At 37.3% G+C, this 144,179-nt stretch overlaps 1 protein-coding gene across 1 annotated transcript; it reads left to right on the forward strand.

Annotated features, from left to right (window-relative positions):
* The first annotated feature begins 15,725 nt into the window (after positions 1–15,725).
* LOC107515471 (androgen dependent TFPI regulating protein) lies at positions 15,726–82,203 on the forward strand. The gene is made up of 6 exons (XM_016154328.2): positions 15,726–15,950; positions 34,106–34,240; positions 36,465–36,566; positions 63,310–63,425; positions 73,961–74,112; positions 80,409–82,203. Exons 1-6 carry the CDS (start codon positions 15,798–15,800, stop codon positions 80,441–80,443), a joined length of 693 nt encoding a protein of 230 aa, XP_016009814.2. The 5' UTR covers positions 15,726–15,797; the 3' UTR covers positions 80,444–82,203.
* Positions 82,204–144,179: the final 61,976 nt, after the last annotated feature.

Here is a 144,179-nt window from a genome sequence, read left to right on the forward strand (position 1 = left end):
TTCTCTCCTCTGGTTCTGTACCTAGCCATTACATTAATGCTAACTGCATTCCCTATGCTGTGCTCCCCATCCCTGTGACCATATATCAACTACTAATTTGAACTTCTTTAACCCTTTACCCTTTTCTCCAAGTTTCCCAATCCTCCTCCCCAACCACTTCTCTAGAGATCATCAGATTGCCTTCTATATTTGTGAGTCTGTTTTTGATTAATTTATCCTTTTTGTTCTTTAGATGCCACAAATTAGTGAAATCATATGGTTTTTACCTTTCTCCATCTGACTTATTTTGCATAATAATCTCTAGGTCCATCCATGTCATTGCAAATGGTAGGATTTCATTTTTTAATGGCTGAGGAATATTTCATTGCATATATGAACCATAACTTCTTTATGCAATTGTCTGTTGATGGGCATTTAGGTTGCTTCCATGTCTTGGCTATTGTATATTGTGCTGCCATGAACTTAGGGCACATAGATCTTTACAAATTTTTGATTTTCTTTGGATAAATACACAGAAGTGCAATTGCTAGGTTAAAAGGTATATACATTTTTAATTTTTTGAGAAACCTCCAGACTGTTTTCCATAGTGGCTGTACCAATTTGCATTCCCACCAATAATATGAGAGTTCCTTTTTCTTCACATTCTCGACAATACTTGTCATTTTTGATTTATTGATAATAGCCATTCTGACAGGTGCAAAGTGATATCTCATTGTAGTTTTAATTTGCATCTCTCTGATGGTTACTGACCTTGAGCATTTTTTTCATACGTCTATTGGCCAACACAACCTCAGTCTTGCTGAGACTTTGGTAACCATTTGTGCGTTCCCACAAAAGTCACAGATCACAGCAAGACCAGCTATGGGCTGGGATTGGCCCACAGATCCCTGAGATCCTCCCAAGTTCGTGTTGGCAGCCTTAAACTGTCTCTGAAATGCTTGCTCACAGCGCTGGTTGCCTGCTGCGAACATTTGACCCTAAAATGGTGCAGCAAGGCATGGCAGCCATCAAGCAACAAAAGCCCCAGCAATCTGCAGGTTGGGTGGGGCAGGCCAATCTCCTCATTCTAGTGATTCTAATGGCCCAGTGGGAGGGATCTGCACAGGCAAGCTGGCCTTTCTGTACATTGCCTGTAGGGGGGCCCACTAAGGCACAATAGAGGCTGCCTGACCAGCCCTGTTCTGGTGCCAGGTAATGCAGCATTTCCCTACGTGAATCTTGCGCAAGCCTCTGATCCACCACTGGTGCCCCAGGTGAGTGTCCGTGGGTTCTTTAAAGGGGCATCTAGGATTTCAGTCTCTTTCCGTCTCAGCTGGTCAGATTCCCCTCTGATTTTTACAGTCAGAATTTTTGGGAACTCCTCTTCCCTGGGCTGGGACCCTGGGCCAGGGAGCCCCTGAATGAAGCTAGGAACTCTCTCTCCTTCAGGGGAGCCTCTGATGTTCTTCCACCACCAGTGGGTGTGGATCCAACCCAATTTGCGACTTTGCCCCTCCTACCGGCTTCGCTGTGGCTCGTTCTTTATATTATCAGAAGTACATGTTATGATTAGTTGGACTTCAGGTGATTCTCCACATTGATTATTTTATAATTTGGTTGTAATTTCAATGTGGACCTGAGAGGAGGCAAATTCTGCTTTCACCTAGTCCACCATCTTCTGAGATATTTATTCAATAATCTATATTTTAATAGTGGACAATGCTTAACCTGGAGGAATCCATCTCTGGTGATGAGTTCCAGGCTCTCTGCTTAGCAAGTAAATGAGAGATGGGGTAGAGAAGCCTTTTCTAGGAGAAGTATATCCGAGAAGAAATTTCTAACTGTTCTTGAACATAACTGTGATTAGGATTTGGAATTCAAGGCAGTTATGATTTTTTCAGTGAACTTGCCAATCGCTACCATTTTCTAATGGGATTCAAAATATAGTCAAGTAGGGTACTGATGGATTCCACATGTAATTTGAGGATGAGTGTCTTCTTTGTGGTTTCTATATTCCTATTTTTATTGCAGTTTTACACTGCAGTTTTTATTGCAGGCTACTTCAGTTAAAGGATCAATCCATGGTCTCATCATTTTCATTTTTTTCAGAAAAACATTTATTTGTATTTTGCTTGGGAAGGAAAATTCTCAGTTCTTTATCTGCCTCTGCATTTCTCTCCCTGTTACTCTACATTGTAGTTGGAATGTGACCAATTCTCAGCTTCAAAGATGCCAAACATATTTCACAAAGGGATCTGGTTTAGGGTGACCAATTGTTTTAGTTTACCTGGTACTGTCCTGGTTTTAGCACTGAAAAGTCCTGCATCTCAGGAAACCCCTCAGTGCTGGATAAACTGGGGTTGTTGGTCACCTACAAGCTGCACTGTCAAATATGGTAGCCATTAGCCACATGGGACTAACTAAATATCAATCCATTTAAATAGAATAAAAAACACTTCAGTTTCTCAGCTGCATATTTTAAGGGCTTAATAACTCCATGTGGCTAGTGGCTACCTTGTTGGGTAGTGCAGATATAAAAATCTCCATCATTGCAGAAAGTTCTGTTGGATAGTGCTGAGCTAGAGATTATTTCCTGTAATTACCTGAAACTAACATCTTTTAAAATATCCTAGTTGAGTGTCACCATTTGGTTGAGCAAACTCATGCGATAGGGCCTGCTATCTCAGTGAACACAGACTATGTTAGCTCAGCAAAGTTGCACTGAAAACTTGTTTTTCAGAGTTCACATTTCCCAATGATGCATCAGGCTTCTGTAACTATATGCTGAATCTTCCTAGATTCCAGGAATTGACATGTAGTGGAAATGAGAACATAGCAAAGAAAAAATTTAACATGATGTTATTTCTTTTAAATTTTATCCATAAGGCATGAGGGTCACTTTAATTTTGTTCCCATTTGGAGATTTTCCCCTGCTGCACAGCAGAAGATAGCTGGATCTAGTTGAGTTAGCGCTGAAGGAGGACATGCATGAGGAAAACCACCTTTGCAATGGTGGATTTAAGTCGATCATATCCCACCCCAAGTATCAGTTGGATGGAGCAATGGGGCTTCTCCTCTTACAAAGTGACCAAGAGTCACGGAGAAGATAGCACTTTGGCAACATCCTTCCTTTCTCAGGGCAAAGGAGAATTAGACAAAGAAATAGAAATAAACTTCCTGTCAGTTTTAAAATGCATTGCTGAAAGATGTAATTGTGAGCACAGGGATTTGCAGGCATACCTCAGAGATATTGCAGGCTCATTTCCAGACCACTGCAATAAAGTAAATGCCGCAATAAAGCGAGTCACCTACACTTTTTGGTTTTCCAGTATGTATCAAAGTTATGTTTACATTATACTGTACTCTAGTAAGAGTACAATAGCATTAAATCTAAGATATGTACATGCTTTAATTAAAAAACAATTTATTGCTAAAACATGCTAAGCATCATCTGAGCCTTCAGAGAGTCATAATCTTTTTGTTGGTGGAGGGCCTTGCCTTGATGTTGATAACACTCAATATCTGTGAAGTGCAATAAAATGAGATATGCCTGTATTAGTTTTATAATATGTTACTGAGCACCTACTACTGTCCCTGCTCTTGAGTCATTCACAGTTCAGTGGGGGTGTCTAACATGTTGCCTGCTTTTAAAAGTATAATGTAACAAATAATTATTTGTGAAGAGAATGATGACGATGAAGATAATAATGACAATGCCTAACATTTATTCGGAGCTTTCCTGGTAGCCAGCTCTATTTCTAAGTGCTTAATATCAAGAAGTACAAGATAATACTTTGGGAATATAGATGCTGGAAGGACCCCCAGGTAAAAATATACACATTATTTTTCAAAATTTTTAGGAAATTTAGTGTATTAGCAAAGCAAAGCTCTCTTAAGTTATTTGGAGAGGTAACAGGAGAGCAATTTAGATAATGAATTTTATTTTTCAATAACTTTTTTGTTTTAGAATAATTTTAGATTTATAGAATAGTTACAAGAAAAGTACATAGAGTTCCCATATGATAAATGGATTTCTAAGTCAGATAGCAGTGGTTTCAAGTCCCAGTTGTTCTATTTATTACCGTGTCCTTGGACAAGTTATTTAACCACTCATTTCCTTAGGTGTGGCTTCTTTGATTGAAAAGTGGCACAATAATACTTGCTTGAGAGGGTTGTAGGAAAGAAAAAGTGAGAGAATATATGTAAAGTACTGCAAACACGCTTGGATCATTGACGTGCTTAAGCATTAGCACTTATTATTTATATGGATGATATATTTGTTTTAACAAATTAATGAAGATCATACATTAAAATGGTTATAAATGGCCAATGTCAATAATTACAGTTTTAGGTCTTCAAAGGATAAGTTCCATTTCTTTCCTTATCCTGCTGCTTTTCTCAGGTAGTTGAAGAAGCAATTTGTTCTAACCTTCACCCAGGCTCAGTCCACACCAAGCCAAATGAATCCACCATCCGTTTGTCTCACATTGTCAACAAGTCTCTTCCAGCCTAAAGAAGTGGAGGGAAGATGGAATGGGTATACCGATTGTCTTAGTTTAGGCTGTTAAAAATATCATAGACTGAGTGGCTTAAGCAACAGAAATGTATTTCTCACACATCTGGAGGCTGGAAGTCCAAGATTAAGTTGCTAGGAGATCCAATGTCTGGCGAGAGCCTACTATGCTGACTTATAGGTGGCTATCTTCTCATTGTATCCTTACATGGTGAAGAGCAGAGAGAGGAAGCTAACTCATGTATCTTCTTGTAAGAGCACTAATCCCATCATGAGGGCATCACCCTCATGACCTAATTACCTCCCCAGAAGCCCCATCTCCAAATTCCATCAAATTAGGAATTAGGGTTTCCACAGGTAAATTTTGAGAGGAACAAACATTCAACCCATCCAGGATGGGAAGCAGAAGCATTCTGCTCTGGTGTGTTCAGTCAGGACTCACAGAGGGGGCCCAGAGAACACTTTCTAAAGAACTCTGGGTATAGAAACTCCCTCTTCTATGGGGCTGGTGAATAGCCTGCAACAGCTTCCTGTTGTTTCCCTGCTGAGCTGGGGATGAGACTTGAAGAGCAGGGAACCTCGGGGATCCCCTTTTATGATCTCTGAAGTACGAAAGACTGTTTTTCCACTTCTCAAACACAGAGAACTCCTAGGATGCCCCATGGGCCTCTGGGTGGTCCATTAGGGCCCTGCACATTTACCTCTATCATTAACTAATGATCATTCCTACAATCCAATTTTTTTAAAAGAAAATACTTCCAACTAGACAATCTTTGGGATATGCATTCAAAATCAGTTTTCTGAAGCTTCATAATTTGGCAAGCAGTTGAGCACACTTGAATTTTTCCATATTTCACTCTACTACCTATAAGACACTTCTAATTAGTATTTAGCACTCTCCTTTGATTAAAACAAAGACACAACTCAATATTGAATGTTTTCTTTTTTCCTAACCTCCCTTGCCTACATGAACCTGTCTGTCTGTCTCTCTCTCTCTCATGCGCGTGCGCTCGCACACACACTCACACACACACACGTGATAATAATTCACAAACCCCACTTTAGGTCAATTTCAGTTGCTCTTTTCAATTTCTAAGAAACTTAACAGAGGCATTGGGGAATTCTGGGTTGTTACAGTCTTCATGGAAAGCCCCAGGTCAAGAGTTATGACTTTTTTTTCAGTTCAAAAGCCAATTCTGACCATAAGACAACTCTGCAATATGTTTGAAAATTGTTCCCATCAAATATTTCCTGGAAAGAATCCAGGCTGCTTGCACTAGAGAGCCTACTGATAGGTTTAGCACCTCTGCCATGTCATTTACTGAAAGCATACTTCAAAAGTTGCTCCTGCAAACATTCTTCCTAGTAGTGAAATACTTGTGGACCAGATGGACATTTTAATCAGGTGGTGGCTGTGAGGACAGACATTCTGCAAGTACTTCTGTCATAAAACGTAATGCTAATTGAGCATTTACTATCTTAGAGGCTCTATCCTTATCACTCCGGATGTACTGTCTTATCCAACTGTCTTATCACAACCTGCACAGCAATGTTGTAAGTTGAGCACTATTATTTCCTCATCTTATATTTGAAAAAATTGAGATGCAGAGACTTATGTTAACTTGCCCACAGTCACACAGGTGGGAAGAAGTGAAACCAGAATTGAAGTTGGGCAGGTCGACTTTGGATCCCATACTCTTAGCCACTGTGTGAAAATGTTTGCCTCACTTCACTTTGGAGTACAAGCTTCTTTAGAAGCCAACATTTAACTGCAGGCTAGCAGCCTGACCAAAATAACAGAAAGCAAATTGAGAGCCACTCAAATCATCCAGCAGCTTGCAAACACTTCTTCTATCATCCTCTTATTCTTAGCATCCCCACAATGCTGCCACTGATATTAGAACAAAAGCAGTGCCAGGGCTGAAGACTATATTTTCCTACTTGTCCACTTAGCCCAGTGGCTTCTAGGCCCACTGTGTTCTCTCTTAACTCCTGATCCAGTGCTTACTTTAAAAGTTGAAGCCAGATTGATGAAACCAGGGATGCTTACACTAGCTCCACTAAAAAGCCAAAAGCTACATAAAAACTGTTTTAGGTTACTTCAGTTGTGGGGGAGGGTGTTGTTAGGCCTGTAGTAGAGTAATCATTCTTTCCTAGAACAGGAAAAATAGTTCCCAGGACTTCAAGTAAGTTCATTGGCAAAGAGGCCTCATGGTTTGAGAACCACCTTGAAGGCAAGTGGCTATGTAGGCCTTTCTAAATCATTTTAGACTGCCCCTTTCTGAATCCTGGAAGGCAGACAAAGAAGGAGAAAAATCAGGATATCATGGAAGAAGTTTTGACATCTTTGAAGAAAAGTATACAGAGGGTTGCTACTGGAGCAAAGGGTCAGAAGGAGATGTTTCCTCTGACCAGCGGATAATAAGCTTGATATACTTCTGTTTCCAGGAGCTTACAACCTATAAAGCATTCTTATCCTAAACAGGCCAAATTTCAAAGAAATCTAATTTATTGAAGGTAAGAGGCTGACTTTATTCTGCATCGGCATGTGATTTATTTTAGGCAGCAACAAAAACTACAATCATTTTGAGTAGCCCCAAACACCACAATATTCTAGAGGAGATTGGTAGAAAATGTTTAGTGACCATTAATACACTTCAACCTACCAAATAAAGTGAAGTAATTCCAGATAAATAATTAACATGTACTAATTTAGACTCGCTTGGTAGGCAGAAAATGCCAAAGAAGCTGACACATTTGACTTTAAACTTCAGCTGTTTTGTAAACAAGTGTTCTGTGAGGTTTTGTTTCATTTTCATACATTTTGAGAATGACATTTTTATTCAGAGGGCAATAAACAGTTAACCAAAACAAGTTTTTTTGACCAAATGAGTCAAACTCTGCAGTAAACAATCTCGCTTCTGCTGCTGCCACCTTTTTTTTTTTTTTAAGGGGATTTTTTTTTTTTTTTTTTTTTTTTTTAAGCACAGCAACCTTTTTCTTGCTTTTATGAAACACTGCCCTATGTTTTCAGGCAGAAAAGAAAAACCTTTCAAAAGGTCATGTGATGTCATTTCAGCAGTACAGAAATAAGAAAACCAACTAACAAGCAAAAAGGATGTATCTGATAATGATCTTTGATAGCATGTCTTAAAGCAGAATATATAAGAATGCTAAAGCAGAATATATAAGAATGCATGCATATATATGTAGTGCAAAGAGAATTTCACCTTGAAACTTGATAGCTGTAATTCCTTAATAAAGACCACTTGTTTGTCAAGGACTAAATTAGTCCCTGAGCTGGGTCACACAAGAAATCAAATCCTATTCCATTATAGGAGCCATTATCGGTAACCTCTCTGAGTACAAGTATGAGCAGATGTAGAATGAGGCAAATAAAGCCTTTCCTCTTCCTAGGCCAAAGGAGTTATTACATCCAAACACAGACTGGTATCCTAAGTGCTTCCATAAGGCTTTGGGGGAGAATACATTCTCCTCTCCCCACAGGATCATGGCCTGTCCCTCAATGGGGGTATTTAATTCTTTTGGTTTCTATAGAAGCTTAACTGGGGATGATTTTCTCCCAAGAGGACTTTTGGTAATATCTAGAGATATTTTGGGTTGTCACACTGGGAACCCCAGTGGCACTACATAAATAAAGCAGATCAAAATAGCATGACAAAAATTCAGAAAATTAAGCTACCATTGGAACCAGGGCCTGCAAAAGTCAGACCAGGACCCATGTGGTAAACCTAAACATGGTGGCCAACTGCAAAAATAAAAGATTTAAATAGAACTCAGTGACTCTTAATATTATAATCAAAATATTTAGTTTTTTTTTAAATTAGTTTCAAGCATACAGTACATTGGTTAGACATCTATATAGATCATAAAATGATCCCCCCTAATTGCTTCCTCCTTCCCCTGAACTTCCACCTAGTCAATACATTAATTCTAACTGCATTCCCTATGCTGTGCTTGCCATCTCTGTGACCATCGATTAACTACTAATTTGTACTTATTTAACCCTTCACCCCATTCTCCCAGCCCCCCAAACCCCCCTCCCCTCTGGCCATCACTCAATTGTCCACTGTATTTGTGAGTCTGTTTTTGATTAGTTTGTTCTTTTTATTCCTTAAATTCTATATATAAGTGAAATCATATAGTGTTTATCTTTCTCTGTCTGACTTAAATACCTTTTAGTTTCATCAAAGCAACATCTTTTTCCATCCCCTTCCTTTTCAAATGTAAGGTTCTTGTTTTCTTATCCTTTCAGCCCCTTTATTTTTTGGTTGGAACACTTAATTCTTTTCCATTTAAGGTACTTATTGATAAGAATGTAGTTGTTACCATTCTTTATTCCTGTTTTTGATATATATATTTTTCTTCTTAAAGAAGTCCTTCCACCATTTCCTGTAATACAGCCTTGGTGGTGATAAATTCCTTTAGCTTATTTTTGTCTGGGAAGCTCTTTATCTGTCCTTCAACTCTAAATGATAGCTTTGCTGAATAAATTATTCTTGGTTGTAGATCCTGGATCTTCATCCTGTCAAATATTTTTTGCCAAGACCTTCTGTCCCGCATAATGTCTTTTGAGAAATCAGTTGCCACTCTTATGGGTGTTCCCTTATACGTAATTATTTGTTTTTCTCTTGCTGTTTTTAATATTCTTTTTTTATATTTAAACTTTGGCATTTTAATTATGATGTGTCTCGGTGTGGGCCTCTTTGGATCCCTGATTTTTGGAATTCTTTGAGCTTCCTGGGTTTTATGTCCATTTCCTTCACTAGGTTATGAAAGTTTTCCAGCATTATTTCTTTAAACAGCTGTTCAACATCTTGATTTTCTTCAGTGACGCAGATCAGATGGATAGTGTCCCATATCCTTCTTAAATTATTTTTATAGTCTTGGCATCTTCTTTTTTGCCATTCTGATTGAGTGTCTTTGGCTTTCCTATCCTTTATATAGGGCATTTGATCCTTTTCTTTATTCACTTTGTTTATTCCTTTGTTTATTCCATTTAATATACTTCTCATCTCAGATACTGTGTTCTTCATTTCAGACTGGTTCCCTTTTATAATTTCTATTTCCATTTTTATGTTTTTTAACTCTTTGTTGAAGTTCTCTACACTTCCCAAAAGTTCATTGAGCATCTTTATAAGCAGTGTTTTGAACTCTGCATCTGTTAGATTACTTGACTCCATTATATGGACCTTTGTTCTCTTCTTTCATATGGCTTCTGCTTCTTTGTGTTCCCATTTTGGCTGTCTTTCTGTGTCTGTTTCTATGTCCTAAGCAAAGCTCCTAAGTCTCCTGGTCTTATTAGTGTGAATTTGTGAAGTAGGTGTCCAGTGGCACAGTCCTGAGAGGAGTTCAGCTGCAGGCCAAATTTAGCCCAAGCCTGTGCCCTTCCAGGGCCACCTGTTAAGATTCAGCCAGCAATCCACAGATGCTGTGCTTATAGTTGCCTCAAAAGGCCACACCAGAAACCGAAGCCAGCTGGCTCCAGTGTGAGCCCAGGCGCTGCTCAGCAAGGAGCACCTGACTCTCTGAGGATATACCTGGGTGTGGCTTGGGTGGGGCTGGGAGTTGGGGGAGGCAGGGTTTCAGGGAATCCTCTGGGCGGAGCGACCTCTGTTATCCAGTTTGTTGATGTCACGGCTGTGGTGGCTCTGTGTCCGCATCCCGAGAGCAGGGAGGGAAAAATAGAGACCGCCAGCACTTCTGTACCGAGTGAGTCTCGCCTGGGTCCTCCCTCCAACGATGTCTCCCTGTAAGTCTCTGGTGCCTGCTGCGAACAGCCGAATCGGCCTTGGTGCTCAGAGTGACCAGTCAGTCACTGCAAAAATCCGAAAATCCACTCGCGGATGTGGCCCCTTTAAGAGGCGTCTGCTGCTGCTGCTCCAGCCTCTGTCTCACTCAGCTGCTCAACACTGCCCCCTGCCCCGTTTTCACCCTCTCCTACCTTCTGCCATTAGAGGGTGATTTCCTGGACTTCTCTCTAGTCGGATAGCTTGTTCGTCTAGATCCCAGGTGAATTTTCCTTGTTGCTGCTCATTTTTTCCATCACAACTTTGATTTGGTTACCAGAGAGATGAACAGAGCCTCTATCATCTCAAAATGTCTAGGTTTTATAACTGAAAATCACTGGCTCTACCAAGAACCAGGAAAAACATAGCTTAAGTGAAAAAAAAAAAAAAAAAACAATCAACTGACAGCAACACAGGTGAAGCAGATATTGGAATTATTTGACAAAGCTTTTAAGGCATTTATTATAAAAGTGATTCAATAAACAGTTACAGATCTCTTGAAACAAATGAAAAATAGAAAATGTCAACAAAGAAATAAAGTTATAAAAAAGAAGCAAACAGAAATTATAAAACTGAAAGATACAATAACAGAAAAAAATCTTACCGGATGAGCTCGATAGTTGAGTGGAAATGACAGAGGATAGAACAGTGAACTTCAGGACAGATCAATAGAATTTACTCCATCTGAAAAACAGTGAGAAAAAAAAATGAACAGAGCCTCATGGAACTGTGGGACAATAATAAAAAATCCAAATTTCATTTTAGAGTCTCAGAGGAAAGCAGAAAAAGAGTTGGATTGAAAAAATATTCAAAAAAAATTATAATAAAGGCTGAAAATTTCTCAAATTTGGCAAAAGATATAAATCTACAGATTTGAGAAACTGAGCAATCTCTAAATATGATAAAGAAATGATAAATAAACACATGCCACAACATATCATAATTAAACTTCTGAAAACTAGATACAAAAAGTATTTAAAGCAATGACACATTAGACATAGGGAAACACAAATTCAAGTAAAAGTACATTTCTCATCTAAAACTATGGAAGCCAGAACATTTAGAAGTTGCATAACATTTTTCAAGTGCTTGAAGAAAAGTACTGTCGATGGTGAATTTTAACCTTACAAAACTGTTCTTCAGGAACTAAAAGGAAAGAAAGATATTCTGAGATCAGGTAAATCTTGAAAGAATTTTGTTGTTTGCAGATGTGCCCTTAAAGAATGGCAAAAGGAAGTAATTCAAACAGAAAGATAACGATTAAAGAAGAAAACCCGAAGCATCGGAAACAATAAGAACAATGTAAAAAAAAGAAATATGGTAAATACAACAGACTAACTCTTCTCATGAGCTTTAAAAATCATATTTAATCGTTAGAACACAAATTATAACATCTGATGCTCAAAAATAATTTAAAACTAGGAAAGGTAAAGGGACTAAAATGGAAGTAAGATATCCATACTTATTTGAAGTGGTAAAATGTTAATTCCAGCGGACTGTAAAAAGTCACATATGTATATCATTATATCCATGCAACCGCTAAGAAAACTATACAAAGAAATACACTCGAGAACATAAATAAATCAAAATGGAATCCCCCAAAGTGTTCTTGTAACACTCAGAAAAGCAAGAAAGGAGGAACAGAGATGCAGGAAATAGAAAATAATTAAATGAAAGACTTAAGCCCCAACATATCAATAACAACCTTAAATGTAAATGGCCTAAATACACCAATTAAAGGGCAGATATTAGCACAGTAGATTAAAAAAAATAACTCAACTATACTGTTTACAATACACTCACTTTTCAATGATATAGGTAGATTGACCTTAAAAGTATTGAAAAATATATACCACAGAAGCATTGATTTAAAAAAGGGATACAAACATAAATATCAGATAAAGTAGATTTTATCTGAGCAAAGAAACTTACTAGAGAGAAAGACAGACATTACATTACATAATGATAAAAGATCCATCTCTAGGAGGGCATAGTAATCTTAAAGGTATATGCACCAAATGATAGTCTCAAATACATAAAGTAAAACTGATAGAGCTGAAAGGAGAAATAGACTAATTCATAATTAATTATTGTTAGGGGCTGCAATACACCCTGCCTTTTAGCAAACGATATAATTATTAGATAGAAAATCAGCAAATCAGAGTGCAGTTCATTTATACAAGTATCCATGACTAACACATATGTCTCTATAGACTACTAAAACAAGATAACCATTATTAACTGCTGTTCTTCCTGTGGTACATTTCCCAGGAAAGCAGGAATTCACATGAGATACTCGAAAGCTTGAAAATGGAATGTGCTTGTGGTCAACATTGAATATTTTGCTGATTAATATAAGATATGAACATCTATATAAAATATCTGAGTTTTCTTATGAGAAAACGTATGCATTTCTGATTAACAGGATATTCATAAAACATGTAAAACCTGACAGTCTAAAAAAAGTGTTCTTAAGTACAGTTTCTCTTTAATAACCTCATCAGACCTCATAAAACCAAATAATATGCAAATGAATTCATGCAAGAGAAATTCAGAACTTGGATACAAAATAGAGTAATTCAAGAAATAGTGTAAGGTTACTGGACTGATTGATAAAGAGATCTGTGTTCTGGTAATTGCTCCCTCATCGAAAGCAATGTGACTTTAGATAAGTCCCTTAACCTCTCTGAGCTTTAATTTCTCACTGGAAAGATAAAAAAGATGAATCAGCTGACCTCATATGGTTCTTTCCTGCTCTAATCTTTTAAAACAATATGAGTCAGTTTCATGCTTGTAAACAGGAAGCATTCTTTCATTTCCCAACTGAAAATGTACCTTCAAAACTATCGAGAACTCTATTCCTCTTGGTGAGTTTGAGATCACCACAGAACACTGCATTCCACTGTGAAAGCAAAGCTGAAGATCAAAGTGTAAGGCAGATCTGATCAGATTTCCCAATGCAACAGGCAAAGTGGTGAACCAGAAAGTTCTCATAGTCTAAAAAAATAGGTCCCCGTGTCTTTAAGAGTTGGCTTTGGTGACTAGAAACCCATATAGGTTCTCATCAACCAGACTTCAGTTGGGGACCCTTAATGAACATTCTGGTTTTAAAAAGGGTAGTCACGGTGACCTCTGAGAAAAACAAATGCTCTTAGATATGGTATAAATAACCCAACAGGTGAACTTCATTCTAACTCAGTTCTCAGCCGCATGTACAGCAGATGGACAAGGGATGCAAAGTCCACTGGAAGGAAGATCCTAGTCTCCTCTCGTGTTGGCTTCAACTGGAGAATACACTCATATTTAAGTGTTTCCAGAATTACCTACCTTTTATCAGGAAGAGGACTTTAGAAGATAGTGAGGGTGATGTTGGTTCAGAGGCAGTAGAGGTTTCAGGGAAATACAAACAGCACTGGATGATGAGAGTGGTAATAATCAGGAAACCCAAAGGTTAAAGACCTCCTAGGTTGATATTAAGAATACCACAATACCAAAATTGCATATATCCATGCAAAGATATCCATGCAAAGATATCTTTATTACATCTAGAAGTTACCTGCTACTACGAATGGTGCCCAGAGTTGTATCAGACACCCCTGGAGAAACTCACAGTCTAATTGGTTGCATTAATTAGAGTTCCAGCAGGAAAAGTAGTTCGCTTAGCTGAGAGCTTAATCATGGGACTATTGACCAAACGGTGGGCAAAGCTAAGAAAACTTATAAGGGTTGTGGAGTTATATATCAGCTTTAAAGGGAACAAACCATCTCAAATGGCTCTGTGCACGTTAAGAGGGTAAGTGAAGTACAGATAAGTCCTGCCAACATGTCTTGTCTTGGAACTTAAAATAATTAGGATTTATTGGTTAATTGCTTGTTTAGCAGCTGGAAGGGCTTCTCTCTTGTGTCAGAATATAACTAAACTCCCTCAAACCTTATCACCATTACCTTAAGAATTGTGTCTTTGCTATCCCTATTTCCTTCTCACCACTGTGCTACTCGTAGCCATCACTATGAAGGGTCTTCCAATACCTTCCACTATGGATGGTTCCATGGTACTTGTGGGAGTGGGTATATCTAAGTGGGCTTGGGACTTCTCTCCCATCTCTTCAGAGGCTGGCGCTTGTCAATTGTTCCTTTAGCTTTGTAGATGTCCTGGCTTTAGGAAATGAGACAATCAGCACTCCAGATTCTCTGAGCCCCATATCACATTCAAAAGAACTAACATCCCAATGAGGCTGATGATTGATCAGCTCAAGGTCATGCCGTAGACTCGAGCCCAGGTTTGATCCCCTGCTCTTTGTATCTCATTACTCTGCAACTGGTCTAGGAATGCATGATAATCTCTATCAGGCAAAAGTGTTATCTGTTAGTGGCCATGACTACTTTGCTCAGTGATATTACTTTAATCCTCATCTTCTCTTACATGATGTCTGGTGTTTCCCATAATTTAGTCAATGCATTCATCTTTAACTCAATCTTCTGTATATTTAGAATGACAGAGTAATTCGCAGGATAATCTAGGCTCTATTAGTAAGTTATATGTACCTGTTTTATAGTACTTATCACACATTGCTAAATGAGTTTTTCAAAAGAACCTTATCTTGGGACTCTTCTCAGATGACTCCGAATGAGGGACTAAATTAATGGTTTCGCCATGAGATTGGCTACAAATGGAAGAGAGATTTTGAATTTTGCTTAAGGAAGTCTGTGAGAAAGGCAGAATGGCATTTGTTGCGTAGGAAGTGCAATTTCCACACACTTCTTTCTACACTTCTTTAGCCACAGATCACTTACTATGCTTCTTCCCTCCAGGGCAGAGAACATCTGTTCAAATAAAATGTCTGGGACAACCCAGAGCAAACTTAGGTCTTCTAGGGTATAGATACAAAACTAAACAAACAAACAAAAGAAACTTTGGGGCTGCTACCTGGAGGATCAAAGGTTGTTTCAGATTTTACAGGGCCTCATAAATCTCAGGAGCAAAATTACAATACCCATTCCCTTTCTACTTATCTTCTTACATGTCCTAAACATGTCCACAATCTCTGCCTCTTGGATTATCAACTTGCTCCTCATTTTCACAAGAGATATTCTTGCAATTTCCTTGTTCTGACAAATGAAAAGAAAAGAGCATACAGCTACAACAGTATTTCATCAGAGTTTATTGGTACTTCATAATAAGGTCACTTAACCATGCTCCCATCCCACTCTAACAGTATCAAGTGCATCTTTTGCACTGATCGCTGCCTTTATGCAACTCTTGAGATTGCCTGTTATTTAAAGGAGACATCTAAAAACAAACACTGATCCTGTCACCACTTTAGCAGGAAGGGAGCCTATATAGGAAGCAAAATTCAGTTTTGTTGGAACACTCAGTCTCAGAGGTTGGGTTTTACAGCTCTCCAGCCTGCTGTAGGACTTCACCTCTGACCCAAGAGAAGGTCACCAGAAGAAAGCTACTTAAGACATTCGCAGTTCCCTCATCAAAGCTAGTCATGACGAGGACTTCTACGTGCATATATCACTTCTTTGTTTTGAGCTGGTATATATTCATCATTTATTACATCTATCAACTAAAAGTGGATATACAGAAACAATCAATCCTTCCAAAGGGCCAACAGTGGCAGTATGCAACATTCATTAATCTGGTAAGTCCATATAAGCAACTCTGGGAACAATCTATGTGTCTATAATATCAGTACTTCAACATATGTTACCTCTGAATTTTGTTAAATGCAAAATTCCATTATTTGTCTTTCGTCTTAATTGTTTTTGAGTTTTGGCTTTCTCTTTTACTTGATAATTTGCTCAGAGAAGCCTAATTAAGAAGTTATCCATAGCTACATTTTGTGTTGGCTAATTGTTAGATGAGTTTTTCAAAAGAACCTTATCTTGGGGCTCTTCTCAGATGACTCCAAATGAGGGACTAAATTAATGGTTTCGCCATGAGATTGACTACAAATGGAAGAGAGATTTTGAACTTCGCTTAAGGAAGTCTGTGTGAAAGGCAGAATGGCGTCTGTTGTGTAGGAAGTGCAATTTCCAATGGAAGAGTAATGCCATTTTACAGCACACACAGACTAACAGATTTATCTAAGACAAGCAAACATATTTTGCAATGTTCAGATTCCACTTCTATTTTTTATAGGCTCAAGATTCCATCTTAAAGGACAAATCACCCAACCAAATGGCAAATACAGATTTTCAACTATTTACAAACCAATCATATGACTCGATCCCTTCTTGTCTTTCTGCCTGGCTGACTGTATTCTGATGAATGAAGTGTGAATGAATGGGAGGGAAATAGATTTTTAAAAAATGTTTTGGGAACATGTAAAAAAAATTAGCATTAAAAGCTAAAAATAGTGTATGCTTTAGGGATGATGCTAATTAATGTTTGAGATTTTAAAATGCAGACTGCCATATAAACATATCATTTCAGGAACCAGACAAAATATTCCAATCCTTTGGAATCATATTTCTAAGCAGAGGTTATACATGATCAGAAGAAGTGGCACTCTGAAATGCTAAGGGTTGGAAATTCAGAAAGTTCAAATTAGGCCTGGAGGTTATGCTTCTTTTTCTTTGGTCATTTGATTTTGGTCTGAAAGATCTGAGCCCAGAATACAGCTCTAATGTGTTTGAAAATACCAAGGTGAAGGCTTGTTTCAATCATAGAATTTTATGGTGGTAAAAACAAACAAACAAACAAAAATGAAAACAATAAGAAGTTCTTTTGTAGAGCTAAAATAATACAGTAAAAATCTCAGCTTTGTGTGTCTGTTGGCTTTATATTTAAAATGGTCAGTGAAAAGAGAGGGGTATCTATAGGCAGGATTAATGGCCTAATCAAATCCAAATCCAGCACCCCACCTCACACTAAGCATGGCTAAGAACAGATTTATCACCTACTCCCACGAACCAGCTTTCTGACTTAATTCTAGCTTAGTTAGAAACCTCATATTTCCAAGAATGAAAAAAGACAATTATTTTGTCAAAGACACTATTATTTCCTAGTGTTAATCTCCTTTGTGCTTCCCTAACCAATTAGCTACCAAATTCTATATTTTTCCTTTTGCTATGTTCATCCTTTTTTCCTAATCTTACTTCTCTTCTGCAGGCTCTAATTAATTTGTATCTGGATGACCAAATCATCTCTTTATTGTCCTTTCATTATCAATCCATCTGTCTACCACTCAGATTCCAGATTAATCTTCCCAAAGCACTGTTTTTGGTTTAGTTTTGTTTCAAACATCATGAGCCTGCTTGAGAAGTGTGGTCTGCTACTTAAGAACTCAGTGGCTCCCTATTACCTTATAGAACCATTTCCAAACTCCTGATTTAAAAGCTCACTTGCCTACTCAGGCTTCAGATCATCCTCTCCCCTTGAAGGCTGACCTCTTCTTCAGGAAGGCCTGTGTCTTCTCCAGTGTTGCTTCCTAGGCTTCTTGCTGTCATTGCCATGTTCACATTTCCTTAAATGAGAGGCCTACCTGCCTCTTTACTACTTTGATACTTTCGTAGACCACCTGAAATCCCACATTCTATTTAAAATCTCTGCTGACCAACTCCAGCCCCAACTCATTTTCCTTTCCCTGAATTTTTATATCATCTCTCTGTAAAAATTTAGTATTGTGTAGTATTGTTTTCTAATTTCCACCCACATATCAGCCTTAACATTCCAATAAAATTATTGACTGCAGTACAGGAATTTTGTCCCCTAGGCCCTCGCTAGCCCTAACATTCTATGCTTATAAATTGTATTTGCTACATTGGCTTGCATAGAGTACCCCCATAATAAAAATTGGCTGACTTGGTATGTTAATTGAATTTGACCTTAGTTTTTTCTGTACTCCTGAGCAATTAGTCTCTTCTGATGTTTCTAGTCCTCGAAATGAGTAATGTGGGGCTTACCTGTGACTGTTTCCTTTTTTAGTTCTGTTAGGTATCATCTTGAAAGTATGATTTTATGCAAAGTTCTTCAATTGATGAAGATGGATTGAATGTGTTTCAGAGGATGAATTTAAGGATAGATTTCAAATATGTTACTTAAGGTAAAATGTTGGGCCTTAAAATTTCTAGCTTTTGAGGTCTACTGGGCTGATTAATGGTTGTGTTTCCTAATGATTAATTGATGTTAATGAATGAATTAGTTAATGGCAGCACTTCTAAAGTTATAGAGTGTCATAACTTGCTATAACATCTTAACAGTACCCCCGCATCTTGCTTTCTAGGAAATTTACACCCCCCCCCCTTAAAACAGCTTTATTCTCTAGTTGGCTGAATATCAGTGATGTTCCCTTTTAAGAGCAAAGTCCATCTTCGTGGAAATCAGCATTCTGAGCATGCCTCATTTCCTTCTGAAGTTGTCCCAGGGAATTCAAAATGAAGAAACTTAGGATTGGTGGCAGAGGTGAGGTGGAATGGAATATGAGGGGTGTCAATGAGAATTGGTCATGGTGACCAATTCATGCATAGTGCCTAAGGATAGTAGGAGAAGGAGAAGGAAGATCTGAGTCTCTGCCTCGTGAGAGGGTAAATTGACCCCAGGAAAGAGGCAGCCAATTCTCTGTTGGGGGGGAGAGGCAGTATGCCCACTGGTTACAAGCAAGAGCTCTTGGGTCATGAGCTCTCTGGGATAGTACTTCTACTGACTCTGTGACCCTGGGCTAGATATTTCTTTGTATTTTCCATTTCTAAATCTGTCAAATAGAAATAAAAATAGTTCATAACCACAGAGTGACCATGAGGGATAAATAACCTGATGTGCGAGAAGCACTCAGAATGGTGTAAGCAGTGGACAAAGGAAAGAGAACAGGGGAGGGTGGCAATGAACTCTAGTCATTTTATCTTTGAGTAGAGGTTGTACAGAGGGGAGAATGATTTAGTAAGACATGGGTCTCCTCACCGAGTACCCTGATTGGTGGGTCATGGATCCAGGCAGAGGTCACCCACCCGCTTCATTGCTCAAGTATCTCCTTGTGCAGGCTGCATACTCCAGCTTCTCTGTTAGAGGGGAATCCCTGTGGAGCCACTTCTTCCCTGATGTAGCTGCCCAGGTGAGTGCCCTCAGCACTGGGACAGTCCTGGAGATAGAGTTTGCAGGCTCAAGCAGAGAGAGCAGTGAGTGAGAAGTCCCCAAAGCTGATTGTGGTAACAAGGCAATGCTGTGGACATCCTCAGGGTGCTCATGTTGGCTCAGGCTTCCAGTGCCTGGGTCTTCCACAAACGTTGTTTCCCCTCCTCATCACAGAGACCTCATTACATAGATCCTTAGGGGTGGTAGAGCAGGACCAGGGAAGAGAGATCCTTGAGGATGTTCCATTGGTCCAAACTCCAAGGAAGACCATGAAAAGTGAGCTCACAATACAGGACACACTTCAGTACTTGGGACCAACATTTAATTTTCATAATCTAGTTAATGCATTAATCTGTGTAACTCATAAACTCAACAGAATCAAAAAATAGTATTAACAATTTTACAAAAATACTTAAAACCACTGTTTTGAGCTCTCAGATAGCTTTAAAGGATTAGGGCTAATAGAAGGGAATAATCACCTCCAGAGCCCAATGAAATAGCTATAATTTATTGACCAATCATGACAGCATTTTGGTAGGTTCTTTACATATAGCATAGAGATTAGTAATTGTAGGCTTAGCTTCTGGAGCCAAATGGTCTGCGTGTGAATGCTGGCTCTGCCATTCGCTTGCTGTTGGACCTTGAGTAAGTTACCTAATTTCTCTATGCCTTGATTTCCTCATATATAGTGGATAGAGTGGTGTGACACCCAGATCCCCGTACCTCCGCAGCACTGAGCTATTCATTGTCCAGTTCCTGGGAGAAGTGCTGGCTTCTGATGACACAGCGGAGCTCCTGTCCTAGAACTGGGATCAGCAGAAGAGAACTGCCTAGACTAAGGCTTATGACGCTCCCTGATATTGCTGTATCCAATGGTTAATTGACTTCGGAGTACAAAGACCAGGCTCCAGGACAGCTCTAAAGGGCCCACTCAGCTCCAGGGGTCCTTCAGAGAACAGCTGATTCCATGCAGCTGCATTGTCTTTTAGTTTTTTCTGCTGCCAAGTCCTGTTCCCTTCTTCCTTCCCTCCCTCTCACAAATTGTCTAAGAGCACCTTCAATGAACACTCACAGGAAGGTCTCAGAATCTCAGATTCTGTTTCCCAAGGAATCTGACCTACATAATGTAAAATAGTAAACATACAAAAAAGCTTCTTCCTTCTCTTCCTCCCCCTCTTTCTTTGTCTTCCTAAAAAAAAAAATCACACATACACATTAACATGAAGCCTGCCCTGGCCTGTATTATGTCTAATATAATTTCTGACATCCAACAAGCATACTGTGAATGTTGGTTACACAAATAAATGAACAGAACATGGTTGTAATTGGCAAGAGCCACTTTCTAGGGTCCCCGTCCTGCCTGTAAGAATCTACCCTATAGCCATCCTACTGCTACACTGACACTGGCAGTCACCAGTTATATATTCTAGCCAAGCATTCTTACAATGTTCTTTCTAACCTGTCTCTCAATATTCTTGGTTTGTTCCTTTTTTTTTTTCTCTCTCACCATTCCAGCTTGTGGTATTTTTGTCATTGGTTTTCCTATGATATTTTTCTAATTCTTTTATCCTACTTTCTTACCTAAGTTAAAAACATTATGAATGATGATTGAAATAGTATATACATATAATACAGGTATAATTGGCAAAGTCTTCCTCTACCTACCCCAAATGCCACCACCCTCACCACCACTAATATAAAATACTCATCATAATCAGTCCCTATTTGCTCTTTTATTATGAAATAGTCTCACAGTGCAAGTATTGCATCATTTCTAAGGCAAGAGCTAAGAAAACCCTGTCCTGTCCAAGTCAGGCACAAAGTGCTGAGCTGGACACTGGATTACTTGAGTCATCTAATAAGAGTTATAATGTTTTGCTCAGGAAACTTGTGGAATCTCCCTTTCTGGAATTATTTTTTGAATAGAAAAAAAATCTCATATCCTGAGATAGTTTAAAATGGTTCTGGCTTACAGGCAAATAAATAAACTCGATGACTTAGACTAAGTTTCTGTGATTTCAAGATTTTTGTAGATTGCGTGACGACACAAGAATTTAAAAACCAAATATCCTTTAGCTATGGTTTCTTAAATTGCATTTGTTATAAAAATGTAAATTCAGCTCTTCCAGGTGGTAATTTTGTTAGCTGGCAACAAAAATGAAAGACATCTAACAAAGTTAGACCAGCAGCATTTCAGAAAAGGGCACAAAGAGCAAACAGAATTAGGAAAGAACTGGTAGAAAAGATAAATCAGAGAGCAACAACTCTGAAGCAAGCCTTGATCAAGAAGATAGCATTAGCTCTGCTTTCCTAGGCAGACAAAATAGTTGAGAAATGTAAATGGCAGTAATTTTGTTGTAAGATTCTTAAAAGAAGGCCATTTATCTTAGTTAAATGCTGTTGTGTTGGTTTACTTGGACTATGATGATAAAATACCAAAGACTGGATGGCTTAAACAACAGAAATTTATTTCTCACGGCTCTAGAGGCTAAAAGTCTAAGATCGAAGTGCTGGCAGGGTTGGCTTATCCTGAGGCTTCACTCCTTGGCTTTTAGATGGCCGTTTTCTCTCCATGACTTCACATGGTCTTCCTTCTGTATATGTCTGTGTCCTGATCTCCTCTTCTTATAAAGATATCAGTCATATTGGATTAGAGTTCACCCTACTGACTCCATTTTAACTTGATACTTCTTTGTAAAGACCCTATCTCTACATACAGTCACATTCTGAGGTACTAGGGGTTATAACTTCAATATATGAATTTTCAGGTGGGGGGACACAATTCACCTTATAACAACTACCATTTTCTCCCTTCACTGTTATTTCTATGCATATTTTATAAACATTTAATTGTGTTGTCCTCAGAGAAAGAGCAGGCCATCATCCCATTTGGTGAACTAACCCCAACCTGTCCTTTAGGTCCTGCAGGAAGCTGCTTCACTGAGTGAGCTCATGGCACCTCCTCTTCTTGCCCTTCAGCTCTGCTGTCTGGCTCTTCTATGCCCTAATTTTTGTCTATTTATTTCTCCTGGCTACACCCTAGCACCTCCCTCCTGAGCTCCTATGTGGGAGCTCCATAAATATTCCTTATTGATACAGATGATGACATGTCAAAGCAGATTAAGTTAATGGGAACAAGGCTGTCACAACACACACACACACACACACACACACACACACATTGGCATCTTTACAATGTGGCATATACCTATGAAATAATGTGTGAGCTAAAGGTGGAGGGGGAGAAGTAACTCGCAAGTTTGTGGTGTAGAACAAATTTTTATTGAGGAGGGAAAACCCATGGAAGCTCAGAGTAATGTGTTCATTTACCCAATTCAATTTCCATATTCTGTGACTGGGAAAGGCAAGAGAGAATCAGGATAAGCTTGATTCATGATAACTCTAGGAGGCTTTCACTAGGGAAGGTGGTCACATGGACTTCACATGCTGGGTGTAGGCAGCCTCTCCCCAAAGAGGGAAAACCTGGCAGACACCAAGTGCTTAGTAGATAATTAATTGCTCTGTTGATAGAATAGTGCAAGCCTCCTCATCCAGGCTCAGGTCTCATGCCTGCATTTCCTAACTAAAGCAGCTGCCTGCCCTGGCTTGAACAGCTGGAAGTGAAACCAGGATGAGGTTAGAACTCCTGGGGAGGAGGAAAGAGGAGAGGAGGAGACTTTTAATATCTATTTGCAAAAGACTGCACTCCAAATTCTACAGCCGGAGGGGCCAAACGTTGAAAGTTCATGACAAGTATTAGGGTGGCAACATCTTCATAACATTTAAAACTGGTGCCCACCCCTCCCTGGAATGCTTCTTCTGGTTTAAAGCTTTCTCCTTCGAGGACCGAGTTTCTTGTACATTCCTAGTTTTTTACCATCTGATTATTCTTTGGTACTTTGCTACCCACTTACCCCTTCCTGTCCCTTAGATGAGGGAATTTCCTCAGCATTCACTTCTAACTTCTCTCCTCTTCCCTCTCTCTTTTCCTCTCTCTAGCGACCACCAGGAGGGTTCAACTCCCTGAATCTCTGCAGCCCTACTTCTCCTGTAAAAGCCAAGTCTGAATTTCCAAATGAAAGTTCCTCTAGACGAGTGGTTTTCAACATTAGCTGCCCTGATTAGAATTACTGGGATAATTTTTTTTTTTACTTCTGTTGCCTTGGCCACACCCTTAGACCCATTAAATTAGAATCTCTGTGTAAGTGGAAATCACGCATTGGTATTTTTAAAAGTCATTTTTAATTCTCTTACCTGGAGATAATTGTCTTTCTCCTGACTTCCCACAGTGCTGTATCTGAACTGTTTTCAGAAAACTGATGCTTTTTTTTTTTTTTTTAAGTCTGGGTCAAGAACCAGATCCTACATTTCAAATTCTGACCTTGACATATACCAACTGTGAGACTTTAGATAGATTTGTTCATCTTTCTGTGTCTTAGTTTTCTTATTCTATAAAATGGGTTGGAAGCAGGTATTGGACTTACCTCATAATGTTGTTATGATAAATTAAAAGCCTAGATCAGTAGATAGCACATAACAGGAATTCAATAAAAAGTCATATACCTTTCAGTAGTAAGTTGAATTAAGTGATAAACATGTCTTACCCAGTGGTTCTAGAATTTAAACACATATAAGGATCACCTGAAGAGTTTGTTTCAAAAAACAAATTTCTGGGCCCCATTCCCAAAGATTCTGATTCCATAGCCTATGGTGGGGCTAAGATATGGCATTTCTAACAAATTTTGGGGTGATGTCAGTGCTGCTGGTTTGAAGACCTAGCTGAAAGATTATTCCTGGCATAATCTAATTCCATATTCTCTCTCGTCCATACCTTCAGCCCAAGGAATGACAGGAGGCTGACTAACTAGAGCTTTCCCAAAGTTCAGACCTCAGAAGTTGTTGCCCAATTGAACAAGCTCTTTAGTTTCAAGAACTTGCCTGACTCATATTCTCAGAGCAGAGTCATGTCCCTTTTGCACCAATGCAGAGAGCTTTTAAGGAATAAGATGGATTTTGATGCAAGCATAATTCTAAACCAACCTCAACTCTATGTTGTTGTGACCCATGAGGCCTTAAATTAGAAGCCATGGGTTTACACAAAACATTAAGAGTGGCCGAAGTTTGCTTTTAAGTGATCTTACCTCCTTAAAAAAGACTGTGCTTCAGCCAATTACTAATGAAATTGAATCAGTAATCAAAAGAAATCCCAACAAACAAAAGTCTTGGACCAAACGTCTATACAGGTGAATTTTACCAAACATTCAAAGAAAAAAAATAACACCTATCTTTCTCAAGCTATTCCAAAAAGACATAAGGATGGAAGGCTCCCAACCTCATTTTATGAGGCCACTGTTACCCTGATTCCAAAGACAAAGACATTACAATAAAATTATAGGCCGATATCCCTGATGAACATAGACACAAAAATCTTCAACAAAATATCAGCAAACCAAATTCAGCAAGACATTAAAAAGATCATACACCATAATCAAGTGGGATTTATCCCTGGGATGCAAGGTTGGTTTGATAGCCACAAATCAATTAAAGTGATACAGCACATAAACAAAATAAGGGACAAAAATTATGTGATCATATCAATAAACACAGAAAAAGCATTTGATAAAAACCAGCATCCATTTATGATAAAAACTCTCAACAGAATGGGAATAGAAGGACCATACCTCAACATAATTAAGGCCATGTATGACAAACTCACAGTCATCATACTCAACAATGAAAAGATAAACGTGTTTCCCTTAAGATCAGGAATAAGACAAAGGATGTCTGCTTTCACCACTTTTATTTCACATATTAATGAAAGTCCTAGCCATAGCAATCAGATAAGAAAAAGAAATAAAAGACATCCAAATTGGAGAGGAAGAAGTAAAACTGTCATTATTCACCAATGACTTCATACTATATAGAGAGAATCTTAAAGACTCCACCAAAAAACTATTAGAACTGACAAATGAATTCAGTTAAGTAACAGCGTACAAAATTAATATTCAGAATTCAGTTTCATTTATATACACCAATAATGAATTATCAGATAGAGGAATTAAGAAAACAATTCTATTTATAATAACATGGAAAAAATACCTAGGAATAAATTTAACCAAAGAGGTACAAGACTTGTACTCAGAAAATTATAAGATATTGAAGAAAAAAAACTGAAGAAGATACAAATAAATAAAAGCATATACTGTGTTCATGGATAGGAAGAATTAACATCATTAAAATGTTCATATTTCCCAAAGTAATTTATAGAGTCAATGCAATCCCTATCAAAATACCAACAGCATTTTTCATAGAACTCAAATAATCTTAAAATTTATATAGAATTATAAAAGATTCTGAATAGCCACAGTAATCTTTAGAAAGAACGGTAAAGTTGGTGGCATCACAATACCTGATATCAAACAACAACAACACTACAGTAATCAAAATAGCATGGTAGTGGCATAAAAACAGACATATAGATCAATGGAACAGAATAAAGAGCTCAGAAATAAATTGATGCTTATACGGTCAATCTATGACAAAAAAGGCAAGCATATAAAATGTGATAAAGACAGGCTATCCATTAAATGGTGTTGGGAAAACTTAACAGATACATGCAACAAAAAAAGAAAGAAAGAAAGAAAGAAAGAAAGAAAGAAAGAAAGAAAGAAAGAAAGAAAGAAAGAAAGAAAGAAACTGGAAACTAGACCACCTTTTTACACCATATACGAGAATAACTCAAAATGGATTAATGACTTCGATATAACATCCAAAACTATAAAATTCCTTGAAGAAAACACAGGCAGTAAACTCTTTGACATTGCTTTTAGTAATATTTTTTCTGACATGTTGCCTCAGGCAAAGAAGACAGAAAAAATAAACAAATGAGACTATATTATACTGAAAAGTTTTCACATAGCAAAGGAAACCATCAACAAAACTGAAAGACAACCTACTGAATAGGAGAAGGTATTCGCCAATGACATATCCAAAAGGAGTTAATACCCAAAATTTATAAAGAATTTACACAACTTAACATCAAAAAACTAACAATCCAATTAAAGAATGGGCAGAGGCCCTGAATAGACATTTCTCCAAAGAAGACACACAGATGGCTAATAGACATATGAAAAGATGCTCAATGACACTTATAATTAGAGAAATGCAAATTAAAATCACAACGAGCTATTACCTCACACCTGTCAGAATGGCCAGCATCAATAGATCGACAAACAACAAGCAACAAATGAGAGTCTGGAAAAAAGAGAACTCTTGTGAACCGTTGGTGGGATTGTGAATTGGCGCAGCCACTATGAAAAACAGTTTGGAGATTCATCAGGAAATCAATTCCAGCAATTCAACTTCTGGGTATTTATCCAAAGAAAATCAAAACACTAATTTGAGAAGATTTATGCACCCTATGTTTACTGAAGTGCTATTTGTAATAGCCAAGATATGGAAGCAACCTAAGTGTCCATCAATAGACAAGTGGATAAAGAAGAAGTGGTAGGAAGATGGTAGAGTAGGTAAATGCTGTGTTTGCCTCCTCTTACGATCACATCAGCATTACAACTAAACTATAGAACAATCATCATAGAGAATCACATGAAATCTAGCTGAACAGAAGTACTACAATTAAAGATATACAGAAGAAGCCACCTTGAGACTGGTATAAGGGGCAGACATGCAGAACAGTTTGGTCACACCCCCCGTGTGTTGTGGTTAAAACTTGAGAGTGATATCTTGCCTTCAGAAATTCTCCCTGAGGAGTGAGAGATTCCAGCCCCACACCAGGTTCCCCAACCTGGGGTTCCAGTGCTGAGGAGAGAAGTGTGAAAACCAGCAAAGATGGTGGATGAGTGAGAGGGAGTGAGACAGAGGGCTAAGGGAATCTCAGGGGTTTCTCGTAAAGGGCACATGCACAGACTTATTGCTGACAGAAGTGCTTGCTCTGAGCACCAGGGCTGGGGCAGCAGCTCTAAAAATACTAAAGACATATGGGGAAAAAATGAATTGTCCGGCTTCAGGGAGAGGGCTCTAGGGGCAGCTTTCAACCAAGCAGAAGTGTTGGCAGAATCCATTGTTTCTTTATTGAGCTCTCCCCACTCCTGGAGTCCAGATGAAGGCAGGCACCATCTAAATCTCCATTAACCTGGCCAACACAGTTTGCCTTGCTCTGATGATTCCCTGAGACCACGCCCCACCTAAGTGGTAGGCCTACTCAAGCCACTTCCAGTTATTTTTTTCATATAAATGGCCTATCTTGGCTCATTCTGTGGACTTTCCAAAAATCTCTCAGAGGTTTGCAAAACACACACAAGAAAGAATCTGCCCTCTGCATGCCCTGTACTTCTTGCTGAGCAGCCCCAAGCCTGGCACTAGTGGTAGCCAGACTTGGTTCGTGGCTTGGCCTCTTGAAGTACCTCAAGCTCAGTGCAGGTAGCAGCCATCTGCTGGCCAGAAGGAACTGACATGAAATATTCAAAGTGGTGAAAAGAAAGAACCTGTAACTGAGATTACTCTACCCAGCAAAGCTATCATTTAGAGTCAAAGGACAGATCAAAAGCTTCCCAGACAAGAAAAAGCTGAAAGAGTTCATCAACATTAACCAGTATTACGAGAAATGTTAGCAGGAATTCTTTAAGAAGAAGGGGAAAAAAAGATTAAAAATATGAATAATAAATGGCAATAACAACATATCTATCAATTACTTTAAATATAAATGGATTAAATGCTCCAATCAAAAGATACGGTGGCTTAATAGATAAGAAAACAAGACTTTTACATATGTTGCCTACAAGAGACTCACTTCGGATTGAAAGGCACACAGAGACTGAAAGTAAAGGAATAGAAAAAGATATTTCGTGAAAATAGAAACAAACAAACAAAAAGCTGGGGTAGTAATACTTATACCAGACCAAATAGACTTTAAAACAAAGACTCTACTAATAGAGAAAGAAGACCCAGTAATCCCATTTCTGGATATTTATCTGAAGAAACCCAAAACTCTACTTCAAAGGGATATGTGAATCCATATGTTCATTGAAGCATTATTTACAATAGTCAAGATATGGAGGCAACCTGGGTGTCAATCAATGGTTTAATAGATAAATAATAGGTAGTACATATGTATAATAGAATAAAAAAGAATAAAATCTTTCCATTTGCACCAACATAGGTGGACCTAGAGGGTATTATGCTGAGTGGAATAGTCAGAGAAAGACACATGATTTTATTTACATGTGGAATCTAAATAACAAAATATGTACATATTTTGTTTGGTGTTTTACAACCAAACAAAATAGAAACGAGCTGATAGATATAGAGAACATTTTGATGGTTGCCATATGGGAGGGGGTTTGAAGATATATGAAAAAAGGGAAGTATTAAGAAGTACAAATTGGTAGTTACAAAATAGTCATGGAAATGTAAAGTACAGCATGAGGAATATAGGCAATAATATTGTAATAACTATTTATGGTGTCAGATGGTACTAGATTCACCAGAATGATCATTTTGTAAATTATATAAATGTCTAATCTCTATGTTGCACACTTGAAAATAATATAATATTATCTCTAGACTATAATTGAAAAATAAAAAAAATATTTAAAAAAGTAGTACATATATACAATGAAATATTAGCCATAAAAAAGGATAAGGATGGAATCTTACCATTTGCAACGATGTGTATGAGTCTGGAAGGTACTATGCTAAGTAAAATAAGTCAAACACAGAAAGACAAATACCATATGATCCCATTTATATGTGGACTCTAAAGAACAAAACGAATGAACAAAACGGAAGCAGACTCATAGATGCAGGGAGCATGCTGATGGTTGCCAAACGGGATGGGGTTTGGGGGACCAGGTGAAAAAGGTGATGAAATTAAGAAGTAAAGATTGGTAGTTATGAAATAGTAATGGAGATATAAAATAAAGCACAGGGAATATAGTCAATAATATGGTAATAACTATGTATAGTGCTGGGTGGATACTAGACTATTCAGGGGGATCACTTTGTAAATTATATAAATGGCTAACTACTATGCTGTACAGCTGAAATAATATAAAACAATCTTTAATGTCAACTATAATTGAAAAGAAATTTTTAAAGGGGAGGAAAGGGAAGGGGAATAAAGGGTTCAAATTTCCAGGTATAAAACAAATAAGTCATGGGGATATAATGTACAGCATAGGGAATATAGTCAATAATATCGTGATAGCAGTGTAGTGTCAGATGATTGCCGAACTTTATCATGGTGATCACTTCTCTAGGTATGTGAATGTTGAATAACTATAGTGTATACCTGAAACTAATATAATATTATATGTTACTACATTTTAATAAAATTTTTTTAAAAGCCCTGCTTCTCTTTATTTTATTTATTTATTTTATAAATTAAGTTTATTAAGGTAACATTGGTTAATACAATTATATAATTTTCAGGTGTGCATTATAATTTGACATCTATATTCTATTGTGTGATTACTACCCAAAGGCCAGTTTCCTTCAGCTACCACATATTTGATCCCCTTTACCCACTTCACCCTCCTCCTACCCTCTATATTTGACCCCCTTTACCCTGTCTACCTCTTCCCTCCTCCCCCACCCCCTACCCTCTGGTAACCACTAGTGCATTGTCCATGTCCCTGAGTCTCTATTTGTCATGTTCATTTGTTGCTTTTAGGTTTATATCCCACATATAAGTGATATCATGTAATTTTCTACTTTTTCAGTCTGGTTTATTTTGCTTAACATGATTATCTCGAGGTCGATCCATGTTGTTGCAAATGACAGTATTTCATCTCTTCTTATGGTTGAGTAATATTCCACTGTATATATGTGCCATAGCTTCTTTAGCCAAGCATCTATCATAGGACACTTTGGTTGCTTCCATGTCCTGGCCATTGTGAATAATGCTGCTATGACCATTGGTGTGCAAATATCTTTTTGGATATGGGTTTTCAAGTCTTTGGGGTAAATACCCAATAGTGGGATTGCTGGATCAGATGGTAGTTTCAATTCTTAGTTTTTTGTGGAACCTCCATACTGTTTTCCATAGTGGCTGTACCAATTTGCAGTCCCACCAGCAGTGTATGAGGGTTCCTTTTTCTCTGCATCCTCTCCAACACTTGTTATGACTTTTCCTGTTGATAATAGCTATTCTAACACATGTGAGATGGTATCTAATTGTGGTTTTGATTCGCATTTCCCTAGTAGTTAGTGATGCTGAACATCTTTTCATATGTTTGTAGGCCATTTCTATGTCCTCTAGGGAGAAGTGTCTGTTCAGGTCCTCTGCCCATTTTTTGATTGGATCATTTGGATTTTTGTTGTTATTAAGTCGTATGAGTTCTTTGTATATTTTGGATATTAGCCCCTTATCAGAGGCGTTGATGCGAATATATTTTCCCATTGAGATGGTTGTCTCTTTACCTTGTTGAAGATTTCTTTTGCTGAGCAGAAGCTTTTTAGTTTGATGCAGTCCCATTCACTTATTTTTGCTTTTACTTCCCTAGTAGTGTTCTTGTGGAGTCTTTGGGGTTTTCTATATAGAGAATCATGTCATCCACAAATAGTGACAGTTTGACTTCTTTGTTTCCTATTTGGATGCCTTTTATATCTTTTTCTTGCCTGATTGCACTAGCTAGGACCTCCAATGTTATCTTGAATAGCAGTAGCGATAGTGGACAGCCTTGCCTTGTTCCTGATCTTAGAGGGAAAGTTTTTAGTTTTTCACCATTAAGTATAATGTTGGCTGAAGGTCTGTCATACATGGCCTTTGTTATGTTAAGGTACTTTCCTTCTATACCAATTTTGTCAAGTGTTTTGATCATAAATGGATGCTGTATGTTGTCTAAAGCTTTTTCTGCATCTATTGATATGATCATATGATTATTATTTTTTTATTTGTTTATGTGGTGTATCACATTAATTGATTTGCTTATGTTGAACCATCCCTGTGCCCCTGGGATGAAGCCCACTTGATTGTGGTGTATAATCTTTTTAATATGTTGCTGCATTCGGTTCGCTAGTATCTTATTTAGGATTTTTGTATCTGTGTTCATGACATATATTGGTCTGTAGTTTTCTCTTTTGTGTGTTATCTTTACCAGGTTTTGGTATCAGGGTGATATTGGCCTCATAAAATGAGTTGGGAAGTATTGCCTCCTCTTGCATTTTTTTGGGAAGAGTTTGAGGAGAATAGGTATTAAATCTTCTTTGAATGTTTGGTAGAATTCACTGGTGAAGCCCTCTGGTCCTGGACTTTTACTTTTTGGTAGATTTTTGATGCTCGTTTCAATTTCCATACTGCTGATCAGTCTATTTAGATTTTCAAGATCTTCTTAATTCAGTCTAGGAAGATTATATTTTTCTAAGTACTGGTCCATTTCTTCTAGGTTATTAAATTTGGTGTTATACACTTTTTCATAGTATTCTTGTATGATCCTTTGTATTTCTGCAATATCAGTCATAATTTCCTCTCTTTCATCCCTCATGTTGTTTATTTGTGTCCTTTCTCTTTTTTCTTTAGTGAATCTAGCCAGAAGTTTGTCAATTTTATGAGCCTTCTCAAGGAACCAAATCTTTGTTGTATTTATTTTTTTCTATTGTTGTTTTGTTTTCAATTTCATTTATTTCTGCTCTAATTTTGATTATTATTTTTTTCTTCTGCTGATTTTAGGCCTCATTTGTTCTTCCTTTTCTAGTTTTTTAAGATGAAGCATTAGGTTATTTATTCATGTTTTTGGGGATAGGCCTGTAATAATATGAACTTTCCTCTTATGACCGCTTTTGCCGTGTCTCAAAAGTTTTAATATGTAGCACTATCATTATCATTTGTATCTATGAATCTCTTGATCTTTCTAGTTTTTTCCTCTCTGACCCAGTTATTCTTCAGTAGAATGTTATTTAATCTCCATGTATTTGTGATTCTTCCTGATTTCTTTCTGCAGTTGGTCTCTAGTTTCAAGGCATTATGATCAGAGAATATGGTTGGTATGATTTCAACCCCTTTATATTTGTCGAGACTATTTCTGTGTCCCAGAATGTGGTCAATTCCTGAGAATGGTCCATGTGCACTAGAGAAGAATGTATAAGCAATTGTTTTGAAATGGAAGACTCTGTATGTGTCAATTTTGTCCAGTTGGTCTAATGTGTCATTTAAGGATGTAATTTCTTTACTGATTTTCTGTTTGGATGATCTATCCATATCTGACAATGGGGTATTTAGGTCCCCTACTATGATAATGTTTGGGTCTATTTCTTCCTTTAGTTCTGTTAGTAATTGCTTTACATATTTTGGGGCTCCCTGATTGGGTGCATAGATTTTAGCAAGTGTTACGTCTTCTTGGTGCATGATTCCCTTTATCATTATGAAGTGTTTCTCAGTATCTTTCTTTATCTTTTTTTTATTTTGAAGTCTATTTTGTCCGATTAGTACTGCGACTCCTGCTTTTCTCTGAATGCCCTTTCACTTTAGTCTATATTTGTCTTTGGAACTGAGATGTGTCTCCTAGAGGCAGCATATGGTTGGGTTTTGTTTTTTGATCCATTGTGCAACTCTGTGCCTTTTTATTGGTGAGTTCAGTCTATTTACATTTAGGGTAATTATTGAAATATGAGGTCTTCTTATAGCTATTTATTTTTGCTTTCTGGTAGCTCGGTGTTTCCATTGCTTCCTTGTGTTTCTTTTTTCTTTATTTTGATTGGCTTTTGTGGGTTTTTCCTCTGATTCTTCTTGTTTTATGTTGTATACTTCAGTTCTGGCTCTATGGTGTATGGTTACCATTACAAATATAAAAAAATATAGTTATATATATGCAGTCATCCATTTTATTCTGTGTATGCCTTATCTCCTTTCCCCATTGCTAATTTAGATCTTTGAATCCTCCCCTTTTCAAACATTGTTATCTCAGTTTGTTTCGATGTATGCTAAACGTTCATTACTATCTTGCTATAGCAATTCTCTTCTTATTATTTAAGCTTATAATGCCCTGTTCTCAGTAAGGATTGCCCTGCTTCTCTTTTAAGTAACCTCAAGAACCTCACAGTATTTAGTGCTGCAACAGAGCTCATGACTCGCTGTATCTCTGTGGATTTAAATCACTTCCCCAGTCAGATTTTCTCTGTAAGTCCTTCAGGCAATCCCTATTTAATGAAGAACACTTAAGGAAGAACACTGGCTTCTCCTTCAGATAAACAAGACACCATTCTATGCCTCTCCCCTAGGAGAGCATAGAGCTCCTTCACAATGATCTGGACCCTCATTCTTGCTTCTTTAATTACATTGCATCAGGTATTTGTCTTAATTTTACTTCCTAGGAAGAGGTGAGAACATGTCCACCACTGTGTCTGGCTCACTGCCCTTGTGCTGTTTATTTGTTTTTTTCTCATCTCTGTGTAGCCAAGGTATCTAGCTCATTATATTCTCCTTTTAAGCTGACACTTTATTTTGTTTCCATTTTAGCTTGAGTCCATTACACTAAATACTGTACACATTATTATCCCCTAAACAACTTTACTCAATCAGTTTTAGTGAGCAAGGTCAGGGCCCAGTGAGCTGGAAAACCAGCCCTCGAATTGGCTTTCAACCAAAACAGCCAACAGCCCCCTCCTTCTCAAATCAACACTGCTCCCAGAGAGATGGAGCTTTACATCAGTGGGGAACGTATTAATTAAAGCAAATGAAAATGCCCTCATTTGTTGTAATGAATTTAGTTCTTGCAGACCATTTTCTATGGGGTCGCCTGCCTAGAAGATGTGCTGAGAAGAATTAAAGGGAAAAAAGACATTAAGTTCATAACTGCCTTCAGAGACCTGCTTTTCACCTCATTGGGTTTTCCTGTATCCACAGTAAGTTACAAAGATGTTTATGCAATATAATACACATGTACATACAAACAAACATGTCTCCTGGGTGACAAGGCTGTGTAGGAGTCCATTATTATAAACCAGAGCAACTGCATTTGGATAAATGCCTTGTCTGAGGATTGTACCACATTGCCCAGCGTCTTCAGGAAGTAGGGCATATTACTGATAGATTTATCATTTGCTTTTGTGTTTTTGTGAATGTTTGATACAAGATCCTTATTGTTATGTAATAGGGAAGTTTGAAGAACTTTTTAAAATCAAAATACAACCAAGATAATCTTGATTCCATCAGGAGGATGAGAATGGAAGGTGCTAGGAAGGGAGATGACTAACTTTCCCTTTTATACATCTTGCTTGACTTGCTACAATAAGCATGTTACTTCTGCAAGTGGAATTTTCCTCCACCTCCCTTAAAGGTATAAGACCCTTCAAAGTTGGTGCATGGAAAAGACAATTGAGGAGAGACAGACGATCTGTCTGAAATTCCTGGTGTGGGGCACACAGTGGGTGCCACATTCATTTTGTCGAATGGACATTGAGAAGAAGCAAGACATCTGCAAAGGAGAGTAAGCCTGTTTGCTGACACTGTCCACATTTCTATAACATTGCTTATGATTTCATTCATTGCCTAGATGGAAACAAACAGATCAAGTGTGCCGGCTGCCCAGCAGGGCCTATAATTAAAAATGACTACCTCTTTCCACCTGTCATTGTCTTGCTTCCTATATTATTGAGACTTCAAACTTAAGTGCAAAACGAAACTCTCCAAACTCTAATGAGTTCTCAGATAATACAGCAAGAATTAGCATACCAGTTTCACTTTGCAGGACACTTCCTCCTCCACCCACATACATCTAAAGGCCAACAAAACGTATTCATTTTTTTAAGGCTTAGAATTTGAGCCTTTGGAATTTAAGATTAAAAGATTAATATATGTTTTTCATCTCTATACTGACTTTGATATAGAACAGTGGTCCCCAACATTTTAGGCACCAGGGACCAGTTCTAGAGAAGACAATTTTTCCATGGAGCAGAGTGGGAGTTCTGGGTGATTTAAGCTCATTACATTTATTGCGCACTTTATTTTTATTATTATTACATTGTAATATATAATGAAATAATTATATAACTTACCATAATGCAGAATCAAATGCCACCAGATGCAGCTGTACAATTCAAGCACATCAACTCACTTGCTACTATAAAGCCTGCCACCAGATGCAGCTTAATTGACTTTTGCCACTCACTGATAGGGTTTTGATATGTCTGCAAGCAATTGATTTATTATGATCTCTGTGCAGTCAAACCTCTCTGTTAACGTTAATCTGTTGATGCAATATAATACACATGCACACACAAACGAGCTGCTTCCCAGCACTAGCATCACCACCTCAGCTTCACCTCAGATCATCTGACATTAGATTTTCACAAGGAGCGTGCAGCTTAGATCCCTTACATGCACAGTTCACAAATGGTTTTGTGCTCCTATGAGAATCTAATGCCAGATGATCTGGGGCGGCGGGGGGGTGGGGGGGGGCGGGGAGCTGAGGCAGTGATGCCAGTGCTGGGAAGTGGCTGCAAATACAAATGAAGCTTCTCTCACCCGCTCACCGCTCACCTCCTACTGTATGGCCCTGTTTCTAACAGGCCGCAGGCCACACCATTACAGGTCCACAGCCCGGGGGTTGGGGACTTCTAGACAGAAACTAAACAGATAGCCAAGGAGTAAAAGAGGATGAAGAACAACCCAAAGCTCTGAGCAGTGAAGTCTAACTCTCAGTTAACTAACTTGTGAATGATCCTGGGAGTTTGTCACTTCTTTCCCAGTTTTCCTGCTTTCCCTTGTTATGCCTATGTAGAGGGTAGGCAAGGAAAGTGTAAGATTCAAGGTACTCCATGTAGCTGCTCTCAGCATTCTTGCTGAAAGTTTAAAGAAGAGAGAAGTCATTGGTTAAAATTAAATGACTTAATGGTCTGCAAATCCTGTTTGTCTACACCCTTTCTGCCTGCCACGTTGACAAATATTTGATCCCTAACTCTCCAGAGAGTAGATATTGCAATTCTACAGTAATTTTTTTCCTTATTTTACATTGTTATAATATCTTTAAAACTGGTTTCTATTTTTATTTTTCTATGTTTCCTTGGTTATCTTAGAAAACTCTGATTGAAAACAAACCTAATGCTATTTTTGTGTTTTATTTTCCAGATAATATTTCTGTTATTCTGGAGCCTCTTTCTCTACGATCGAGAAGTTGTTTACCCGAAGAACCTAGATTATATCATTCCAGTATGGTTAAATCATGCAATGGTGAGTGAGGGGGAAAAAATTAGTGAATATAGAAAGGCAATAGCCTAGAACTCCACAGTGCCCTATTTATGTTTCTAAACTTCTCACCCTCCAACATCCTGTTCATTCCTCCCTCCCCATCCTGTCACTATTTATTTAAAGAGTTCATTGAGGATATGAAATAAACAAAAACTGGTACTGTAATTGCAGTCACTGATAGCAGAGTGGATGTCCAAGCAAGACACTGCCAAGTTGCTTATGAAGTCATTGAAAATACATGCATCCATAAAGGCAGGCAGCTTTTGGTGGCTGCAGCCCTGAAAGAGAAGTGACTTCAGCAAATAACATATAATGAACATTCTGGTCTAGGAATGGAATCAAGTAAACTTAAAATAAAAGTCCACCCCAGCATTAAAGAATATATCAGAGCTCAGCAGCAGCTTCTTTGCTAACACTTTACAGGGACTATTCATTGCAAATGGAATTATTACTTACATGTTTCTATTAATACATTCTCGTTTGTTTTTTTATTCATGCATTTATTTTTAAAGGGCTGAATAGTAAACAGAACCTGTTCTGAGATATTCAGGCTGCTAGTATCTGAATACTAGTAAAGGTAACCTGGACAAGCAGAGCTGGAACAAGGCTGTCCAGGTCTTAGATGAAGGAGGGGCTTGAGTCACTGGCACTATGTACATGAAGTAATCATTCAACATCCTAGCTTTGCTGCTCCATACCGACAAATATGTTTCCACATTAATAGAGTCAGGAGTTCAGAAAGAGGTTCCAGTCTGTGAAGCCAATGACATTTAAAAACCAGGGGGAATCACGAGGGAGTAGTATTATCAAGTCTCCTCAAAATTACAGACCTTCTTCTACCTACAACCCTTCCATTGTTCTTAAAACTCCCATGATCACCAACATGGAAAAGCAGCTCAGTCCACTGACTCTGCCGCTCCACATGCCTGGTCCTTATTAAAAAGGTACTTTCATTTCATATATGTGCTTGGTGAGATACTGATTACTGACTAAGATATCCAATTTCTAATCTAATTTAGAATTCAGGACCAAAAACTATATATTAGATAAGTCTCATCTCTCAGGGACCCCCTCCTACCACCTTCATTTTGTCTGACCACCTCCTTCTGGGAAGGTCTGACCACTTTTTCAATTCCCATTAACAATCTGTGACACCTATGTAGGGAACATTCCTGCTTTTTTTTTTTAATGATACTTTACACTGTACTAAGTATGTTCCTCAAATATGACCTCATTTAATTCACACAACCTTCTTGAGATAACAACTATAACCCAGATTTTACAAATTAGAAAAAGAAAAGCTCAGAGAGGTTAAGCGATTTACCAGGGGCTACAGAGCAGATAAGTGGGACAGCTAGGTTTTAAACCCAAGGCTAATTCACTCTTCCTTGTCTTTTGCTACAGTAAGTGCAGAACTTGTGGTATGATCCTGTTTCACAATTAATTCACCAATCAATCAAAGGAATGTCACTTTGCTTGATTAACATAGCAAAGTGAGAATTCTCACTTAAAAAAAAATCTAGAATCCCCATCTGTATGCTAATAAATCAAAACTTAAGTCAAAGAAAATGAAGTGATTTGAGACAACTGACAGAGCTAGATGTTGATAAACTAAAAAAGACAGAATCTTGAAAGTGTCTTTAATTTGGGGCCAAACACATATATCAAAAACCCTTTCAAGTCTTTGGGAGCTCATCTAGTTTTCCTGCAATAATTATAAGCTTCCTAGCTCTTCGGGGTTTCATTTTCCACATGGAAGTAAGGTTGGATTTCTTCAAAATAGTTGTGATGGTGATGGCCAGTATTTGTGACCTTTCTAAACAGCCATATAGATTTTTAGTCATTTTGAAAGCAGGTAGTGGAACAGTGTACATCCAAGAGCAAAACAGATACTGTACAACAGAAATCCTAAAATATTTGTGCCTTCACAACCCAGGGGTTTCTGATTGCTCCTAGTCTTTTGCTCAGTCAAGTAGCCTGAATCTCTTAGGAGGGGCTAGGGTGAAGGGAGGTAAGACAATAGTGACAAAGAGGAAATATGAAGTGGCAACTTGCCTTCAGTCAGACACAGATTCTGATTCTGATTCTGTTCACTTAAATGGAAAAATACCCAAGAGAACCATTTCTAGGGGGAAAAGTTGGCATCAGCAAAACCTAATGTGGTCATCCCCAAACTTCCATGTTTCCTTTTGGTGTCTGCTCCAAATTCAGTGTCTTCGTGAATGCATCTCATCCTTTATTCTGGATATTTTCTGTCCTCACTCGTAAATCTTCCTGCTAACTTCTCAAATTCTAGTATGAACAAATGTAGAAATGGCTGTTACCGGGCAAATTTTTAAACACTTTCTACATTTTAATGGTTTCCTTCCATGACAGCCCAAAGGAGTGAATACCCAGAAATCACCACTGTGGCAGCCAGAGTGGTGATGGGCAGTCATCACTAGACTTTTGATACTAGTTACCTACACATGGAGCTGGCCCTACTCTTAAAGGGAATCACTTCCTGTACTGCTCCTTTTTCTCTTCCACTACATCAGAATTATTACTATACATAGCCAGTGTCACACTTTCCTGAAAAGTTCTCTTATTTCACAACAGTCCTTATGTTTGCTATTTTAGTCTTGGTTCTATGAATAATATTTATCAAATTAAGAAATACCACTCTCCCCTTTGACATGGTGTGGTTCTAAAACCTCTATAATTTATCAAGTTTTTGGAATCTTCCCAGCGCAAGCCTGCTAGCTCACCGGAGACTTGTTATTGCAATAGGACCATTCAAAGCTGACTATCATCTCTAATGGAAGTTTTTCTACCCTTGTTTTGGATTCAAACCAAATAGTAACATCAGTGAAATGTTTGCATCAACCATGGACAGGCTGCCATTCACTGGTGCCCTAACAACTCCCATTTGAGCCCTGCTGCCTCACTTAAAGTAGATCAACTTGATCATTTTGCTAAGCATTTCTCAAGTTTTCATGAAAAAAGGAAAAGAATAGCAAAGTATTCCTCCAGGTTTTGCCAGGAAAACGCTAACCCCTCTGTTCTTATCTGAATGACTACTAAAGATAGAACCAGAGCAGACAGATTTAAACAGCATGAAGAGGAAACTGAAGAAACTATCAGATGCTAACCTGAAGGGAGCAGGGGAACGTATTTCTCAGGAAATTATCCTAAATTGTTCAGGTTGCCCTAAAAGAGGGGTGAAATAGATCAGAGAACCCCCTCAGAGCTCTCCACATTTGAAAATAGCACACTATTATCAAGAATGTATGTGCAAGCACTTTGTAAACTATCACAAAGTATATAAATATGTTATTATCATGTAACGTTATCAATCCATGATCACAGTTTTGGAACTGAAAAGACTCTATTGACATAAACAGAGGTTTACAATCTGCTCTTCAGAGTCAGGCCTTACTTCAGCTCTTTAAATTGGAGCAAGTACCAAATACACTTATTTAATGTGCTGTCACTTACTCATTTGAAAAAATAATTATTAAGTACATACTATGCGTGTAGCACCATGGTCAATATTTGACAAGGCTTTTGACTTCTAGCTCCCTAAATCTGGTCGAGCCTAGTATATACATACAACGTTGAAGCAATAAAATAACAGCTACTATTAATACGAGACATTGACATAGGTGGTGTTATGCAGCAGTATGCGATTACTGCCAAATGAACAACATGGCCAGAGGGGCTTCATGCCTCTTATGTTCTGTCCTGGCTGTGACCAACATGTGAGTCATGACCGAACAACCTGGAAGGCCTTTGAGCCCTTTCCAGGGTTTAGTAGGCAGTCAAATTATCAAGGGAATGAAACTCTAAACCTTCCAGTTCCTTTCTCATTCATAGCATGCAAGATGTTTTCCATCATTAAATTCATACCCGGTATCAGATTTTTTGTCTCTCATCCATAGGCTTGGTGTGAAATTGTTGATCTGCTAAGGAGAGGTAGGTGAGTTCTGATGAGTGAAGGTCAACTGCAGACATGTCAGCATCAAATAACCGCTTTTTGTCCACCAACATTACACAGCACCCCAACCTTTCCTCTGAGCAGAGGAGACCCACAGTTCAGATAGCTCCAGATAGCTCAGTGGGTTTCAGCCTTTAGGGAATAGACCACTTTGTGAATCTATGGAAATCTGTGTACTGTTTTAGAAGGTTTGTGTGACGCTCATGAAATGCAAGCAAGTACAAAGACCCTGAGAGAAAATAGGGGCATATTTAAAAAAGATCAAAAAGGCCAGTGTGGCTGGTTCAGACTGAATAAAGAGGAGAATGATAGGACTACAGCCAGGGTTTGGATTATGTCTCACATGATTTATATGGAGTTGGAATTTTATTCTGAGTGTGATGGGGAAGGCCATCTTTTCAGGAAGGCCTTACCTGCTGAGGGAATACTTTCAAAGTTTAAACTATATAAACTATATAAAGGCTAAGGGATGGGCATTTTTGTCCCTTCCCAAGACACTACATGTAATATATATATATATATATATATATATATATATATATATATATATATATATATAAATAAAATAATGCTTAAAGATATATATATTCATCTTTCTTCAGCAGCAGCTATCATCTATCTATCATCTATCTCCTCTTTCTACATTGAATTTTACTTGCTCACATTTTACAAGCATTATATTCACTGTTATATAGAAAATTAACTCTAAGAGTGGGCACAGTGGAGGTGTGGGGGAGGGGAAGAGTGAAGACAAGTTAGGAGGTGTTTGCAAAGTACCGCAGGAGATGATGAAGGCTTTCACTAGAGGTGTGACAGTGGAGTTGATGGGCTTGTGTTCAGTATAGATCTTGTACAAAGAGCCATCAGGATTCACTGAATTGTGGTAACAAATAAGAGATAAAATTTTTATCCTAAGACAGAGGGAAGGAGTATGGATAGAGACGCTAGGGGAGGTAAAAAAAAATGTGGAGGAGGAAATTGTTTCTGAGATATCTATTAGAGAGCAAAGTCTAAATGCAGAATAGAGAGTTGGACATATGAACCTAGAGGAGATTTCTCAGTTTGTAACATAAATTTGGTTGTCTTCATTATAAAGATTGTTTTTAAAGGAAAATATGATCACCTAGGAAGTAAGAAAGGTTAGAGAATATTCCCCAGGACTAAACCTGAGATAGGGGCCCCCAACCCCTGAGCTGTGAACTGGTACTGGTCTGTGGACTGTTAGGAACCAGGCCACACAGCAGGAGGTGAAAGAGCAAAGCTTCATCTGTATTTGCAGCTGCTCCCCAGCGCTAGCATCATTGCCTCAGCTCCACCTCAGATCATCAGGCATTAGATTCTCATAGGAGCACCAGTCTATGGCACCAGAAGGGTTGGGAATTGATGCTTAGAACATTCCAACTTTCAGTGCTTGTGGGGAAAAGCAGGAAAATTCAACAAAAGAGATTGAGAAGGGGGTGCCAATGAGTTAAGAGGACACTCAGTGCAGTTTAGTCTCCTGGAAGTCAAGTATAAAAATCTTTCAAGAAAGAGGAAGTATTTTATGTCAAAACTTGCTGAGAAGTCAAGTAAGATGACATCATAAGATGACTTGAGTTAAAATTTCCATTGAATTGGGCAATATTGAATTTTCTGGTATGAGAGCAGTTCGATTGAGTGGTGGGGAGAGGTAGAGCCTTGATAATGCTGTATATATTGGTCTCCTGTTGCTGCTGTAACAAATTAGCACAACCTGAATGATTTAAAATGACACAAAATTTATTATCTTATAGTTTTGGAGGTCAAAAGTTCAAAATGTGTCCTATGAGATAAAATCAAGGTATCAGCAGAGCTGCATTCCTTCTGGAGGCTCTAGAGGACAATTCGTTTCCTTGCTTTTGCTATCTATGGTCTGCTTATATTCCTCTATTCATGGCTACTTCTCCCTTCAAATCTGTTGTACCATTAAAGTCTAAGATTATCTCTGGAAATTTTCTGCTCTAGACCAGGTTCACATTAGAAAGAGAAAATATGACTGTCACCAATGACCAGAAAATGGTATTGGTAAAAAACTTGTCATGTGACTCTAGGGAGGGTAGAGATATATTAGTTAAGCCAATGAATTGATGTTTCAGTGGGTAGCACTGGAAAAATCTTTTTTTCAGAGCAATGTTCTAAAGTTTCTGGGCAAGAAAAAAATGGAATCATTTACCACGCCCTGATATTTACTTGGATGTTTTTTCAGATATAATCACTACAGTGTTATTTATGGGTTGTCCTCTTGGTTAAAACATTTTGTAGTCATCCCTTTATTCATTCCATTCACTTCTTACTCTAAGGTTGGTTAGAGTGTCCAGTGGCATTCACCTAAGGAACACAGAGAAATTAAATGAATGCTTAAAGCTCAGCAGTAAAATTAGAAGCTTAATTGCCATTATGAAGCAGAATTAGCTGTGTGAGGACAATAAAGCCATCCTGCCCCTCAGGAAATCTAAAGGTAAACAGGAGATTCTGACAGTGAACTACCAAAGGATTACCATCCACTTAAGCTTTTATATAACTAAAACCAAGCGTTCATGCTGCCTCTTCATGCAGAAACCAAAATGGCAAAAGTATATCTCTTTTTTTTCCCTTTTTATTGCAGTTTAGAGAATTTTCAATGTGTGCTGTGGAGTAGCTTGCCTTTACAATTCCATTATCCACTGATTCTCCATCAACAGGCTGCTTTTTATTTATTTTTCTTTCTTTTTTTTCTCTTTTTTTTTTGTGTGACATCACCACATTGATCAGTTCATGGGTTGCTTTTCGAATAGAAGAATACTAGTAGAAAATAATTCCAATTTCAAAATGAAGGTCAAATGTTTTTAATGATAAATATATATATATATATCTGTCTTCTAAGAAGTTACTAGGAATTTAAATAGTTGAAATTGTTTTGTGCCCTTGAGGGTTTACTAGTAAGTCTCCTCCCCTCCTCCTGTGTGATATAATTAATCCTGACTTCCATGGCAACCATACTACCAACAGGAAGAATGACTTTATGCTGAAGAATAACCACGATGGGAAAACTTAGAAGATCCTAAATCCTTCTGAACTACTAAGAGAAATAAATCACATCTCAGTGGGTAGGAAAGAGCTAAAGTTCCATGATCTCAGAAGAGAAGTGAAAATGCCCAGGAGCTGCCCAGTGGGTGAGTGGGTGGGTGGGAGAAACTTCTCTGTCAGATTTGAATGGCTAACCCCTTCCCGATTAGAGAGTCAGCAAGAAGAGGAGCCCTCATCATCCTTCTAGTTGCTTCATGACCCCACGGGCAGGCACTCTGACAGCTGTAGAGTCCTGTCCTTGCCTTGAACAGGCTTTCGGCCAACCCCCACATCTCTTTCCCTGGTCTCTTCATCTTCTCTGCCTACAGAGCAGTCACTTGTACTTAATTGGGAATTCAAGTAAGTCCAAGTCTTCTATCCTCCTTTCATATCTAGGTCCTTGGGTTACCAGCCAGTATCATATTTCTGAAGGTTATCATCTAGTCTTCTTGATGGTGACTCCTCCTGCCCACATATTATTCACATGGATTCCTAGATCTCAGATGCTTTATGTTTGGCATTTTGAATTCTCGGCCCTGTCCTTCACTCCCCTCTTCCAATCCAATCAGCACATTGATTTACATATAGGCATTTACTTTGCCAACTTTTTCCAACCTATTACCAGCTTTGCTTACCAGCTTCATCTTCTTTCTATCCCTTTTATGTATTTGCTAGATCATCCATTTTCCCTAAAATTTTACATTAGAGCAAAGCTAAAGAGAAGTAAGGACATGGAGACAAAGAAGAGCTCAAGTGTGTTGAGCAATACGAGATAGAAGTGATGGTCAGAGTCTGTGGGAGTGGGAGTGAAAGGTATGCTAAAAGTGGGGATGCTATTTTTATGCTCAGTGGTTCTACCTGTAGTTTTTTTAACAGTGGACTGGCAACTAAAAGTGCCCTAGATGCCACTAAAGAGCATCTCCACTGACAAAAGCTATAGGCATGTTTGGTTCACACTCCATCTATCTATTAAAAGAATCAGCTGTGTAATTATGAATATTTAAAACAGAATGAAAACATGATGTTAGACAGTAGTCCTATAATCAGGACAAGATGGCCTGACCATTGCTTGAAAATGTTGTTTTTGCTGTTGTCCTAAGAACATGTGATCATAACAAACAATAATGTGGTAATATTTCTTCTTTTTACTTGTTTTATGTTTGACAATAAATATTCTTTTGTAGTGATGATTGGCAGAGATTCTAAAACACTTAACCTGTCAAATAGTATTTAATAAAAGTCTTTTGTCTCCAATCAGCTCAGGGAGTTTAGTTTAAGGCTTATATGTGGTAATATTTTAATATGCATACTTTTACTGACATATTTTAAAATGTTTTGCTAATCTAATAATGTTAGAGTTAGTAGCATTAGACTATCATTATCATCACAGAACTTGTAAGCCTGGAAAAAAAGATGCTTAAAAATTTTCATTGAATGGTATGTGGCAACTGAAATATTGAGTTGCATGTCCAATGGAACTGACAACCTTGGTGGCTTTTTTTGAGGTGGTGACTTTTAGAGCATTGAGCAGATAATCCAAGACATCTCCAGATACAGGTCATCAGGAAGTTAATCATTTGGAGAATCATATTCCATCTTCACAAATTTTTTTTTCACATCTGTTAAGTTTCTTTTGGGGCTAACAAGTTTAAAGGGATATATAATTAAGAAGAAAATTGGTTTGGGGTAGATGGAAGTGAAATTTCTTAGCTCTTTTTCTAAGTTGCAAAAATGATTATGTCAGGTGTTTTCTAGAAGTCAACTTTTGATTTCATGAAAAAAAATGACTTCAATATCAGAAAACCTTGATTCTAGCCCCGTTTCTGTCATTATCTTGTTGTGTAAGTTTGGAAAAGTTAACAGACCACTTTGGGTATTTGGATCCTTAAAATGGGTGTGTTTACTGTTCTTAATTCTCAGCAATGTTATTAGGAGCAAATAAAATGTGTGCGCCATAAAGTGCTAACAGTGATATATAACAACCTGTGCCTAATGTTGTCATCTTGAAATCAATATCACCCCTCCTCCATTCTCCTCTGTGCAGCAGGGGATAAGCCTGGAAACACACACACAGCTTCTAAAGTTCCTTTCTGCATAAGGTTTCAGGTGAGAGTCAGCCAATGAGAGGCATTTTTATAAGATGTGGAAGAACAGAGTTATTGAGAATAGCTGTGTGGGAAGATTGCAAACACAGGGTTAGCATCGGCTGCTGGACAAACACCTAGGAATCACACACTTTATTACAAGCAGCTGAGATCACAAGAGGCGGTTCCCAGAGACTTTCAAGATTTGCCACAGCTTCTTGGCCAACTCTGTCGAATCACCCCCTTCCAGCAGAAGTTTCCTGACTTTTACCACCCTACCCTTTCCAACAACTGCTTAAGCTTTAAAACCTTCCTCCTTGCAATGCCACAAAGACCTCTGTGTTCCTAATGGGATCCTGACTGATACATGACCATAAAATCGCTGTTTTTTTTCTGAATTATGCCCGCAACACTTAACATGAGTAGGAATTTCTCTATCCAAAAGAAATAAGGTTCTAAGTGGAACAATAGCCTGAAACAAGCAAATATTATGAGACAACTAAAATGTTAAAGAAAATATTTCTAAAAATAGTTTTAAATATTTGACTTACTGACAAGAAAGTAATGGAAATTCCCAAAAACTATAAGAAAACAGAAGAGGATCTGACAAAGAGAGTGACATACAGGCAATATTTGAAGAGAGATTCACTGATTATTTTTGAAAATTTATGGAAAAATTAATCCTCAGATTCAAGAAGTTCCAAAAAAAAAATTCTACACAGGATGAAGGGCAGACACCTAGGCACTCAAATGACCCTGCAGACATTTAGACAAAAAGAAGACCCAAGAAGTAGCCAGACTAATAAAATAGATTTCCAAAATAAGGAACCACTGTTAGACTGAGAGCCGATTTCTTAATAGCAACAAGGAAGCCAGAAGATGGTGGAATAACAGCTTTAAAGTATTGAAGAAAAAAACTGCCAACCTATATACTCACTTAAAGTATCTTCTGAAACAGAGGCAAAATAAAGACGTTTTCAGTCACACTAAAACAGAGCTTATCTACAGACCCTCAGTAATGAGAAATGCTGAAGGATATACTTCAAAGAGAAGATTTCAAAAGGGAGGGCCAAGATACCAAATGCAATGGAAACAATTTGTTCAACTTACAGCAACTTAAAAAAAAAGAATGAATTAAAATATTGCAGAAAAATAAGTTGGGAGAGAGATGTCTGAAATTAAGACATACTAAAGCCTCCTTGGATTTGTGGTAGGGAGAGGCTAGAGATAATGAACATGATATAATGTCTAAAATGGCCACACAAGAATGGAGTGTATGACTTTTGCATTAGTAGAAGAGGAAACAAACTGATAAGAATTTGAATCCATGGTCAGAGCCGTTCTAAAGTGTAGAGAAAGATATGGGAACAAGATCTGTATTATGGTAGATGCGAATCCATGAAACAAGAAGATGTTTATGGTGGAAAGGACTTATGTGCAGGATTAAGTTACCTCTCCTTAGAAGCATTTCTACTGTTTTCGAAGGCCCAAATCTTAAAGTTATGCAATAACCCCTAATTGGGCTATTCTAATTACTAATGTAGTCAGATGGGGAGAGATGGTAATATGATAAGATCAGAAAACATTTGAGAGGGAAATGCAAATCTCTAAAGTATTCATTTTAAAGCGGTAGGTATAAACAAAGAAAGAGGACTAATGATTAAGTAACCCATTTTGTTCATCTCTTTATTAGGGACAACAACCCTATTCCTTCAGGTTTATTACACAGACTGCTATTTAATAACACTAGATCATGATTATAGATGAATTTGGTGGAGTGTTCTCTTTTCTAATCCTGGCAGCTGTCCCTGGTGGCGAGGCCCTTGAGTTTTCTTGCAATTAAAAAAAGGCTCTTGATCATAAAGTGTTCTCTGGAGGTGATCAAATTGCCTGTCTTTCGTGATAGGCAATGTGACAACTTAGCACAAGTTTGTATTTCTTTATATTCTGGTGCATACTGTTTTTTCATTTGTATATAAAGTTTTAGGGTTGGCTTTTAATGTCCCCAAGATTGCTTGATTTACATTCTGGTTAATGTCAACATGACAGTTGTGCACACAGACCTACAGAAAAACCTGAGCCTACCCTCAAGGGGAGGAGTGAAATGCAAGTCCTAATTGTAAACTGGGACTCCCCCATTGAGAGATTCAACCAGAAACCAGACTCTCAGCTCTCCCCCAAGCTCCCTAATGCCCCAAGACAGAAACTTTGTTAACAAAGGTGCTTCTTTTATTTTCAATCTTCAACCTCCCCAAGTTCCCAGTCCTTATTCTAGTAAACTAGATTGTACCACCTTGTTCGTTTTGCTTAAGGCCTCACTTGAAGCAGCATGGCAGCCTGCCGCTAGATCATTCTTCTGGGGCCTATTGTTTGGCATGCAGTCTTTCCAACAGCCCACTCTGTGAGAGGAAAGTAAAGACACACTATCTCCACGTTGCCAAATCCAGGGCTCCTTCCCCCTGACCTATCTTACTTAGCTCTCAGCAGCATTCAGCACAGTAGATCTCACCCTCCTTGAAACTCTGCTTTTTTGTCTTTATTGATAGCACATTAACTAGTTTTCCTACTACCTCAGTCTCTGCTTATATCCTCTACCCGCTCTTTAAATGGTGATGTTTTTCTGGGCTTATCCTGGGCCACCTTCTTTGCCAGTACTCTTTTTCCTAGTAGCTCACATCCATCCTCATGGATTTAATTCTATCCATGAGTCTCCAGCTCAGATCTTTTTTGAGTTCCAAATTTGCACATCTGCCTACTTGACATTGCTGTTATGGGCCCATCTTTGAGTCAACTTGTCCAGAAGTGGACATGTTATACTCACTGCCAAACCTGTCCTGGGCTCTTCCTTCTCAGGAAATGGAGCCACCATCCTCTCAATTGCTCAAGATAGAAACGAAATTGACCTTACCACCCCACTTCCATCCCACTACTCTTATATCCAATCTATTAGCCAACCTTGTCCATTCTACCTCCAAAATGTATAGAAATCTGTTTACTTTCTAGCTCCACTGCCAACACCCTGGTATCCACCTTAACTTCTCCCACACAACACCTCCAAACTGGTCCTCCTGCTTTCATTCTCAACCTTCTCCATATACCAACGAAATACATTCGACCCATGAACAACATGGTTTGAACTGTGCAAGGCCACTTATATGTGGATTTTTTTCAATACCTGTACTGTTTTTGATCCATGGTTGGGAGTATGCAGATGTGGAGGGCAGACTATGCACTGCTTTTATGCAGGGAACTTGGGTATCCACAAATTTTAGTATCTGTGGGGGTCCTGGAACCAATTCCCCATGGATACCAAGGGACAACTAAGTTATTGGGGAGTCAATAGTTACATGTAAACTTTTGATTTCCAGGATGGGGGTGTCAACATCCCTAACTCCTGGTATTGCTCAAGGGTCAACTGTAAATAGGAAAATAGCATCCCCCTTACTAATACTCTGCCATATTAAAAAATTGCTAGGTTAAAAAATTACCTCCTCAGACTGGACTTTCCTGACTGCTGTACTTAATGTCCTCCCACTTTTCTTCTGCTGCACAGATGCCTGTTTTTTTTTTCTTCATAGCACATGTCATAACTGGTATATATATCTATATATATGTATATATAGATATATATACATATATATAGATATATATATATATATATATACTTTTTCAACTATTTATAGAAAATCTTGCTGATTAAACTATAAAGTCTACAAGGGCAGGAACCATGTTTGTTTGGCATTTAATCCCCAGAACTCTGCACAGCACCTAACATAGGGTGGGCACTTAATGAAGATTACTACTTTATGAGTGAAGACTTTATCTCTTACCCTGGTAGTTTCTCTGTGCCCTTGACTGACCCTAAACTTCCTCATTAGGGGCAGAGTAGGGTTTGCTGGGGCCAGGGAACATTAAAGGCAGAGAGAAAGCCATTAGCAGCCCTGCCTTGGGAATCCATGGCTGACGTATAAATTGATATTTTGAGGTGTTCTTTTGCACAGAAAGTTATAAGTGAGAAAATGTCAGAGAGATTATTGGAGCCTTGAAACATCTATGGGGCTTTTCGTTGTTATATTGAAGACATATGATATATTAGAGACTGATTTATGTTGAAAGAGATGCATAGAGTCATAGTAAATGCATATATTTTGTTGAAGGAGAGATGATGTTTGCTCTGATTTGGACTATGACTCAAAGATAGATGCTCTTTGGCAGAACTGTTTCCAGGCTTATGCCATTTTTTCCTCTGTTACCACAATTTTTAGATGTTAATTAGGTAGCTGGGAACTCATGTAGCCAAAGAGAATTCTAAAAATCCACTGGATCAAGGAAGAAAGGTGGCAGAGGCTGAAATGAAGGGATGAAATGACAAATGAAAGGAAGGTGGTCAATGGAAAAAAAGGAGAATTAGTTGAAAAAAGAGCCACTTTCTATCTTCATGAAGTGGGTGGAAGGCCAATTTCTCCCACCCTCTTTCATTGCTGGACTACCATGGGCCCTGAGAGAGATACTTAATAATATCCCATCCAGGGCTCTTATTGATAGGCTAAGAGGCTGGTGTTGGGGTGCATTAGTGTGTGTATGTGAAAAGTGAATATACGAGTGTGGAACTCCACCAATAGAAACAAAACACATTCTTCGGAGGCTGCCATGGAACCTAATATTTTAACGGTTAAATAGTAACCAAGAGTCTTCTTATTTCAAGGGCAGAATTAAAAAGCCTCATAAAGGCAGGGAGGGAATTTCATCATTTCACTTCCCTTAATAGGAACATATTTTACCAGCGAAAATTCAGATTTGAAAGCTAAAACAAAACAAAACAAAAACCTTTGTGCTTTCCGCACCCCCTACCCCACAACTTAGTTTGGAAACCAAAAAGTACATGGTCATTTCAGATAGGTATCCTGAAGAGCTCTCCTGGTACAAATTGGTTGGAAATAGAAGCTTGTGTGTTTTTGGTGTCTCTCTGTGAACACATCTACGACCTTATAAAAGCCGCATTTTACTATTCTGTGGTGAAAAGAAATTTTTTGACCTTTCAAGAAATTCTGTTTTGTTTTTCATAAGAAGACCATGATAAGGAAGTGAGCCAAATTTCTTGGCAATGTGAAGACTGTTTCAATGCCACAGGCTTGCATTCCCAGAAGTGTAGAAGGCTCTGAGCAAGCTGACTTGTCATCACCTTGCCCTGCATGTAGGGTCCTAGAGTTTACACTTACAAACTTGTCCAAGTGTCCACTCACCCTCAGGTTTTGTGGAACGAATGGTGATGGCAGCCAAGGAAAAAACTCCATGGTAACCTTCTCTCAGTGACCAGAGGTTCCAATGTCCAAGTCTAAGAATACTATGAACAAGAAGTTGAAATCCAGAGATGCAGAGGACTGGACAAGGAACATAAGTGTCACCCTGGAAGGAAGAATAAGCATTTGGGACACAAGGAGCAAGCTCCTGCATGCTTACCACAGTGTTTCTCTCTTTAAGACTTGGGGTGGAAGGTTGGTATCTTAATATGTCTTAATACTTTCTCTTGAAATTTGGCACATTTTACCTCATCTTTCTCGAAATATTCTCTTTCTTTCTTTATCTTACATCCAGACTTTCTGATTACTTCCTGTCAATTACTTTTGTAAGATGCTCTTTTTTTGCCCATCACTTAAATCCAGGGATTCTCACCTGGGATTGATTTTGCCATCTGGGAGACATTTAGCAATATCTGGAGACGGTTTTGATTGTCACAAATGAAAGCATGTAGGTACTTTTGGCATCTAGTAAGTAAGAAGCCACGGACATTGTTAAGCATCTACTATGCACAGGCAGCTCTCCATAAAGAATTCGCTATTCTACATTATCAATAATGTAGAGGTTGAGAAACTCTGGCTTAACTATTGCTGTTCCACAGTGTTTATTGCTAGGTCCTTTACTCTTAACTCATACACTCTCTTTACGTCATCTCATCTAAAAAAGTCATATTTATACTAGGTGGGCTCCCAAATCTTTATCTCTAGCTAAATTTCTCTTCTGGGCACCAAACTCACATCTATCATCTTACTTGGCATCTTTAGTTTGATATCCAACAGACAACTCTTTTGTTTTGTTTTGTTTTTTGCTTATCAGCAAGAAAAAAGTTCACAACTGAAAAATAGTCTGTAATATATAGTTAGCTGTTTTTAATAAAAAGGAATTAAAATTGACTTATCTTGAAAGAACAAAACACAACTTAGTGACATTCTATGAGGTAATAAGACAGTATGAGATACAACAAAAGCTGCTGAAGAGAAACTCTTGAGTCTATTAGGTCAGAAAGATTTTTACCTAATGAGTGAAAGAGAAGTAGGTCTTTGCATTAAACAAGGACTTGTTCTCTTCATTGCGAACTCCAAGCGCTCAACCCAGTGCTACCTGCTGTTGTCTATCACTTTCAGAGCCTCCACAACATAATGCTTTAAAACTAGCATATTTCTAGTGACACTGTAGGGCTACAACACATATATGTTGAAATTCATTATTTTTTGAGTTCCAAGACCATACATTGTATACCTTTTGATTGCGCAGAGTGTTGAAACAGAACTGCTTCTCATGAGATATTTGATGGATATCGAATGAGGGTATTTTCTAAGCAATCTTCTCTTTTTCTTTTACCTCTAGGCCCCACTCTTAGCCACCACATCCTCTGCTGGCAAAACCCCCACAGTGAGCTCATGTGCCCCTCATACAGACTAATATACAAACTAACATATAGACTAACTCTAAATCAACTAATTAATTGCATTTTGGAAAATAACCAATGAGCAACTGTTATAAGTGTCATTTTAGCCAAAAAGTAGGTGAGTCTCTTTAAGAATACCCTGATGGGTCAGCAAGGGAAACTGGAGGCAGGAAGGAGAAAGTGTGGAAATTGGTCCATCATGAGATCAGTCATGTGAAGAGTTTGGAACTTTGCCCCAGAGCCTGTGCTTACAGGACACTTTCCTAAAATACTGTTATCTCCCAGGGAAACCAGCTGCCTACACATTCTGAGTCCTTCAACATTGTGATAAGATATCTGAGAGGAAAAGATGGGGCCTTGAGAAACAGCGGCTTAAAGCAAGAGTAGATCTCCATGCTTCCAAAACTTTCTCTTTCTTGAAAAGAACAGTCTCCTTCCTCCAATTTGGAGTAGCTTTCTAGAGAGCTGCCCATCTGTCTATGTCTTAAAAACAAGTCTCTATGTGTGCTCTGCGGAGCCAGGTGCAGAAGCATGGAAGAAAAGTGAATTACGGACCGATATGGGGCGGGGCAGGGAGGGTGGTGTATGAGTATATCAAACAAAACCAAGGGAATTTCCATGTGGCCCAATTTCAGAATGGAGGGCCACAAGCCAGTAGGTCCCAAGATGAACAAAGAACTGCCTCTGCTGGGTACATATCTTCCAACTTCCTACAGCATTGCCGATTCCTGGATGGTGATATCCTTTTATTGAGTTTACAGTTCAGTTGCCATGATGTGGGCACCGAGGAGTGGTTCTTAGAGACATATTTCCTCACAGGTTTCCCTGTGACCCACAACACCCATTTTCAGGGTTGGAGTGCCATCTATAGCCATGACAAAAAGTAAAGGTGGCCAGCCTAAAGTTGGATTGATCCCTTGGCCTTGCTACCATAGATACAGCCTGCTATGTGGTTACCCATGTCATTTGACTCTACCCTGCAGCTGTGGTCTTCTCACACCAAGACACTGGACTGTCTTCCCAGGGTATGCAAAGGAACTCTTTTTCCTCTTCTGTCTCACTTTACTGTTTAATTGATTCGCTCATTCATGCCACAGATATTAAGTGGCCAGAGTAGATTAAGCATCATGCTAGGTACTGGAAATAAAATGGTGACGACTCTAAGCTTCAAATTGTTTTCATCTCTGGGGAAGATCTGGCCAGTTTTAGGTGAATGCAATAAAGTGATGCTCTGAAGGGGACAAGCACAGGGTGGTTCAGTCATGTCAATGAGGCATGCCTACCCTGCTGGATTCTGTCCTGGAAGCAATGATATCTATGCTGAGCTCTGTAAGATGAGAAGGCAATGTGAGCTGAGAGAGGGAAGGGATAAGTGTGCGATGTATCAGTGGTGAGAGAGGGAACTATGGATAGAGTACAGAGTAATTAGGAGGTAAGGAAAGGATAAAGGCTGTAAGTGGGGGAAGCAGGGCATAAAAGTAAGACAGGACAGGTAACTAGATCATGAGGATCTTTGTACGCCATCTTAAAGGTTCAATTCTACTTTGCAACACAGAGGTTCAAATAAAGAAAATCAGTCAAAAACGTTTATGAATCAAAGGGTGGAGGAGAGTCCTAAAGAAGGAGATGAGAGCTTTGACTTCAAATTATTTATAATTTAATTGAGAATAGAGGGGAAAAAATACATGAAATTGGCAGTGTAAAAAATAAAACAATATAATTAAGCACTGAGTCTAGTGCAACACAAAAGAGCTGTGGGAAGGACAGGAGAGTGAGCATTTCATGCAAATAAAGGATGTGATATGGGTTGGACAAGGGCCCAAGAGGTAGTAGAAAGGGCTGGGCACTCAGCTCCAAGAAGCAGGATGGTTTCCTTGGTGAGGCTCCTTATTTGTAATAAAAGGGTGTCAAAATTTCCACTGACTCTCTGAATTCCTCCAAGCATTTAGATCTCTGTATCATCAACAGTGTATAATACCTACATTCCAGGCTTTAAACAGAGAATAAAATACTGGCTGTTGTCTGACTCACAATAGGAACAAAAACAAACAAACATTTCTAGGGGAAATGGTATTTCTGGAGTTCATCTACTGCCTTGATCATCAGAAGGCTACGTAAGTATACAAGATTATCTCCTTACTGGCAAAATTCCCTTCGATAGATTGAGTTTTATTATTTTGCCTTTTTGTCTTCAGATTTTATGAGATTTTATCAGTTTACGGAAACTAGATCTGTATTTTTGCTATGGGGACACAGTGGAGAGCACTGCCTACTATGACTTAGTGTCCCCTGAATAAAATGCAATGGTGGAAGTTTCTTTGAGGCTTAATTTCTAGTAGAAAAAACTTAGTTTCCCTTAAGAAAAAAGAACTGTGTACATTCCATCTCTCTCTTTTTGCTTCGGCTGTCTGGAAAGGTATTGCTAAATTTGAATCTCAATAATAGTGGATCAGCAAACCTCTGGTTGGTGTACTTGTGTTTCAGTGTTCTTCTGGGTCCTGATGTTCTTTCATATCTTCTCATGTTAAAGTGTGTGCTTTTAATTGTAAGGCATCTCAAAGGTGGGGCTGGTTGGGAGAGAAGATTTGAAAAAAATAAGAAAAGAAAATAATTCTAAGGAAGGAAATGGCATAAAACACAAGGATAATGGGAAGACTGGTTTGAGCTGAAAGGAGTGAGCCCATTGAGATACTGTGGACAATGAGAGAGGGATGAGATTCGAGAAGGAACACAAGCAGTAGATCAAGGCAACAGAGAGCCACAAAAGGTTTTTGATCAGGAGTGGCAACATGAAACTTGTTTTAGGAAGGTTGGTCTAATTGCAATGTTGAATATGTACTATAATAAGGAACATTTGGGTGGTGATGTTGGAAAAGATTAAAGAATAGGCAGTTATGAGAAACATTTGAGGGGGAAAGTGAATCACCTTTGGATATGAGAAATAAAGGAACAAGTCTTTTATTTCAGCAGGTGTCTTAGGGTGTTATGGTTGCCAAAGAAAGTTAAATTAGGGAAAGGGATTTGGGTGCTTTGGAAAGGGGAGGAGAGCAGGAAGAGGCAGATACACTCCTGATCGTAGAGTCCAAAGATTCGGAATCTTTCTTTTGTTTTACTCTTAACTGGATAGAATCTAAGTAGCCACTTTTTCACTAGGCGAGACACTGTCAAAGCCAACTAATTTCCTAGTAGCAGAAGACTGCTCTGAGATGTTGGCCAAACTACATATTAACCCAAAGAACAATAGTGTAGTAAAAAAAATTACTTAGAAACCCTCCTTAGAAGATTTGGAAAGTTATCATTTAACCACCTGTTCAATTCACATATGAGTTCATAAAATACTAGCATGCTTTTCTTCCTTAGCCCAATGGAGCAGTAATTTCTCTTTCCAAGTCAGTAGAGAGTATTCACATTTCTTCCAACATTTTAGTATAAAAAATTTCAAATATAAAGCACAGTTGAAAGAATTTTACAGCAAACCACCTGTATTACCCACCACTTAGATTCTACTATTAATAGTTTACCATATTTGCTTTAACACACACACACACACACACACACACACACACACACACGCATCCACTCATCTTATTTTGATGAATTTCTGAGTAAACTGCAAACATTACCACTCCTCTGAAGTAAATAAAACTATTTGTTTTTAACTTCTGCTTTCTGATTTTTTAGCAGGCTGGGCCGTGTCAGCTCACCTATGTAGACTATGGATATTAAATAGAAGCTTGTGGCTCTCTCTGTAGGTGGCTTATCTTCCCAGTCCCTCCTCCCCAGGCATTAGAACATTGACTCCTTAATTATAGTGGTGCCTAGCCTATGCACTAGAGTTCCTAGAAAGTGGAAAAGCGAATTTTTACAAATCCAATAATCTTTTAAACTCTAGTATTTGAGACTGAAAAGACCCCTGCAGGTAGTATAGGTAGAGGGTAAAGAAAAGAAAATAGTTGTACCCTAGAGATAGAAGCAACTTAGCTTATGTCTACATTTCTGAATTACTGTATGTCAGATTGACTTAAAGCAAATTTTCACCATAAGCAACATAAGAGCTATAGAGAATATAGATGATTAGAGACAGAAACTGCAGTGAGGGGAGTTGGTAAAGAGTGAGGTAAAAGATTTTAGCTGGCAAACGTATAGTATTATTAAAACCAGAGATTGCCTTATAAGGATTTACAAAACTATTACTGCATATAATTTTCAAGCTTAAGAAACATAATCAAGCAGTGTAATAACAAGCCTGAGTAAAATGGCATTCTATTAAGGTTTGTTTTTGTCTCCATTTTCATGTCTGTTGTATTTACATTTAAGGTTTAATTGATATTTTGACCATGTATTTGGCCCTAAGGAGATTTTGTGAAGCCTTTCATTTCTTAAATAAATTAAAAAGTGACATTTAATATATAGTAAGCAAAAACATTCTCCTTAATGTGCCCAGAAATGAAATCTTGTCAGTGCAATAAATTTTGATTTAAAACTATCTATCCATTAGCACCATAAACGAACCAAAGACATTATCTTAGAGACTTAGGGGAAAGGACATCAGTTTTGGAAGAGCCAAAGTAAGGAATTAATTCTCAGATCCAAGTGTTGTCTGAACAGAGGAAAGGAGGAGAAGATTGAGGCAAACATGAAGAGGGCAATATCATATCAGTTCATTAGAAACATCATGTGAAGAAGAAAGTCTCCCAATGACCAGTCTAAGAAAGTAGAAGCTGGCTTGTTTATTCTAGTCAACTCAACTTAACAAAAGAGCTAGTATATCAAAGAAATGAAATAGAGGAAAGAAGCAGAGATCATATTGTAAAACGTCACTATCTGATTTTCAAAATGTGTAGGCTCCTTGAATTCCTTTCCATGGAGAATATTAAGTGCTCCTGGCCCCCCAGAGAATCTCAGAGATAAAAGTGTGACCATGATAACTGTATGGATTCAGTCATTGGAGCCTGCATGACAAAGATGAATTGTCAACTCCATGGGTTATCTCAGTGATTAAGGCTGGCCTTTTTTGCAGGAGTCAGGTAAAAGTATCCCATTTTAAGTTTAGTTTCATACATAGAGAAGTTGTTTATAGGAGCTACTTATCTACTGGTATGAGGTGAGTAAAAGTTAAGTGCCTGTTATTTTCCACGTTGCCACTCATGTAGCCCTGTAAGAATTCTCAATGCGCTGGTAAATTTTAGTACTTATTTACAAGGATATTTTGCAACCATCTAAAACATAATTATTATACTAATACGTAAATCAATATTTCATGCTTGTAGTTCTATCTCCAAAATATTCAGATGGAAATAGACATTATACCAAGGACAGAAAGAAAAGACGTAACTTAGTAGAAAAAGATGAAAAAAGAACAACGCTGTCCTTTTATCCAATACTTTCAGAATGAGATATTTAAAGAAAAAGCTACCAAAATGATGGCTTAATTGACAAGGGAAGATAGCTTCATTCCATTCACTCTGTTTATACATACTATTGTCTCAGCCCATGGTGTTTTGTTTACTTTGGGAGGAAATATTTTACCCCCTCTGAGATAATTAATTTTTGTCAGCTTCACTGTTTATAAGGGAAACTGAGAAACTGCTAATTGAAATACAGAATGAGTCACTGTTTTCAGCAATTTTTGGCAGCATTCTAATTTGTGTCAATCCCAGACTAATTATTAGATTTTTTGGAAGCAGAAGGCATATTTGATTTTTCTCTTACTGATTTTTTCTTTCTATTTTTTTTAAATATATGCTGTTGGACAAAGGTTATATAATTTATATCAACATGAAGTGAAATACCAGCACATTTGAAATACCAGGAGGTTTATTGCGTCATGCTTGGCTCTTCACAGTAGCTAAATATTTAGAAAGCTCACAGAATGTGGTCTTCCTCCTTTCTTCATTCCTACCCCCAGCCCTGACCAAAATTGTGGTTCTTTTAAAGATCTCCTAGCTGATATTAAGCCATAGCATATACGGTCCTTCACTAATGACATCAGTGAAGTAAAACTTCTTAGAGTCATCAGGGAGAATTCATTTGGAAATCCAATTGAATGTCACTTGCAAAGGGCAGGTTCCTGGAAGAGGTGACCAGTCATGCATTTCTGAGTTATTTGTAAAGGCATTAATCGCTGTGAACTCATTTGCTCCTAATGTAAACATACTACATTATTCCACAGGAATTCTATTCCAAATGATTATTAATGTAGAGAGCGGAAGCGGCTGACCGTGGGCAGGGTTAATGAAATCTGTCAGTGGCTAGTATAATGGGGCTGTTAATGGTTGCTAATAGAAGTTGGATCTTCCTGGCTGTGGCAGGATGAAGGCAGGTAGAGAGGCAGGTGGCTTCGCTGGACAGACAGCCCCATCTCTCACATCTTGAGGTGGTCCTTGGGTGAAAAGAGAACTGATGTCAAACACAGAGCATTGCCAGGGCTCTGAAGTGGCCATAACTGGGACCACAGGCACTAGCAATGGGCTGAGGAGGGAGTCATGGGGTGGCTATGGTGACCGCTCTGCTACCACACTCTAGCTGCTTGCATGCCACAGCCTCTTGTAGGCTACAGGTCAGTGTGGATCTGAGTACCTGGTATTGTGGACATCCCAGAACTTTGCCTCACTCCGTCCTTACTGGGTAAGCAATGAGATGAAGGATGACAATCACAATAAGAATGACAATTACAGCTAATGCTCACTAGAAGTTTCTGGAGCCAAGGACTAAGCCCTTTACATGCACTATCTCAATCCTCAGAGCCGCACCCCTAAGATGTGTATGCTATTTATTATCGCCTTTCATAAATGAGAAAGCTAAAGTTCAGACAGATTCAGAAACTAGTCCGAAGTCAAATTGGAAAGTGTGTACCCTTGAACACCACGTTCCTTTATTGGAGGGAGAGACAGGAGCTGTAGCCTAAGGAAGGTGCAAGGTATGACAGTGGGCCTGGGACTCTTTCCATTTGCATATCTTATCAGTCAGTTATATTCAGAAACAACCATGGACAAAGTGTGTAAAAGCTATGGTTTGTCCAAAATGCTGTTTAGGCTTTGCTACTAAAATATGAGTACTCAGCGCCTTTTAGAGGCCCACTTGCTCTGCGGCACCAACAGCAGCCTTTACAGGGGGCCTCCCGGGAGGCCCTCTCTGTCCAGTAATACCCTATACTTGACTTGTTCCTTCTCATCCCACTCCTGCCCCCTCAAAACTTGTCACATTTCCTGTCATTTGAGGGTCTTGATAATCCGACTGTACCTTAGCTAGCTCAGGTAGACCTGGAGGAAGCTACTGCCTCCTGAAGATGCCTCTGAACACAAGAATGACATGACTGATGGCAAAGACCACCCAAAGCCAGTGAACAGGGTTCCAGCAGCATGGGAGCATGGTGACATGGGCACTGTGACTTTCCGAGGCCTCAGTGACTACAGTAACCGCGGTGCTGACATAGCTGCCTTGGGGCTCAAAAATGGAAATGGGATTAGTTTGCAGGTAAAGGCAATGGATGCAAGAGGGATAAAAGAGGAATGATAGCTATAAATGGAAAAAATTTAAAATTACTAACACAATTAGATGCTCCCAATAAGCATAGAATATGGCAGAAGGACTTAATAAATGTGTTTAATAAATGAAAGGACATTGCACATAGACCCAAATCATCTACCTTTCCCAGATCAGTTCCCATAATCAAGGAGGAAGCAGGCTTCAGTAGGCTTTCTACCTGAACATACCACTATTCCTAAAGGCTAATTTCCTTAATTATATCATTTTTTAAATGCAGTGACAAAGGTTTGAAAGATGTGAGAAGAAGACAGATGGTTGTAAAGGAGAGAGTGAAGCAGAGAAAGAGTGGGAAGGGCATGAAGGGTTTCAAAGGGAGATTCTCAAACACCCCCAGTACCTACCAGCCATCAACAAGATAGTTACATGGCACCAAGTACAATGGGGAATGCAGAGATGGGCTAAGATATGTTCTCTACACCCCAGGTCTTAAAAATACATATCATAAGTGCAAGACTATGGCACAGGACATAAATGCAGTGAAATTGAGTGAGAGAAATTAGCAAGAAGAAAATTCATAAACAGCATCATGGAAGATTACTTTGGCTGTGAAGAACATAGATGATGTGAATACAGGAAACGAAGACCAATTTCACAGAGAGTCAAGGCATGAACAGAAGCGTAAAGGTGGGAACAAGCATGCTGGGTGCAAAGGAGAATAAAGGAAACAGTTTTGTCCCAGTGGAGAAGAGAGTGTGTGTGTATGTGTACACACATGAGCATGTGTGCATGCACATACACATGTGTGCACAGGTATATATTATATGTGTTAGGAGAGGAGGACAGTGGGAAATGAGCAGAACCAAAGAGGGTGACAGTGCATTACAAGGTATCTTGGCAGCCAAACAAAGGAGTTTGGATCAGTACGATAAGCAAGAAAGTCACTATGGGTCCTTGGACATCTAAGGAGCATAATATAAGTCAAGTTTTGGAAAGTTTCATATGGTACTTGTGGAAGAAGATAGATTGGAGAGGGAAGAGAGGATTAGAAACATTGTAATGCAGAGAAAGCCTTCGACAAGATACAGCATCCATTTATGATCAAAACACTTAACAAAATCTGTATAAAAGGAAAGTACCTTAACATAACAAAGGCCATGTATGACAAACCCTCAGCCAACATTATACTTAATGGTGAAAAACTAAAAACCTTCCCTCTAAGATCAGGAACAAGGCAAGGCTGTCCCCTATCACTACTCTTATTCAATATAACATTGGAGGTCCTAGCGAGTGCAATCAGACAAGAGAAAGATATAAAAGGCATCCAAATGGGAAACAAAGAAGTCAAACTGTCACTATTTGTGGATGACATGATTCTCTATATAGAAAACCCTAAAGACTCCACAAGAACACTACTAGAAACAATAAGCAAATACAGTAAAGTCTCTGGATACAAAGTCGACGTTCAAAAATCCATAGCATTCTTATACTCTAATAATGAAGTGTCAGAAAAAAAAGTGGAGAAAATAATTTCTTTTGAAATTGCAACAAAAAGAATAAAATACCTAGAAATAAAGTGAACGAAACATGTGAAGGACCTACATAATGAAAACTATAAGATATTTTGTGTTCTCGGACTGGAAGAACCAATATAGTTAAAATGACCATGTAACTTAAAAGCATTATACAGATTTAATGGAATCTCCATCAAAATCCTATCAGTATTTTTTAGTGAAATAGAACAAAAAATCATCAGATTTGTATGGAAGCACAAAAGACCTTGAATTGCCAGATCAATCCTGAAAAAAAAAGAACGAGGCTGGAGACATCACTCTGCCGACTTGAAATTATCCTCCAAAGTGACAGTAATAAAAATGACTTGGTATTGGCAGCAAAACAGACATGTAGATCAGTGGAACAGAATTGCGGGTCCAGAAGTAAACCCATATTTATATGGGCAAATAATTTTCAACAAAAAAGCTAAAAACATACACTGGAGAAAGGATAACTTTTTCAATAAACATTCTGGGAAAACTGGAAAGCTACCTGCAAAAGAATGAAACTAGACTGTTGTCTATCAGCACACACCAAAATTAACTCAAAATGGATTAAGGACCTGAATATAAGACTTGAAGCAATAAAATGCATAGAGGAAAACATAGAAACAAAACTCAAGGACCTTGGACTTAAATAGGATTTTATGAATTTTACATCAAAGGCAAGGGAAGTAAAAGCTAAAATAAGTGAATGAAACTACATCAAACTAAAAAGCTTCTGTTCAGCAAAAGAAATCGTCAACAAGGTAAAGAGATAACCATCTCAATGGGAAAATATATTTGCAAGCAATGCCTCTGATAAGGGCCTAATATCCAAAATATACAAAGAACTTATACGACTTAATAACAACAAAAATCCAAATGATCCAATCAAAAAATGGGCAGAGTCCCTGAACAGACACTTCTCCCTAGAGGACATACAAATGGCCAACAAATATATGAAAAGATGCTCAAATCGCTAACTATTAGGGAAATGCAAATCAAAACCACAATGAGATATCATCTCACCCCTGTTAGAATAACTACAATCAACAGGACAAGTAATAGCAAATGTTGGAGAGGATGCAGAGAAAAAGGAACCCTCACACACTGTTGGTGGGACTGCAAATTGGTACAGCCACTATGGAAAATAGTATGGAGGTTCCTCAAAAAACTAAGATTTGAAACTACCATATGATGCAGCAATCCCTCTACTGGGTATTGACCCCAAAGACTTGAAAACTCATATCCGAAAAGATATTTGCACTCCGATGCTCTTAGCTGCATTATTCACAGTGGCCTGGACATGGAAGCAACCAGTGTCCTATGATAGATGATTGGCTAAAGAAGCTGTGGTACCTATATACAATGGAATATTCCTCAGCCATAAGAAGAGATGAAATACTGTCATTTACAACAACATGGATGGACCTCAAGATAATCATGCTAAGCGAAGTAAGTGAGACAGAAAAAGTTGAAAATCACATGATATCATGTGTATGTGGGTATAAACATACATATAAGGACAGACAGACTCAGGAACATGAACAATGAACTAGTGGTTAGCAGAGGGTAGGGGGTAGGGGTAGAGGGTAGGTAGATGGGGTAAAGGAGGTTGAATATGTGGTGACAGAAAGAAATCTAACTATGGGAGGTGAACACACAGTACGTGTGTGTGTGTGTGTGTGTGTGTGTGTGTGTGTGTGTGTATGCCCTACTGTTAAAGTGTATAGTTAAAACTTATTGGATTTCATTAACCAACGTCACCATAAAAATAAATAAATAGATAAATAAATAAATTGAAGAAATAAAAAAAAAAACACTGTAAGCAGCAAAGTCACCTCAACATTATGATTTGTCATCATTTCTCCTACAGCACACATCCATATTGCCCTTCTCACTAATTGAAGTCATCTTCAGACCATACTGCTATCCACAGAAGAAGAAAGGACTCAGCATTTTGACTATTGTTTTTCTTGCTTACATTAGCAGGTAAGAACTTCAGAGAGAAAATCAACTTAAAAGTTGTCATTTGAGACTCTAAGGGGATATTCCAGAAGTCCACTGCTCGATAAGAGTGGACTTTATCTTGAGTTAATGGAGGTTAACCATTTTTAAATTTTTAAGTAGAAGTATTCTTATTGTTTGCTTTTGCTGCTCATGGAAACATCACATGCACAAGAATACACAGTTGTGCACAAATGCATATACACACACACATACAGAACAAGTTACAAAGTCCTCACTCTCATGAAGAATTAATCATTGCAAAACTACATGTGTTACATTTTCCTCAAGAAAATGTTCCATTTGCAATTAAATATTTGAATGGCTGAATGATCCGAGGCATCTAAAAATATTCCATCCAAAAAGGCGATTGACAGGTTCAGAACGCTAAGTTTGGTCCATTCCTGTTGCCTAACATTATGGGTTTATTTGCATCAACATCTGGCACTAAAGCTCCTAGAGGGCATTTGGGCATTGCTCAGGGGCCTGAAGAACAGCCTAGATAGAGGCACGCAAAATCATTTTAGAAACTGGCCTAGATTTCATCATTCAACCACCTGGGGACACTAATGCTCAGAAATACAGCCCAGTGATCTGTAATCAAGCAAAAGTGCTTAGCCTTCCACCTAGTAACTGGAAAATCCCTTTCCATTCTATAGTCTTTTCATCCACTCCATGCTTTTGCTCTACAGAAAGGGGCATGCCAAGCATAATGCCTGCAGATTAGAAGCTAATCATTATGTTCCTTCTCTAGTTTAGACTCACGTAAACTGTTCGTGTATGACAATCTGAGTAATCCCCCCAGTCCCTGTCTGGGAGAAAGTTTAGTTCTTTATGTTGCTGTGTCAGAGACAGAAGCTAGAAAGAGAACACATTCCAAAGGGCCCAGGCTCACAGAGCCTGCTTCATGGGCTTCATGAAGCCTTTGTCTTAGAGCAAGTAACCTTTGTGCCAGAACTTGGATGATGGTTCCTTCCTGGCCTTTGTTTCCTTTCTGTAATGTCTACTCCTCCCACCCACCCTCTGTGCCTCTCTTTCCCTGAGTGCCCAAAGTCTTCCTTACTTTTCCTGTCTTGAAGAAAGTACTTGTTCAGTGAATTTTCCCCAAGACTCCAGTGATCTACACTGTTCTCCAGCCTAGGGTTTTTGCATTTTAATGAAGGTCATTTTTGAAAATAAGGTTTCCTTGGGGGCCACCTGGTAGTTGATGTCTGAAACATTGTGTTGAGAAGGATTCTGAGGTCCTACCAGAAAAACATTGTGTTATCATTTAGCGACATCTGCCAATAGTATGAGAATGGAGAGTGGTAGGATATGTGCTATGTATTTGCCAAATAAATAAATCCATAAAGACAGAATATCTGGGAACTGGGATAGGGTAAGAGTATATATATACATATCTCCATAAAGATGTTTCCTTCTGTTGTATGTGCTCAGGAGAAGCAGGGTGGTAAATGGCTGATTATGCACATGAATTTCTATACTTTTTGGTAGGAGGTGGACAAGTTATTCTTGTCAAGTATAACTTTTGGAGTTCACATATAAGATAGTACTTTGATCCATTAACCTTTTCTACCTAAGGGCTTGGAAGTCAATCATCAATCCTCAAATCTGATCCTTGTTCTTTTCCTTCTCAGAAACTAAGAAGGTACAAGAGCACATAGGGCCACTGGTATTTGAGGGCAAATTACAGTGGCTATAAAGATGAGCAGCAGTGGTCAAGAAGCCTTGGGCTTGTCAGTACTTGGATAGGTGTTCTGACAATGCAGGGAACTGGGTCATTGGGAAAAAGAGGTGCAACAAGATGGGGGTCAGGTGTGAGTATATCACGTGTCCATTCCATTATTCACCAGTGCCAGGCACTGCGCTAGGATACCGAGGATACAGCAATGTACGAGATGCCATGCTGCCTTTTGGGACTGTCTGAGAGAGAGAAAAGTGCGTACGCATTGGGAAGACAGGACAATGAGACTTCAATAGGGGTAAGCACAGGGGGCTGTGGGATGATGAGGACTTGATCCTTAAGGAAAGTAATGTCTAAGCTGAGACCCAAAGGATGAGTAAGAATAAGTCAAAAGAGACATGGAAAAACCTTCAGGCAGAGGGAATGGCATCTGCGAAAGGATGGAGGAACTGAGGGTGTGGCTGAGTTGGAGGACAGGGAAAAGCTAGATCACAAATTGACATCGACAAGTTTTGACTTTTAAACCGAGGAATTTTCTGTGGAAAAATTTTAGGCACGGGAGTGAAATGAAGTGGCTTATGCAAGAAAGATGATAAAAAAGCTGATTTTGGCTGAAATGTGGAAATTAGACAGGGAGACCAGTTGGTGGCATTTGTGGTAACTCAGGATACTTGATGTTAGCCAACTGATGACAATATCAATCAAGCTGCAAATAGAATTAGAAAAGGTGAGTGGTAGAAGGAGACTCAGAGATCATCTAACATTGGTGACCTGCAGCCTCAGTGGGTTAAATCATATGTCCAAGGTCATAAGGCCAGGGAAAATCAAAGCTGAGACTTAAATACAAATCTGTTTCCAGATCCAGTTCTCTTTCCACTGTATTCATGTGGTTAGGTGTTTGTTCAGCCCCAAGTATGTGCAAAACATACTCTGGTAAGTGCTGGAGCAGTTGAGTGTGCAAAAAAGAATAGCATTGTTTCTACAGTCTAAGAGCTTTCATGATGTCATTTCCAGTGCTGTTCTTGGTTTGGATATTAGAGTGATGTAATGGAGCAAGTGGAAGCAAAGGATAGAGACCTATCACAGGAGAAATGCCACTGGACTGACCCCAGTGGGAAACTGAAGTGCTGTGGGATTTGGACCTCCTTATCATTAACGAAGTAGTAAATCAGTATTTGGTCCATCAGGCCCCATTATACATAGAATAAATCAAATATACCTGTGGGCATTTTATGCTGCACCACTGACTGCATCCCTACCTCTGCATCTCTACTCCCTGGTTAGGGAAGCTCAGATTCTTTGCTGCCTGCTCTCTCTGCCCTTATGCTGTGCTCTGGGGCCCATTGGCCCTCGTGGCCACAGATAGCCATCAACAAGCTCCAAAAACTGTGGATATCCATGGAGACGTTTTAGGGAAGTGGCTGTGGGTCAGCTGTTAGGCGTGCCTATTTTGTTGGTCAAATAGGGAAACAGTATAGCAGGAATAAGGTCAAGAATATGGGCCCAGGCCAGACAGAGCATGAGAAACAAACACGAGTCAGAAAAAACGGCAATAACTCTGAGCTGGGGAAACATTTCACTGCTGAAATCACATCACAATGATCTAAAAATAATTACCAAGACCGTGGGGACTGCCTCATATGTGGCACTTACTTTTTGTTATTTTTTCAGATTGCAAAATTGAAGGGCTGGCCCCTAAGTGGAAAAATAAACCTTTGCAAAGTAGTAATAACTGCAAATCTTTCATTTCCTTTGGAAAGCATTAGTCACCTACAAATATGGTAGCTCAGTCACTCCTCCCTTCTCTCTCACCCCAAAACACCTCACCTAGCTTTCTCTGAGGCAGTGGTGAGTAGCAGAAAAATAGAAATGTTCCTACTGCTGGTTCTCGTTCATTTTTTTAATGAACAAATATTTCCTCTAACACAGAGCTGGTCTTGCTGGGAAGTTACCTAAGGCCAACCCGCAGCCTGTAGGAGGTTTGTATTTAATAAGTTGAGATGAACCACTTATTATAAAGTATAAGAACACATCATGGGAAGTGATGAAATAGAACATATACAAAGAACTACAGGAACATGGAGGAAGAAAGTGGTTACGTCTTGCTGTGCAGTGTGAGGAAGGTATGCATTAGATCTGGGTCCTATGCGGGACCCAATCTGGGACTGGTTGGATTGGAGCTTCAAAAAATGGGAAAATGTGAACAACACAGCACTGTTCCAAGGCCAAGAGAGCACAGATCATGTTCAAACAATGGTCGGCAACTTGCCTTAGCTGGACCTCTGAATGCTCAGTGCACCTTCTATCTGGCTACAGGTGGTCCAGTCCTCCAAGACCTCCATCTCTAAAAAGTTCTAATAATCCAATTAGTGCTCACACATGCCCATGCTGTCCAGTCCTGAACGTTGCTCTCCCGCACAGACTGTAGAGCCATGATACCTAGTCTTCTGGGGTCAACATCTCCACTCAGATCTGCTTTAAAGTTAACATGCCACGCCCACTGCCAACAGTGCCAACACTACCATTGCCCATTATTCTCCTATGTTAGTAGAAATAGAACAATGCTCCTGGCCACTGAAATAACCCCAGCTGTCCTGGAATATATTACCACCTTGCTCTTGGTAGACCATAAATCTGCTGATAGTATAGGTATCTCTGCTAGTATGTAAGAAATAGTATGCTAAGTGCAAGAGGTGCATAGATATGCAGTTACAATCCCGCCTTGGGGGAGAGATTTACAAAGTCATTTCTCAGTAACAGTTCATATGAGGTGAGGGAAATGATTTCTTTCTTCTATATCATGCTCATTCAAGTGAAGTCCACAGAGCAGTCGCCTTGTTCCCCAGGTTTACCAAGCCTCTAAATTCATGCACCTATTTACATATACACACACATATAGATATTACACCCGCAGAAAACCTTAAAACCTACCAGAGGACTGGGCTGAGTTCCAGGACCAGCTACCTCTCCATATCAACAATATCCTTCTACTTCCACTAATGCATTGTGTAAATTCTCTCTCAGTGCCACTGTTACCCTTTCCTGAAATATGACCTTCCTCTGGGACCATCTGGATGCACCATAATTTTTAACCTTGAATCTTCATAGAGATCAGAATCCTAGCCCCACTTTCCACAGAAGGACTCCTTAGTCCTCATGTAAATTAATATATGAAAATAAATATAAAGATGACACACAACTCCCCTTATATCAATGGTTGGGGAGAAGGCCAGCCACCATGCACATTGAAGAGGGGTGGAAGTGGAGGGTTGGGGGAGGAAATGGCTGTCTACACTTCTTGTCCTTCCTGTCCAAACCTCAGCTCCTGCTGGCCCCAAATGCCTGTTACAGAAATGAGAACTAAGAACTGCCTGAAGAGGGCTATAGCTGTACAATTAGGAATGAGAGACATACCTGAGACACATTGTTGAAGTTGCAGAATAGGTTCTGTGAATTAACTGGCATGTAGCAGGCAAATGAAAAGAAAAAATCAAAGATAATTCTAAGAATTTTCAGCCATCAGACTGGGAAGATAGTGATTCCATTAATAGATGTAGAGAAGTTAGGAGAGAAATAGTTGGGATACAAATAAAAAATTCAGTTTAAAATCCTGTATCTAGATCCCATTCCAAAAGTTTCTGATTTAATTGGTTCAGGATATGTCCTGAGCATCAGCAGTTTTAAAGCCCTGAAAGCAATTTGAATCATTGAGAATCACTTGCCTAGAAGAACTTCCATTTGGAAAATCAAACCTGGCCTTCTCAGAAGAGGTGGAACTGTGGAGATCCAGGGAAGGAAACCTTCCTGGTAGGATAAGATTGCCAGAAAGAAAGGGAGAGGGAGAAGGGGATGCAGGGGGAAGGGGAGAGGAGAGAAGCAAGAAGTGAATGCTAGGGAAATGCCCTTGTCTAAAGGACAGGAAGGGGTAAGAGAGTGACAAAGTAGCAAAGAATGTTCAGAGGGTAGAAAACCAGAAATGTACAAAAACCTTATGATTCCTGAAGGGAAGAGAAAACTTCAAGCCAGTAAGAGATGTTCCAGAGTGGGGCAAGCAACAGTTTTAAATGTCATGAAGAGGTTGCCACTCAACTCTCATTATTGTCAACACTTTCAACATCTGGGTAAATTTCTTAGCTAACACTCTAGCTTCACAATTTTTTTCATTCTGTTTATCTATCATCTATCTATCTACCTACCTACCTACCTACCTACCTACCTACCTATTTTTGCTTCATCTAAAATTTATTTGAAAGAAAAGTAAATGATAGGAATTTATTTTTAACACAATAGTAGAAATTCATGACGATGTTAAAAAATCAAATTTAATTTTTTTAAGCTATTAAAGCTAGAGGTCATTTTCAATATGTCATTATTCATATTTGATTAGCATTTTGTATGGGAGGAATAGAAAGCCTGGGAAGTTATGTGAACTGAAGTGTGACAAAGAGGTGGGTTTTAAGAACAGCAACAGGGTAAAACCCCACACGAACCAGGTAACAAGTTCTAAGGGACATTTTCATTGTAGGAAGTCTTCTGTTAACTTGCTGAATTCATTTGCAAATGTAAATGTAGGCCGTGCTTGCCTTCTGGTATTAGATGCAACCATGATCCTCTCCCATGTTTATATGTGAAGTCAGTAGGAAACATAGGACAAGAGGATATTTTATTCTATTTATTCTTCTGGTCTAGAAAGATATGACATGAGTGTTAACGCTTTAAAAATTATTATGCTTGAAGCCCACAAAACTCAGAGCTATCTTCTAATCTCTAACCCACAGACTTTCACTATTTCCTCACTGCTAAGATACAGAAAATATGAATTACATGATAATCATTTGACACTACAAGATTTAGGATGAGTCTATAATATTAATTTTTGGCTACCAATTTGTACCTGCCTGCCCTGACTCACACAGATTCACATGGCAAGCAGCTCCATAAGGACATATTTCACTGATATCTCAACTGAGGGTTAGAATCCTTGGCCTATTCAAAGTACTAATAAAGTGAACATCAGATTAGCTGAAATTTGGAAGGCTGCTGGGTGCATCTCTCAGTTTTCAGAGGCTGAGGAGTTCTTGTGGAACCAGGCAAGTGAGAGCTATCTACAGCAGCTACAGTGAACAGCAGTTAAAGGGAATTATAGCTACTGGTAGAGCTACCCAAACAGCCATTCATTTAAAAATGATTCGGCTAGGCATAAAGAACGTGTGTTCCAGAAGGTAAAAATGTCAGAGATGTTCCAAGCAGACAACAGCATGGATGCAGAGCTTGATTCATCAAGAAACAGAAAGCGGTCCAATATGAATGGACTACAGATCTGAGGGTGGATGGGTGGGCAGGGCAAGTACAGGTAGGCTGAATGAAGGAGCTTGGATATCTTCTTAAAGCAATGGAATTCACTGGAAGAAGGGGAGTCCCATGAACAGATTTCTCCTTTAAAAAGATTATTGGATTACTGGTAGCCTGTGGGATAGAAAGTGAATTGAAGGGAGCAATAAAGCCCAATGAGTTGACAATTACAGAAACCCAGGTGAGATGAAGAGACCTGGACAGACAGCATGAAATGAGTGCACTGATGAAACATTTATGGATATGACTTTATGGATTCTTACCTGGGGACTAGTGAAAAGCTGAGACTGAGATAGAGGACAATGAAGAATTCAGTTGTGGACTGGCTAAATCAGTCCTTCCTTTCCCTCCCCTCTGTCCCTTCCTCTTTCCCTTCCTCCCTGCTTCTACTGTCCCTCTTTCTTCCATTCCTCCCTTCTTTCCCCTCCTCCTCCTCCTCCTTTTATTCTCTTCCTCCTTTTCTTTCCCCATTCTCTCTCTCCTTTTAACATAAATTCAGGCAAACCATAAAGAAGTGATACCAACTAAGTGTGACTATCTCTTCACTAAAGCCTCTCTGCTCACTGCCGTTCATTAAAAACCACAGTCTTGCCTGATACTCTATTTGTATTTTCATTACTTTTCTCAATGTTAGTTAACACACCTATAGCTTTCTTTGTACTTTCTCTATGAAAGAACAGACTTCATTAGCTTACCTCAGGAACTTTCCTTTTTGGAACCTTATGCTGAAGGAAACAAAAATGAAGTAAATAAACAGAAATGTTTCAGGCCTCTAGGGGAATGCCCTTATTTGTAGACTATCATATACATATACATGGGAACTAGGAAGCCCTAATTTCAAGTATATAAAAGAAACACAGTAAACTAATTAATGTAACCTGTTTAGCATGTATTCAGATCTCCTCATTGACCCCCAAACTCCTAGCCCTAGCTACCTGGGGACATTCACTTACTGTCCCTTATACCTTCTCTAGCTTTTCATAAGAAGCAGTCATGCAGGAGGGAAGTGCTATGGATGTCCCCTGAAAATGCTCATGTCTATGGAATGCACATTCATAGAATTCCACTACCAGAAATAGTAATCATTACTTGTTTTCAATTGGGTAAAGTTTTGATTAGAGGAGCATCTAGACAATTTTGGGAAAGAGTTACACTAATAGGACCAGGACTATACAATCCTAAAAATGATATCTTCTTAAAACAAATTTTTATGTGGTAAAATACACATAAAATTTACTATTTTAACCATTTTTATGTATATAATTTGTGGTATTAAATGCATTGACATTGTTGTGCAGCCATCACCACCATCAATCTCCAGAACTTTTTTCTTCCTAAAGTGAAATTCTGTACCCATTAAACAGTAACTCCTGATGCCCCCCTACCCCTGAATTTGATAACTCTAGGTACCTCATATAAGCAGAATCATAAAATGATTGTCCTTTTGTGACTGGATTATTTCATTTAACATAATATCATCAAGGTTCATTCATATTGTAGCATATGTTAGAATCTCCTTCCTTTTTAAGGCCAAATAATATTCCATTGTGTGTCTATACCACATTCTATTTATCATTCATCCATAAATGGACATTTGAGTTGCATCTGTGTTTTACTGCTATGAACATAGATGTACAGATATGACCTTGAGTCTTTGCTTTCAGTTCTTTTGGGTATATACCCAGAGTTGGAATTGCTGTGCTAGCTCATATTGTAATTCTAGGTTGAATTTTTTGAGCGATTGCCATATTTCTTTTTCCACAGTATTTCCATTATACATATCAATCAATAGTTCAAAAGGATTCCAATTTCTCCACATCCTCTCCAAAACTGGATATTTTCTGTTTTGTTTTGTTTTTTTTTGTATAGTAGTCATTCTAATGGATATGAGTGGTATTTCACTGTAGTTTTGATTTGCATTTCCCTAATGATTAGTGATGTTGAGTATCTTTTCATGTATTTATTGGCCACTTATATATCTTCTTTGGAAAAATGTCTATTCAAGTCTTTTGTCTATTTTTCATTGGGCTGTTTGTTGAGTTATAGTTATATATTCTATATATTAATTCCTTATCAGATATATGGTTTGCCAATATTTTTTTTATCTCATAGGTTGTGTTTTCACTCTGTTGATTTTATCCTTCGATGCACAGAGATGGCCCCTTAAATTTTATATCATAGGTACCTCCCTTGCCGCACCCTAGTCCTGGCTCTGAGATTAGCCCTTGTCTCTTTCACAGCATTTGACAAGTATTTGAAACAACCAAGATCAAACTTGGGTTTCTGAAGTTTAATTAAGCACAGAATTTCATTCATCCATCTGAACTCCTTTGATAACCTGGTATATCCCAATTTGAATATTGTTTATGAAGCATAACTTTTCCTGTGCTAATTATTACAAAAGATGAGTAGCCTCAAAAGAAAGATTGCTGAGAAGACTCCCAATGTGTCATTCCTAGAGGAGAGAAGCTTTTAAACTATCATTAAATGATTGTAATGTGCCCAGTACTGTTATATTTTAAATGCGGTCATTCCCTTAATCCTTACAATGATGAATGATGTTTGCACTCCCACTTTACACATGAAAGTAGGGGTAAGAAAGGTTGAAAAATTGTTGAAGGCAGCATGACTAATAGGTGGCAGAACTAGAATTTGAATCATGGAAGCCTGGTTCCAGTTTCTGTACTCTTAACCAGTTATAAACTGTAGCTTATATATCATATTCCTCAATAATTTTAAAAGTTATTTCAGACTTTGGCATCTTCCAATACAGTTAGTTTCCAGAAAACTGCATTTTTAGGTTTCACTTAGACACCATGGCTCCTCTCCTAGCATTTCTTTCCGTCTGTTGGCTTAAAGAAATTACTCAATTTCTGTTCTCACGTGAGCGAGATCTCTACCTCCTGTAATTCCAACCAGTCCTACTTAACGTACTATCCATGGCTATATCTATGAGGTAAAATCAAGGCCAACAATTGAACCCCAAGCATATTGTGTTAGGGCAAAAATGCTCAATCTCTACCCCTCCTACCCCAACAGAATTGGAGAGCTAACAGAAAGCTACACCTGATTCAGAAATGCAATCCCCATTCATCTGGCTGAGAGCCAGCAAATGGACACTTGCTTTGCAAGTTCAATGTCTCAGCAGGTCATACATCTCAGGAAAAGGAATAATTCATGTTCTCCCACAGTCTCTTTGGTTAATTATGTGTTCAATATCCTCCCATATATTTTTTTTTACCAATATGAATTTAATAGATAAAGTAACATAGCCTAATTTAGCTCATATAATAAGATGTCTCATTGAATTAAGTCTATCTAGAAAAGACTCACTTTTGTAGGTTTGTGGAACTCCTTAGCTGCTGACAAATATCCCCATGGCTTCCTTTTATCTTCCTAGGCTCTAAAACCCATTGATTTTGAGGAGAAAACAGTTTTTATCCCTCTGACTGTTCTAATCATTGTGAATTGTCGTTTTCTGCAGGCTTCTATGGTTCTACTCTCAGACGGGTATATGGCTGTATCCTATATTTGGCAAACTCAGCCCAATAAGTATAGCAGTCTTCCTCTCTATCAGCTACATCTTCACTATTGGCACCTACCTACTCGGAGAGAAGCTCAACCACTGGAAATGGGGTCAGTTTATTTCTCTTTTACCTACAGAAACACTTCTTCTTTACCATCTCTCCACTCTTCCTAGAAACAGAGGAGAAACAAATCCAAAGCAGAGGGCAGTGATGCTTGATGCCTTTGTTCAAGGACATGGATGGGTCCTATCAAAGTAGGCAAAGGAAAAAGCCTGGGGGAAGTTCATACTTTCTCAAAGGGCCCTATCAAATTTTCTCCCCTTCTCACTCAAACAACACCTCATTTAAGGATAAAAATAATCTTGTTTAGAGAGCTTAGCACCCGGAGAGCAAGATGTTACCACATGAAAAAATGGACTCAGTCTCCTTCTCTTAAGTAGGGGCTTGAGGGTAACAAGGTGTTTAAATGTTAGGTTTTTTGTTTTTGTTTGTTTGATTTTATTTTAAGGAAATGGGTGTGAATGACCCTTTTAGGTCTTCCTACCTCAATAGTGCCTTCTCAGATGAGTTCCCATCCCTCTCCCATTAGGTTATTTGTCAACATTTAGTAAAGCATTTGCAAGGTAAAAATCACATGCTGTACTTGAGATTGAAATTCTCATTTAGACAGGGTCTTGGGCAATGGAAATATGTCAGTAAGCTAATGTTTCCAATTGTAGGTGGATAAAATCATGTTGCTTTTTCATAAGAAAAAAAATAATCTTAACTCAGTTGATTTAAAAATCGAAGATTCTATTCTCCTCCCTGCTTCTCCCACTACCCCACCCCCAAAATATTTTGTTGGAAAATTAACCACCAAAAAGTCAAGTTGCAAAATACCCATGATTTTTTCCCTACCCAAGGAGAAGAGCAGTAACTCTACTCTGCAAGAGTCACATATAATCCCCCACATCACATGCTCACATGCCATTCTTTTCCATCAAAATACAAATAGCAGAAGTGGTATCTTCCACCCAATTTATGAACTGGTGTAAAAACATAAGCCATGTATGCAAAAAACAAACAAACAAACAAACAAAACAGTTTCAGAAGGTTCAGTACAAGAGTGTATATTTCTGAGAGGAGACTGAGACCCTGGAGACATAAGCATGTAATTTGGCTTTTTCACATGTTTTCTACTTTGGGATAATTTAAACTGAGTCTCAAAGACAATATCTTCCTTGAAAGCAAACACTTAAAAAGTGGAATACTGAAAATTACTCCCCAAATCAGGACTCCAAATCATAGGAAACCATCCAGGAAAAAAAGTGTTGACATTTCAGATGTATTGATATCTAATTCTAACTAGTTTTGGCTCCTTGAAATTCTGAGTTAAGATTTTTGATGCCTTCCCCAAATCTATATTTAAATTCAGAAAAAGAAAAAAAGAAGAAACTAATCCATTTAAGATGTGGCAGATGTAAGACAAGCAGAGAGAAAAAAAATTGATTACTCAGAACTTAGAGAATAACTTTTTAAATCAATTGTATTGAATTCAATAATGATTAATTTGTAAAATGTTGAATAGTGATTTTTAAACATCGATTTAATTTAAAACAAAATTTTCACTGTATTTAATGTCAAGATCATTATTTTCAACACAAAGCTCTTTTTAATAAATCTCATTGTTTAAGTACCACATCTAGTATTTCACTGCAGTTAAGTTCCAATGAGCAAACAGGCCAGCATAAACATGTGGCTCTTCCGTTAATCATGCATATGTGAATGTTAATGTGGGTAATAGAGACTACTGAAAGTGAATCAAGGGATTACTGTCTCTCCTCACTCTAAATTTTTAACTCCTTAAGAATCGAATGAATGAAAAATTCTATAAAGCATCAGAATAGGGTCATAAAAGTGTTAAATTCTGAACAGATCTTAATTACAAATGGTTGAATAAGAATTAAAAGATAAATTAGATTACTTAAAATCCCAATGGTAGTGAACACTTTTAAATTGCCTAAAACTATGGTTATTTACGTGAACACATTTTCCTATGTTTTAGTCTGTTTAAAACACTTTAAGGTTTCCCTTAACTTACAGATGGAAATCTAAACCCTTGGAATGACACACAAGGGTCTTTGTGACCAAGTGCCTGACTTGGCTCTTGCTCCCCTTCTCCTCAATGTGTGTCCTAGCAGCACCAAACTGCTTGTTTTCCTTATACACTGATATTCTCACCTCCATAGGCCTTTGTTTCTTATATCCTCTCGTCTTTGCCTGTCTCATACCCACTCGTTTATTTCAACTCACCTCCTTCCAGGAAGCCTTCCCTGGAATCCCAAGAGATTTGTTTTTCCATTAGATCCTGAGTTTCCTATGGGTTGGGAGTGTGTCTTGTACCCCTATGAACTCCCATTTACATTAGCTTACCAAATAGATCAATCAATACAGACAAAAAATAACCAAGGACTCTTCTCTCTAGGCATAAAATGGGACTTTGTACAAAGGTGTTCTGGAAATAGTGATCAAGGAGTGCTCTAATGGTTGGAGATTAAAGTATTGACCAGGGAGTTTAAGGAACACAGGAGAATGATGCTTATACTATTGGAAAGTTGTTGAAGAGGAGATGCATGTTAGGGCAAGCAGTACAAAACAGTGGGAAGAGAACTGGAATAGGAATCAAAAAAACTAGGGTATGTGCCCCATCTGTCCACAAGCCAACTATGTAACCTGTATAAACATCATTCAACTCTAGTAATAGGGTGACCTCAAGGTAGGGCAACTGCACATCTCGGTTTAGTCCTGGTTAATGCCTGCTATGCCAGTGTGCATATGGTTTAGCATTGTCTAGGCTTGGATAAGCAGTTGTGTCATTCCTCTATCCCTGAGTTCCTCTCCAAACCTTCTGTTCTGGGTCTGTGGGAATACATAAGTAGCCACCTATTCCAAACATGAGGCTAACCCTACTTTTTCACCTCTTCTCATTGCTTAAACTTCCTTGGATGAGAACAGAAATTCAAAGACATGCACTGGTGTTGCTGTGGGAAGCCATGGTTAGGAGAAAAGTTCTGTGCCAGACTGTCTGAGTTCCTACCTTGTTCTTACCACTTGTAGACCTGTGATAAACAATGAGGCACTCAATATCTTTTTATTTCAGTTTTCTCCTGTGCATCATGGAGACAATATTAGTACCCATCTCCTAGGATCCTGGAGAACCATAAATAATTTAGAAAGTATCAACTGCTGAGAACAGGGCCTGGAACAAGTCAGTTGCTGGGCCGAGAAGGGTGCTGGCAGTGATGGCCACAGTTGCTTAATGTCTACCCATTTTCTACCTCCTTTGTGTGTTATTTCAGTGGGTGAAAATGAAGAGGGGAACAATAAGGGTAGTAGTAAGGAATGGTACCAAGGATCAAATGTAAACTTGGAAAGTGTGTGACATTTTTCCAGGGGTTTGTGGGTGCAGGGAGCTGGCCCTATGCCTCAGGGGTAGAAATGCTGTCAGATCCTCAGGAAAGTGTTTCTGGCCTTCAAGATGATGTGGCTCAAAAAGCTCTCAAGAGGTTCCAGAGGGCCACTCTACATGATTTGTCACCATCTCGCTCCTTGCCCTGAGCTATCTTTTATGTGTCATAGGACAGAGTGCTGTATAAAAAACTGATACTATAGATCCTTTTCTTCTCAAGGATATTTTGTAAGCTGAAAATTCCAGTCTAGCCAAGTGACCTTGTGATGGTACCATGGGCAGAATGACATACAAACCTTCCTTTTAATACTATTTGCTCTAGAGAATATATTTTCAAAAGGAAATTTTATTGTTAAAATTTGCTTAGTCTAGTCTGCCTCCCTGCTTTTATCCATGAAGAAATTTGTTATAAGGTCTGCCTTGCATGTTGTCCTTGATCATTTCATAAGAAAATAATCTTATCGTGAGATGACTCCCACATGTATTTCTAATTTCTTGTCCTAATTTCATCTCCCTAAACTCAAAGACGTTCCACTCTGGATCATCACTTCTCCCTCTTCCTCACCCTCTTTTCCCCATAATGGTTTCTCCAGCCAGCCTTCAGCTCCACCTCCTTCCTGCTACTTCTGCACAGTGACTATATTCATCAGTGCTCAAATTTTATTCCTCTAACACCTCATACTCTTCAACCATCTGCCTTCTCACCCTTTTCCAAGCCAACCTGCTAAACAAGGCAAATGTTCTTCAAATTTTTAATTCAAAGTCTAGCAGTAGCTTTTGTGGTCGTAGATACACAGGTGTAAATCTTTGTGAAGAGTATGCTTTTAGTTAACCTGTGTTCTGACTATTGGATTAATAAGGTCTATAATTACATATAATATCCATAGTGATATTGGTTCAAAGAACAGTTCCTTTACCGTGCTAGCAGAAAATGTTTGGATCTTGCACGAGACAAAGATTTAACGTTTGGCCTAAAATGTCTCTACTCCTTGGTGCTACCTGACACAGGACAAAGGAAAGACTAAAATAAGTCAGTAGTAGACCTAATTTCCCAACTAGAAGGTGTTTTACTGGGTAAAAAAAACTCCCTACAATGAAAAAAAAAAAAAGAATAATAACAAACAACAGCATTTCCCAATCAGAGTTTAAAATCCATTTTGTGAACTTTGGTTGGGTAAGATAATATGATCAATTACTAAGTCAACAGTTCCCTTATCTCTAGCCATGCATTATGGAAACATGGAAAGAGAGAAATTCTGAAGACTCAAAGAAGCCTATAGACTGCTCAATCCTATGAGAATGCAAGACTAAGGACCCACCCCTATCTGCCAGAAACGAAAAAAGAAAATATTATTTCTGAAAAGTTATGCTCATACCATGTAAATCTCTACAGAATGGAGTTCTACACAGTCACACATTTGGGGACAGTGCCTTCTCTAGCACTGTGGTGGGTATGTGAAAATTTCTTAGTGCTCCACCTAGCTGCTTAGTGTAGGATGTGGGAGACTCTGGTCCAGTGGATGGAGCCACCTGCTCTTTTCCCCCAATGGAACTTCCCACCACTGCTTCCACTCCTGCTTCTGCTGTTTCTAAACCTTCATGCTCTGTTGTGTTTCTTAAGTGAAGATTGAGTCTCCAATCCTTGGCACCTAGGGTTGAAGGAGTGAGGTTATGATTACAGTTAGACTCAAAGCACTGGGAGTTGGTAAACAACATGGATAAAGAAAGTTTTAACCACCCTGAGAATGACTACAGGGGAAACAAATTTGAAAAGAGAAGACCTAACTGAGGAGGAGAGAATTTGCATCAAAAATAAAAAATACGTGAAAGCATAAATGAAAAGAATCTGAACCATATAAAGCTGAATAAATTAGTCAGGCTTTGCTAAAGTGACTGGGAGTAGTCTGAACTGATGAGAATTAGAAGTGCAAGGGAGAAGACTGTCCTGAAAAATGCTGAGAGACATGAATACAAGGATGGCTATGGGGGCTATGTGAGGAGCAACCGGCTGTTCTAAAAAATTAGTGTGTTGAGGGGGCCACAAGTAGGACTTCAACTTATCAGTCACTACATCCTCTGAGGAGTTCCAGGAAAATAAAATTAGGAAGATATTTAATGTTTATTGTTAAGAATATAATTTAAAGGGAAAGCAGGGGAGGCAGGATTTAAACAGTGAAGCATGAAATTAGGAGCGTGAGATTGCTGTGGTAATACCAAGCCAGAACTAACAAGGTTTTAATGTCCAGAATGGACAAGAAGCAGAGCTGAAAAAAAGTTTTCGAAGTAGGTTAACATTTGCCAATAAGAAAGTGAGTTAATGAAGTTTCAGAAATATCGAAGCGTATGTAAAGATTTATGATCATTAAATATAGTCGTAACAACTTTTTTGCTGGACGAAAGTCATTCTAAAAATCTAATGCTATAATTTCAATTATAATGAGCTTACTAAAAACTAAAGACCCTTTAATGAGCTTACTAAAAACTAATCAATATGCCAGTATTTTTTTCACCCGGCTGATCAGTTCATTTGGTTGAGGTCATGGAATGTCCCCTACTTAGGTGAATATTCACTCTTCTATTTCCTCTCTAGTTTGATGTGGTCTCTTGTTTCCACATGCAAAGTCTCAAAGTTTGTTGATGGACAGTGCATAGACTGCAAATGCATGGCCAAGAGCAACAGCAATCCATAGTTCCTATTAGATATGCAGAGCCACATGAAGACCAATGGCACCACTGGTCAACTGGCCAGCTGTGAGCTGAGCACCAAGGGGAGACAGTAGAGTGGCTTCTTGCCCTGCAATAGTGGTGGTGGTTTTTTAGAACTCCTTAAAGACATCTTGCCTTTGGAAAAGTGTCCTCAACTTTCCACTGCCCCATGTCAGGGTGAATGTTTATTTACATAAAAACACCTGTTAGGGAAGCCCTGTGGTCTGAAGTCTCTGTTCTTGTTTGCACAGGTGACATGAGGCAGCTGAGGAAGAAGAACAAGTGATTACATGCCATTCTCCAAAAACTAAGAAAGAAGAAAATACAAGAGGTTTTTTTTTTTTTTTTTTTTTTAAATTTTTCTTTCTTTTTCTTTTTCTTTTTTGGTGGGGGGTAGTGGTAGAGAAACATAGGAAAGTAGAAAGGGCAGGGAATAATATTTGAATTTAATAAGAAGGTTATAAAGGTAGCTTAATTTGAGGACTCCTTGTTTTTTGAAAGGCTTACTGAATGTGCCAAAATCAATTCTTGCTCTCTCAGAATATGTTACCTTAGACTGACCTCTGTGGAAGATGGTCTGTGGCCAAAATCTGGCCATAGGAAAACAAACAAACAAATAAACAAAAAAACAAACTGATAAACTCAGTGTTAGAGAATGTTTAGACACAGAAAATAATTTAGGATCATCCAAACTCTTCACTTTACAGAGGAGGATGCTAAGGACCTAGATGAGAAGTTGCCCATATGAGGCCAAAAAGTTAGTGTTAGAACCAAGACAGAAGGTTTTGTCTCCCAGATCTTCTTGTTATGGAAAAGCTTAAAAATCAGACCAGCAAAAAGCCAAACAGTAACTCAGAGAGAAGGAGAGCTCACATTTATTACGTGCTGTCCCAGAGGAGGTAGGGCTCTGAAGAATCTGGGCCCCAAGCTCAGTTGCAACATTCCTTATGTACAGGATTTTTACACAGACTTGATTGGTTGATTTGAATTCAGACCATTACAAATGGCGGGGGTTGCTATGGTTGCAAATAGTAACATTGGTAAAAGGGGGAGAATTGTTATGGGATACCGATGGTTACAAATTGTTACAGGAAGCAGGGAGCTTCTAAGGTACAAAGTGCTACAAGAGCCAGGAGCTGCTGGGTACAATCAGTTACATTCGCAGCTCAGAAAAGTAGGACAAAGTGCAAGTGAGCTCTTGCATGCAACAAGCATATTGACAGAAGCAGAACAAGAGGCTAATTAGTTTTTAATGAAAATTCCCAAAATTTTTTCTTCATTCTAACTCCTAGTCCTGTACCATTTTTTGAATAATCCCAACTTTCCTGAAAATAAGATTTTCATAAACTAGTTATTTTTATGGATTGCTCATTTGTTGCCCACCCCCCCACCCACACTCTAGATAGATGTATAGGGAGATGGCTGCTACCGAAGTTGTCTGTTTACTTAATATGGTATGATAGCAAATTATTTGGGACTATGAGAAAATAAGTTATAAAAATATTAGAAAATCCGTCCCACCTATAAGCAAGCTTTAAGGGTAGGTATAACCACTGAACATAATAACATTGTCAAAATCTCTTCTATTTGAGTACTAACTAACTCATCAAATAAATGTACATTTCACTTGGGGAAGGGTATAAATGGAAAGTGATTCAATTATGAGGACCATTGAGATTACTTTGGTACAAAGTACTTTGCTGAGTTAGTTTATGATTTAACAAAGCTGATTGTCAGGTGATTAGCAAGCACATTCATGAACCCTTCTTTGATTTTCTTAGTGGAATTTTTCCAGATCTTCATTTACAGGCATATTAAGATCACAAATGACAAATGTCTAGTGGTGGGTAATCAGGCCCAGGTGGGCAGGGGTATGGGCACCAGAGTAAATTGTACTAGGGCTTCCCAACCTAACTTTATAAAGGAAAAATTTGGTAAAAATGAATAAAATTTGGTAAAAACTTGTCCCTGGGACCAAATTAAACCTTGATCGCTGCATGACTGACCATTGTGCAATATTCATTTCAACGCCAGAAATACCTCAAAAATACTGAGAGCAGTCTTGAAGGATTAGGGAAGAGAAAAGGCTATATCAGTAGGGCAGGCAGAGTAGGCAAGGGAAGACTAGAAAAGGCACCAAGAAATCTGCTCGATTCCTACTCCTCTACTATCATGTAAATATGAACCTCAAGTTTTTTTGGACTGAGCTGGGAACACCCCCTCTTTTCCTATACTTGCCGCTTCTTGACTGTTGTCAGAGCTCCTGGTCTCAGCAGAAGTGCAGAAGCACTTGCACAATGGAAATTCCCCAAGTATGAAGTCCACAGGGATCACCCAAATTTTCCATCCCCTAAAGATGACTTGAGATACATACGTATAGGAGTATAGTAAGCTCTTGGCTGAGATGAGCCTACAGATTTCTATTTGTGGCTTCACTGTCCCCAGGACCAAATTAAACCTTGATTGCTGCATGACTGGCCACTGTGCAGTATCTATTCCAACACCAGAAATACTTCAGAACCATTTCCCATTCAGCACTTGCATAAGCACGCAAGTGCTTCCTTGATGCTGCTATAGCTTAAGAAAGGTAAAGCAACAAAAATACCTATAAAGAGCATTGATTAAACATTCATTAAAAGGTATGCAATGCCTACATAAGGCTGCATTAGGCCATTAGTGGTTAGAAAACAATACAAAACAAATGATGAGATAACCAGCAATAATATTTGTATAGTATCATATAATTTACAACCATGCTCATCTCCATGATATCATTTTATCCTCACAAAAATCTTACAAATAGTAAATATATTATGTCCTCACTTTACAAATGAACAACTGAATCTGATATTGGTGTGCCGGTGAATGTTTAAAAACCAACTCTCTGGGAAAAAAATTTTAAGGCCCTGAGTTACAGTGTTTGCCCATTTCCATGGTGTAAGCACTCTATCATGTCCTTTTCCAGCTATCAGCAGTCACTGAATACAGAGTTAGGAGGAGATATGAACAACCACTTGATCCTTACCAGCCTGTATGAGCAACCTCCAGTCCAGCACTGGGTTCAGAGGAGGGAGAGAACTGGTCCAAGGTTACACAGATGGTTGATTCCCGAGCCCACCTTCTTTCCTCGTTATTATAGAGCAAAGCAATAACCAGTCACCCAAAAGCCCTTATTTAAAAAAGTAAAAGGCTGCAAGGCTGGACAAAAAGAAGATGGTCAGGGGACCCCAACTTGGTGAGAATTCTCATCCATACAGGCAGAGGGAGGAAAAATACCACTGCCTCTGGAGGTGCTATCTCACATGTGACACCAATTTTGAATTTGGGGAGAAGATTTATCTTGTTTTCCTAAACAATACATTATCCCTACTACCTGCCAACAAGTCATACATCTCTCAAGATATTTCTAGTTCCTCTGCACCTACTTACAATACTTGTAATAATAAGAAGTTAGTTTCATATATTGTAATCCACACACGTTGTGTCTGCATGTGGGGAATGGGAGGAGTCCAAGGAAGGAGTGAGGCGAGGCCAGGCCTTCCAGAAGGCTGACTGGCTGAGCACTGAATCCATCTCAAATCTGGGAGTCCTCTCTCCCAGGGCCAAGTGTCAGAAACCAGAATCCATATTCAGACATTGTTTTCCTTTCTCCTGCAGTTGATGGCTTAAAAAAAATAAAGCATTTGAGTAGGCAGCAAAGCCAGTTAGAACTGTTTATTTATAGCTGTGGATTTTCAATGCTGTATAAATTAGAAATCATTGCTGAATGAGGCCTGCGCCCACTCACACACGCAGGGCTGCTATCTGCGAGTCCTTTCAAGAGTCTGACTGTACACAGTCTAAAATGGGAGAAAATGACATGCTCCGAGTCAAATGATGGAGTCACTGCTAAACTGCAAAGCAGAAAACCAGCAATTATTTTTCCTTGGCACAATATGGGAAATACGACAGGTGCAATTATCCAATATTATTTAACAGCACTGGTTTGCAGTGTAGGGAGAAAATAAAGGTTTCCGTGTCTTGGAGAGGGAAAAAAAAAAAAAAAGAACCTGCCTCCTGGCTCTTGTTTTGGTGGATTAAGCTGTGTTATGTAAATTGAAACTGGCCACAATTCCAAAAAGGAAAGAGAGAACCACCTGGCTCCCTCACCCTTCCTCCAGGAAGTTCACAACCTGCCTCATCTGGGACTTCTGAGAAAAGGCCCCTTGCCTTGGGGACCTGGAATATCTTTCTTCCAGGCAGTGGCTCCAGATAAGACTGTGGGGAAGGCTGGGTTTGCTGAGTTCCTGTCCCTGAGAGGGGAACTCTCTCCTGGGCTGGCCCTCCCTCCCTTATTTGAATTAAGATGAAGTAAAGAAGGAGGCCCACATGGAATAATTTTCATTTTCTTAATCAAGTCTCTCCTCTTTGACCTTCAGCATATTTTTATTCCTACTCCCAAGCTTTTCTTTAAACTGGTCACCCTACCTGGAAAGACTTCTCTTCTTCCAACCACTATCGGATAAATATATTGGCTTTAGAACTTACTGGAGTACCGCTTCCCTGAAAAGTTCTCCTGAAAAGTTTTCTCCTGAAAGTTTTCTCTTAGCTCTCCAGGGCATCCAAGATTCCCCATTCTACCATGCTTAATGGCAGACTCCTCGAGGCTATGTCTAGTTATCTATCCCCCACAAGGCGTAACTTAGCACCCCAAGAATGTACTGAGAATACTTACAGACTGACTTAAGGATTACTTACACCTTCTTAATTCTATAAGCTTCATCACCAAACATCTTCCTCTTCTCCAGAAACATGAGACTCCCTGTTTCATTTTAAATACCCTCTTCATCTTAAATCACAGAAGCCTATTAACAGTGATGATCAAGTTACAGTTTCATGTAACTTGACCTTGCAGTGGAAAGCACGTTGATAAATTGGGACACAGGACAAATAAATTTTGATAAGGAGAAAAAGGAGATGAGGGATGACCTGGAGATAAGGACCACATGCAGGCGAAGCTCCAGGTTGGACAACTGAATGGCCCTGATTACCCCAAGGAGAGCCTATGAGGTACGAAGTGCCAAGTCAGAGAGACTGATCTTCAAAAGAGAAATAGGGCAGGGGGAACACGGAAGATAAATCTTCCTTACATCAGAATTTATTTTCCTTTAGGTGCTTGCTCATGACTTCCTTACAATGGTATCTGCAAGGAAGGCCTAGCCTAACTCTTACTTCATCATAACCAAGACTTCTTCAGCCACTCCTCTGGTGTGATTCTTTAGGTCTCTGCTCTTACTGTCACCCCATGTAGCTTGCTTATGTACAAAAAAATCCTTCACCTGGGATAAGACCTTCCATTTGATACGGAGAAACAAATTTAACCTGTAAATATTTATGAGAATGGTGACCTACTAACTTATACTCATTCATCTTCAATTGTCAATGAAAGATATTTGATTATTTGAAAGCAAGTACTAATATGGGAGGGTGCGTGCTTGGCAGAGTGAAAATGGGTGCACTGTGAAAAAGGAATAGCTACAGAAAGGGTTAGCAGTAGACTCTGAGAACAAACCTTGCCTGATTTACATTTTACCAAGTGTACTACAAAGAAAAGACTGGGTATGTGTCTTGGCTCTTCGCCCCTCCCTGGGAGAGCTAATCTATGGTTAGCACACCCCAAAATAGAGCTAGACAATGATCCTGCTCAGTAATGGGTCAACAAAATTCTGCATGCTTATGGAAGAGTAGAAAGAGGAGGCATACCTGTTACATGTCACTCTTCATGTTTCTAGACTTATCTGTTTGGCACTACAAGAATTTAAATTTGTTTTATGGCTGAGGAGAGAAGTTAGTGTCAGGTTGTCACCATTCTTAATAAGAGAGATGATGGAGCAAAGAAAAAAATTCGTGAAGAAATTTAGCCATAATTGAACTTCCATGAGATTCCTTCTTACACAAACATCTTATCAACCAGTCCCAGAGCTTTGGAAGAGAGACCAACGCTTATTAAGGACACACTGTGTGCTACCCTAGGGCAAGGAATATCTATCTTATTTACCACCATCTCCTCCATGCAGAGCACAGTGCATAATATACAGTAGACTTTAAATACATATTTGACGATGAGAGAGATTTAAGTAACATGCTCAAATATCTCATGGTGGCATCAGAATTTAATCCTAGACCCATCTGACCCAAAGAACACAGTAGTTTCCATTCTAGCATAGCTTTTAATATTTTCTGATTGATATCTTCATAAGTATATTTTACATCATGACCTAGGAGAAACACATACATATAGTTTTAATATGTATGACAGACACCTTTATTTTCTATCCTATTATCTTCTATTATTTAAATATATTGTTACCATTAAATTGATTTCTTAATCCAACAATTGGGTTGCCACCAATAAGGTAAACAATACTGCACTCCACCATACTATGGAATTTTTAAATTCACTGATCAATTATAAAGTGCCTACTATGTGTATAGCCCTGGCCATATGTATGCCATGGCATGAGAATAAGCACATGGTGGTCATTGTCAAGGCCATCTGCATCAAGGTTAGAGGTTTCTATCATTTCATCCTGCAGCACCTTTGGGAATGCAGAACCAAGCCCTGTTTTTCCAGCTTCCTTTGTTAGCAGCTGTTCTGCTAGACTGAGCTCCTTTGAGATGTAGACAGGAAGAAGAAAAAAAAAACTCTTCCACTGCAAGAGCTTGCAAAACCTTTCTCTGAGGCTTAAGTCTGGCCTGAGCAGATAGATTTCATTACATTTTAGGGATTTGTTTTCACTCAACACTTAATTTTGTTAAGATTTGAGTTAGGAAGTTAGGTGACGTAGAGTTAGAAAAACAAATACTGTATGATTTTACCTTGCCAGAAATCTGGTACACAATTCTGAAAACTCTCAATCTAGGCATGTTATATTCTATTTGAAAATTTTTCTAACTACCTTCTAAAATGTAGTCACATTGTTATTTTTATGTACATGCATTAACTTGACTTTGCCAACTTTTAAAGTCAAGTGATTAAATGAAATTGTTTTTATTGTAATATAGATTACATTGGCACTGCCTTTTTCCTCTGCTAGCATTCCTTACATCACCACCTTTTGGTGCCCTCATATGTCACCAAACTAAGAGCAAGAGTCCAAGAGACCTATCTACAACCAATTCAGTCATAGTCTCCATGCTCAGCAATGTGGCTTTGTGGGTAAGCCTTACATCGAGGGAAAGAAAAGACCCGTTGCAAAATATCCTTCCAGGTCACTGAGTAACTTCTCTCAGGCCCACCTGGAAGCCATCTTAGAGTCTGGGCATGAAATGCAGGGGTCACTTGAGTGATGGAATAAATAATAATAAAGGGAGATATTTCTATATATTCTAGTGAGTTCAATAAAAATGTCACATGTACATGAATATTGGTTTCAGGATTTCTTATTGGGAAAAAGATTGAAATCACAACTCCAGGGGAGTCTCCAAGGATGGGAGCCAGCAAAACTCTAAGCTATTCGTGCGTGAATGTGTTTGCCTGTGTGTTACAAGGGATTGTGCTTGTGCATCTGAGATCAAAGGACAGCCAACCTTTTTACTCTGGTTGGTAGGTGGAGGTGCCCAGGGCAGGCAGCTCTTTGATTTTGACTGACTGCCTTACTGCCTTTCACCTTGTGCCCTTCTACACCTGTCATTACTCTTTACCTCGCACCATAACCCTTGAAAGACTCTATAAGTACCAGTGGCCTTGACTCCTATTACAGAATATCATAAAACTAAGCTGTTCACTCAGTATATAAATAATCCCAAATAACATTTAGCTAAAATTTTACTATTACTAAATTTAATTATAGTTACAATATAAATTCATTTGTAGTTGCAATAACCTAAAAGTAGGATAGCTATTACCTGTATTGGTTTCCTATGGTTACCATAACAAGGACCACAGTGGCTTAAGAACAATAAAAGTTTATCTTCTCACAGTTCTGAAGACTAGCAGAATGAAATCAAGCTATCAGTGGCAACATGCTCCCTTTGAAGGTTTTAGGGAAGAATCTTTTCTTCTGATGGCTCATGATAATCCTTAGTTCATGGCTACATCACTCCAATTTCTGCCTCCATCTTCATATGGCACTCAACCATGAGCCTCTGTACCTTTTACCAAAGAGGGAATCTGTCCAAATCTCCCTCTCTTTTCTCCTATAAAGATACCAATCATTGCCTTTAGGATCCACACTAAGTCCAGGATGATTTCATTCAAACCACTCCACCTTAGAGATGTCCCTTGCGACCCAATATGCCTTACTTGGCCCCAGGGGCAGTGGCCCCAGACAAATCCACCCACACCATGGAGACACTAGCTTCTCCCCTCATGATGTTAGAAGCAGGAGGAGAAGTGGCTTTGTAGACCAGACTCTTCAGGTGGGAGAAGGAAAAGAAGGTTTGTTCAGCACTGAAACCTGCCAACTCTCCTAGGGCAGGAATGTAGGGCCATAGAAGCCTGTCTGTTTCCAGGCTTCTGTAATCTCTGTGTGTTCCCTTTTCTTTGTATCCCCTTTGATTTATGAGACTAGGGGAGATGATCACTTCTCATTTAATTAAGTGTAAGAATGATTAATTAATTAGCTAATCACATCGACAAAGAACCTATTTCTAAATAAGGTCATGTTATGAGGTTCCAGGTAAACGTAAATATTGCTGGGACAGTATTGAACCCAGCACATTATCCATATTTTATGAATGAAGGGATTGAAGGACAGAGGTCATTGATGTCAAATTCCAGCTTTTCATTCTTCTTACTTGTCTTAATAATTCAAGCAGTCACCAATAATTTATACCATCTATTGAGCGCCTACTACAAACGACCATTTGCTATTTATTATCTCTAGTCCTCTCCACATCCCTGAAAGGTAAGCATTATTATCCTAATGTTAAGAATTAAGAAACTGAGGCTCAGTGAAGTTGTTGGATTTTCCCAAGGAAGAATTATCCAAGAAGAATGGAGCCCAGTTTGGTAGGCTGGGATGCCTGCCCCCTTTCTTTATGCCACATGATTCTACCAAATCCTGCTTATGTTCCTTCATGATGTCTAGATCAAACTTTCCTTCTGTCTCCTCAAGGTCAAAATATTAAACAATATGGGAAGGGTGTAGGCCCAGAAAAAAAAATGCATTGTTGTGGAAAACCCTCTTTTCTGAGCCCTAGCTACTCAATTGGCTAAGAAAATGAGTTAAAAGGGCATGGGAGAGGAAAATACAAAGGCCTGCTGGAGGAGTATATGATGGAACTATCACCCTTGCCTGCATATTTGGAGTCGCCTGGGAGCTTGTAAAAATTCTTATGCCTATATCCTTCCTCCAGAGATTATGAATTGGTCCAGGCTATGGGTCAGGCATTGGGAGTTTTAAAAGCACCTCTAGGTCATTCCAATGTGCAGCCAATGTTGGAAGCACTGATATATGGGAATTCTCCTTGAATTTTATTTTGAAATGACAGCAGCTGAGATCTGATTGAATATAATAAGTCTCTGGTTGTTTTAAACATCGCCTGAGAGAGCTACCACCTTCTTTCCTAGCTTCCTTCTGGAGCCCAGTCATCGTGGTGCTCAGCAAATTTGGCATGAATGACTGGTCCCTTTGGATTTAACAATAGAGGTGACTTTATGGCAGAGCGCAGGACCAGGCTCTGGGAATGACTCAGAGGCCTCTACAGAACTTTCTGGTTAGATATTCTCACATCTACCTACAGACCTCAATTTGCCTCCCTAGCGGCGAATGAGTCCAGACTGCCGAAACATAGTGGAGGCTCCTTGTAATAATTCTGCCATCAGTCTGCCTTTAGTCTTGAAAAGCAACATCAGCTCTCCCGCCTGCTGGCCCCCTCTGAAAATTCTGGACTTCTCAGTCTCCTTAATAACCTGAGCCAATTCCTTAAAATAAATCTATCTATACACACGCATATATAACTACACACACACACACACACACACCTCTATTAGTTCTGTTTCTCTGAAGAACCCTAATATACTTCTCTACATTTCTCTTCTCTGACTTCACTTCCTTTCCCTGGGTTTGCCTTCCCTCAGTCATTTGTCCCTCTCTAGATTATTTGCTTGCAGTCCCTGTGACTCACAGTCCTATAATAAGCCCTCAGCTTCTGTTTGCCAAAGTCTCTTTTTTTTTCTTCATTCAAGAGTCTCCGGAAATCTCACGTCATCCAATCAAGGAAACGACGGTCTGTCCTCCCTCAGTTGAGCCCATTCAGTGAACAGATTTTAGAAAGAAAACTCTAATGCATGTGTTGCTTTGAAACTGTTCAACATGTGACCATAAAGGGACTTTGGCATTTCATACTGCTCTGCCTTAGAGACCGGGTTGCATGGGGCTGCGTCTGTAATGCACAGATTCCTGTTTGGCAAATGTGCTAACAATGCTCACAAAGCCATGGTTTTTGGTGTGGCTTCCTAATTTAGGTGATAAAGGTCACTCCCCTCCATGGCTGCAGATTTTACAACCAATCATGCTACCATTTTGCTCATATGGCATTGTTTACCAGGTGAAGTAGATGTGACGGTATGAAGGAATCAGGGCAAATCCATAAGCATAAGTCTTTTTGACTGTGGGTCACCATGTCTTCCTTCTGGGAGCAAAACCTATTATTATTCAAGATCAGTGTAAATAATCAGCAAGTAAACTCCACAGTAAGGAGCACAATCACTGATCTAGTGGCCCATTAACCCTACCTGTGTTTACCTACAGGCCATCCCAGGGTCAGAGGCTATCAGTAGCTGGAATGAGAAGAGAGGTAAAGGCCAAATCACAGCAGTTACTGCAAAAGAACTGCAACGGTTTCATCACTGCCCTCTGCAATGTTGTTAATGGAGGAGAGGGGGCACACTACCCTCCCCTTCCTACTGCAACTAGGGAGCGAACTTGCAATGTTTTGGCAACCACCATTAAATCACACTCTTAGTAGACAGTGCATGGGCTATAAAACACAACTGCCTTAAGTTCCACCAATGAGTTACAGTTCCAAAGACCCCTGCATAGCTTGGCGGGGGGTGGGGGGGGGTTGCCAAAAGATAAAGAAAGCCCAAAAGATAAGTTCATATTATAGGGGCTACTGCAATGTCAGAAAAAGCATGCACTTTACAGGCAGGTGAAATTCAGTTAATCTCATTTCCATAGCATTTACCGTCTTGGATGACTCATTCGACCTTTCAGAGCTTGGGTTTCCTCATATAGAAATTGGGGTTGAAATACCTTGTATTAGAGTTACTGTAATGTATGGATGGAATGTCATAAGGGATGTAGAACACAGCCCAGGGGCTGGCAGTCAATAAACTTCTTTTCTTGCTCCTTTTTCTTAACTCAGAGGCCGTATAATTCTAACGAGGAATATTTATAGGTTATCATTTGTGACCCTGGTAGATTTAGTGTTAAATCACATGAGACAAATCAGCTGATGGGGCACAAGGGGTCAGAGATTTTAAAGGGAAGGACACTAACTTATTGTCCACGTGGCTTCACAAAATCAATTAGGAGGTCCCAATCATTCCCTGACTTGAAGAATCAATAAGATACCATTACATATGACCTAACAGAATAAAAATGGGGAGAAGGCAATGAAAATTGTAAGTGCTATAGACTCCAGTATTCCTAATTTTAGAACCCTCTAAGTCATCACAAAGCACTAAAATTTCAACAAACAGCATTTCAGTTAGACTTACATTAAGGGGAGCAGTCCAATGTAAATTCCTCTTTCTTGCCATCTGACATATGAGAATGATGGTTAATATATATGCATGCCATTACAAGGATTACAAGGCACTAGAGATAAATTCATTTTTTAATTAACAGAAGACAAGGAGGCTATCTTGACATTTGGAAATAGAGTATTTAAAGCACATTTGACTAGTTTCAATTCTCTCATCTTGTAATAAGATGACTTGGCAGGATGTCCTTACAATGACAGTATAAATTTAATGGGGCGGGAGAGAATATATATTCTCTTCTGGTCTTCAACCACATTTTTCTTTATCTCATAATTCTAGGCCTACAATTAAATGGAATGATGAGAGCCCTCTGGTGGCTAAACTGACTCTTCCCTTTACTTAGAGATTTTAAACAAATCATTTTGTGTTTTGAAAGTCCTACGCCTTGTTCCCATTAACTTGCTGCATGAACTTCCATCTTTTCTCCACCTGTGTCCCTTCACCCTCAGGTAAAGAGATAATGAGATAGTTTATTTTCAATCTCTGATGCTTATACTCAGCAAATATCTGGGCAAATATTTAAGCCAACTTCTGAAAAGATAAAACACATTTTTAGAAATTTAATGTTCAAACATAGATCTAACAAATATCTACTGGATATCTATAACAAGTCAAACATCATACTAGGTACTCTAAGAGATACAAGAAAATTGGAAATGTAATATCTAATTGCAAGGAGTTTATGGTTCAGGACAGAAAAGAATAGCCTTGAATTTTTAAAATGTAGTTTCTCTATAAAACTTAACAGTTTTATCAAATGCATAATTTTTTTTTTTTGAAGAGATATGCTTTTAGGTTCTCTATTTCTACCCACTTGGGTGCCTGTAGCAGGAATCTGAGCACCACTCTGGACTCCTCCTTCTACTCGCCAATCCAGTTTATTCACCGTGTCCTGACAATTTTACTTCTCTCTGTCTCAACTGACACCAGCTTAGTTTAAGGGACTAAACCATTTCGGGTTAGTACAATATAGTTAAAATTTTTTTTTTCAAATTATTTTTGAGTGGTTAATATATGCACGTGCCATAAAATTCAAAACATACAATAGTAAATGCATTAAAATTCTCTTTCATTCCCTATCCTGTAGCCACTCAGTCCCCCTATACAAAAGCAATTACAAATCCAATCTCTTGGATATGCTTCCACAGATATAGTATTCATGTCTACGTATATATGTATTTTTTCCCACAAATGATGACACGATGTTCTGCACCTTGCTTTCACATATTTCAGTATATGTTGGAGAAAATTCTAAACCAGTGTAAAGAGGACTGCCTCATTCTAAGAGATGCTTAGATTTCTATTATATGTATATTATCGTAATTTATGTAATCAGTTTCCTATTGATGGAAATTTAGATGGTTTTCAATCTTTTGCTATTATAAGTCAATGCTGCAATAAAGATCATCATATAGACATCATTTTGCATATGTGCCAGAATATACTTAGGATAAATTCCTAGAAGTGGAATTTTTGGATCAAAGGAAATGTATATTTTTACTTTTGATAGTTTCTGCCAAATTACTCTTCAAAGAAGTTTTACCAATATCTATACTCACTGACAAAATATAAAACTGTATTTCCCCAAATCCCCAAATACAGTGGATTGTACAGTCCTATGGATAGAAATATTACCTTGACACAGTTTTAATTTAATTTAAATTAATTTAAGTTAATTTTAATTATTCTTATTTCAAGTGAGATTGAACATCTGTTTATGCTTAAATGTATCTTAGTATGTATTACTTATATGTATTTTCTATGAACAGACTTTTATATCTTTTGTCTGTTTTTCTGTTTTGAGTTTTTTAATTTCTTCTTATACTGCAGGAGCTTGTAGCAGGCAGATACCCCAGATAACCCTCACCTTCTGGGACTTGCACCTTTTCATAGTCCCCTCGCACATTGTACCAGGGTTGGCCTGAGAGACCAATAGTATATCGCAGAAGTAATGGCATGTCATTTTCAAGAATAGGTTGTAAAAGATATTTTGTTACCATTTGGGGGCAATTTGAACCTCGGTGTCATCCTAGCAGCATGGGGAAAATAACAGCGCAGAAGTGTAGTCAGCATTTTTCCTCGGCTTTTCTTCGTTGACTGAGGGTAGAATTACAGGTCAGTGAGATTTAGAAAAGATTTATTAAACGTGTATTTCAGAAAGAGAGCACACTCCAAGGAGGAGCATGGTTTTGTCACCATTGGGGCCAATCAGAGTTTGATGTCGCCCCAACGTTAGGGGGCAGGAAGAGGGAAAATGACGGCACAGATGTGTAGTTATCATTTTTCCTCGGTTCTTCCTCAGATGACACAGTGAAGAATCAGAGGTCATTGAGATTTAATAGTTTTATTAAAAATATATTTTAAAAAGACAAAGGATGCCCCAAGGAGGCACATGGAAAAATACAAAATATGCCCCAAGGAGGCACATAGTCCTATAACCAACACAAAGGGGCCAAAATGGCTATGAAAGGGCAAAAGGGCCACAAAAAGCCACTAAAGAGAGAGAGAGAGAGAACCCAAAAGGGGAAAAAGGGAGAGGAGAGCCCAGAAGGGCAAAATGGGAGGGGATACCTGAAAGGCAAAAAGGATCCAGAAGTGGGAATGTCTGCTTTATATTTGGGCCCTGATGGGTGGTTCCAAAGGCATTCCTAGGTAATTGGCAAGTGAGGTAATTTTCACTGACACCTGATGACACTAGGCAATAACTTTATCTAGTGCGCATGTCTGTACCCAAAATTCAGTCTGCTATAATTAGAGTCATGGACTTCCAGGCATAGTTATGATATTATAATGATGGTATAATGAGATACTTAGATTGTGGGTAGGTTAGGGTAGTATCTTCTGTGCAGACGTCTGTTGCTGGATTAAATCAGCTATAGATTATGGCCCTCCTATCCTTTGGGGATGCAGGAGAAATTTTTTAACTACGAATAGGATGTTCTTTGGGCAGTCTCTAGGTGGGGCTCCTATTCCTTTGTTCCCCTGTCCTCATGTCTGACTAGCTACCTAACAATTTGGCTTCTCTTCTGGTGACTCTCTGGTGGAAGCAAGATGCCATGTCAGCCAGCTGCTGATGGAGAAGGCCACGGAGTAAGGAACTGAGGCTTCCAGCAGGTGGCCAGTAAGGAACTGAGGTTTCCCACTAAGAGTCACATGAATGACTGAAGTGGGTTCTCCAGCTCCACGTGACTTGCTGAAGCCTCTGTTGATGATTAGCAATTTTTTAAGCAATAAAATATTTTTTCATTAAGGTATGTATATTATTTTTTAGACATGATGTTGTTGCACAGTTAATAGGCTACTGTAAGTGTAAACATAACTGTTATATGCACTGGGAAACCAAAAATTCATATGGCTCATTTTATTGCAGTGGTCTGTAACTGAACTACAATATCTCTGAGAGTATGCCTGTATTAAATAACATCGAAATTTCATTTTCCTCCATTTCCAATAATAAAAAGCTAGGCTTTTGAACTAACGCTCCTGCAAAAATCAACTAAAAATAATAGATAAATAATTTTCTAATCTCCTAAAAATCATCAAAGAAATGACAAGAAAATAAGAAAATACCAGACAAAGTTCTAAGAGACTCTAAGAACCCATAAAGGCAAGAAAAGCTATCACAGCCTTTTGCTTTGAGGACATATACTGGAGGCCCTGGGGGGGAGCTGCGTCACTCTTTCAAAGACCTCACAGAAGTCAAAGCTAAGGATCCCCCAGATTAAAAAGTTAATATTAGTCACCCCATCGTATGCTAACCTAAAATCTCAAAGGGAGGACCCTTATGGGTCAAGATAAACCAGAAGTAAAATGACCTGCACCTTCTTCTTAAAAACAAAAAACAAACAAAAAAAAATTCCCAAGATAGAGGTGTCTAAATGCTGAATAAAGCAAAGAAAGGGGAAAAACACATATATAATCTCTCCCTGAATAGTTTTACTCAGAGACCAGCTCCCTGAGAGATTACAGCCTAATTCAAAACTCAAGAGCAGTTCATCAAACCATGAGTTTAAATTGAATTGGTTACAGAGAGGAAGTATCCCTAAATTGCTGGCAGAAGCAAATGTAAAACTGTATGGAGAAGGATTCTTTAACCTCAGTCACAAGAATCACCAAAAATCATTTCTTATGGACAATGAACAGTGCTGGTCAATGGTAACCAAGCTACAGGAAAATAAGTTATAAGAAAAAGCAGCCACAAAAGAAACAAACAAACAAACAAACAAACATCATTATATGAACAGATCTCGAATTATTTCAGGAATTATTTCTGGAATAAGCAGAGGCAAATTATAAAATCATTATGTTTAAAGAAATATTTAAAATATCTGTAGCAAGCAGAAACTTGGGGGAAAAGTGATCTAGCAGATTTTAAGAACAAATTAAATGTCTAGAAATAAAAAACACAAAAATATAAGCTAAAAGCTCAGTAGATAAGTTTAAAAGAAGAATCAACAAAACTAGAGAGAACTAGAAGACAGGCAAAAGAAATTATCCCAACTGTAGCATAAAAAGACAAAAATAGGAAACATAAAAGGGTAATTAAGAGAAATGAAAGCTTGAAGGAAGTCTATCATATGTAGATGCCAAAAAAATTATATAATATTTTTTATTACATTATATAAAATTATATATAATTATATTATATATTATAGAAAAAGCAACTACCAGAACTAATTAGTTAATTTATCAATGTTAGAAGATATAAATCTAATATACAAAAAGTAATTGTCTTGTTATGTATTAATAGCAAACATTTGAAAAATAAGATTTCCAAAAGTACCATTTATAATAAGCAGTATAAAAACATAAAATACTTAGGTTTTTTTTTTTTATTAAGGGAGACTTCATAATACACTGAAATGCACACATTTTATGTGTTCAGTTTGTGCTCAGACAGGCGCATACACCTGTGTATTTTTGGTGGATTCTTTAGGGTTTTCTATATATACCATCATGTCATCTACAAATAGTGACAGTTTTACTTCTTTCCACACCTCCCTCCCCACCCTCATTGAGATACAAAACATTTTCAGCACTCCAGAAAGCCCCCTTATACCCTTTCCCAGTCAATACCTGTTCCACCTCCAACTCCAGGCAACCACTTTTCTGACGCCTTTCACCATAGATTAGTGTTGTCTATTACAGAATTTCATATAAACTATATCCTACAAGATATGCTCTTTCGTGTATGACTTCTTTCCCTCAGATGGGCATGAAGTCTTAAGGTTTTTCATTTTGATTGCTTTTAGTATGTATGAATATATCATAATCTGTTTATCCATTTTCCTACATTTAGACATTGGGGTCAATTTCCATTTGAGCCATTGTAAATAAAATTACTCTCAACAGTTTTGTACATGTACTTTTATGAACATATGTAGGACGCATTTCCTCTTTTTTCTTGGGGAAAAACTTAGAAGTGTAACTGCTGAGTCAAAATGCACTTACATATTGGAGTTAACCCCATAAATAAATGTCTGCCTCATTGGACTATAATCTCTTTGAAAGCAGGGCCAGGTTTGATTCGCTGACTTATCTCATATGCCCTGCACAGTAAAGGGCACACAGGAGGCATTAAACATCTATATAATGAGTCAATATATTAAGGAGAAAATATCATAAACACAAACTATATAAGCAGACAATATATGTTCGGTCCAGCTTGTCTTTGTTATGCCATGGTTTTGTTTCAATGATATAAACACCTTAATAAATTGACAATTTTGTAAAATAAATTCCATGAAAAAGGTCCAAGAAATTTTGACTCTCTGGTGATAGCTAACCATTTTTAAATAGTTAATATTTATTGAATCCTAATAATACCAAACAACTTACAACCATCATCACTTCATTCCTTGTACTCCAAAAAGTCGGTGCAAGGAATTAAGGCCTATAGAAGTTAAGTAATTTGCTTGATATCACACATCTAAAAATTAGTGGACCTTCAATGAATATAAAAAACAAATTTTTGACTTATTATTTTAATAAGTATTATTTTAATATTTATTTTTAAAGCACTTTCATTCAAAATTTTCCTACACACAAAAAAATGTCAAGATGATAACAAAACTGCATGACCTATGTTCAATAGGGATCAAATGAGATCATTCAATAATTCATTCTATAAACAGAAAAGTATAAACGGGTAAGATCTCACCCTCATTGTCATCATCATCATCACCATCGTCATTTGACTTCTTACTGTGTGTCCTTAGGTATGTTATTGTTGTAACTTGTGAAAAAGGATAATAATAATATCTATCATCTTGTGATGCCTAGAAGATACAATGTATATTAAGCCTAGTAAAGTAGCTGGCACTGAATAAACACTCAGCACAGAGCTGCTGCTGTTGCTGCCACTGCCCTTGGCTTGTTCACACTGCGTTTTTTTTTTTTTTTTTTTCATCCCTGACCAACTTCTCAGTCCCTGGTAGGAGAGGGCTTCTAATCAGGCTTTACGATTTTCCCTCTCTCAGTCATACCAAAGCTTTGATTAAAACACTAATCAGAATGTCCGTTAGAGAAGTAAGTGCCTGGCATCAATCACATGGAATCTCCAGCAGTAAGTCAAAAGTATTTGCAAACATGAACATCCTTTGTTCTCTCATGGAAACTTTCAAATCTTTAAAAGTTGCAGCTTTGACTTTTCACAAATGTGAGTTAAGTGACCATGTGTCTAAACTGGCCATTAATTTTTTTGAACATAAAGTGCCTCAATTTTAGCTGTATTCATTTTTATATAAGCAAGGGAATATAATTTAAACTTTGTTTAGCTACTTTTTATGTTTCTGAGCCTTGAAACACTGAAATTATATTATCCTTAACTGAAAGTATTATTTTCATAGGTAATTTGAAAGCTCCAAGGCCTCACTAAGACATAGGCCATGTTCATAAATCAAACTGAAGAGACAGAGGCATAACTTTCTGACCTCTTATCAACCAAAAAGGGTTGACCACCAGGTTGATCCTGCTGCATCAGTTGGCACACAGCCTTATTTCCAGCCAAGCCTATACCTGTGAAAGAAAGTGACCACATAGATGCCTTGGTCCTCCAAATACTTCCAGGTCCCCTAACCATACTCTGCCTTCTCCTACACTGAGGGATGTACCATTAATATCACGTTGACAGAAGAAACCTCAGGGCAACAGGATCATCCAGGACAGATCCCTGTCCATGGCCAGGCCTGGGGAAATCCTCAGCCTGATCCTCTCTAGGTATCCCCCACCCCAGTCAGGGTCTGATACTGGTGAACTCAGTGGGCCTGCTTTCTGCCATTGCTCTGCTTCCCCTGCAACGGCCTTTACTACCAATGCATACTTCTTGTCCCATTGTCATTTGGCCACTGGCTTTCTGGTGTGCTCATCATTTCTGTTTCAAGTGTTACAGGTAAACTGGTACCTGAGATTGCTGTATATATTTTCACTCTTTTAAAATTCATGTATAGTTAGTATATAATATTATATTAGTTTTAGGTGTATAATATAGTGATTCAACATTTGTATCTTACGATATGATCACCGCATAAGTCTAGTAATCATCTGTCACCATGCAAACTGACAATATATTGACTATATTTCCCTTCACCTTTTTCACCCCTACTACCCTCTCCTCTTATAACCATCAGTTTGATCTCTGTTTCTACGAATCTGTTTTCATTTTGTTTTGTTTATTCATTTGTTTTTTTTTTCAGATTTCATATATATAAATGAAACCATATGGTATTTGTCCTTCTCAGTTTGACTTGTTTCACTTAGCTTAATACCCTTTAGGTCTGTACATGTTGTTGCAAATGGCAAAATTTCTCACTGATGTGAGGTGGCATCTCATTGTGGTTTTGATTTGCATTTGCCTGATGATTAGTGATGTTGAGTATCTTTTCAATTTTGTTGGTCAACTGTAATTCTTCTTTAGAAAAATGTCCATTCATGTCCTTTGCCCATTTTTTGATCAGATAGTTTATTTTTTGTTATTAAACTGTATGAGTTCCTTATATTTTTTGGATATGAATTCCCTTATCAGATATATCATTTGTGAATATGTTCTCTTATTGAGTAGGTTGTCTTTTTGTTTTGTTGATGGTTTCCTTCACTACACAGATTTTTAGTTTGATGAAGTCCTATTTGTTTATTTTTGCTTTTATTTTCTTTGCGAAGGGGAATATCCAAAAGATATTACTAAGGCTGGTGTCAAATAGTTTACTACCTATGTTTTCCTCTAGGACTTTTATTCTTTTAGGCAGCAGCCCCTAACATTACTGGCACCAGGGACCGGTGCTCCTATGAGAATCTAATGCCTGATGATTTGAAGTAGAGCTGAGGTGGTGATGCTAGCTAGCACTGGGGGGTAGCTGAATGTAGATGAAGCTTCATTCACTTGCCTGTCACTCATCTCCTGCTTTGCAGCCTAGTTCCCAACAGGCCACGAACCAGTACCTGTCCACAGCCCAAGGGTTAAGGACCCCTGCTTTTACGTGTTACATTTAAGTATTTAATCCATTTTGAGTTTATTTTTGTATATGATGTATTAAAGTGGTACAGTTTCTTTTTTCTTTTTCTTTTTCTTTTTCTTTTTCTTTTTTTTGCATTAATACATCCAGCTTTCCCAATACTTGTTGGGAATATACTTATTGAAGAGACTGTCATTTCTCCACTATATGTTCTTGTCTCTTTTGTCGTAGATAAATTTATCATATAGGAGTGCATTTATTACTGGGCTCTCTACTCTGTTCTATTGATCTATATGTCTGTTTTTGTGCCAATAACAGACTGTTTTGATTACTATAGCTTTGTAATATAGTTTGAAATCAGGGACCATGATACTTCCAGTTTTGTTCTTTATTGTGATTGCTTTGTCTTTTAGTGGTCTTTTGTAATTCCATATAAATTTTAAGATTATTTCTTATAGTTCTAAGAAAAATGCCATTGGTATTTTGCTAAGTATTGCACTGAATCTTTAGATCACTTTGTGTAGTATAATCATTTTAATAATATTAATCCTTCCAATCTATAAGCATGGTATATTCTTCCATTTATTTGTGTCTTCTTCAATTTCTTTCTTCACTATCTCATAGTTTTCAGAGTACAAGTCTTTCACCTCCTTGGTTAAATTTAGTCCAAAGTATTTTATTCTTTTTGATGCAGTTGTAAATGAGATTATTTTCCTAACTTCTGATTATTTGTTATTAGTGTGTAGAAATGCAATGGATTTCTGTATGTTAATTTTGGATCCTGCTACTTTACTGAATTCATGTATTAATTTCATTAATTTTTTAGTGGATTCTTTAGGGTTTTCTATATATACTATCATGTCATCTACAAATAGTGACAGTTTTACTTCTTTCAAATTCAAATGTCTTTTATTTCTTTTTCTTGTCTGATCGCTATGGCTAGGACTTCCAACAGTGTGTTGATAATAGCGATGAGAGTGGGCACATCCATGTCTTGTTCCTGATCTTAGAGGAAAAACTTTTAGCTTTTTACCATTAAGTATGATGCTGTCTGTGGGCTTGTCATATATAGCAAGTATGATGTTGAGGTAAATTCTTTCTATACCAATTTTGTTGGGATTTTTTTTTATCATAAATGAATGTTGAATTTTGTCAAATACTTTTTCTGCATCTATTTTTTGGATGTGATGAATCACATTAATTGTTTTGCAGATGTTGAACCACCCTTGTATCCCTGGTATAAATCCCACTTGTGTATATAATGGTGTATAATACTTTTAATGTGTTGCTGAATTGGTTTTGCTAATGCTTTGTTGTGAAATTTTGCATCTATGTTCATTAGGGATGCAATTTTTTTTGTAGTGTCTTTGCCCGGAAGAGTTCCTCCTTTTTCAATTTTTTAGAGTAGTTTGAGAAGAATAGGTATTGGTTCTTCTTTATATATTTGGTAAAATTCATCTATGAAGTCATCTGGCCCTGGGCTTTTGTTTGTTGGGAGTTCTTTTTTTTTTTTTTAATTACTGCTTCACTTTTATTGTTAGTAATTGATCTATTTAGATTCTTTGTTTCTTTCTGGTTTACTCTCAGAAGTTTGTGTATTTCTAAAAATTTATTCATTTCTTCAAGATTGTCCAATTTGTTGGCATAATTGTTCATAGTGTTCCTTAATGATCCCTTGTATTTCTGTGGTGTCAGTTGTAATATCTCCTATTTTATTCATGATTTTATTTATTTGGGCTCTCTTTTTTTTCTCGATAAGTCTTGCTTGGGGTTTGTCAATCTTATTTATCCTTTCAAAGAACTAGCTCTTTGTTTATTAATCTTTTCTATTGTTTTTTAGTCTATATTCTGTTTATTTCTTTTCTGATCTTAATTATTTCAAAATTCCTTCTACTTACTTTGGGTTTTGTTTGTTCTTCTTTTTCTAGTTCGTTCAGGTATAAAGTTAAATTATTTGGGATTTTTCCTGCTTCTTGAGGCAGATCTGTATAGCTATGAACTTTCCTCTTATTAATGCTTTTGTTGCATTCCATAAATTTCGTAAAGTTCTTTTTTCATTTTCATTTGTCTCAAGGTAGTTTTTTTATTTTGTATTTTATTTCCTCTTTCATTCATTGAGGAAATAAATATGTTTAGTAGCATATTGTTTAATCTCCACATATTTATGGTCCCCCCAATCCACCTGCCAGTTTTCTTCTTGTAGCTAATTTCTAGTTTCATGCTAGCATGGGCAGAAAATATGCTTCATATAACTTCAGTCTTGTTTTGTGCCTTAGTATGTGTTAAGTCTTAGAAAATGTTCCATGTGCTATTGAGAAAAATGTGTAATCTGCAGTTTAAAGATGAAATGTTAATGCCTATTAAGTCAATCTGGTCTATTATAGAATCTAAGGGTATTATTTCTTTATTATGTTCTGCCTGGATGATCATTGAGGTAAGTGGGGTTTTAAAGTGCCTAACTATTATTATATTACTGTTAATTTCTGCATTTATGTCCATTAATATTTTCTTTATATAATATTTGCTTCCATGTTGGGTGCATAGATATTTATATCCTATTCTTTAATTGACCTCTTTATCATTACGTAATGTCCTTCTTGTTTCTTTTTATATTCTTTGTATTAAAGTCTATTTTGCCTGATTTAAGATTGCTACTCCAGTTTTCCTTTTGTTTCTATTTGGACAGAATATCTTTTTCCATCCCTTCATTTTCAGTCTGTGTGTATCTTTTGATTTAAACTGAGTCTCTTGTAAGTACTATAGAGAAGGGTCTCTCTTTTTTCTTTATCCATTCTGCTACCTTATGTCTTTTGATTAGTTCATTTATATTTAAAGTCATTATTGATTAGCATATGCTTATTGACATTTTAGAAATTGTTTTATTTTTGGTTGTTTTTGTTGTTTCTCTGTGTTCCTTTGTCCTCTTGATCTCTTTCTTTTTGATTTGCTGATTTTCATTGGAGTCCTTTCTTTTTATTTTTGATGTACTTTTTTAGGCTTTGGTTTATGATTACCATGAGGTTCACATATATCCATCTATAGCTACAGTAGTGTATTTTAAGCTGATAGGCATTTAAGTTCAAACACATACCAATGGCACTACACTTTTATTCTTCCTTCTACTCTATATTTTGACGTCATGTTTTATATATTTTTATTTTTTATATCTCCTATTTATTATAATTATAGTTAGTTTTACTACTTTTGTCTTTTAACCTTCACATTAGCTTTTTAAATAGTTGATTCACTGTGCTTACTATATATATTTGCCTTTACCAGTGAGATTTTTTTCTTTCCTATATTTTCTTATTTCTGGTCATGGCCTTTTTTTTTTCTGCATAAAGAAGACCCCTTAAAATTCCTGTAAAGCCAGTTTAGTGGTCATGAACTTTTAAAGTCTTTTCTTGTCTGGGAAACTCTTTAGTTTTCAGTTGTGAATAATAGCGTTGCCTGATATAGTATTCTAGGTTGTAGGTTCCTCTCTTTCAGCACTTTAAATATTTCCTGTCACTTTATTCTGGACTGTAAATTTTCTGCTGAGAAATCAGCCGATAGCCTTATGGTATTGCCCTTGTAAGTGACTTGTTTTGTTCTTGCTACCTTCAACTTGTCTTTTTTTATCCTTAACTTTTGCAATTTTAATTACAATATATCTTGGTGTGGGTCTCTTTGGGTTCATCTTGTTTGGAACTCTGCTTTCTGGACCTGAATGTCTGTTTCCTTTCCCAGATTAGGAAAGTTTCAGTCATTGTTTCTTCAAATATACTTTCTGCCCCTTTCTCTCTTCTCCTTCTGGAATCCCTATAATGTGAATGTCAGAGTACTTGATGTTATCTCAGAGGTCCTTTATAGTTCCCTCATTTTTTAAATTCTTTTTTCATCTTGCTGTTCTGATTCCATGATTTCCATTATTCTGTCTTCCAGGTTGTTAATCCATTTTTTCTGTATTAACTAATCTGCTTTTAATTTCTTCTAAAGTATTCTTCATTTCAGTTATTGTATTCTTCATCTCTGATTTTTTTATTACATTTTCTAACTCTTTTTCTATTCTATTCTGTTTGTTGAGCATACTTATGATATTTTCTTTGAATTCTTTATCAGGCAAATTACTGATTTCCATTTCATTTCATTAAAGTTTTTCCTCCGGAGTTTTTCTTGATCCTTCATTTGGAACATATTCTTCTGTCTTCTCATTTTCTTTGACTTTCTGTGTTTGTTCTTAAGAGGTAGATGAAACAGCTGTATCTCCCAATCTTGAAAAAGTGGCCTCATACCCCTAATTGCCAAAGCCATTCTAGAAAAAAGAATGAAGCTGGAGGCATTACTCTGCCTAACTTCAAATTATACTGCAATACGGCATGGTATTGGCAGAAAAACAGACACACAGATCTGTAGAACAGAATTGAGAGTCCAGAAGTAAACCCATGTTTATATGGGCAAACAATTTTGACAAAAGATCCAAAACTATACAGTGCAGAAAGGAAAGCCTCTTCAATAAATGATGCTCAGAAAACTGGAAAGCCACCTGCAAAAGAATGAAACTAGACTCTTGTCTATCACTAAACACCAAAATTAACTCAAAATGGATTAAGGACCTAAATATAAGACCTGAAACAATAAAATGCATAGAAGAAAACACATGGACCTTGGACTTAAAGAGGATTTTATGAAATTGACCTCAAAGGCAAGGGAAGTAAAAGCAAAAATAAATGAATGGGACTACATTAAACTAAAAAGCTTTTGCACAGCAAAAGAAACTGTCAACAAGGTAAAGAGACAACCATCCGAATGAGAAAATATATTTATAAGCAATACCTCTGATAAGGACCTGGTATCCAAAATACACAAAGAACTCATATAATTCAATAATAACAACAAAAAACAAAAGATCTAATCAAAAAATGGGCAAAAGACCTGAACAGACACTTCTCCTGAGAAGACGTACAAATGGCCTACAAATATATGAAAAGATGCTCAACATCGCTAGCTATTAGGAAAATGCAAATCAGAACAACAATGGAATATCATCTCATGCCTGTTAGAAGAACTATTACCAACAGGACAAGTAATAACAAATGTCGGAGAGGATGCAGAGAAAAAGGAACCCTCATATACTCCCATTATGGAAAACAGTATGAAGTTTCCTCAAAAAACTAAGAATTGATCCAGCAATCCTTCTACTGGGTATTTACCCCCAAGGACTTGAAAACACATATCTGAAAAGATATTTGCACATAGATATTCATAGTAGCGTTATTCACGGTGGCCAGGACATGGAAGCAACCAAAGTGTCCTATGATAGATGATTGGATAAAGAAGCCATGGTACATGTATACTTTTTTTCACAGTTCTCATTTTTATTTCAATATTTAAAATATTCACAGATGGAGTATTATGTTCATTGACATCTCCATGGAAGATGTACCAAAGCAGACAGATATTTCATAATTACAGAATTACATTTGTGATTGTGTGAATGTTCATCCCTAGAGTTTATCTGGAAAAACACCACTTAAAAAAAAAAAAACTCAGCAAAACCACTTGGATATTTCACTGAATTAATTTCCATAAAAAGTGAATAGGAAAGAATATCAGATACAATGGAATATTACTCAGCCATAAGAAGAGATGACATACTGCCATTTGCAGCAACATGGATGTACCTCAAGATAATCATGCTAAGTGAAATAAGCCAGACAGAAAAGTTGAAAACTACATGAAATTACTTATGTGTGGGATATAAACCTAAAAGAAACAAACAAATAAGACAAACAAACAGACTGATTTGGACATGGACAATAGACTAGTGGTTACCAGAGGGTAGAGGGCAGGGGAGAGGTAGACAGGGTACAAGGGGTCAAATATGTGGGCGGTGAACACACAATGCAATATATATATGTGCCTTACTGTTGAATTATAGACCTGGAACTTACTGCATTTAATTAACCATGTCACCAAAATAAAAATAAATATTATTAAAAAAGAAAACAAAACAGCAGCATTCATTTAAGAAGTGGTGAAAGTGATATAGTTCCCCTAAAAAAAGGGAACTGTTCCCAGAAGAAGAAAGAGATCCTCTATTAGTTATCTATTGCTGCTAGCAAGTTATCCCAAGACTCAGTGGCTTGATACAACAAACATTTACTATCAAAATGTTTCTGTAGGTTGAGAATCCATATAGCTTAGCTGTTTCTGACTCAATTCTTATCCATCACAAGGCTGTAGTTAAGGTGCTGGCCAGGGTCCAATCATCTTGAGACCTAGTAGGAGTGAACCTGTTTCCAGGGTTACTCACACTGCTGTTGGCAAGCCCCAACTTGTAGCTGTTGCCCAGAGACAGCTCCTTGACCTGTAGGTCTGACAACAGGGCAGTTCACAAGATGGCAGATAGTTTTTCTCAGAGAAGGTGAGTGAAAGAGTGAGAGAGAACATGCCTAAGATAGAAGCCACAGCCTTTTCTGTAAGGTAATCTGAGGTAACATTGTACCGCTTTTGCTGTATGCTGTTGGTTAGAAGTTGAGTCGCTAGGCCCAACAAACATTCAAGGTGAGAAGGCATGAAAATAAGGACGTAGAGATCACTGGGGCTCTCTTATAGGCTGCATACCATAGATTCTGAGCAGATCCTGCAATTAAAAGACCACTATACTGAGCAGTGACACGTCGAATCTAAAAAGTGGTGTAGTTTAATGCAAACAAACTGAGTCTGTTGAAAACCTTGAGATTATGATAAATGGGGATGTTAATACAAAATGTACTAACAGGTGATAGTAATACATATAGGTGGTAGTAATGCTTACAAATGTTTTTATTAAATATGAAACAGATACAAAATGATATTGTGTGTGTGTGTGTGTGTGTGTGTGTGTGTGTGTATAAAGTGGCCTATATGTAGACAGTATGCCAAATGGTTTTGTGGCAGATGAGGTATAGTTAGGGTGGCTGCATGCTGTGTCTGGTGTGTTGCCTAGCCAGAAGAGTGGGTTCCAGGTGGGGCAGACTGCTGCGCATTCACTTCCTTGACCTCCTGATCAGGGAAGGGCTGCCCAGTGTGTGCAGGGTGTGCCTTCTTGCTTTAACTGTTTCTTAAGCAGGGTCTGGGTGGGGTTGCTCTGAGTATGTGTCACCACGCCCTACTAGCTCTGCATTTTCTCCTTACAGGACAGCCCTCTGCACACATCGCTGCGCGTCACTAGTTCCGCACTTTTTTCCTGGTGGGACAGCCCCATGTGCATGCTATTAGCACCTCGCTATCTCCACATGGGGCAGTCCTGTGTACAGGTGCCACAACATTTAGTTCTGCACTTTCTCTGGATGGAGCAGCCCTGTGTACACACAGCAGTGCCCCACTAATTCCACAAAGAGCAGCCCTGCATGCATGTACCACAACGTTTTGCTAGGTCTACACTCTCTCCAGTCAGGGGAGCCCCGCATATGCAGTGTGTGCATGTAGCAGCACCTTGCCATACACGCTGGATCAATATCCAGCTAGAGGGACTTCTTGTTCAGTGTGGTACCCTCCTGTTTCTGCTGGAGCAAGCTCCAGGGGTGGGGGTGGGGAGTGGCTGGAGACACATTATAGCAGCCCTGTAAGTTGGCCAGAGAACATGGATAAAGCTCCCACTTGCTGCTCACCGAGTGCAGGGGAAACATAAACAATGGCGCTCTCTGGTTCCTCAAGTCCTGCATAGTCCCATCAGCTTCCAGAGAGCTCTCCTGGTTCCCCAAGTTTCTCTATGCAGTTTCTCTTTCTCTCGCCTATTGTGCAAAAGCTGTTCAATTGGTTCTCAGTTGTCTCTCAGGAAAAATTGCTCTAAACATAGGGGTACATTCAATATATTATTGGGAGGGGGCAAGCTCAATGTCCTCCTATGCCACCACTTTTATAGTTTTCTCTATTGAGGTCACTGTGGCAGCTTTTTCTCTAATTAGGAAGTTCAAATGAAGTCCGCAGATGGTTATACTGGGGAAGCTATTCGGCAAAGCACTACACAATGGCCCAACTCCTCTTCCTCCTACCACCTTCTCTGTGCTCTAAAGAAAATGCTTATTCTCTGACTGCTTCCAGCCTCAAGTAACCTTTCTGCTTCACTACAGCTCTCTTGCCAGGGATGAGAAGCAAAAATCTGGAGACTAGACACAAATGTGGTTAGTGGAGAAAGTCATGGTTATAGTCTTTTTCCTTAAAATGCAGAGGCCATTCTGTGTAAAGGGGCATTAAAGTTCTATCGGTCATTTGTAAACGGACCCAATGGCTCTGGGTTTAGAAAGTCAAAACGAATAGATCTGTGACCAGGTGCTCTCAAACTTTTTATAGAGTCAACCCCAACATGTACACCTAGAGCATAGCTACAAAAACTGACTGTAGTTAATTCCCCGAACGCCACCCCTCTTTTCCACCTAAACCCCAAAGCCCCTGAGATGGCTCTGATAATGCAGTGCTTTTTGTGTTATTGTTTTTTTTTTAATCTATGCTCTGTAATTATTTATTTTCAAAGATGTTTTCTATTCTGACGATGGCAGGAATACAGGAAGTCTATGAAAATATGTACAGACTTCTGGTTTATTGAAGGCAAAAATGTAAATCCTACATGGGAATTTGAACCAACTGGAACATATGTTCCCAAGATTCAAGCCCATTCTGAAGAATGGTTAAGGAAACACTTTCTCTGGAGACCTATATAATAGCAGACACTTTATTTTTCTAAGTGTTTTAAGATAGGCAGAGATTGCTTTGTTTGACCTTTGAGTTCGAGTGAAAGCAAGTCCTTTAAATCTAAACAAGCCCTTCAAACTCTTAGAATATTTGAGTCTCTAAGTATTCTCATTTTTTTTTATAATGGTTTCTTCATTTTCACAGAGATTTACACATTATTTCCATTTATTTATTAGAAAAAAAGGTACATTTATTTATTGGAGTATCAGAATGCAGAATGACTCAAGAATTATAACAACTGAGAGAGGGCCTAAAGTCATACATATGAGCCTGAATAAAAATGAAAGCAGAGAAATAATTAAAATAGTATGTTATATTTATAGTATTTGTCACAGTTCGTAAACACTTTAACATATATGATCTATAATAATCCAAGTTTTTGGTAGCAAATAAAAAGCAACAGAAATAAATATATTGGAAGGACAATGGATAGTTCACAGAATTTACATAAACACCAAAGCATGGAGAACAGTCAAGAACTAAGGGAATCTGATACCATGTAGCACAACCAAAGTCATGCCAGGGCTATATCTAATCAGAAAGCTATGCCAGGCTCTGCCACCACTGGGCATCTGCCACCACTCCCACTGTCTCTGAGGTTGACTTCTAATAGTCCTTTAGCCTTTGTGTTCCTTCCTCCAGATTCAAAGTTCCAGGTGGGCACACTGATTGGTAATGCTTGTGTCCTAGCTGTTGGGGGGTGGGGTGAGAAGAGACAACATTCAGTTCCCTCACCCCTTACATCTTGGTAGTTAGTACTGAATAACTATATTAGTTTCCACTGCTGCATAATATTAGTAATTTAAAATGACACAACTATGTTATCTCATAGTTTCTGCGGCCAGAATTCCAACAGCTGGGCTTTCTTCTCAGGATAACTATAAGGCTTAGATCAAAGTGGTGACTGGGCTGTATTCTCATCTGGAGCCTCAACTGGGGAAGACTCTGTTCCTAGGCTCCCTCAGATAGTGGCAGAATTCATTCATCTGCAGCTGTATGTCTGAGGTTTCTGCTTTCTTGCTAGCTGTCAACTCCTAGCAGCCACACTCAAGTCCTTGCCATGTCCACAGGCTATTCACAACAAGACTGTTGGGTTCTTCAGAGTCAGCAGAAGTATCTCTTCAGTTTCATATCTCTCTTCAGGAAGGTTCTAATTCCTCTTTTAAGGGTTCACTTGATTAGATCAGTCTCACCCTGGATAATCTCCCTTTTGATTAATTTGCAGTAATCCATTCATAGGCGTGAAATGCCATTATATTTACAGTTTTTACCCACACTCAAGAATTTTCTTATCATTCTTACCAAAGAATAATAATAAGCACCTCCCACCTTATTTTATTGGTATGGCAGACCAGGTATAAATTTTCAAGCTTTACAGAGGAAAAATAGATATTTCTATGAAAGCAAGTGAGTTGGTTGTAGCTACAGAGTTAAGAAGTGGCTGAATTGAAACTTGACACCAGAACTTTTGATAATACTCTTTACAATGGCAAATGGAAATAAATAGTATATATAAACATTCATAAAAATAAATGATTTGATGATTGAGGCTACAAGTTCTGATGGAAATAAGAAAGGAAGATTAAATAAGGAAAATGACTAATGAGTTCATGGCCTGTTACTAGAGGCCATTCATGAGCTACTGAAAACAATGCCAACAAAGGACATGAGCTGTTTGATGTTAGAGAGAATGACATGCATCTGTAACATGAGTGCTATTTTTAAAAGAAGCGATTCAGAGCAAGTTTCAAAGATGAATATTCAAGGTGAAAAAGGTCTCCAGAGAAGACCAAGCAGGAGCTAGAAAGTCACCACTAAGGCCCTGAAGTTTTTTCTATCTTTACCTTCTGTATGATTTTTGCTTTATGTTCTCCCCTTCATGGTTCAGAGACTTCTCTCCCTCTGAGGAATCTTTCTTTCAGCAGGGTTATCAAAGAGAACTTGATTTTGTTACTTCCTTCATCATTATCCTGAAACATTCCCAAAGTGGCTTTTGAAAGGCAGACTATAGAAAGATAAAAGGTACGAGGTTCTCAAAGATATAGTTTGATATTCTACAAATAACAAAATTTTGTTGTCTAAAAATATATAAATAAACTCTTAATTAGTTTTTGAACCCATGTTTGTGCATGATAATCGTAAGTATGTAGTAGAGTGAGCAGAGTTTAAAAAATATATTCAAATGTATCTGAACACATAATAACGTATTTAACTTCTACTCACATGTATGCCACATGTAACAAAGAAGCTACTGGAAAACCTTTGTGCCAATCTTGGACCTGCCACCATCCACCTGTGTGAACTTAGAGGTATAATTGAGTCTATCCAGGCCTCAATTTTCTCATTTGTAAAAATAAGATGTTTGAAAATTTGATGTCTAAAAGCTCTTCCAACTTTAAAATTCAGTAATTCTTCAATAGGCTAGATAGTGTGCAATAGTCCATATTAAGGCAAAACCATCCTTCTCTCTCACCTTTAGATGGGAGAGTGTTAGTTCACATTAATCACGAGTGACCATGAACTTGATTACATTTTGAACTAAGAATAGTAACCAGCCTCTTTAGTTATTTTGGGATATCTGCCTACTGTAGAACTACTTAGCATAGCCATATATCTAGCTATCTAGCTATTTAGAATTACACACACACACACACACACACACACACACACACACACATGCTCTAGAAGTACAAAGACTGTTCATACAGTGTCCAGGTTAACGGTGAGGAAGAGAGGAGCAGCCTGTAGGAGGAGAGAAGAATAAAAGAAATAATAGGCTTGTATAGCTTTCACAAACTCACATTATCTATACGCATCACTATTAATTACCATCTCCTACAACGAGTGCACTGCTTTGACCCTAAGCCCATGTTTTATTTGATTTTAGTATTTATTTTTTTCTTAATTTTCTGTGAGGCTATTAATAAACTGCAGTGAAAGATAAGAGTGGTCTCCATTACATGGTCTTTTTGGCCTGTCCCTGCTCTCAACTGTCTTAAAATACTCCTAACTCTTTTAAAAACAACAGTACATTTTATCATGACCAACAAGATAGCCAGCCCTCTTCTCTTCTCTTAACCTCTCACTTTCAATTTTTATTGCATAAAAGCAAGGCTCAGGAATGCTAGAACACACAGTCCAGACCTTATCCGAAACATAAGTGGACTATCTGGGACATACGCCCATTTTATTTTTCCAGTATACAAAAGGAATGCATATTCTTTCTACGGCCTGAAAAGCTAACTGTATTCTCTTCCAGAGAGATATGGAATCAGATTTTTTTTTCAGAAAAGAAAAAGGGACTTTTTACCTCATTGCTACTTCTGCTTCACATATTCCTCCAATCAATACAGACCGTACATCACATAAAGCCTTTATCGTCAAGGTAAACTTCCTCACTTCATACATATCTCAACTTTGTCATCCACAACTCAAATTTCAGTAACTCCTTACTTGTCCACTACCTTCTACCTTAAACTATTTCATTTATACTCAGAAATTACCTACAAATTGCCTTACTCAGTGAGCGTAGTGCTTTTATTACTCAACCTACTTAAGGTAAGGTTATTTTTAAGCACTCCCTCCTTGGTGACATCTACTCCTTCTTTAGTTTCTGTGCATTCTCTCCTTGCCTCCGTCCTACCACTCTGATCACTCCTTTTCTGTTTCCTTTGGGGCTTTCCTCCTCTACCTGCCCTAAAATGTACATGTTCTTCATAGCTCCATCCCACAGCCCTTCATTCCTCTCATTCTTTACATTTTTTTCAGGATGATTTCATCCAAATTCATGGTTTCACTCACTACCACTCAATGACTACTCTTAAATCTATCTCTGCAGCAAAGACCTCCCTTCTGAAATCCAGATTTTTGTATTGAAATACCTACTAGAAACACTATTAAGATATTACCCAGATACCTCAGATTCAATTGAGCTGTCTTAGTATTCTTGGGCTGCCATAACAATATGTCATAGAATGGATGGCTTAAAAAAATTAATATAGTAACAGAAGGAACCTAGATTTTAGGTGGAGAGCATGCAGTAGAGTACACATATGTTGAATTATAATCTTGTACACCTGAAAATTATATAATATGTGAAGTGAAGTAGAGGTAGGGGAGGTGGAAAGCTGGCAAGTCCAAGGATATTATTTAAAGTAAGATCTCAGGGAGTTTTGTACAGTTACTAAAAAGAAGAAATTTAAGAAAAAATTTAACAGGTGATATTACCAATAAATTAGTGTCTTGAATTTTATTAGCATTTTACGCATGTTAACTTAATTTCATTCTCTGTAAAGCAGATACTATCAATATTATTTATAGATGAGAAAACAGATGCAGAGAACTTAGAAGTGGCTTCCCAAGTATCAGATAGGCACAGAATATTGGAATTGCCTCCTAACTATTTTTTCTGCATTCTCTCAGCTATCCGTCTAATCCTTTCTGCACATAGCTATGTGAGTAATCTTTTCTAGTTGTCATCATTACATTTCCCTGGTCAAAAGTCTTTAAAGGCTCCTCATGCTTTCAGATAACATTCAAATTACATAGCATTGACTAAAATACCCTTCATTATAGCTCCTGCTTAATTCTCTAGGCCCTGTTGGGAGAGACAGTTCACGATGGGTGTTAAGTGTCTCTGCACTTTTCTTACTGAGTGTGTCAAACTGCAAGAATCATTTATCTCCTGATACAGAGTAGTTCCTTTAGTTAGTCATATAGGCACCTAAGTAGATCAAGGTAATCACAGCATGACTACTGTGTAACTACTTGATCCCTTGGAGAGGGGGACTGGATAGCTGGCTGCTTGCTTAAAAAGTATTGTACCCTTGGTCCTGGGCTCTTTGGCTGCAATGCAAATCCACTGAATGTGTAGCATTACACCACTCAGGTGCGACTTGGGGGAAAAGGGAACAGAGGCAAATATGCTGACGTTCATGCTGCTTGCTACACCGTTAATAATGAAGTCCTTTGTCTCTGACCCAGGAGTCTCATGGTATCTGCCAGCATCCATGAAACCGTGCTACACAGTAACTTAGCTTGCAAATAGGGGGAAATTCCATAACCTTCACAGTTTTTCGAAAGCCCTATCTCCTCCTATTTCTTGCTCTTTCTCTCATCTTATACTCTAGTTATACTAAATTGCTTTCTGCCCCCGTGTCTTTAAAGACGCTCCCCTTTCTTCCTCAAATCTTATTTCCTTTGTTTTTCAACCATCTATAAGTAATACCTCTTCCAGCAAGTCTTCCAGACTTTTAGTGTGATTTTGATGCCCTCTGTTTCTTTTCCCATAGCACCCTGTGCACATCTCTATATGGCTCTTAACAGTGTACCTTATTTTACTCCTACATCCTCTCCACTGGACAGAAAGCTTCTTGAGGGTAGGGGCCATGTTTTATTTGTCTTTGTATGCCTGAGTGTCTAAAGACTTTGTATCCCACAATACTTGGCATGGAAATGTTCAGTAAATGTTACATTATTGAATAAATGACTAGACTCTAATAGGTTTTACTCCTTCTGAAGGATGAGCTTAAAAATAAATTATCTTCTTTCTTTGATCTCTACATTTTTTTTCTTTTTTTACCTTCCCAACTCTCCCTTTTCCCCTCCTTCTCCCTCTCCTTTCCTCCCTCCTTCCCTCTCTTCCTCCCCTTTCTCTTCTCCTCTGTTCTAATCTATGCCCTACTCTGTGTGCTTAGCTAGATCCAAACAGACTTAAGTGAGGCAGAAGTATGACAGCAAAGCAGTAAGATGGATTTCATGCATCATATGGGAAAATAAATCTTACTTTATATAATCAGTGCGTAAAGAGAGAGTCTAAATTTCCTTCCCTCTCTCAAATCACAAAAATGGATTAAGGAGCATGGATGAGGTAGTGTTTATATTCTTTTAATATTTAAAATTCATACACATCTCTCTCTCTCTCTCTCTCTCTCTCTCTCTCTCTCTCTCTCTCTCTCACACACACACACACACACACACACACACACACACACACAGCCCTCCTGGTGATAAAGAATAAGCCATGGTAAAAGAAAATTGCTTAAGACCCTGGCTGACTTCAGACAAACTTGCTACTGCCACAGCAAAAGTTCAACTTTAAATGAGCCTTCTTTCAGTCTACAAATCCCCAGGTAGCAAACACTATCAACCTAGAATGTACATCCTGACATAAGGTCAAATAAATGCATGAGCTAATAAAAAATGTTCAAAGTATAAACAAGTAACCCCACAGGGGCTACTTTAAAAAGAAACATTTCATAAGGAAACTAATAATATTTTCTTTCTTATGGAAAGTTTATGTCCTCTCTTACTTCTTTAATTACTGTCCTAATTCTGACCACATCTAATAAGCGTACTAAATGATAAAATGGCTAAGACTGCATACTAGTGCACTTTATTAGTGAGCCTGTTGTTAAGTTATTCTCTCTCAGCTTCAGACTCATGCTTCTATATTCAGCTTTGTGATTCTGGCACTGACTGCAAACTCCATTTGTACTTTGCTAGTTGCCTCCATGTTTGCCTCTTCCAAAAGGTGTTGATAGAGGAAGAAGGGACTTGCTTCCTCTTCTTTGTTTACCATTGTCATCAATGTTACCAAGCCTCACTTCTTTGTAATTTTAAAGGACTTCACTCTTCTGCCATAAATGGCAAAAAGTGCATCCCCCATGGGGCAGCATCTTCATAGAGTTTGTTTCTGCTCTCTTTCCCTCTCACTTCTGCTTGCTAACAGCACTCATGGCAGACTCTCTGCTTTCATTCTAGTCATGTCATCATGCTTGCCTTTTCCCTTTATTCTCTCTCTTTTACAGCAACTTGTGAGATCACAGCACTGTCCAATTATAGGACAATTGCTAAAATAGCAACTGAGGTGAGACCAAAAACTAGCAGCCAAGAAATAAATATTTGTGCTGATGTGCTTAAAAATAACCAATCCGGAATGACATAATAGGAAAAGTTCAGATAAAACAACATTTGCTCTGGTATGAAGTCATAAATGGTTTTACTGCTGGATGCACATTTTCCCTTTCGTACCACAAATGTTTAAAAGCAAAAATAACCTCCTGCATTTCTTAATCGTTCCTCCTTCCAAAACATATTAAAGAATTAATTTTTTCATTTAGTGTCCAGTACTAATTTTTCCATTTTTAAAAGGAATAAATTGAGGTGCCAGCAGTTTTAGCAATATTTCATAATTTTCAGCTCAACTGAAAACTTAAACCTTCATTAACTTCTCGAAGAGATTATGCAGCTTTTAGGTGGGAGGAGAGGGTTAAAAAAAGAAGGAAAAGTAAAAGCAACAGCAGTGACTGCCACTGCTGCCACCCCCACACATCCACTGCTAGAGTTGCATATCGCCCAGATCTCCACCCAGCTTTGTGCTCCCTCTCTCTCTCTCCCCCTTCCGTATTCTAGAAGTAGGTAGGAAACTGGATGAACTACCTTCAGACTGCTAATCAGCAGCCTGGTTGTTGCTTTCAGAGTCATCTGCGAAATCTATCTTAAAGCTCTTATTAACTTTTCAAGGGCAAACGACTTGAATAAGGATGTTAAAAATGTTCTAAGTGAATTAAATGGCATGTTGGTAGAAATGCTAGCTCAAACTTTCTATGGGCAATTCGAAGATCTCAACAAACAGACCAGAGAGGTTAAGTAGGACAGTTAGGTCCAAACTAATGTATGAGATAAGAGAAGGCTGGCACAAATGATAGAGAAGAGGCAGTTTTATTGAAGATTCACTATAAATCATTCCTATGACATGGTTATTTATATAATCACACATGATTGCATTTTAGGGACCCTTTCCTATATGTTCTTTTATCACCCTTTGCCAAATCTGATTACCATGCTCCTACTCAGTATCGTGCCTATTTATCTTCTCTACTACATTTTAAGTTTTCTGAGGGCAAATACTGTATCTTTTTATCACTTTCTTTCTTCCTTTTTCTCTCTTTCTTCTCTCTCTCTCTCTCTCTCTCTCTCCCCCCTTCTTTATCCACAAGAAAAACATAATACATAACCCATTATAGGAACTCGATGTCAGCTATCAAAATGAAGTGGAATATAGCTTTTAACTATAAAACTAAATACCATTTATTTTATACCAAAATGAAGTTATTTGAAGATAGCAATACTACTTGTATGATATTGAGATAAAGATATACGAGATGGTACAGTGATTAAGGATGATGAGTGCTCTGGAATTAGACTGCCTTGGTGCTGGTCCTGCTTCTGCCACTTACTTGGGTGAACAATCCTGATCAATTTCTTTAGGCCTTTCTATACCTTAGTTTCCACATCTGTAAGCAGCACCTACTTCATAGGGTTATTTTGAGAATTAAATGAGGTAATACACATAAGGTACTTAAATAGGTCTGGCACAGGGTAAGCACTCAATATATTGTAATTATATTGTTAGTAGCAGTAGTACTAAAATCATGATAATGATGATAATAATGACAGCTCTCTAATTTAAGTTTTAAGACAGTGACAGGCTGAAAGACAATATTTGCAATATATAAAATAGACAAAGAATTAACATATAGCATATACAAAGAACTTCAAAATTCAATTTCAGGAAATAACATTAAAATGAGTAGAAGAAACAAAAGGCAAGTCATTGCAGTAGAAACTCAGATAGCCAACAAACACATAATCCCAAACTTATTAATAATTTGGAAAATGTGAAGTAAAATCCATGAAATAATATTTCTTCTCTATCAAGTTGGCAGAATTTTTAGTCTGATAATATCAAGTACCTAGAATGATGAGAACTCTCACACACAGGTAGCAGAAGTGTAAATTGGCACAAACACCTTGGGGCCAATTTGGCAATATTTATTAAATTGAATAGGTGCCTATCCAAGAATCTGGTGGGTTTCACACCGGAGCTATTCGAGGGGTTCATAAGCATAGAGAATTTTACTGGACTGACTGAGGAGCCCACCTGTGTTCACAAAAGCCTTTTCCTATCTATCCCAAATCTGATTTCAGGGCATTGCTCCTGAGTTCAAAAACTTTGGTAACCAATTGAAAGAGAAATGTCCTTCAATGATCACTTAGGGCACCCTTAAGATTTTAGTCTTCCAGTCTATCCTGTATTGCACATGTTTCTGTTAAGATTAAAGCTCAGTGTTAAAATGGAATATTCAGTTACATGGTAGAGTGGGGTGGAAGCAATAACAATGTTTTTTTTTTTTTTTTTTAACCATTTTGCCTCTATTATTTCCAGACTAATGTTAAAAACTGCAATTCTATTGGTAGTGGTGGTGGTGGTGGTGGTGGCGGTGGTGGTGGTGGTGACAAATAGTAGGTGAAATATTTTTAATGCTCCATAACTTTTTTCATGTATGTAGGTTTAGGCAATTTTGTTAGGCTATCCTCCATATTTATGCCTAGAATGTATCATTAGCTGGAAAGAAAGGCATCTTTGAATAGTCAGGAGTACGTATTAGTGACGCTGAGCTTTTTAAATGCACCTCAAATATTTTTGCAGAACTACTCACTTGCCAAAGTAAATTGGATAAAATCCACAAATAAAATATGTTCATAATTTATGATTTGAGATGTGCTCCTCAATAAAGAAATTAAAATGAACATTATAAAATCATATTATTAAACATCTATTCCAGTTGAAGTTAATTCTCATCTAATTTTATTTATAAAACAATACTTTCTACTCCTGTTTAAAAAATTAAAATTATATGCTTTCTTGTATGCCAATGCATTTTAGCAATAGGTAGCTTTCTTTCATTTTAAATACTAGGAAAATTTTATCCTTATGTTCAGAAACTAATGGCATTATGAAATTTATACTTCATTCTAATTTATTATTTCCCATAGCAGAAAACCAACAATCAATATACGCACACAACCACATGAGCCAAAGAAATACCATGGTTTTTACCACACATCTCACTTCAAAAATAATTTGCTATTTCAACTAGATAGTACACTAGATAATTATAAATAACAAGCAACAAAATCTCAATTCATTTTCTTGTTTGCATAACTCATTATAAAGTAAATAAATTAATTATATCTACATTATTTAAATCTCTTTATAATATACATTATGAAATTTATTTCTTATTAGTTTTAGTGGTATTTAATATTTATTCGATATTAAATTTGAATTAAATTTAAGGAATATTTAATGAGATTTTTGACTACTATTTACCTATTACTATTTATTTAAATTAAAAATGAAGTTAAACGCTTTGTGTCAGAAAATAAGTTTTTTTTTGCTAATAGGTTTAACAAATGATATTGGTTTTTGTTAATACAGAGAGGATATCTTTATAAATTAAATGAGATAAATCTGCAGCTTCAAGGTTTAGATAAAAATATATTTTAAAACATAAAATATTTTTATCAGTAACAAAATTGACAATATTTCTATTTTTCAGCTATCACAGACACTATTGATGTCACACTGTATATTCTAAATGGCCCACCTCCGAGTTCACAGCACCTTCTAGTCTTTAGAGTCTAAGTCTTTCTGCTTCTCTGCCTAAAGAGGGCTCTCTCTGGTACTCAGGCATGTACAGAGGCAGGAAATTAAAGTACATAAATTTCCAACTTCCTTATCCTTTGGTGGGACAGTTCTGAGGTGCATTCTACATGATACTTGGAAAGTCCCCATTGGGATACAGTTTCTGGGTTCAACTCTCAAATAAACTTCCCGAACCCAAGACCTACCTCATTTTAGAGTTTGTTTCTGGGAGAATCCAAACTAAGAAACCAATCTGATCTACATAAGGTGCTTAAGTGAAAGAGCAATTATTCAATAAGAATTATTCAATAAGTCTTACTCAATAAGTCTAGGTATACCTTCCAGAACTTGAAACTCTCATAATTGACTAATAGATGTTTTCCATGTCAGGTGGTCTTCAACTTTTACCAATTTAAAGAACTTAATAGAATTTTTATCAGAGAGAACACTAAAAATAATTTTTAATGATAAATTATTACATGATGATTGGCATATAATTTAGATGCAATTTAAGAACTGAATAAAATTGTTATAACAAACACTTTTTATTCTCATTTATTTAGCACCATAAATAAGTTTTCTTAGCCATTGCTTCTATATAAAAAAAAAAAAGATGAGGGATAGAAATAAAATCAATGCAGAGATCCTGTACTCTTCTAGCATTAATCCATTCATCAATGGATAACATGAAATAATTGGAGGGAGAAGTACCGTCCTTATCATTTCAAGAGAAGTATTTTTAATGAAATTTTATTTTTATGTTAAATAACAAAATAAAAATTATTTTATAATTTTTTTGTATTGCTGAATTGTGTTACAATAACAATTACAACGAGTCAATCTAGAAGAAAGTTTAAACACAGCTTTATGATCCCAAGAAAGAAGCATATATTAAAATTTTAATTTTCATCCACAATTTGTCAAAAAAAGTTTAATAAGGTGGTCAAAAAAAGGGACTGCCTAGCATAAATATATCGCATGAAGATAAAATTCTGTGGGAGAATTGGAATAGAAAGAAGAAAAAAGAAAGATATAAAATTTCCATAGGAAATTATGCATGCATTTTTCTAAGAGATTATGATTATTGAATCACATAGTTATGGTATTTAGATTTCTTTGAATATACTTAAAAGAATAACTGTTTTATTTTAAAGTGTCAGTATTTATAAAATTCCAGAAATTTTATCTTTTATAACTATTTGAACCTATGGTTTAAATTGTTAAACATCAATGTTAAACTGTATGAAGGGACAGTTTTTTCCAAAATCTTTTAAGGATTATACAAGATATAAGATTGACCTCAAACTGCCAAAGCCATCCTGACAAAAAGGAATGAAGCTGGAGGCATCACTTTGCCCAACTTCAAATTATACTGCAAAGTGACAGTAATCAAAACGGCATGGTATTGGCAGAAAAACACACACACAGATCTGTAGAACAGAATCGGGAGTCCAGAAGTAAACCCATATTTATATGGGCAAATAATTTTTGACAAAAAAGCCAAAAACATTCAGTGAAGAAAGGAAACCCTTTTCAATAAATGGTGCAGGGGAAACTGGAAAGCCACCTGCAAAAGAATGAAACTAGACTGTTGTCTATCATCACACACCAAAATGAACTCAAAATGGATTAAGGACCTGAATATAAGACCTAAAACAATAAAATGTGTAGAGGAAAACAAGAACAACACTCAAGGACTTTAGACTTAAAGAGGATTTTATGAATTTACCTCAAAGGCAAGGGAAGTAAAAGCTAAAATAAATGAATGAAACTACATCAAACTAAAAAGCTTCTGCTCAGCAAAAGAAACTGTCAATGAGGTAAAGAGACAACCGTCTGAATGGGAAAATATATTTGCAAGCAACTAAGGGCCTAATATCCAAAATATACAAAGAACTTGTACAACTCAATAACAATGAAAAACAAATGATCCAATCAAAAAATAGGCAGAGGACCTGAACAGACACTTCTCCCTAGGGGACATACAAATGGCCAACAAATATATGAAAAGATGTTCAACATCGCTAACTATTAGGGAAATGCAAATCAAAACCACAATGAGATACCATCTCACATGTGTTAGAATGGCTATAACCAACAGGACAAATAATAACAAATGTTGGAGAGGATGTGGAGAAATAGGAACCCTCATACACTGCTGGTGGGACTAGTACAACCACTATGGAAAATATTATGGAGGTTCTTCAAAAAAACTAAGAATTGATCTTCCATATGATCCAGCAATTCCACTACTGAGTATTTACCCCAAAGAGTTGAAAACTCATATTTGAAAAGATATCAGCACACTGATGTTCACAGCAGCATTATTCATAGTGGCCAGAACATGGAAGCAACTGAAGTGTCCTACAATAGATGATATATATATATATATATACACACACACACACTAATATTTGAAAAGATATCAGCATATTTGAAAAGATATGTGTGTATGTATATATATGTGTGTATACATATATATGTATATATGTGTGTATACATATATATGTATATATGTGTGTATACACACACATACACACACACACACACACACATATATATACATACACATACAGTCATAAGAAGAGATGAAATACTGCCATTTGCAACAACATGGATTGGCCTTGAGATAATTATACTAAGCAAAATAAGCCAGACAGAGAAGGTTGAAAATCACATGATATCATTTATATGTGGGATATAAACTGAAAAGAAACAAATGGACAGGACAAACAGTGACTCATGGACAGAGACAATGAACTAGTGGTTAATAGAAGGGAGGAGGAGGGGTGAAGGGGAAAAATTAAATAAAATGCTAAAAAATCAAAAGAGGAGCAAGAGAAAGGAAGCTAGTTACTTATAAGGGTGTCTCCATAGAATGTCTGCTGATTTTCCAACAGAAACTCTGCAGTTCAGAAGGGACTGGCAAGAAATATTCACAATTATGGGAAAAAAAGAATATAAAACTATGAATACTCTACCCAGCAAAGCTTTTGATTAAAATAGAAGGTAAGATAAAGAACATCCCCAATAAGGAAAAACTTAAGGAATTCATCGACGAGCCATGATTACAGGAAATTTTAAAGGGACTTTTGTAAAATTATTGAGATGACGCTGATCAACATAATCCAGTAAGTTTCAAATGCACAATTCAATAGTATATCATACATATATTGCATTGTGTGTTCACTGCTCATAGTTAGATTTAAGGCAGTCCTAGCAAACTAACACAAAGGTCATTCTCCTGAGGAAACTCTCATACTTGTAGACAAAGTTGTAAAGAGATATTCATTACCTTGTTCTTGCATTAAGGGCAATTAATTAAAATGTAGCATCCTAGTATCCCCTGTTTAGTGCTAGAGATGAGTTCCTCGAACTGGGAACACAATTCCAGGTCTTTCTGACATAATCCCTTCAGAGACATGCTTTTGGCATCCAAAATTGGCAAATGTTCTTCCATTCTCTTCAAATGCCCTGAAGTCATGTGTGACTTGGGCCATGGTTTCCCTTAGCTTTTTTCCATGCAATTATTTGGCAGTCTTTAGTGTTGCAGTGATATTTCTGACATACTTCATAATGCTAAAGGACTCCCACCAGTTCCTAAATCGCAGGCTAATTTTTACCCTCCACTGTATCCTTAAATTGTTCCTTCCACCACATCTATAAAACTTGGATTTTAAAATCCAGCATGATTCTCTTCCCTTGTCTTACTGCAGCAAGTCCGGTTCTATTTCCTTATATTGGGAAGCGGCGGGGGGAGGGAAGGTGAGAATTGGCAGAATCTAAAATAAATGATAAAATCCCCCCCCCAAAAAAAAAAGAAGAAGAAAGAAAATATGGATTGATGTGACAAATGGCATAATGGATAGAAGACAGGTATGTGATAGAGCGAGAGTAGTAAAAGACCAACTGTAGAATCTATGTTGGGGTATATATAAAATATTATTATAAAAATTTTAATTAAATTTGCTCTATGTTTTCAAATTCTCATAATAAAATATTGGGGCTAAATGAAAAAATAAATTTCAGAGTGGCTACAACTCAGGTGACCAAGGTCAACATCAGCTATGATAAGTCATGTTGATAGCATGGGATGAGAATGACACTTTATCTCTGCGATTTTCCTCCCACAAACAGATAAGCCCAGTCTAATCATGAAAAAAAAAATCAGACAAATCCCAAATAAGATACCATTTACAAAATACCTGACCAGAAAAACTTAAAACTGTCAAAATAATCAAAAACAAGAAAAGTCTGAGAAACTGCTACAGCTAAGACTACATGATGACTAAATGCAATGTGGTATCCCGATATGATCCTGAAACAGAAAAAGAATTGTGTAAAAACTAAAGAAATATAAATAAAATATGGATTGTAGTTAATAATAATGTATCGATACTGATTTATTAATTTTAACATACCAATACTATACTTATACCATACTAATATGTTAACGATTAGAGAAATTGGGTATAGAATATGTATGAACTCTGTTTTATCTTCATGTTTTTTCTATAATTCTAAAACTGTTCTGAAGTAAATTAATTAAAAAATAGCAAATAATTACCTGAATTAATTAATATTATTTTATAATTATATTGCAGGCGCTATTGGATATAAAACCCTTTAAATGCAGTTGTAAGATCTTTATCGTAAAACATATGCTTTTATTTTCAATGATGACCACTTTAGTATAAATTTAAAGCAAGGCTGGGTCATAGGAGTTATGTGTGGAATTAAAGTATCTAATTAGTTCAATTGATATCATCAAATTTTGTAGTATTTTTTTAAGGATGAAGATACAAAATGAAGTAGGATGATGTAGAACAAATTAGAATGGAACTTATAGCATTTTCCCAGGTTTGAATTGGTAATATGTATTATACAGATGCAAATACATTGATATGAAAATATTTTATGACAACTGTAAGAGTATTCTTATTCAACTTATTTGTAATAGTCACATACAAGAGTTCAAATGTATAAATGTATTAACCTTAATACTTTTGCTAAGACGCTCATCATTATTGCTTTTTAAAGATACAAAAATAGGTATAAAAAGAATGTCCTTTAAGGAGTCAGTCCTCCCTGTCCTTTCCCCTCTTTTGGGCCCTCTGCTGGTTGCTTCACAATCTGGTATCCAGGCCTTTGTCTTCCAGAATCTCATGCTATTTGTTCACTCCGCCTTCTCCCTCAGGTGTTCAACTCTTGCTAATTCCATTAAGGCTGTAGTTGGCCAAAAGACATGTTCAGTTCCAAAACTGTGTAAGTTTTAAAAACAACATTTTTTCATTTGTGAAAATGGCAAAGTATTTCTACTTTGACCTCATTCGATTGACACAGAAATCTTAAGAAGTATCCCTTTTTTTTTAGTTAAGGAAATCAGAATATCAAGGTAAGGTTAAGGGCATCCTTAACCCCTGATGTTGGTTGTTCTTTTTCTTGGATGCCTGACTATCCTTGTAGCATTCAGAGAATTCTGTATCTTATGAGACAGGCATAGACATTCCCACTCTCTCTTTCAGCTGCAACACAGGCAGATGGCCCAGGACCCACCTATGAAACAGTCCTAGCCCCAGACTTAAAGCAGAAGTTAGAGGAATGAAAGAGCAGAATCCATCCTAGAGAAAAGAAGGGACAGCTACAACTAGTTTTAGGAGGCAGCGACGACAGCAATTCAAGCAGAAGCATCTCTAGTAAAACTACCCCGGTGCTGGCAGCATGAGACCCAACATCTAGTGATCAGCAGTGGAGTGCTTGCCAGACACTTTTGCAAGACTGTTTGGGACACAATTCCTTGTTGTGTAGCCTCCAGATGTAGTAGCCTTCTAAGAGATAATCTGAGCCATTGATACTCATCCTCCCTTTTAAAAAATTTATTAAAGTATAACTGACATTCAATAAACTATAAATATTTAAAGTGTATAATTTGATAATTTCAGCATACATCTACACATGCAATACTATTACCACAATCACGTCAGTGATCATATCCCTCACTTCTAAGAGTTTTTAATGCTCCTTTGTAATTTTTTCCCACGAATCCCCACTCCTTCTCTTCCCAGGCAACAATTGATCTGTTTTCTGTCACTGTAGATTAGTTTGCACTTCCTAGAAATTTTATATAAATAGATTCATACAACATATACACTTTTATGTGTGTGTGTGTGTGTGTGTGTGTGTTTCACCCAGTACAATTATTTTGAGACTGAGCTTGTTGGAAGTATCAATAGTTAATTTCTTTTTATTGTTAGGTAGAATTCCATTGTGTAGATGGATACAATTTATTTATCTACTGATGGGCATTTGGGTTGTTTCCAGGTTTGGGCTATTACAAATAAAGCTGTTATGAAGATTCACGTGTAAGTCTTTGAATAGACATATGCTTTCATTTCTTATGAGCAAATACCTAGGGTGGAATGGTTGAATAATATGGTAATTTTTAACTTAAGAAACTGCCAAGAATTTCCCAAAGTGATTGTACCCACTTTACATTCCCACCAACAATATGAGAATTCCAGTTTCTTTACAGTTTTGGAAACATTCGATAAAGTAAGGTTTTTTTTTAATTTAGCATTTCTAACAGGTATAAAGTGAAATCTCATTATGATTTAATTTGTATTGTCCTTATAACTGATGATGTTGAGTATCTCTTCATATGCTTATTTGCCATCTACATATATTCTTTGCTAAAAGTATCTGTTTAAATCTTTTGCCGATTTTTAATTGGGCTATTAACTTTCTTACTACTGAGTTTTGAGAGCATTTTACATATTCAGGATACAGATATTTTCACACTTTTCCCAGCCTATGACTTGCCATTTTAGTTTCTTAAGAATGTCTTTTAAAAGGCAGTTTTTTATTTTGATGAAGTCCACTTTATTATTTTTTTTTTCTGTTATAAATTGCTTTAGTACCACTTCCGAGAAATCTTTACCTAACTCAAGGTCACAGATATTTTCTCCTATAGTCTCTTCTAAAAATTTTATACTCTTAGGTTTTACATCTAGCTCTATGATCCTTTTCGAATTCATCTTTGTGTATGGTATGAGATATGTCTGCAGTGCAGTGTGTGTGTGTGCATGTGGGCATATGCATGCGTGCACATATGTGGGTATTTGATGGTTCTATTACCATTTGCTGAAAATACATTCTTCTTTGTACCTTTATTGAAAATCAAGTGTCTAAATATGTGTAGGTCCATTTCTGGACTCTATTTTGTTCCACTGACATTTTATCTATTGCTAGGCCAATTTTTATTGCTCTAGCTTTCAAGTAAGTAAAGACCTTTTATCTTTGCTGATAAAGGTATTTAGTACTATAAATTTCCCTTCAATTACTATTTTAGTGGCATCCTACAGATTTTGATATATTGTATTCTCATTTGCATACAGTTGAACACACTTTCTACTTTCCCTTTTGACTTTTTAATTTGGCTCATGAGTCACTTAGAAGTACTATTTTATTTCCAAATATTTGGACACTTTTCAGATCGTTTTCCTGTTAATTCCTAATTTAACTATATTGAGGTCAAATAACATACTTTGCATGACTTGAATTTTTTAAAATTTATTAGCACTTGTTTTATAGCTCAGAATATTGTCTACTTTGGTATTTATTCCATGTGCATTTAAAAAGAATGTCTATTATACTATTGTTGTATAGTGTGTTCTATTGATGTTAATTATCAAGTGGGTTGATAGTGGTTTTCTACCTTTCTACATCCCTACTGATTATCTATCTTCCTGTTCCATCAAATATTAAGAGACAGATATTGAAATCTGCAACTAAAAATACAGATTTGTCTATTTCTCTTTGCTATGTATTTTGAAATTCTGTTATTATGCGCATAAAAGTTTAGAATTATTATGCTCTCTTGATAAATTGACATTTTTTCATTATAAAATGACTTTTTATCCCTTGTAATAGTCTTTGTTTCGAAATCTGTTTTATCTAACATTGTCACTCCAGCTTTCTTTTAATTAGTGAATTAATATTAGCATGGTGTATCTCTCTTCCAATACTTTTATTTTAAATAATTTTTATCATTATATTTAATGGAAGTTTCTCATAAGCATCATATAATTAGATTATTTCTATTTTTAAATTGATGTATTTAGACAGTTCATGTGATAACTGCTAGGATTAGGTTTAAAGCTATCATCTTGCTATTTGTTTTCCATCTGTTCTTTGTTACATAGTTTCTCTTTTTCTATTTAGTTTTTTTTTTTTTTTTTTTTTTTTTTTTTTTTGCATTAATTGAACAGCCTGGAAACTCTCTCAAGGTAGCAAGCTGGGCCATTTGTATGCCTTGTCTCATGCTTTCTTTTTATCATCTCTTAAGAATAACTGTCCTTCATTGCTTAATTCTTGAAATTTACTGCTTCATATATTTTGTCTAAGTTCTTAATTGTTTCAAACAGGATAAGAAATCTGGCCCCTATACTCCATTTTGGCTGGAAGCAGAACTTCTGCCTACCAATACTCTTGTCAATTTCTTTCAACTTAACTAAGGCTGAGTAAATATTTATTATTTGCAAATAGGAATTCTAACAGATAGAAATCTAACTCTCTCTTATTCCATTTACTCTATCTCCTAGTCCTGTCAGTTTTTTCACTTAAACATCTTATTAATTGTCTTAATGTAAGTTTATATAGTATACATGAATATACATATATGTAAGTTTATATATGTGTGTATGTATATACGTAGGTATGCATACACATTGTGTTGTATGTTTATTATGTGTATCACGTACATTTCTAATTATTTTATTTCTAATAAATTAATTCAATCCTCTCAACCACCTTTGATGTAGAAACCATCACTATAATTCACTTTACAGATCAGGAAACTGAGGCACGGAGAGGAAAAGTAAGTTTTTAAGGTTATAAAGCTAAGTGGTTGAAAACTGGTGGCCTGAATCCAATCCCACAGAAACATTACTGCCTCTCTTCACTATTTCCTATGTCTATACATTACCACTCTAGTTCAAACTGTTATCATCTCTTGTCTGAACTACCATGTAGCTAATATACCTATTTCCAAACTATTTTGTTCATTATAGTTAGAGTGATCTTTCAAAATCCAAAGCTGATTATATCATAGGTGCTTCAGACCCATCAGTGGTTTTGCCCTGCTATTAGGATGAGACAAAACTCCTTAAAATACCTGCAGCATTCCCCAACATCTCTCCTTTTCCTATTCTTATGGTGTCAGCTTCAATCCCGCTTGCCCCCTTTTCCTGCTATTCAGCTACAGTGGACTGTTTTTCAGAACTCTCGCTCTCTTCTGCCAACGGTTCTTGTTCAGACTGTTTCCCCCACCTACAACACTATTCCTTACCCCTTTTGGTCAATCAATCCCTTATGTATTTTGACTCTAATGTAAGATATCAAGTGCCTGACATAGAGTTGAACACAGAGAAGACACACCATAGTTTTCAAAAATGAATGAATGAATGAGTGAGATAACGTTCCTTGACTAAGGAGACACAGTAATAGATTGGGAAACTGGAACTGGGCTTCTGATTCCTGGCCCAGTTTTAGTTTTCACATGGCATTTTAATCAAAAGCTTGAAAGAACTTCCAGACTATTGTTTTCTATTCATTCTGGAAATATTAGTAATGGTAATCAGGCTGTAACTCTTTTGAAGAGTCAGTCCTACCATGCCCATAATTGATTACTGGTTCATTTGGCCTAAGGAGCTATTATGCCATAAAGTTATTTATGGGTGACTCCAATCTTTAAGAATTTTGGTTGATTCAGTAATTGGTGTAAGTATTAGCTTTTGATGACTTAGCTGTGTTCCTTGTGAATTAATGATTCCTAATGATGGGAATTTAGAACTGATACCCCCAGATACTTAGCTGTTTTAAATAGCACATTAAAAAATGTAACACTTAAAGTTCACGTGCCTTAAAAAATATTTCATGAAAACCCAGAGGTGAACCATAAATGTTCTATCGGTTGCATTAAGGACTAATTTTATAACTCCAGAGATAGTCAAAAGCAGATTTTTCCTCTAAATGAATGTATCTTTCACTAAGAACACAGGCACATGATGAATCAGTAGTATACAAGTTCCAGCTCCCCCAAATTCCCAGACCCAGCGCTTAGAAGGGAGAAGCATGTAAAACTGAATTTAACTATGAGGAAACATCAGAAAAAACAAATTAGAGAGAAGACTCAAAAGTGTCAAGGGCATAAAAGACAAAAAGACACCAAGAAACTGACCTAGTTTGGAAACATGACAACTAAATGCAATTGTGGGAGCTGGCTTGGAGCCTAGGACACAGGAAGAACATTAGTGTGACAACTGGCAAAGGTTGAATAAGGTCTGCCAACTAATTAAAGGTATTGTGTGTATTGTTTTCACTTTCTCTGTTTTGAACATTGCATTATGGTTACATTTGTGAAAGCTAGAAGAAGGGTATATGAAAACTTCAGGACTATTTTTACAACTTGATTATTAAACTAAATTATTTCACAATAAAATGTTTAAAACATCTCTAAATTAAGTTAATAGACAAACAAAAACCACAAATAGTTCAATATTTAAAATGAGAGGGAGACAATTTCTATACAAAGAAAACTACAAAGATTTAAAATTTCAGACAGGGTTGGTCCAGAGGACAAAAATGAAATAAGTGGAATACCAGAATTGATCCTTCTGATCCCATGGCTCCTCCAGAAAACAAAGTTCCTTAAACAGTAGAAGAATAGAACCATCACCACTGGTCTCAGCAGATGCAACAGTAATAGCACAAAACAGGCACCAGCTCTGCTTGTGGGGCGCAGAGCCTTATTTCTTATGCAGCCCATTGTATACAGGCCTAAGTCTTAGCTAAATCGGCTGGGGATCAGGGCTGCTCTGCCCAAATACAAGTAAGCCACTAATTAATGATTACTTTTTAAACAGACACCTAAAGACCAGTCACATGTTTATATTTCAAATATAGCATTGGTGCCACAACTCAAACTGCTGTAGTATAATCAAATTGTTTAACCTGTTTTATCTGTAAGGCCTGTATGCTTCAGACAGAGAAGCTGTTGACCAGAGAAACAAAATCTTTTTTTTTTTTCAGTGTAGCATCAACAAAAAAGCAAATTGTCCCAAAGAACTCCCTCTTTAAAACAACTATTGTGATCCCTGTTGTACATGAAGAAACCTAGGTTCAAACGAGCTTACTGACCTGCTGAAGATGAAAGGAATCCCAGTGATTTCAGCCTAAATCCAACACACCATTGGGAGGAATAACTTCTCTTATCCTCCCAGACCTCAGTTTTATAACTGGTAAAAGGAAGTAGCTGAGCTAGGTCATTCTAAATGTCTCTTCTAATTTTAATAATCTATATTAAAGAATATTTATTCAAAGAATACGGACTAAAACCAATTGCCACAATCACCATTGCACTCAAAAACTTGGCACTGCTAAATGAGAGGTATTTCTTTCTCTCTTTTGAGTACTGTGAATCACTCTCCCCTTGAAATACTTTCTGTTTTCAACTTCCCTGATATTAACCTCTTTCATCTTTTCTCTTATTTCTTTGGCAACTACCCCTCAATATCCTTTGTCTACTACTTGTCCTTCTCTACCTAGTCTATTAAATGTTGGAATTTCTGAAGACTAGGTCCTAGGATCTCAATTCTTCCACTTGTTACTGTTTCCCAAAGTAATCTCATTCAATGGCTTTAAATATCATCTGCATGTTCTGGGCTTCCACATAACTCTGAGTTCCTGACTATCAACTCAATAGCTCGACCTGGCTATCTCAAAAGCAACCAAAATTCAACATGTCTAAAACTGATTCACTTTCCACACCCAAATCCCTGCACGCCTGTCTTGTTTTTTCCCCCGTTGCTTAGATTGAGTGGCATCACCATCCGTGCAGTCGTACCATCCAGAAACCTAGGAGTTCTGCTGACAATTTCCTCTCCTTCATCCCATATTTAACATCAAGAAAATATTTCCCATCATTACCTAAAAATCTTTCATATCAATTCACTTTTTTTTTTTTCATTTCTACCATTACTAGCCTCTTTAGAATAAATGACTGCAATTTCAGGAACGACTGCGGAAAACTTTCTAATTGATCTCTCGTCACTTCTGCACCCACACCGTTCAACAATTTCTTCTCTTCAGTCTCTTTTCCATACCACATCCAGAGTGGCCTCTTTTTTAAAAAACTTTTTGTTTTTAAATAATTATAGATTAACATAAAGTTACAAAGATAGTACAGAGAGGACCCATATATTCTGCACCCAGTTTCTTCAATGGTTACATTTTATATAATTATGGTACAATATCAAAATCAGGAATTTGACATTGGTACAGTGTGTATGTACAGCTAGATATCCAACTGCTCATTTTATCACATGTACATATTGATGTTATCACCAGTATAACAATCAAGATACAAAACTATTTCATCACCACAGAGATCTCCTTTATGCTATCCCTTTATAGTCACTCTCCACTGCCTGTTCCTGCCAACTCTAACCTGTGCAACCTCTAATCTGTTTTCCGGCTCTATAATTTAAAAAAAAATACTGCACACATAAAAATTACCTAGAGTATGTGACTTTTTGAGACTGGCTCTTTTCATACAACATAATGTCTTTGAGATCCATGCAAAGTGGTGCCTATCGATGGTTTATTCCTTTTTATTGCTTCGTATCCAAGCTATAAGTGAAAGAATTCATATAATTCATTTTGATCATTTCCAGTTTCTGACTATGACAAATAAAACTGCAATGAACAATTGTGTACAGATGTTAATGTGGATATAAGTCTTCCTTTCTTTAAAAAGCCCAGGAGTGCAACTGCTAGGTCATATAGTACATGTAGATTTGGTTTTAAAAGGAACTACCAAACATTTTCCAGAGTGGTTATAACATTTTACATTCCTACCAGTAACATATGAGAGATCCATGTTCTCCATATTCTCACCAGTATTTGGTACCATCACTAATTTCTAATTTTTATTTTAGTCGTTCTAGTGAATATAGTGATATCTCATCTTGGCCTTCCTTTCCATTTACCTAATGGCTAGAGATATCGAACAGTTTTAATGTGCTTATTCACCATCCATATAGCTTTAGTACGATGTCTCTTCACATTTTTTGCCCATTTTCTAATTGGATTGTTTGTTATTGTTGTTGTTTTTGAAATCACACTTTGAAAATTCCTTATATAGTGTAGATGACAATCCCTTTCAGGTATGTGGTTTTTTAATGTTTTCTCCCAATCTATAGCTTATCTTTTCATCCTCCTAACAGAGCTTTTTGCAGAGCAAAAGTTTTTAATTTTGACAAAATTAAATTCATCAATTTTTTTCATTTGTGGATCATTCTTTTAGTATCATGTCTAAGAACTTTTCAATAAGCCCTAGGTATCAAAGATTTTCTCCTGTATTATCTTCTAAAATTTTTATAGTGTTATGACTTACCTTTATATTTATGATGCATTTTAAGTTAATTATTAAATAAGATGTGAAGTTTAGGTAAAGGTTCATGCCTTAGCCTGTGGATATCCTAATGCGCCAATACCATTTGTTAGGGGGGAAAAAAACACCAAAAAATACTTGTCCTTCCTTCACTGAACTATTTTGCAGCTTTGTCAAATGTCAGTTGGTGTACTTGTATAGAGCATATTTCTGGGTTCTTTAATCTATTCCACTAATTCTCTACTAATATGACTAGTTTTGATAATTATAGCTATCTAGTAAGTCCTGAAATTAGGTAGAGCAGTTCCTTCCACTTTACTTTTTCTCTTTAGAATTGTTTTAGCTATTCTAATCCCTTTGCCTTTCCATGAATATTTTAGAATTTTGTCTCGATGAACAGAAAATCTTACTTGGGATTTTGATAAGAATTGTATTAAATCTGTGTATTAATTTAGAGAGACTTGACACCTTTATGATGCTGAGTCTTCCAAGTCATGAACATAAAATATCTCTCCATTTATTTAGATCTTTGATTTGTTTCATCACTACCTGGAAGTTTTTAGCATATAAATCCTGTATATATGTTGTTAGATTTACACCCTATGTATTTTACTTTTAGTGATTGTAAGTAGTGTATTTTTAATTTCAGTTTCCAAATGTTGATTGTTAGTATATACAAATAAAACTGATTCTTGTACATTGATTTTGTATCCCTACTGAACTCGATAGTTGTGTTATTTTGTACATTCCTGGGAAATTCTATGTGGAACATCATGTAATCTGCAAATAGGGACAGTTTTATATTTCCTCCTTTCTAACCTATATTCCTTTTAGTTCCTTTTCTTTCTTACTGCACTGAATAGAACTTCCAGTTCTATGTTAAATAGCAGTCATGAAAGTACATATCCTTGCTTATTCTCAACCTTAGGGGGAAAGTATTCAGTTTTTCACAGCTAAGTCCTATGTTAGCTATAGGATTTTTTTCATGTACATTTAAGGAAGTTTCCCTCTATCCTTATTTTGCTTATAGTTTTAATCATAAATGAGTGTTGAATTTTGTCAAGTGCTTATCCTGCACTGATTGATGTGATCATGAGATTTTTCTCCTTTAACCTATTAATATGATGGATTATGTCAACTGATTTTCAAATATTGACCCTGGCTTGAATCCTCAGAATAAACTCCAGTTGGTCATGATGTATAATTATATTCAATTTCATTTATCGTTGTTGCTATATAACAATAATTTTAATTCATATATATTGCCTCAGAATGATCTTTTGGAATATAAATATGACTGCAATTCCTCTACTGGCATCCTTCAGTTGTTTTCAATTACCTGTAAGAAAAATATCAAAGCCTTATTCTGGTCCAGCTCATGGTACAATCTGGCTTCTACCTTCCTCACTATCTCATCGTCCTGTGCTAACTTCATATTTTCTGTGCCTCAGGCTCTCTTCACAGCCTTAACACTGTTCTCTCTACCTCTGACACTTCCCTTACTTTCTACCAAGTTACCTCCTATATACCTTTAAGATCTTGGCAATTTGGGTCCTTCCCTTTTTATTTAACCTTCATATTTTTATATCAATTTCCTCTACACACGGCTTATAGTTACATGATTATATGTTCTAATATTTAATGTCTCCTCCCACACAAGATACCAAGTTTCACATGGACAGAGACCATGGCCATCTTTGTTTCCATAGTAACCTCCTTCCTTATCTAGTAAACAGAAGGCAAGTAAATACTTGTTGAATGAATGCATCAAAGAAAGTCTAAGTGGAGGGGAATAGCCAGAGGTAGGCAGGTGGGAAGAATAAGAGGGCTCAGCATGTTTGCCTAGTGTGGGTATATGTAGAGTTCTGGGAGACAAAGCACAAAGGTTTCCAGATGGAAGGAGGCTGTGGCTGGTACACAAAGGGGCGCCATTGGCTTCTGGCAGTAAAGGCACTTAAACTTGTTATCAGTTGTTACAATCTTAAACATGCCTTAATATTTAACCTCATTTCTCCTATGTTTGTCTATATAAGTTGTCCTTTACATAATAAATGTTTATTTTTATTATTTGTGTGTATATAAATTGATTTGATCTTTGAGATCAACTGCCAGAAACAGAAAAAGCTTACAAGGCACCTTGGTGATCTCAGAAAGTTGAGGTCAGAAACTATATTCCAAAATTTAGCTAATGACTTTGAAAAGCCAAATCTAAGACCTGATTTGCACATGTTTTGTTCTTTTACTTAGCCGTATTTGATTCTGGTGGAATCTCTTTTCCTCATCTTTTGTGATTCAATGCTTTCCTGTATCTGCTGTCATCTTTTATTCTACTCCATCTTTTCTGTCTCTCCCACCTCCTAATCACAGACCTTCCCTGTGATTAGGCTGTTGACTTTGCCCCTCCTCATTTTTTTCCTCCCCGCTGAATATCTCTCCACCCAGCATCTCTATGGGGTTAATTCCCTCCCTGGATACTCTTAACGATAATGATTTTCAGGACCACTAGCTAGGGGTCATGTTTCTGCTTTCGGGACTCCAAGATATTCTAACTCCTTTTATTCAGGACTGTCACACAGTTTGCTCTATTGCAATATAGGATTAACTAAAGAATTCCCTGTGCTATATAGGCTGTGGATGGTAAGATTTTATTGCTATTAATTCCCCACAAAATCTTCATCTTCCAGAAGGAATGGAGATGAATCACAAACACATTGAATACAATTCAGCACTATATGTTGGAATGAGCTGTTTTCTTCTATCCCAAGATTGAGAGTGCTGAGAAAATAATCCACATTTCCCTAAGGAAATAAAATTCAGTTCAAGCCCAGAAGCATTTAACCATAGGCTTATCATAAGCATTAAAAGATATTGATTACCCATGTAATACTGACATTCATTTCTCCTGTTACTTGCTAGTACACTGATTCACAAGAATGTGCATACTGTAATAATAACCACTCTGCAACCTCAAGGTAACATTTTTCATCATCTCCTTATTGCAAGATTAGCTAAAATAGTTGTGTGTGTTTGTGTGCATGCACACACCCATGTGTATTTCTCAAAAGCTTTTTAAAAGGTTTCAACTGCTCTTGGTTGCTCTCTTAAATCTTGTCTTTGCTCGTCTTTCTAGAAAATGCACAGGGTCCTTTAGCACATGTCAACAACTCCAAAATTTACATTTTCAGCCTTGATTTCTCTCAGAACTCTACCCCCAAATTTCTACTTTCTTCACAGACCCTCCCACTTGAAAATTAACTGTGAATTCCTTAAAAGTAGGGGCAATGTCAGATTTACTTTCATATTTTCTATGCCTAGCACATAGTAGAGATTTTAGATATTAAAGAGATGATTGGATGTTATATAAGATTATGAGATTATGAAAGAATGTCTGTGGAAAGGACTTAATAGTTAAATATATTAGTATAGGTTATTATTAATTTTTAAAAAGTAACAAGAAGAATAACCAATATTTGTATTACACTTGAAAATATGTTAAGATTAAATTAATGGTATTAATATCTTAAATGTAATTTATCACTGTCATGCTTAAGGTGGCTGGAACCTTAGCTCTCACTCCTACAAACTAGTAAATTAGCCTGGTGACTGTCTTTGGAAAAAAGTTATCTTTATTTCTTTGCTACTGTAATCCCCTTCTTGCTAAAATTGGATTCTTATTTACTCTTATTTAAATGTTCTTCAAGATCCATCTCAACTCTCGCCTCCTGTATAAAGCATTCCCTCAGGCTTCAAACCAACACACCTCTTTGTCTTCCAAATTCATAAAACTCCTAATGGTGAATCGAGATACAACTATATGTCTAAATTTCAGCTCCATCATATTCTATATAAACTTTTTCAAATATCTAATTTTACTGAAACTTCTCTCCTGATCTATGGAAAAAGATATTAATATCTATTTCTCGAGATTCTTTCAGGGCTATATTAAATAATGTTTATAAAGAACTTAGCTAGTGTATCTTAAATATTCAATGAAGTATTGCTATAGCAATTTTATATCACACATACAATTTGTCATCTCATTTTGTTGTAGGCTTTTGGTGTATGTATCATAACTCTCTAAGTTGGAGGTATTTCTTTGTAATATTCTTTAGTCACTAAGAGTTATGCCTTGCAGAAAGGCTTACTGATTTATTAAATCATGATTATTACTATTATTATACCTCAGGTTAGTAAACTACTTTATAGTTTACAGAGCACTTTCATTTACATTATCTCATTTTATCTTTATAAGCATCTAGTAAAATAGGCCAGGAAATATTGTTAGAACCTATAATTTATTGAATAAGAAATAGACTCAGAGGACTTCCACTTCCACCCAAATTGAATTATCTAGTAACAGGCTTGTTCTTCAACTGTAAACAAATATAAACCTAAACAAAATGTATGAACCAACTATTTTCAGTTATTGGAAAATGGGCAGTGCAAAACTGTAATCGTTGCAAGAACAAAAGCAAGTAACGTGAACACAATCAATTTTCCAGTTTTCTTGCAGGTAGTTTCTGCATAATGAGTTCACATATAACGAGGGAACCTAAGCAGTGCGTGGAAGCCTTACTAAATTGAGAATACAGACATCTGATTTTTGGGAGGCTAAGGTGGTTTTAACATGGGACAGTACTGGAAAAGAGGAAGCTACACGGAGAACATGCCTCAGAAATTTAAATAGGGCTACCCTTGAATTTTTGTTGAATATTAAGTTGTATGTATATAGAGTAATTTCCACAAAGCCAGTCACAGAATAACTACCAAAGCTTATAAGATGAATAATTCCTAGAGCTCTTTGTCGCCACAGGAACATTTTGCATTCCAACCAGCTCAAGTGAAGAAAACACACTGAACAGTAGGGCATTAGTAAAGGCCCCAGAAGAGATATACCTTAGAAGTAAGGCTAAATTAACCCTAAAGTAAAAGCTACTTGTAATGCAGGAGACCCAGACCTGGAACTTGCTCCTGGGTTTGGTTATTCCGGAAGAAACACCAGGAGGACCAGAGGGGTGAGAAATGCTGCTTATTACTCACAAGGCAGGGAAGCTTCAGCGGCAGCCAGTTGAAGCTTCAGGAATAAAGCTGCTAAGAGCAAGCAGAGATTTTTACGCATAGCAGCAGAGGGAGGGGGTCATATCATTGGGTGAGCAGCCGCCTTCTGAGACTGATGGGAGCAAGATGTGCTGCTGGATTACAGGAGCAGATAATGTCTATGGAAGAAGCAGAAAACATCCTTGAGAGTAGGCACTGCTGAAAGCAATTTGTGTACTGTCTTTCTTGGCTACTGGCCGGCCAGCTATCAGTCTTCTGAGTATGTGCAGGGGCTATGTTCTGAGTTAACCCTACACTACTCTTTGCCTACTTTAATAAAAGTTAAAAACAGCCTATAAAGGAACAAGCTGATCCACAAAATAAATAAATACCTGCCAAAAAAAAAAAAAATTCAAACTCATTAAAGGAAGAAAAAAAAAAATCCAGCCACTCATCAGCCTAATAGTCACATCCTCCATCATCCCATCAATAGTCAGTATACATACAAAGTGGCAGCAGAATATGACAAATAATCAAGGGGGAAATCGGTAAATCAAAATGGACATAGAGATGACAAAGATGATGAAATTACTTGAAAAATGTTAACACAGTTATTATAAGTAAGCTCAAGGATTTAAAGAAAGACATGAATATAATGAGAGAAATAGAAAAGACAAAAAGGAGCCAAATGAGATTTCCAGAAATGAAAAATAACTAAAAAATTATTTATTTACATATTTTTGCGGTGATAAAATGAATTATTTTATGATGCTTGACATATTGCTTCTTGATATATAAGACTATTTTCACAGCAGAAGGCCACTTGTGCCTGAGTCCCTCACCCAGTCCCCAACCCAGGAACAGGACAGAGATGCCAGGAGCCTCTTCGCAAAAAGGAAGGACAAAGACAAACGGTGCGGGTGGAAACTGCAAAACACCCAGGCTGGCCCCTTCCTTGATACTACACACCCTTTACCCCATAGTCACCAGGAAGTTCTCAAAATGCTAGCCGTCCTTCTCAGGGATGAAGGCCACGGGCCCAGCAGCAAGACCTTGCGTCTGACACCACTCCTCCTATCCCCCCGCCCCCCGTATCCTCCCACTCCTACCGGCCTTTGGTTGAGGCAGAACTTGGGAGACCGAGGCCCCAAGGCGGTGCTCATGCAGCTGCGCAGTAACCAGCCGGCCCTCCTGTGCCTAGAGCCTGGTGCGCAGACTCAAGTTTGGTCGGGGCAACTGTGTGGCCTGGGTGCTCAAAGCGCTCTCAGGACGTCCTGCGTGAGGTGGAACGGCACGTGCGTGTGCAGGGTCAGGGAGGGAGGACACGTTGGCTTCAGTCTCATAGGGTTCCGCCACGTCCACTCTTGTAGGAGAGTCAGTCACTTTTTGTGGAGGCTACAGGTGGTAGGTGGAGGCCCAATCCCCATGATTTATTGCTCTGTACGGAAAATCAATGGTGGACTCCATGTAACAATCCTGAAGACTTGGTCGAGCAGGGAGCACTCTTCCCAGCAACCTGCTTCTCCACACCCAGGATTACGAGGCTGCTCATCTCCACAGGCCTTGCTTGGCTCTCAGACTGAGTCCACGGTGAGGCCTCTGGAACTTTCCACACACAGACTTTGGCTGGGAAAAGGCTAGGGTCCTGGGCTATCTTCAGGACCACCAGGTGCAAGGCATCATTGAGAAAGTAGGGGATGCTGACACCGTAATGGATGGGAACATTGAGATGGTGTCCTCCCCACGCCTCCAGACCAGCTTGATTTTGTAAGCAAACGGGCTGATGACAGCATAGTAATCCTGAGTCAAGTGTTAGCTGGTGGTCCCTCTGCACTGTCTGTGACATGTAGGATTTCATTTCTACTGAAAGTCTTTAGGTGTCCTGGTCTGGACGTTAATTGACTTAAGTACTTCACCCCTTTCTCAATATGGTCACCCAGCAATCTTTAGCTTCATATGCTCAGGGGAGGAGAGAACCACAGTGTGCAAAGGGCGTCTCTGTCACCTCCCGGGCTTTCTTATCTTTACTCTTTAACCTTTTAGGAATACTCATTTAAATGATGACAGAATTCCCGACTTCTTGTGCTTCGTGTCTGCCTTTGTCATGTCACTGTCAAAATTGAGCGAGACGAAGCATAAATTTTATTAATCAAATGTTTAATGGCTTACCTATGTCTTAATGTTTTATCCTAATTGCAAATAGGAGGACTTATTTTTTTTAATGAGATCTATTTTTATAGATTTTATATATAAAAGGCAATTGATAGTCATTCGTATGTTTGGTAGTTTATAAAGTTAAAAACTCCACATTTTAGGAATTCTGTGCCATTTAGCCTTTAATTTCATTTTAGGTATCAGATTTAATCTATATCTGGGTATAAAATCAACACCCTAATTCCCACAAGCAAGATTTTTGGTAACAGTATGAAAAGCTATTCTTCAATATCGTGATATTTATATATTTTAAATATATAAATATTAATATTTGTCATGATAGATTTCAGTTTTTTCTACATTAAGAAATAATATGTAGGGAAGTTAAAAAACACTTTCTTCTCTAAAATAATTGATGATTTAATATATATTTGTCACTAAAACCTAAGTACCAAATATCTCAAGTTCATTTATAAAAATAATATGATTTTAAACATTTTTATTTTATTCAACAGGATAATATGCATAGTTTCCTCTTTCACTGAAGTCCCCCAACAACCAAGTTTAGAAAACAGAAAGGATATTTAATAAAATTATTTAATAAAATAAGTCAGATAATTCTAAATTATGTCAACGTGTTATATTCCTGTTTAAGTTTTTTTCTCCAACTTTAATAGAAATAGTTACATCTTATGAAAACATTTAAGATACCTAATGATTATTTTTTCTCCTCTGCTATGTGATTTAGACTCAAGTAATTAATGAAAGTTTTAAAAGTTAGAGATATATTCATCTCTAAATAATAAAATATAATCCAATGTTGACAAGTGTTTAAATTAAAATTGTAAAAATATGAAATTAAAATTATAATAAATGATGCTAAGCAGTACATATTTATGCAACAAAGGATAGTGTTTGAATAATTATGTCCAAGAGTAGCACATCATTACACATATTTGTGAGTCATTTCAAATCCTGCTTTTTCTAAACATTTTTATGGTTTTATTGGTATCATCTGCTAAGAACTTATAATTTACTTTTTATGAGTATTTCTTTAGATTTATCCATTATATTCTTATTGTATAATATCAATGAAAGCCTTTACCGTCATATTTTATAAAATTATTTATTGTAATTAAGTGAACAAAATATTATTTTATATTCAAGAATTATTTCAACGACGATAAATTTACAGAAATATGTAATTTTGAAAAATATGTAATTTCCAAAGTCTACATTTTTATTTTAGTAACCATAAAAATTACATACATTTATATGATGAACTTTTTTCATGACAGAACATTTTTTTCTACTTTATGAATACATTGGTTAAAAGTAAATGTAAAAAGTAAAAATGCTTTTGAACAGATACTTATAAAGACAAAGTAGTTATGCCCATGAATAAAATAAATTCAGAATATTTTCAATAATAATGTTATATTTTACTTTCAAAATTAGAACATGGTATATTATTCATCAAAGCTTTATTATATAGAGAGTAGCATAGTTTTTTTTCCAGAGTATTTTTACACATACCATATTGGAAATCAGAATAAATAAATATGAAAATTCAAAGATAATAAACAATTTTGGAAACATTTTGCAAAAAAAAAAAACCTAAGAACCAGATCACTGAATGCTCAACATCATCTAAACATAATGCAAATGTATAAATATAATGTAATTTTTCAAATTTGGAATATTTATATATGTGTAAAAAGTATATGTACGAAGGAGGAACCAAACTGATGAAAAGTCAAAATAGAATAGACATCTAGAGAATTCAAATTCCTGTGGTGAGCTACTATTACTTCAATTTACCCCTAATGTAAGACCAGGGCCAGGTGTAGGACTATCAAGATCTCTTATGTATGCTTAAGATTGATTGAACACTAACTTGTAATTCAGTTGCCATTTATTAAAAGGTTTCTGCATAGAAACCCTAACATAGAAAGTCATATCTGTGTTTGTGTAGCACAGAGTTGATTTACAACTGGTGTGGAAAAGTTCTGTCTCTCTATATAAAAACATTTTAAACCCACTTGATGAGATTAAGAGCAAATTGAACAATGGTCGGTTACATTGAAAACATATGTACAGATAATATCCAAACTAAAGCACTGAAAGAAAAGATTAAAAAAGAAAATTAATAGAGCCTAGTGGCTTATGGGATAATATTAAACAATCTAACATATGTATAGTGGGAGCCCTAGAAAATAAAAAGAGGAAGCGGAAATAATATTTAAAGTTATAATGGATAAAAAATTTCTAATTTTTTTAGATGGAAACTGAAAACTAACAGATTCAAGAATCTCAATGAATCTCAGGTAGGATTAACAAATGAAAGTCATACCAAAGTATGTAATAACTGAATTGCTCAAAATCCAGTGAGAAAAATAAGCCTTCAAAGAAGCCCAATGGAATATGTAACACATTATATACAGAGAACAAATATAAGAATTATTACTGACTTTTTGTCAGCAACAATGTGAGCCAGAAGACGTTGAAAGAAATCTTTAAAGTATGGAAATAAAGAAAAAACCATCAACATAGAATTTTACAACCAGAAGAAATACCCTTCAAATATGACGGTAAAATAAAACTTTTATCAATAGCGCAAAGGCTGAGAGAATTTATCAGCAACATTCAGCACCACTGGAAATGTTAAAGAAAATTCTTTAGACAGAAGCAAAATACTAATAGATGGAAACTCAATTCTATACAAGGATATGAAGAATGTCACAAATGGTAAATATGTGAGTAAATGTAATTAAAATTTATATATTATAAGTGAAGTGACAGTAGTATTTAAATGTAGACTGCTATGATCTTAAGATGTATGCCATAAGTCCTAGAGCAACTTCTCAAAATGAAAAGCAAAGAGATATAGCTAATAAACCTACAGACGAAGTGAAATGGAAACTAGAAAGTCATGTATCCAAGAGAGGTCAGGAAAAGAGGAAATGGAGAAAATAACACATAAGACATTGAGGAAACAGATATCAAGGTGGTAAACCAAAGCATATAAATAATTACATTAAACGTATATAGTCTAAGCACCTCAACGGAGAGACAGAGATTGTCACAATGAATAACAAAGAAACACCCACCTATTTTAAATTTATGGAAAATAATTTACCCTAAAGATGCAGATACATTAAAAGTAGGAAAAGAATATGTCATGAAAACACTAATTTTAAATAATAAAGTGGCTGTATTAATATCAGAAAAATAGATTTTAGGACAAGTAATATTACCAAATATAAAATGAAATATTTCAAAATGATTAAAGGGACAATACGTTCAGAAGACATAACAATTTTAAATTTATATTCAACTAATCTCAGTGATTCAAAATATATGAAGCAAACCCTGACAGATTTGAAAGGAGAAATAGATAAATCTATACTTAAATTTCAACACGTACCATATTGGAAATCAGAGCAAATAAATATGAGAATTCAAAGATAATACATGGTTTTGGAAACATATTACAAAGAAACCTATTCTTTCTCATTAATGGATAAAACTACTATGCATACATCCCCCAAAATCAGTGTCTTAGAAAACATGATTAACCGTTTTGACTTAACAGTTATAGAACACTAGACCTAACAACTAGAGAATGCACATCCTTTTTTAGTACATGTTGAACTTTCAACAAGTCACACGATATGCTGGACCATAATGTATATATCAATAAATGTAAAAGGATTAAAATCATACTAAGAATGTCCTCTGAGTATGACAGGATTAAATTAGATATCAATAACAAAAGACATCTGGACAACACCCAAATATTTGGTAATTAAAGAACAAATTATAAAATTTCTCAGAACCTAAAAGAGAAATTAGAAAATATTTTAACAATTATAATGAAAACACAAATATCAAAACTTGTGCAGCTAAAATAGTACTTGAAGGGAAATACACATCTGAATGTTTATATTAGAAAAAAAATCTTAAATTAAC

This window comes from Rousettus aegyptiacus, unplaced genomic scaffold (assembly GCF_014176215.1).
Source record: "Rousettus aegyptiacus isolate mRouAeg1 unplaced genomic scaffold, mRouAeg1.p scaffold_m13_p_1, whole genome shotgun sequence".
NCBI classification, from domain to species: domain Eukaryota; kingdom Metazoa; phylum Chordata; class Mammalia; order Chiroptera; family Pteropodidae; genus Rousettus; species Rousettus aegyptiacus.

What these genes read in the sequence shown, in the direction of transcription:
- LOC107515471 (XM_016154328.2), top strand. Translation starts at nt 15,798, where the DNA reads ATGACGAGGACTTCTACGTGCATATATCACTTCTTTGTTTTGAGCTGG. An exon ending in ATGCAACATTCATTAATCTG is followed by an intron (nt 15,951 to 34,105) that starts GTAAGTCCATAT and finishes TAATGAATTTAG; the next exon opens with TTCTTGCAGACCATTTTCTA. An exon ending in TTTCTTGCTTACATTAGCAG is followed by an intron (nt 63,426 to 73,960) that starts GTAAGAACTTCA and finishes CGTTTTCTGCAG; the next exon opens with GCTTCTATGGTTCTACTCTC.